At 45.8% G+C, this 142,800-nt stretch overlaps 13 protein-coding genes and 1 long non-coding RNA gene across 15 annotated transcripts in view; 7 read left to right on the plus strand and 7 right to left on the minus strand.

The window, feature by feature from the left end:
• bahcc1a (BAH domain and coiled-coil containing 1a) overlaps positions 1–30,515 on the minus strand; it is a gene marked incomplete at its 5' end in the record, with an annotated part of 75,148 nt that extends 44,633 nt beyond the window's left edge. Inside the window, one exon of the mRNA XM_080010023.1 lies at positions 30,344–30,515. Coding sequence (XP_079866149.1) covers positions 30,344–30,515 — 172 coding nt within the window. The remainder of the gene's footprint in view (positions 1–30,343) is intronic.
• A 25,439-nt stretch (positions 30,516–55,954) lies between these two features.
• On the minus strand, positions 55,955–58,688 carry LOC307236686 (uncharacterized protein). Its single transcript, XM_080009175.1, has 3 exons — positions 58,580–58,688; positions 57,387–57,504; positions 55,955–57,201 (listed from the first exon to the last, which is right to left on the minus strand). Exons 1-3 carry the CDS (start codon positions 58,594–58,596, stop codon positions 56,959–56,961), a joined length of 378 nt encoding a protein of 125 aa, XP_079865301.1. The 5' UTR covers positions 58,597–58,688; the 3' UTR covers positions 55,955–56,958.
• A 1,606-nt stretch (positions 58,689–60,294) lies between these two features.
• hid1a (HID1 domain containing a) lies at positions 60,295–69,954 on the plus strand. Its single transcript, XM_080009176.1, has 19 exons — positions 60,295–60,365; positions 61,122–61,271; positions 61,803–61,973; positions 62,759–62,875; positions 63,500–63,606; positions 63,713–63,829; positions 64,627–64,834; positions 65,464–65,520; positions 65,651–65,791; positions 65,902–65,992; positions 66,690–66,841; positions 66,946–67,024; positions 67,150–67,314; positions 67,817–68,044; positions 68,142–68,296; positions 68,797–68,883; positions 68,970–69,061; positions 69,537–69,695; positions 69,783–69,954. Exons 1-19 carry the CDS (start codon positions 60,300–60,302, stop codon positions 69,844–69,846), a joined length of 2,406 nt encoding a protein of 801 aa, XP_079865302.1. The 5' UTR covers positions 60,295–60,299; the 3' UTR covers positions 69,847–69,954.
• A 1,590-nt stretch (positions 69,955–71,544) lies between these two features.
• LOC307237313 (proton channel OTOP2-like) lies at positions 71,545–73,928 on the minus strand (the record flags this gene model as incomplete). The annotated part of the gene is made up of 6 exons (XM_080010025.1): positions 71,545–71,715; positions 72,091–72,899; positions 73,053–73,177; positions 73,243–73,301; positions 73,378–73,514; positions 73,595–73,928. 6 exons carry the CDS (start codon positions 73,926–73,928, stop codon positions 71,545–71,547), a joined length of 1,635 nt encoding a protein of 544 aa, XP_079866151.1.
• Positions 73,929–76,267: 2,339 nt separating this feature from the next.
• On the plus strand, positions 76,268–77,972 carry amn (amnion associated transmembrane protein). The gene has a single exon (XM_080009169.1). It carries the CDS (start codon positions 76,443–76,445, stop codon positions 77,952–77,954), a length of 1,512 nt encoding a protein of 503 aa, XP_079865295.1. The 5' UTR covers positions 76,268–76,442; the 3' UTR covers positions 77,955–77,972.
• A 381-nt stretch (positions 77,973–78,353) lies between these two features.
• LOC307236680 (tripartite motif-containing protein 16-like protein) lies at positions 78,354–81,090 on the minus strand. Its single transcript, XM_080009168.1, has 6 exons — positions 80,478–81,090; positions 80,278–80,373; positions 79,937–80,170; positions 79,220–79,391; positions 79,010–79,096; positions 78,354–78,885 (listed from the first exon to the last, which is right to left on the minus strand). The coding sequence occupies exons 1-6, from the start codon at positions 80,925–80,927 to the stop codon at positions 78,359–78,361; spliced, it is 1,566 nt and encodes a 521-aa protein (XP_079865294.1). The 5' UTR covers positions 80,928–81,090; the 3' UTR covers positions 78,354–78,358.
• A 3,845-nt stretch (positions 81,091–84,935) lies between these two features.
• Positions 84,936–89,622, minus strand: ush1ga (Usher syndrome 1Ga (autosomal recessive); the record flags this gene model as incomplete). The annotated part of the gene is made up of 3 exons (XM_080009171.1): positions 84,936–85,736; positions 85,819–86,272; positions 89,459–89,622. 3 exons carry the CDS (start codon positions 89,620–89,622, stop codon positions 84,936–84,938), a joined length of 1,419 nt encoding a protein of 472 aa, XP_079865297.1.
• Positions 89,623–92,447: 2,825 nt separating this feature from the next.
• On the plus strand, positions 92,448–94,896 carry otop2 (otopetrin 2; the record flags this gene model as incomplete). The annotated part of the gene is made up of 6 exons (XM_080009167.1): positions 92,448–92,886; positions 92,995–93,131; positions 93,257–93,315; positions 93,513–93,655; positions 93,758–94,611; positions 94,706–94,896. The coding sequence occupies 6 exons, from the start codon at positions 92,448–92,450 to the stop codon at positions 94,874–94,876; spliced, it is 1,803 nt and encodes a 600-aa protein (XP_079865293.1). The 3' UTR covers positions 94,877–94,896.
• Positions 94,897–96,846: 1,950 nt separating this feature from the next.
• Positions 96,847–99,895, plus strand: LOC307236685 (Golgi apparatus membrane protein TVP23 homolog B-like). 2 transcript variants are annotated; one of them, XM_080009174.1, is made up of 6 exons: positions 96,847–96,910; positions 97,017–97,161; positions 97,259–97,348; positions 98,227–98,343; positions 98,475–98,603; positions 99,635–99,895. In XM_080009174.1, exons 1-6 carry the CDS (start codon positions 96,888–96,890, stop codon positions 99,644–99,646), a joined length of 516 nt encoding a protein of 171 aa, XP_079865300.1. In that variant the 5' UTR covers positions 96,847–96,887; the 3' UTR covers positions 99,647–99,895. The 2 variants fall into 2 exon arrangements, with proteins under 2 accessions (XP_079865300.1, XP_079865299.1); XM_080009173.1 differs by having other exon boundaries at positions 98,475–99,895.
• Positions 99,896–102,529: 2,634 nt separating this feature from the next.
• Positions 102,530–105,273, minus strand: LOC307237314 (5-hydroxytryptamine receptor 3A-like; the record flags this gene model as incomplete). Its single annotated transcript, XM_080010026.1, has 8 exons — positions 102,530–102,699; positions 102,784–102,994; positions 103,635–103,723; positions 104,241–104,410; positions 104,530–104,636; positions 104,723–104,767; positions 104,967–105,112; positions 105,210–105,273. The coding sequence occupies 8 exons, from the start codon at positions 105,271–105,273 to the stop codon at positions 102,530–102,532; spliced, it is 1,002 nt and encodes a 333-aa protein (XP_079866152.1).
• A 4,505-nt stretch (positions 105,274–109,778) lies between these two features.
• On the plus strand, positions 109,779–110,927 carry LOC307237315 (inward rectifier potassium channel 16-like; the record flags this gene model as incomplete). Its single annotated transcript, XM_080010027.1, has 1 exon — positions 109,779–110,927. The coding sequence occupies one exon, from the start codon at positions 109,779–109,781 to the stop codon at positions 110,925–110,927; it is 1,149 nt and encodes a 382-aa protein (XP_079866153.1).
• Positions 110,928–111,914: 987 nt separating this feature from the next.
• LOC307236684 (inward rectifier potassium channel 2-like) lies at positions 111,915–117,858 on the plus strand. The gene is made up of 2 exons (XM_080009172.1): positions 111,915–112,060; positions 114,278–117,858. The coding sequence occupies exon 2, from the start codon at positions 114,522–114,524 to the stop codon at positions 115,863–115,865; it is 1,344 nt and encodes a 447-aa protein (XP_079865298.1). The 5' UTR covers positions 111,915–112,060; positions 114,278–114,521; the 3' UTR covers positions 115,866–117,858.
• A 4,054-nt stretch (positions 117,859–121,912) lies between these two features.
• LOC307236584 lies at positions 121,913–124,721 on the plus strand. The gene is made up of 3 exons (XR_013844382.1): positions 121,913–122,144; positions 122,250–124,131; positions 124,585–124,721. It is a non-coding gene; the product is annotated as an uncharacterized lncRNA (long non-coding RNA).
• Positions 124,722–136,890: 12,169 nt separating this feature from the next.
• LOC307236602 (dual specificity mitogen-activated protein kinase kinase 6-like) overlaps positions 136,891–142,800 on the minus strand; it is an 11,846-nt gene continuing 5,936 nt past the window's right edge. Inside the window, exons 5-12 of the mRNA XM_080009072.1 lie at positions 142,542–142,661; positions 142,124–142,240; positions 141,888–141,939; positions 140,178–140,305; positions 139,795–139,872; positions 138,838–138,977; positions 138,505–138,550; positions 136,891–138,170 (exon numbers count right to left, since the gene is read on the minus strand). Of these exons, the coding sequence (XP_079865198.1) occupies positions 138,093–138,170; positions 138,505–138,550; positions 138,838–138,977; positions 139,795–139,872; positions 140,178–140,305; positions 141,888–141,939; positions 142,124–142,240; positions 142,542–142,661 (759 nt within the window). The 3' untranslated portion in view covers positions 136,891–138,092. The remainder of the gene's footprint in view (positions 138,171–138,504; positions 138,551–138,837; positions 138,978–139,794; positions 139,873–140,177; positions 140,306–141,887; positions 141,940–142,123; positions 142,241–142,541; positions 142,662–142,800) is intronic.

The following is a 142,800-nucleotide window of genomic DNA, read 5'->3' on the forward strand; positions in this document are numbered from 1 at the left end:
TCGCTAAAGCTGCAGAGAACCCAGGGGCTGGGTTTCAGTAGCGAATGCCAGCATCCTGTTAACTCCCTGACACAGCAAGACAAGACGCCGTGACTTACGTTCGCCGAGCAATTTATATTACATTAGGAGTACGTCTCTGAGAAGAGTTTTCATCTTTAAGTCAAATAAAAGCGTACAGAGATCATGAGGCCTGATTTGCGGTCTTAGCGGTTTAGACTTTCTATTATTCTGGGGCGTTAGCCTTGGAACATGAGGCAAGAAAATGAAATTCAAGGGTTACTTACCTAATAAAAACATAGCTGCTGGTGTGCTTTTCTCTCGGACTTCCCTGCGTCTGTACGATCAGAGTTTTCCTCGCAAGTGTGCTCCGCGTTCTGTTTTGGGAATTCAGACGGCCGACCAAGTACAACTGAGCTGGACTTTACAAACCGCCGTACAAGCTCATAAGTACCAGTGTGTTCGTACGCCAAGCCCCTGTTCCCTAACGGGGGATCCAGCGACTGCTCTCACCAACGGCCCCAGACAGACTGCACAAGCTTCCCTGAAGGGCCGCTGACTAAGCCGGCACCTACTTCCTTACAATAAAACACCAGAAGGAATTTTCAAATGGCGACTAAAGTGGGGGGATTTCCTTCAAACAGTCAAAGTCATCTTGAAAACATTAGTCTAACTGGTAGCCAAATTCCTCCTCGCTTCGGAAACAACTGTGGCAGGCCTTTTTTCCCCTTGTTGTTGTTGCTTGCCGCCCCCTCACCACCCAAACCCCTTTACAAACTCCCTCCCTGTCATTTTGTGGGTGGGTGGGTAAGTGGGTGGGTGGGTCTGTGGCTGGTTTGTGGGGAGTTTGAGGGACCCCCGCCACAACTTTCGAGACGGGGCCTCGTCTCGTCCCAAAGGAGGTCGGGGAATTGAAGGACAGACTGACCGGAAAAGGTGAGGGAGAGGGAGAGGCAGCTAGAGAAAGCGGAGATAGCGGGGAGAATGGGTGAGAAAAAATGAGAATGAGAGAGAGGGAGGGAGAGAGAGAGAGAGAGAGAGAGAGAGAGAGAGAGAGACAGAGAGAGACAGAGAGAAAGCAGGGGTGGGTGAAAGTGGCAGCAGCACATGCCTCCAACACTCTCCAAACTGCGTTTCTGTGGAGTGAGTGTAGTGGATGTGGTCAACGCGGGGGTGGGAGTAAACAGGGAGGGGAGGGAGGGAGGATGAGAAACAGATGAATGGATGGAGGGAGGGAGGGAGGGAGGGATGGAGGGGCAGAGATAAGTGTTGAAAAAAAGGGATCACATCCAGTGGAGGGTCCAAGGTGGCAGTGTGTGCTGGAGGAAACCTATAATAGCGCCATAAAATCCAACTTCTAATAATACATGTCTACTGTGGTGGACCAAGGGCCGTGGTCAAGCCCCGGCTGCAGACGGCAGCACAGCTCCCTTTCCTGCGGCCGCCAAGCTGCCTCGAATCAGCCGAATCAGCTCCCGCGCGGCGCTGATTGCTCCAACTCGGGGCAGGGAGCTTTCCTAATGTTTGCCTGTCTTGCAGAGGGGATCGCGCACAGGCTCGTCAACAGCCCAGCAGCCAGACCACCCCTTCAAGCAGCCCCCACAACAGCCAAGCCCGGCCACGCCTCCACCGGCCAACACAGCAGCTCGAGGGCCCACGCTCCGGAAGAGAGGAGGGGAGTCTGCATTGTCGCCCTGGGGGAAGGAAGCCGGTGGGCCGTGCTGTTCCGGGGAACCAGGTCCCCCAGCAGTTGGTTTAAGGTATGGGAACCCTGTTTCAGAGTCTGGTGTTTTATTTATTTTAGGTGTAATAACTCTGGGTCAGAGTCCGCATTTTTAGGTATAGTTACCCTATGGCAGAGTCTATAATTTAGGCAATTTTTTTCTTTTTGGGGGGGGGTTGAATTCGGCCAGGTCTTCTTCCTACCCTCAGTTTGGTGTCGGGGGTATGTGGTGTGGGGATGGTGTGGTTTGAGCAGCAACACCTGACCTGGATCTAGATAATTGGGGACCCAGGATCAGCGTGGCTGCATACCTGTTGCTTGTTGGTTGGTCTAATGAGCAACAGGTAAAACCCCCATCCCCACACACACTCAGGAGAGGAGCCCTGTCATGACCTGTGTCCATCTGCTCCGGGGCTGGTTCTCTTAAGCCCCGTCTACACAATAAAACTTGTGTGTTTTCTACCCGATTGTCTGTCTCTGTGTCGGTGGTGTGTGGTAGGCGAAACTGCCACATCTCCCTATTGCAGAGAAGCCATTACTGGCACTGAACATTTGAACATGAAAACAATTGGGTAGACACATTAATATTCCTTGACGCAACTGATGTAAACGCACCTATCTCCATAAGTGCTATGCAAATAATAGAACGAGCACAAGGAGGAGGTGAGCCGGTAGCGCCCCACCCACCTCACCAGCCCCACCCGCTTCGCCCTGCTGTTTATACAATATACCGGTTGACACGATGGGGATAGATTCTAATCCTGAACAAATTATCCCGACAGGCTCGTCCCGGCTTGGCAGGGAGCCTGACGGCAACAATGGAGGCACACAGGCTGGGCTGGTGCAGAGGCTCCGCAGCAAGGACGGTCTCTGAGGAGGGTTTTGTTCTGGTCGGGGCGGAGGCTGAGGCAGCGATGATCCAGTATACGCGAAACAGTATACTTCTGTCATTACTTCTCCTTTCCTATCACTAACCGTCTCTTTTTGTCCCCTTTCTGCATGTCTTCTGTGTGATTCGTCTTCCTCATCTTTGTATCCATCCATCCATCCATCCATCCATCCACCCATCCATCCATCCATCCATCCATTCAGCCATCCATCCATTCAGCCATCCATCCCACCATCCATCAATCCATCCATCCATTCAGCCATCCATCCCACCATCCATCCATCCATCCATCCATCCATCCATCCATCTACAGTGATGGAGGGAACAAATGCCATATTTGTGTGTGTGTGTGTGTGTGTGTGTGTGTGTGCGTGTGGCGGGGGGAGATTATCATTGTCAGGGGGGGGCTCCACCTCTGCAGACTGAAAGGGGGACGGGGGGCCGGGGTGTCAGGGTGGTGTTGGTGAGGGCAGACGGGAAAGGAGAGCAATGTCTGGAACCGTTGCTGCTAAAGACACATTTTATGGCTGCGATAAATAACCGTCTGGACACGCACACACACACACACACACACACACACACACACACACACACACACACACACACACACACACACACACACACACACACACACACACACACACACACACACACACACACACACACACACACACACACACACACACAGCCAGCGTCCAAGCCAGATATTTGTTAAAGTGGGAAGGCGAGGCTTCCCACAGACAGTAAGATATTCACAGTGATTAGTAATGGGGGTGGAGGAGAGGCTGGGGGTCAGGGGTGAACGCCGTGCCCTCTTTGTGGACTCAATTTTGGCTATCGTAATATCGTGATAAATTTAAATGGTGACTTTAGGGCTGCATATAACATTTTCTGAACGCCATAGACTGTTCTAGGTGTTCCAGTGCCCCTAGCTGCTTGGTAAACTGTTGATTGTTTCTCAATAATTTATTTTGTGTAAATGTATTATGAACGCACCAATAGTCATCACCAAAAGTCATCACCATCGAGGTGGGGGCAAAGTGGGGTCATGTACCGTAAACAACATATCTAAGTCGTCAGGCAAAATGGAGAGGCTAGAAGGTTAGTTAAAGCCACTACATCCTTTCAGTGGGTGTTCAGGCCAGCGGATTTGAGTTGGGTGTGGCTGGGACCGCTTGCTGCAGCTTGTGTGAAAATGGAGTAGGGTGCTGAGTCACCAGCCTCCACTCCTGGGACGCAGAGAGACGAGCAGGAAGGCAGATTTTCCGGGACTAGAATGGAGGAGGTGGGATGACTGACGCTAAATGAAAGCAGGACCAGGAGGCCGGGTCCATAATGAGCTCCAACCCCACCAGCTCCCATTTTACACCCACGCGCACACACACACACACACACACACACACACACACACACACACACACACCATATTCCTATGTGCACATACACTTAAACACACAGACTGATTCTTCGGTACACACAGGAAGGACGTGTCACAACACAAAATCACCAAACTCGCCTCGTTCGATACATCCCATTCAATCGTTTACTCCCACTCTCTCTGGGCATTTTAACTTCAGACAGCTGTGATGTCACCGGAAAACCCAAACAAAACCAGAACAGAGGAATTTTCCCTCTGGTCTGGACACTCAGCACCCAGTAATTTCTCTTTAACCACAGCTTGCTATTCCCATCACAGTTTAACTTTTCCATGACTTGCTACCTGCTTGAAGGAAAACTTTAATCATGAACTTTGGACTCTTCCTTGTCTCCTTCTAGCCCCACCCCCCTGCAAAGACCAGAAAATGACTTGGATTTGCCTTGCGTGGTCGGGGGAATGTCCTGACATAAATTGATGGTGAAAGATCTACGGGGAGCGTCAGGGAAGTGCGGGGGCATCTTCGGCGAAAAAAAAAAAAGTACGGCTGTCCTGTTTGCCATAATACACAAAATTATTGCTCTTGAAATTTCGGGAAAGTAAAAGATGATTTATGGACGGCTTAAAGCCACCGCTTGGGTGGATAGATGGATCGGGCGATGACTACGACTTTCTTCCGGGCCCCTAAAGGTTAACGCGAGGACACGGGACGACACGGCGGGGAGGGAGAGTGATCTAGCGTAAGGCTTTGTTTTCATGGACAGTAATGGCCGCACAGAACATTTTGGTCGTTTTGATTAAACAGTCGAACCCAGATCAACTGGATAGAGGCACCAGCGCGTCGCCTTGAGGGCTTCCATGGAGCGGCCCCCTTAAAATGCACCGCGCGACAGCCGCTTTGAGACAATTTCTCCGTCAATACGGATGGCGACGAAGTAGTGATATACTACGTAGACCGCCAGCATTGGACGTCCACATTATTATCGGCATCACTTCCTGCTACGCATTTCCCTTTGTCTCTCGGCCCATAAAGAGATGACATTTCGCTGAGATCTAACAGGGCCGACAACACTCTTTTTTTTTTTTGTATACAGTGGAGCTATATACGCTCCTCAAGGAGAAGCACTTGTTATCTGTCCAAACTCGGGTGATAGCGCTTGTTGACTGACCCGCTGTAACAAGAGAGCGTTTCAGGGCCATTTGTTCCGTCCTGGCTCCTTATTCCCGAGCCATGAAATCATGATTACCATAGTGGGGCTCATCCATCTCAACTCTCACACATTAGGTCGCCAAACAATCCCCAATAAAGACCTTCTTTCTCTCTCTCTATTTTTTATTTTTTGTCTTTTTTGCTCTGTTTCTTACTCGCGCTCTCTCTCTCTCTCGCTCGCTCTCTTTCACACACACACACACACACACACACACACACACACACCTAAACACACACAAACTCCAAAAGACCGCCCACAGCTGCGTGAGGCCATCTCCTAACAATCCAATCTGTTTTCTTTCCCATGATGTTTCCCATTGGCACAGGGGGGAGAAAATCTGATTTACTCCCCCACAGGGCCCATGCGTTTGCACTGATATGGAAAATGATTTCAAGGCTGCTTCTGAGCCCATAAACGTTATTTTGGTCTCCCCTGTGTATGACACACGTTTCTTCCCAGCATTTTGGATCTTTCAGAGGAAGAGATGAACGTAAAAGGCCTGGGAGAGGAGGTGGAGGAGGAGGAGGAGGAGGAAGAGGGATTTTGCTTGGTCCCAGTGTGTGACGGGGCAGTCCTTCACACTTCACACCGCATCCCAACATCCCGGAGTTCTTTACACACACACACGCACGCACGCACGCACGCACACAAACACACACACACGCACACAAACACACACACGCGCACACGCACACACACGCACACACACCCAGCTCATCAACCATGCAGGAACTTAAATTATCATGGCCGTCAAATGAAGCAGAGTAAAAAAACACAGAACACGCACATCCCATGGAAAGAGATCTGAGTCAAAGAAGAATTTCTCACCTCTAGCTTTCTCTCTCTCTCTCTCTCTCTCTCTCTCTCGCTCTCTTTCCGACTCTCTTCCGCTTCCTCCCTCTATCTCTCTTTCTCCCTCCCTCTGTAGCTGTCAACCTGATTTTAAACACATTGCATTTGGCTCCAGGACTCAAAGCAGCCCGACTATGATTGTGTCATACAGCACGCATATCTTTTATTGATGGCAGCAGCCAATGCACCGAACCCTCCTCAAACGCAGGGATACAATTTGTACTTTGAGTTGTAACTTACAAACTCTCTCGCTCCAGGCGCACTGTCAACCATCAGGGCACACTGTAGTTTTGAAAAATAAAAACCAGCCCCGGAATATGATGGTGATAAAAAAAAGAGACTCCATTGGGCCAATAGCTGGGCACTAAACCTCCCATTTGGCATGAATAAAATGCAATCAGTGGGACAAGCAACACAAGGGAACTAACAGGAAATAGCTGCAGAAGATATGACTAAAATCAGGCGTCGCCCGACTTTTCCAGCCTTCTTTCTCACAGGTCTCTCGATTTCCAGTCCCGAAAGTGGGATTTTCATGGTTCTCTGGTTCCACTGGAAAACATCAGATGGAATGTTCTGGATCTGGTTTGTTTCACAGCTGATGAGTGATCAGTCTAAATCCATCGGTTTTATGTCGCCAGCCAAAAGGATGGAGGGATGGATGGAAGGATGGATGAATGGATGGTAGGATGGATGAATGGAATGATGGATGGATGGTAGGATGGAGGGATGGTAGGGTGGATAGATGGATGAATGGAATGATGGATGGATGGCAGGATGGATGGACGGTTGGATGGATGGATGAATGGGTGGTTGGATGGGTAGATGTAGGATGGATGAATGGGTGGATGCATGGATGGTTGGATGGCTGGATGGATGGTGGGATGGATGGATGGATGGGTAGATGGGTGGATGGATGATGGATGGATGGATGAGTGGATGGTAGGATGGGTAGATGTAGGATGGATGAATGGACAGATGGGTGGATGGATGGATGTATAGATGGTAGGATGGCAGGATGGATGGTAGGATGGATGGATGGGAAGATGGATGGATATCTGGATAGATGGATGGATGGGTGGAAACGCTGGCCCGCGCCGCTGCGTTTTCAGCCGACGCAGACAGAAAACAGAAGAAGAAAAAGGAAACCGCCGGCGTCGACACCAGAACACGCCTGGCGGTGGGAGAAGGCAGATTAAAACGATCACAATTCTCCCTAATTAGTCCCCCGTTAACTTTTGAACTGAACTAGTTAATTGAGATGTGGTTTGACTGGGCAGGTTGTTTTCCCTCCCCGAGGGTGCCCCAGCTCCAAGCCTGGCACAGCCCGGCATAGGAGGCGGGTGTGTGTGTGTCTCTCTCTCTCTCTCTCTCTCTCTCTCTCTCTCTCTCTCTCTCTCTTTCTCTCTCTCCCTCCATCTCCCCACGACGCTCTTTTTAACATGATTCGGCTCCAGGGACGAGGGGGGTAAAGCCGTCACACGGGCCCTGGCAGTAAAAGTGTGTTTTTGCCGAGATTGTGCCCATGCACCGCGCACATATGCTGCTGCCACATCAAACACCATCCTTCTTAACAAGTGCTGGGTGGTCCGCCTCCCTCTCTCTCTCTCTCTCTCTCTCTCTCTCTCTCTCTCTCTCTCTCTCTCTCTCTCTCTCTCTCTCTCTCTCTCTCTCTCTCTCTCTCTCTCTCTCTCTCTCTCTCTCTCTCTCTCTCTCTCTCTCTCTCTCTCTCTCTCTCTCTCTCTCTCTCTCTCTCTCTCTCTCTCTCTCTCTCTCTCTCTCTCTTTCTCTCTCTCTAGCTGGGAGACGTACCCGGATGTGGCTGGACGTTAACTCACCACGGGCGTCCGAGTTTCTGTCTAACTCAAATCGAGGAGGTTTGCTTTGGAGAGACGTGAACAACGTGGGTAAGCAGCAGGCATAGGGGAAAGAAACACACACAAAAAAACCCCAAAACATTTCAGTGCCACAGGCACGCACGCACTCCCACTGCACGCACGCACGCACGCACACTGGCTGGGCGATAGTGGCAAAATCAAACGTCATGATTTTTTTGGGATGAATACCTCAATATCAATAATCAATATCAATTTGTTCCAATCAAATCAATAATCAATAACCAGGCATTGATTAGAACAGCGACAACAGTCTACGAAGTCCAGAAAACAGAGCCTCAAAGATGACATTTTACTACGTTTAATGCAATATTATGATGACCAAAATCACAGGACAATACACAGTCTCGAATCGCGATATCTGTACGATAACGACACGGCGTCCAGCCTTAACTCACACATCGGCGCACGTACACACCCACCCCCACACCCACACCCACACACACACACACACACACACACGACTCCTCCACACCCTGCTTGGCGCGTCACGATAACCACGAGAGCGCGGAGATCCGCGAGCGGCTTCATCAGGCTCCGTTTCGCCTGCTGTCTTCCCCCCCCCCCCCCCCCACCCCCCTCGCCCAGCCCATCACTCATCCCCCTCCTCAGCTTTCCCTCGTCGTCCTCACACTCTCTCCATCATCTCTCATCTCTCCGTCGCCCGCTCTCCCTTCCCCTGCTGCTCCTCGGCTCCACATTTTTTTTGTCCTTCCTCATTGCTTCTCGCGCTCTCTCTCTCTCTCTCGCGCCCTCCCTCGTTGTTCAGTCTGTCATCCGTTGGCTTCAGAACGGAATAACTTTGGGGGTTTATTGAGGGTGGGTGGGAGGGGGTAGGGGTTGGATTTTAAAAGCCCTCTTCTATTGCCCACTTACTGATCCCCCCCTGTCTTCCCTCCTTCTATTTGAATTTTTTTTTTCCCAACGAACGCAAGTGTAATGAACATCCTGTCTTATTGAGTCAGACACACACACACACACACACACACACACACACACAACCACCAATAAATCAGTATCCCAGCATGCCTCTGGCAACTGAGGCTCAGAAGAATGTCCCCCCCCCCCCATCCCTCTGTGCTTCTTTCGTCCCTCACTCCCTCTACAGCGCCCCCTTCAGGTCGATGGAGGGCGATGCAGTGCGCGGTGAGCTGCTGTCCCTTTGGTCTCTCTCTCTCTCTCTCTCTCTCTCTCTCTCTCTCTCTCTCTCTCTGCGGTGTAATGTGATAAAAGTCCTAGACTGATGTGCGTGAGAGGAGCATGAGGCAGCTCCCTGCTCTGGCTTTGCTCCGTCTGATGTGTCACGCCAGAGGAGCGGAGGAGGGATGATGCAGATAACCCAGCGGAGACACTCCGGGCCGGGCCGGCCCGGCCCAAGGTCTTTCCGTGGCCCTGAATACGATTTGCCCCAGGAACGCGCGGGAACAAAGGATAAGTGCTGCATATTTGTGGCACCGGACAACACAAAAGGGAGAATTTTACGTCCCGATAACCTTAAAAAACAGACTTGGAGGGAGGGAGGAGGCACCTGGTCGGCCAAGGTCGAAGAATACACAGAATCACTTTGTAAAGAACATATTCTGCGTAATGGAGTGCATGAATGTGTGTGTCCTTGACAACCTCCTCGTCTTCAATATTAACAAAGCATTTTAGCCGTAAGGACACTCCAACACTCTGAGTGTGCCCCACACTGATAACCAACTTTGTCACCAGTGTAGCAGCCTTGCGCACGCAAGGTCAGCTAAATTGCACAGTGAATTCTTTCATGGAATATATCTGACGGAGTGCGCCCTAAAGTTGAGTTATGCCTCCTGTCCACTGATACTGGTCAACCATGGAATGCCGCCACGTAGGCCTGCTCAACATCTGCGGCAACACACTTTGGCTGAGACGAGTGAAATTAGGGAGCGTTTCCTGGGATCTCCACAGAGGAGAGAAGGTCATCTTCACTGGAACACCAGCAAATGAAGTGTAACACAAAGGCGGCTGTAAAACACGCTCCTCTCCTCTCCTCTCCTGCTATCTGTTCTCCAGGCGGTCAGGCGGGTGTAACCTGACCCAACCTAACCTTTAATAGTTGGGGGAGAACAGGCAAAAATAAATAATTTTAATTCTAATTTGTATTTATTTTTTTATTAGATAAAAAAAAAAAGAGCTGGCAATTGAGGACAATTAAAATGGACTGGAAACAGACTATTAAAACCATCAACTCATAAATAATGCATTATTTCCATTATTTATTTATATACATGAATTTATGTTTGTCCCAAGGCAAAGCCAGAGAAGGGTGGGACATCGTGATCCATGACCTAGTGGCCTGGGACGGGGCCGCACGGCTGCCGTTCGTCTCCTGGACGTCTCCTTACTCGACGTATCCAGCAGCACCCCGAACAGGAAGGACGCGTGGCCGTCCGCCGTGTGTTTATCTGCAGCTTGCGTTCAAAACGTGGGCAGGCTCGCAGCATCTGATTTGAGTTAACAGATGCTTTACAGCTGCTCGCCGCCTTCGTTTGATGTGGCACATCTCGAACACACAAGGCAAACACACACACACGCACACGCACACACACACACACACACACACACACACACATACACACACACACACACACACACACACACACACACACACACACACACACACACACACACACACACACACACACGTATAAAGCTTTAAAATTGGTAAAGAGGCATTGCAAGTCACATATGTTTGTCAGTGTGTCCACGGCTGGGTATTGTTTAAAAATATTAAATACCCATACTGGCTCCTTGACTTCCATACCAGTTCCTGCACGATGACGATGATGAAAAAAAATGAATTTAAAAGTGGAAAATGCGTGAGATTGTCTGCGTTGCTGTGTGGATTACACTACAAGTCCCAGAATTCCATTCAAAACGCCAACGTTTTCAACATCTGGGTTTACCCTGATCTCTGCTCGAAGAAAGTCAATTTATTCTCGGCTGTACGCTGTCTTCCGATTGATTTTCTTTTTGATTGTGTTGTCCTAGGTTATTTGTATAAATTTGAATGTATGAATTTGTCATCAAATTCAACGCAGCTGCCTTTCACTTCTAGTGCTTGTCTGATCTTTGTATCCTCGCCGGGGGAAAAGGGGACCCCGCCACCGACAATGGAAACAGCACATAGAGGAGCAAGAACTCAACGTCATTGAATGGCTGTTTCTTGTTTAGTGCCAGCTAAATAAATACGGGATGAATATCAGACATGGGATTTTCGAACAAAATAATCTCACGGATTACCATTTTAAGGTCCTATACTGCCACTTCGTGACATCACAGGCAGGACTTGTCAAACATGTTCGAGCTTTGGCTACAGCAGCAGTGCTTTAGACCGACTTTAAAAATCCGCCCCAGAATATACTATCGCGTGTGGTATAATTGAAGCCATGTCGTCTCTAAATGTCCGTTTTCAATAGCATGACTGTCAGCGCTTTTGCGTTTGAAAGAAGAACACCACCCCATGTAACCGTTAAAAAACTCCCGACATCACGGCTTTAAGTGCACACTCTGGCTTTCCCTCTCCTCTTTTATATACATAGGCTCCGCTTCGAAACGCCATAAAACATGTCAGCGCCCATGCATTAGGCCAGTCGTCGGCGAGCTGCGCGGCTCGAGTGTCTACCGGAATGATTTGGGAACCAGTGGGGAGAGAGGACGGGCTCCAAAGGCGAACCATGAAGAGAGGGGAAGGGAAGATGGAGAGGCAGCGCGGGCTCTCTCAGCTGGGCGTCCTCACATCCCTGGGAGGGCAATAGCTTTCAACAGGCTATCACAGCGAGACCGCAAGCCAAGTGTGGCCGTCCCAGATCTGGCACAGGCCCACCGGGGAGGGGAGGGAGGAGGAGGAGGAGGAGGAGGAGGAGGAGGAGGAAAGAGATTGCATGGGAGTGAATGAGGAATAGAAAAGTGGAGAGGCCGTAAGCGAAAGAGGTAGGAGCTCGGGAAGAGAATGCGATACGAGAGAGAGAGAGAGAGATAGAGAGAGAGAGAGAGGGCGAGCGAGAGAGCTACTCAGCAGAGATTGGAAGGGGTGGAGGGGAAAATAAAGGAGAGTTATTAGGGTGATGAAAGGCAATGAGGGAGAGAAGGCCGGCTGAGACGTTGTTTTGACACCGACAAATAGCAAATGTGACAGTGGGACCTAAACAGCGGTGGGTTTTCAAAGGCCCGCGCCGGCGCCCCCTCCCAAACCGCCGTAACCTCCTCCTCCAGTCCCTTTATTCCTGCATTCATTACCTCTCCCTCTCACTGTCCCCTCTCCATCTCTCAACATCCGTCCTTTAAATTAACAGGTTAACACGGAGTCGGGGCAAGGTATTACTACGACCGAGACGTTCCACAAAACCCCGGTTCGGCTTTGTGGCCTCGCGGCGGTGCCTCTGCCGCGGCTCACGACGGAAAGGCCGACCCCTTTTTGTTTCGTTCTGTTATTTGTTGGGTTGATCAGTTGCTATTAAGGCCAGCTCCATCCAGCAGGCCGGTTCGCCGCTGTCCACAAACAGCCCCGCTGCATTCGCGAGGTCACATAAGCACCGGGCAGTCCGCCGCCTGTGACAGCCCCCTGACAGGATTCCACTGCGACCGCGGTGACGCAGTAGCGCTGCTGGCTATTGTGTTCTGCCGAAGCCAAGTCTGCATCAGCAGCGGCAATGACCCGCTGTGCCACGCGACACATTCCCTCACAGACGTTGTGCGCGTGCGCCTGTGTGTGTGTGTGTGTGTGTGTGTGTGTGTGTGTGTGTGTGTGTGTGTGTGTGTGTGTGTGTGTGTGTGTGCGTGCGCGCTCGTGCATTTCCAATCCTTGCTCAGTATTTGTTCTGGCACAGTATTCTATTGTGGAACTGGGCTTTGCCCTCCTCAGATAAGAGAGCAGTTATGTCAACACCGACCCTGTGAAGGAGCCGTTAGCTCGTGTTGACATTCTACAACACCGCGCTCATTTACATTGACCGCACAGTCCAGTAATCAGCCGCTCTAATGGCCGACGACGGCACGCCGAGGTCCGGCCCCCTTACTGGCGGCGTCTGGTATTACGTGTCTGCTGTCGGCCGGGTGACCAAAAAAGGAATGATGGGAGTGGGTGGGGGAGGCAAAACAAATAGTACATAAAAAAAAAAAAAAAACATTGTGGAGGAAGACGACTGTAACAATTTATTAATTAAAATGAAAAAATTAAGAATGGTTGGACGAACGGTTCTCAAAAACGGGCACACCGCTAATAGACACAGAGAGCATGAGTGTGCACACTGAGCCGGGCTGAGCCGCCGGATCAGCAGAGAAGAAGAGCCAATGGAGCAGTTTGTGTATAATTAGAGGCTGGGGGGGAGGGGGTGGGGTTAATTGACTTCTTTGAGGAAAAACCCTGATTCTTATCAGACGGCCCCATAATCATTTGTGCCGGAGCGCTTCTTCCCACCATCGACCCCCCCCCCCCCCCCCACACACACACACACACACACACACACACACACACATCTCTTTAGATTTATCTCTCTTCCCTGCCTTTCCCCCCTCCCTCCCTCGCTCACCCCCACCCCTCCCTTCTTTGGACAAGGGCAAACCCCCGACTGTTCCTACTGTGTGCTCAGCAGGGCAGGGAAGGTTGAGACAGATTTATAGGTAGCACCTGGGTGAGGACGGTGCACGCGGACCCCGGGAAGACGCACACCCGGCGCGCACGTGCAACAGAAAGGCACACACAAATAAACACACAGATAGAGAGGTGGAGATAGACACACACACATATACACAAACACACACACAGATAAACACACAGACCGAGGACCCAGACTGCTGCTGAACTGACGGTGACCTCTGTGTGGTAAAGTTCAGTCTAACAGGAATTACCAGACAACCTGCGTACGCGTCTTCCCGTGGCCGCAACCGCAAGTGCTCCGTGCGCGCTCTCACACACACACACACACACACACACACACACACACACACACACACACACACACACACACACACACACACACACACACACACACACACACACACACACACACACACACACACACACACACACACACGCACACACACATACACACACACACACCAAGTACAGTGTTTCACAGAATATTAAATCCTCATGCTTTTTCAATTTCCAACCAAAAGCGCTCAGAGCAGCAGGCGGAAGCATCTTAACAAGCATTTTGAATTATTTAACGGCAGAAAGTGGGGCCCGCCTAACGACACACAGGCCCTCACATCACCACACCTGTGAGCGCTGGCAAAAATGCATCCAATAAGAAATGTGTGCGTGCGTGCGTGTGTCTGAGTGTGTGTTCAACGTGTTGTAGCCAGGTAGAGAGAGAGGGCTCTGCCATGTTAACCTGTTTCCTCTCTCGCTCTTGCTCTCTGGCTCTCTCTCTCTCCCTCCCTGTTTTGTTTTACTCTGTCGTGGAATCAATGCCACGCAGGGAGAAAGCTGAGTCCCAGGGAGAGGAGGGTGAGGTGGGAGTGGTGGTTGGCGGGGTGGGGGGATTAGGGGGGGTGGACGGTTGAAGGAGGGAAAGGAGACGACGTGGAGGAAAAGAGATGAGAGCTGACAAATGAGAGATTTCCTTCACGAGCCCATAAATCAGGCGGAAGGCGGGAGGAGCGTGAGCCCGCCGAGGAAAAAGAGAAACCTGCTCCGTCTTCACAGCCAGAGCTAACCACACACACACACACACACACACACACACACACACACACACACACTCACACACAGGTAAATGCACAGACACACATACACACTCACTCAGGCACATGCTCACCCCCACGCACTATTTCATATGCATGCTCTTTGTCTCTCTCACACGCACGCACACACACATACACACACACAATTATACTCACAAATATGTACAATGGACAGCCGTGGGTCTGCCCAAAACCTATTTTCTTCATCTTATTTCCTGCCAGTTTTCTGTCTAAATCTCTTTTTCTTTCCCAAATTTCCCTCTCTCTCTCTCTCTCCCTACCACTCTCCCAGATGGCATGTGCACTGGAATGGCATCTCTCTCTCTCTCTCTCTCTCTGTCTCTCTCTCTCTCTGTCTCTGTCTCTCTCTCTCTACCAATCTGGTGGCGGCACCGCGCAGCCCCGGCCTCTTGGCACCCACGCGGCGTGGTATACTCCCCTTGCAGTCAGGGAGCGATGGGAGGGGGCTTCAAAGCAGAGGGGGGCCTTCAAACCCCGGAGCGCACATGCCGGGTTAAAAGAAACCCTGCCCAAGGATGTTGGGGATGGAGGAATCCAAAGGTGCTGCAGGGGCGAGGGGGCAGCTCCTCAACGTGCATGTGTGCGCGTGCATGTGTCTGCGTTTGTGTGTGTGCATGCGTGGGCTGCCTACACCTGACGGGAGCGTACGTAGGGAGCTGGGTGAACGGGATGGGGATGTCACGATCACTACATTTTAGTTGGCGATTTCTTGGTAGTGATTAACGGTTATGGCCTTTTTGTTCATGTCATGCCGCTATCGTAGTGTAAGCTGATAACTGTAAATAATACCCTTTGGATCTATTTGGATTTTATTCTCGTGGCGACATTTCTCAAAAGGGCTTTAAACATCCCTTAAATTTCAAGGGAAACATGATGATCGCAGATGATGATGTGAACAATTAATCGACTATGAATTATTTTAGAATAAGATTAATCGATAAGATTTCCAACAATTAACGGAACAATCTGTGGTCTTGTTGTAATTCTATCAACGGGAGTTTTCCGCCCGCGCAGAGAGCGCAGGGCGTTTTAAGAATCGGGCTCATTCTCCGTTGCAGTCCCTCACCGGAACAGCAGGGGGCAGTCTAGAAAGAGAAACCCCCAGTGGAGCAGGAAGTAGAAGCAGACGGAGGCTTCCGGAGGAACGACAAACCAGGTTCACGGCTGAAAACCTAGAGCGGTAGCAGACGGGAGCTTCTCCGTGCCGGGGAGGGAAACACAATGTTTATTGGTGCTCGACAACGAAACCCTCCACTCGCGCAAAGACGAGTCGTCAATATTCCTGTACGCGCCAACCAGCTCAGCGAGTCTTGCCTCAAACGCCTCCATTTTGAAATGAAATGAGGAGAAACGCTCCTCGCAGCTCCCCACGCCCTGGGGACGTCATTAGTTTTAATTTAGTTATCACTTAGTCAACGATTGTTAAGTTTAAAGGGGACCTATTATGCTTTTCTATCTACTATGAAATATATATGTTACAATGTGGGATGTTCATATTAGACGTGGCCAAAGTGTCAAATAATGAGGTAAACTAGTGACAAAGTAATCGCTTTGAACATAACGCTCAGGTGTCCGACCGCTCTGGACGCTCGTTTTTCAAAGGTTTTTTCTACTCTCTGCACGAGCTGACGTCAGCGCATCGTGGATTTATTTACATGGTCATCTGCTCCATCCCATCCCCTGTGCGTTTCTCCAAACAAATCCAACAAAAATAGTGTGTGTTTTTATTGTATATGAATTTATTTATTCTATTTATTCTATTTAATTTTGTTTTCCCGACGTTTACACGAAACAAAAAATCACCACGTGGAGAATCCCGGTGCGGTGTCCGTGGCTTCCACAAGTTCGGAGAGCAACGTAAGTCGAAACAAACTTTTAAATTAGGCCTCGTAGATCTAATATGAGTGAGTGAGTTTCTCGCCGCAAATTTGCTCAGAAACAGATTTTGGTGGACTGATAAGGTGAAATGAGTGAAAGTTACAGAGTAAACGGAAAAAAAAACCCTGAAGCCATGCTCAAACCCCATTGGCTCACAGAACTAGGGGCCTCAGGGGGGTGGCTCCTCCCACTGAAACAGAGCATCAGGAAGACAATGGATTCAGAGGTAGGTTAGAATGGCTCGAATGCGTAATCTGAGTGGCATTTTCAGCAAAAAACCTCCAAAAACATTTTGTGGACCTCAGAGACCTATATTAGCTTGTGAAAGAGGGAGCATAATAGGTACTTTAACAAGTCTCGATCGATCCATTCCTTTAAATTTGCATCCCCAGCTCAACTAATTGCGGCGGGTCGAACACATAACAACGGTGGCAGCTCTCGCTACGGGGTGCGGAGCGGAGAGGAGCGGGGCATCTCCGCGGTGGCTTGGAAGGCGCAGAATCTAATGGGCCGGTCAGAGCGGCAAAGCAGAGAGCTTGGAGCGTGCGAGCAACGAGTGCAACTGTCAGCGGCCGCCTTTCAGCCGCCCGGGCGGCGGCGCGTCGGTGCGAGTGCATGTGAAACAACGTACGTGAGATTAAATAGGACTGCCATTAGACGTGGCCATTATGTGCGGAAAGAAGGCTGTTGCCACAGTGGCCTAGTTGGCGAGCCGAGAGGGCTCCGTCAGCACCGGGAAACCCGAGCCCCGCGCAGCGCCGTCCGAGAGCCCTGGCCGATTGATGGAGGTCCAACTGGACCCGGGATCTGCTTTCATTCTCAGTGTTCACCGTCTGCTTGCAAGGAAAGAGAGCCGGCGGAACTGCAGAAAACTGTCAGCTGACAGATGAGATGGGAGTGTATGTGTGAGCATGTGTGTGTGCGTGTGTGTGCGTGTGTGTGCGTGTGTGTGCGAGCGAGTGCGCGCACGCCCGTGTAAATAAGTATTGATCCTCAAAGCAGCTCCGCTGTCTGAAGGAAGATCTGTCAAACATGAATACGCACACACACACACACACGCACACACACACACACACACGCACACACACACACACACACACACACACACACACACACCACACACACACACATATACACACACACACACGTAAAAAGCCATGCACGCAAAAACTGGAAACCATGCAATGCAGGCCTCATTATCATGGTATAATACGGTATAATCTTGTTAGATCACAGACAGTCTAACCAAAGTCCTACTTCTGAAATAACAGGCTACTGCCGGGCTGTCACGTTTTCCGCTGCATTACATTAAAACACTAAAGAAAAGACACGTCCCAACCACAGCCCCCTCCCCCCACCCAAACAGCAGCGTTGTGCTCAAACTCCACCACTTGCAGCCACTTTCTCCAGTGACCCTATGCTCAATGCCCGGTGAGAGGAGCATATAGCAGGACCCAATTATCCAGGAAGACCATGCTAGGCAACTCGCATGTCCCTTACTGAAAAAAAAATATATATATATTTATAGGTTTTTTTTGGTTTCATTTGTTGTATTCAACTATATTTAAAAAAAAGAAAAATTATGTAATAATAATTTAATAAGTTTGTCTAACCTATCCGTTATTAGCTGTGTCCATAACATTGTAGACATATCATTATTATCACTGTTATTATTATTATAAGTATATACAAATTATTATAATTATTATTATTATTATTATTAGAACTGATATATCGTTAGGCCGATAACATCGGCCGATATTTGGGTTCCGTCAAACTATCGGTATCGGTTGAAATTTAACCGATAAAGGTTATATCCTACCAATGGTTATATGAACCGATTTAGAAGCCGCGAGTAGAAGTAAGTAAAGTTCCAAATGTTCTTATAACTTTTCGTTCCTTAAGTTAATCTTGAATTGAGTCAATATTCGTCCCTGGACATTTAATTTTCGAGAAGGTTAAATGTAATCTTGGCCAATATTAAATAACCATTAAAGGATTGTCAGTGTCAATAGTAAGCCGGCGGGAACGGCGGGGAGAGGCTGACTACAACATTATATTCCTCCCTGCCGGGGTTTTAACCCCAACATTTAAAATTTGACATTGCCTACTCACCCCCAAGTCAGTCGATAACAAATTCTGCGTTACACCCATATTCCGTGTTAAACATGTACCCTAACCCTAACCACACAACAAGTGTGTCGGCTCTCATCGGCAACCTCGCCGCCATCCTCCCCGAGCCACGCGTCAACAGGGCTCCTACATTACCCACGATGCAATGCCTTAAAGAGACAGGCCTGATCTGTCCCCCCCTACTGGATCTGTCCAGAAATTGTTTTTTAAAAACACAGACAAAAACACAACGGCGACAATGGATGAGGGATTTCAAAAATGTTGTTTTTTTTAAATAAAATACTATTTTCATTTTAGATTAAAAATGAACGTACGCAGACTTTGTCGTGAAGGAAACTGGACAGGGTGCCAGTGTTTTTTTTTATGATAATAATCATTTGTGTTGCTGTTATTTGAGTTTGTTATTTATATCGTTCAAACTGATGTTATTTGAGTTATCATTAAGTTATCATTGAAAATATGTACTTTGTTATCATACATTACATTTTAATAATGCACATGCTAATTTTGTTCAATTAAGAATGCTTTCCTTAAACTATTTTTTCAACCAGAATTTCCCCCCCTATCGGTTATCGGAAATTGTTACCCACTTAAAATCGGTATCTATCGGTGAAAAAAATAAAAATAATAATAATCCATTTCGGTAACCATTCGGAATTATCATTGTAATTTCTATTATTATTTTATTCATTGTATACAGAGATATCCTACACTATATTAATATCTATATTTATATTTATTCCCAGTCTTACATTATTTTGAGTCTTTTGTCTTGGTGCATAGAGCACATTTCGTATTTTCTGTATATTTTGCATTTCTTGTGATACAAGTAAAAATCCAGACACAGTAAGAGTATTCGCCTTGCCGCGTGTAATAAATCCCACGGCTTCTCATAAGACTCTCACACAATCCCATGAGTGAGCGTGGCAGCGCTCGCAGCCCCGCAGCCCGCCGCTGACCCCCGGCTGACCCAGGAAGTCACCAGCCCCCCGTCCGCCACAAACCGGCACGAAAAGTCACGTTACCTTGTGAAAAGAACTTCTCCCCGTGTCCGGGAGCTCCCAGAGAAGCCACAGGGATGTCTATGTTCACTCTGGAGGAGTGAGATAGCGCTGGCCTGAGGGCCCGATGAAGAAACAGCCAGCCCCACTCCCATAACTGTCATCCCATAAGTGGGGAATGCGACGTGATTTACAGAGGTTGCTGGGAAAACATTAAACCGCAGCTTCTCGCAAAGCCTGCGCACACCTAAAAACAAGCTGTTACGGAGACAAAATGTGAGTCATGAAAATGACAGGAAGAAATGCAGAATAATGCAGGCTTTGAGAATATACTTAGGCTGCAGGTATGAGGCTAATACACCCTTCAATCCAATGAATTTATAAATATACTTTTTTTTTTGCACGAGTCCATATCTGTGTTAGAGCTTTCATTGTGATCACAGATCTGGCGCCGCATTATCGGCGTTATAACTCAAGCAGGTGAATATCCAAACGGGATAATAAAACGGTGGACGCATGAGAGGAAAGGCGAAAAGAGTGATGGATGGACGATGGGTGCCAAGGGCGGAGGCTGAATCACACACGCCTGCGTCGGGCCTCCGTCCGCCTGCACATGTTGCTCTCCCCGCTGCCAGCTTTTCCCTCTCACTTTATACAATCACCTAACTATGCACCTCAGCTCAGGAGATCAGCGCCGGTGGATTTCATCTGGTATCTGCCCCGCGCCACATTCTGTTTGCAGAGAGTTTTATTTCGGGGGTGAAATCGTAATCAGGATCTGCATGAGCACTCATCTGCAGAAAAAAAGCTGCGGCAGCACATCATACCGTGTTATGATCGCAGTTATATCAGGACACGGCACATGACCGGTTCTGCCGCTTTTAATAGGTTGAGTGCATTTAAGAGCAAGCCCTTTCATATTTTTTTTTGTTTTTATAAAATAATATTAAAAATCAAGCCTTTTTTCATCATTTGATTATATTTATTTTATCATATAAGTCAATTAAATATTAAGCGTTTGTACCATTTTGGGATACCTCCAGTGGCAACTACAGTCAGGAGTTGCGTGTGATTTTATATTGTGCGGCCTACAGAGCACTACAAAGGCCATGCATGTGATCTGCAGTTAAAAGCTGGTTGGAAACCACTGAATTCGATTTCTCTCTCCAAAAGACGTCAGTTCAAGACATTTGTGCCGAATGACTTTTGGTACAAAATGAAAAGTTGCGTCCAGAAGACGTAATGAGGAGCACTCCGGGGCTGTCGCAGCGCGGACACGACACGGTGCACGGATGCAAACACGCCACACACCCGCCTTAAGCTGGCGCACGCCGGAAGCCGCATATATCGCCGGCCGCACCCACACCCACACACACACCACGCCCTCCCATCGTGGAGAACAAACCAGAGGTTTTTCGGCGGCAGCTTTCCAGGGGCCGTCCAGCTCAGAGGCCTCTCGGTGCGACCACGCAATCACAACCTAACAGCAATTAGAAGGGGCTGCAATTCACCGCTGGAATCGCTGCCTTCCTCCCCCCGCCGTTGACTTTAACCCCTTGCCTCTCTTGCTCTCGCTCCCTCTCGCTTCCCTCTCTCTCCCTCTCTCTCCCTCTCCCCCTCTCAAACACATACAGCTGTAACTCGTCCAGCAGCCTGGGAGATCAGAATGGATCCCGGGGAATCGTCCGCAACCGTGTCCCACTTGAGCTCCGTCAGTCCCACGAGTCTCTAGGCCGTGCCAACACACACCCGTGTGACAATGCACCCCAAACAGACACGCGCAGACACACGCGCGTGCGTGCACACGCACGCACGCACGCACGCACGCACGCACGCACACACGCACACACGCACACACGCACACACGCACACACGCACACACGCACACACGCACACACGCACACACACACACACACACACACACACACACCTTCTCCACATTCTGGAGAAAATAATCTACGATTTTACGAAACCCGACAGAGAGAAATGACGGCACGATGTTGAAACGGTTGCCCACAAAAAATTAAACGAAACCCCCCCTCCCTCCCGAGCTTTGAGGCAGGGCGTCCGACGGGAGGGCGGCAAAAAAACAGTGAAACAGCGCTGGGGAAACATTAGCTAATGAAGACGGAGGAAGCGGGAGCGGGAGCTGTACTGATGGTATTGCTATTAGCCTGTGAGCTTGTGCACTTGGGTGTCACTTCAAAGCTTTCCCCACTATTAATCAAAGGCCAGCCGGCCCTCCAGCACCGGCCTGCTAGGTGTGCCGCTAAGCAGCACCCCCACCCCCCACCCCCACCCAACACAATGGAGCCATCATTACGACCGTTACACCAGACAGCGCACCTTTATCCAGGCGTATTCCTTACATACTCAAAGCCAATTAATTTACCTGCCATATCTGGGGATGAATGGAGGGGGCATCATACGCGAGTGTGTGTGAGTGTGCATATGTGTGTGTGTGTGTGTGTGTGTGTGTGTGTGTGTGTGTGTGTGTGCGCGTGTGTCGAGAAAAACATCTCTTGCCCTCACACACTTGGCTCAGGTTGGATCCGGTGGGCCGTGTGTCTGGCTGCCCTGGATGGCTCTGTATGAAAGCACCGGCGTGGTCCTACACGGTCCTACACTCTCACCTGCCATCCGCCTCCCCCGGGCGCGAGCAGCAGCCGGCGTCCAAACCCCCCCGGATAACCACTGAGCTGGAGATGGGCCATCAAACCCGGAGGATTAACTACGGCCACGGCCCTGTCTCTTTATCGCTGGATACATTTTATACAAACCTAATCCCCAACATCAACTATGTCTTCCATTTGTTTTGACTTCGGTGATGGACAACGCTTCCCGCTGGGGTTGGGAAGCGAGGGGCTGCCGGGCAGAGGTGGAGGAATAATTTTCCTTTTATTGGGGTTTATTGTCAACTGCACATTTTCGCCGAGCCAACGGGGGCGAAAAAACGCGCCGCCTCATTCACCTTTTTCTGGCCGCTTATCGTAAATTTGCACGTTCGCGCTGCGTGGGGGCGAGGATGAGGGGGCCGACAGCAGCGCCACCCTCCCTCCCTCCTTCCCTCCGCCGCCGCCACCGCCACCACTCTGTCTGTGCTGTTCTGCACTGAGAGCCTGCTGTCTGTACCAGCTCTGAAGGGCTGAGATAAACGCTCGCCACAGCGAGAAAAGGCTGTCAGGGCATTGTTTTGGGTTTTTTTCTGCGCTCTCTCTATCTCTCTCTCTCTCTCTCTCTCTCTCTCTCTCTCTCTCTCTCTCTCTCTCCTCGCTCGCTCTCCCTCTCCCTTCGCTTACACACACAGTGGATGCAAAAATAGACCTATTTCTATAATTAGACATAAACAGACGTAACTACCCAGGCTGCTCTCTTGTGCCCTGAGGACTCCTGGAGAGCAATACGTCTTTTTTTTTGTGTGTCAGTGTTACAGTGCCGTGTCTTTATGTGCACGTGCTTGTGTGTATGTGCATGCATCCGCATGACAAATATGTGTCTGCCATCTACCTCTCGCTCGCTCTCACTCTCCCTCTCTCTCGCTCTGTCTCTCTCTCTCTCTCACACACACACACACACACACACACACACACAAAATGTCTCTCTCCCAGGCAAACAGTCGCTCCCCTCCCCCACGTCCATGCCAGAGGAGATCAGTGGCCGTGCACGGCATACAGATCCAGCTAATGCAGGCAGCACCGGCAGACAGACAACACACACATCTGTTGCTGAGGAGCCAGTCGTTTGCCCCAGATCCACTGGACACTTATTAGAGAGATGGAGGGGGGGGGGGGGGGGGCAGTGTAGCCTAGTGGTCACACCGAGCACAGGGGACACGAAAACAGTAGGAAATTAACAGGGGGAGGAGGGGAAGGGGGGCGGGGTGGCGGGGACACGGCGGAATGGAGACGACAGAAGAAGAAAAAAGCAACAGAGGGGACGGTGATCGATGAATATAAAAAAGGGAGAAAGAGAGAAGGAGAGAGCGAGAGAGGGATGGAGGTCGGGGCGGATCGATGAATCTGCAAAAACGGAAAATAGAAGAAAAGCAGTGTGGGGGGCAGGGGTGGGGGCGGCGTGATTTTATTTTGATCAATGTCAGAGAGAGGGACAGGGAGAAATGGAGGTAGCGAGATAGAGGGACAGAGGGAGAGAGAGAGAGAGAGGGAGAGAGAGCAACAAGTCCCTCTCGGAGTGGGGAGGCAGCTGGTTGGAGGGTCCCGGGAGACTTATTAAAATGGAATTCCTGATGATAATCTTTGTTTTCTCACAAAAGGGCTGACGCATCCTTGAGAGGCAATCTGCATGTATATTTAATAGCAAATCTCTGCATATATTTTGCGCCGCGCCTCATTGTTTAGCCGTGCGTGTCAGCGCCACCCGCTGTTCCAAAGACAGTCATCGAATCGGGCCCCATTATTTGAGTTTATCTGCACTCAGCCCCACCTTCCCCCTCCTCCACCAAAAAGCCATCTCCCTTTACGGATCATCGCCTCCCAGTCAAAGTGGCGGGGAAACCTACCCCCCAAAAAATACAAATAAAAAAACAAAAAAACCCAGAGAAAATAAACACACGCAATAAAACAAGAAAACAAAATGAACACGAGCAATTATGTGTCTGCGCGTGGGAACAATTGTGGCTCCGACGCTCGTATAATTATTTGACTTTGCCACGCTGATCCCCCGGATCTACCACGTGTTAGTACAGCGACCGAAAGCAGCAGTCGCTTCTCTCTGAGATATCGCTTCTCCTTCTGAAAGTGAAGCTGCACTGACATATTGCAACACAGCGTCTTTCAAATCACTGGCTGCCAAAACAACTTCTGCCTTTCGGAGAGTTTGAGAAGGGAAAAAAAAATTGGGAGAAACAAGATAAAGGAAAAAAAATGTTTGAATTTGCCAAACGCTCCAAACAACTGCTCTTAGGGAAGGGAGTAAAAGTGCTGCGGCGGCGCGCCGCACCAAAGAAAAGAAGGTGAAAAAAAGTGGAACTCTTCTATGCATCCTCGCCGTCGGTTTCCTTCCCCGACTGGAAAAGAAGGAGAAGGGGAACCTGCCACAACCGCCCCGGGGTCGGTCGCAGACATTCGGGGGTTAACAATGCACCTGTCTGGGCCTGACAGCCAGCCACGGGGAGCCAGGGCACCAGTGGGGGTGTCTGGATCCACAAGAGCACACACACACACACACACACACACACACACACACACAGTACATATGGACACACACGCCAACATACAGTACATATGGACACACACGCCGAAACACACACACGCCGAAACACACACACACACACACACACATACAGTACATATGGACACACATGCCAAAACACACACACACACACCAACATACAGTACAAACAGTACACACACACACACACACACACACACACACACACACACACACACACAAACCAGAAACCTGGTGACAATAGGACAACGTCCGTTATTGTTCTTTCTTTCCTTTTTTTTCCCCGCTGAACGACTACAACAATAAAATTGAAATTAAAAAACAAGTAATCTGGATTTTCTGCTTGAGCTGTTAATAATGTCTAACAGCTGTCACATGGAGCACAGGCGTGCGCCGGTGGGCCAGCAGCTTCCTGATGAGAAGCAGGCTGATACGGCGCGATGGGGGGGGGGGGGGGGGGCATGAGAGCGGGAGAGAGAGAGGGCTCTAAATTACACACCAAACAGTAATTGTTGACTTTGGTCAGACATATCAGCTAATTCAATCGCCGCGAGTGAAAAACAATATAATTTCCGTACACATCCAAATTTTGTAACGACGACGCGGGGGGGGGGGGGGGGAGAAAAAATTCCGGGTTGTTTGGAGAAGGACTTTTTTTTTTTCTTAATCCAACTTCTCACTTCCTCGTGTCGGGTGTAAAAATAGATGAGCGGGTTTTGAAATCCAAAGCTCTGAAACCAGATACAGGAAGGTATTACCCAGCCCGCCGCTCTCACCCGTGGGTCTCCTTTGTGTTTGTCTTGTGTTCCCGCCCCATGCTTGAGGCAAAGGCTTTGTGGCACCGTGCCACATGGTGTAGGGGGGTGGGGGGAGGGGGGTGCGGCGGTCTGTTTGAAGAGCCCGTATCGGAGGCCGCACGGCAACTCTCCGGCCAAAACGTCCCGGCGAAAGCAAAACCACTGCCCTGTACCCGCGCCCCGCAAGCCTCCGCGTTCCCTCTCCCTCCCTCTCCCCGGTGTGAAGAGATTTGCTGATGCACGATGCCAAACTACACAGAGCAGGAAGGGGCGAAAAAAAACCACATCAAATTAGATATTTTAATTACCAAAGTTCAACAAATACAAGATGGCATTAGTTATGTTTAAAGACCGGTTATTGTAAACTTGGCAGGGCGGCACAGGAACGACACTTAACAAACAGGATGGGGGCGGGCGAACGGTTTAATGAGAGCGATTCCACCAAACACACCGCGTCCAAAGACAAAACAACCGCCAGGGTCGTATTTTCAGACGAGACGGACGCACCGGAGGGGGTTCTGCCCCGGACCGAAGAGCCGCTGACCGGTCGACCGGTTCTGTCAGGGAGAGACGGGGGGGGCACAAGGCGTCCCCCCCCCCCCCTCCGTCGCGAGCGGCCGTGGGAGAGACGCCTTGTGACACCGCGTCGGAGCCATGTCACCTCTCACAACAATCCGCAAACAGGCCAAACGACGAGCCCAGTCCTCACCGTTTTACTGAGCTCGAGGAAGGGAGGGCGGTGGGAGGGCGGTGGGACGGGGGGGGGGGTGGGACGGGGGGGCCGTGGAACACGCCGGGCCTCCGCCAAATGCAGCTTGGCCCGGGACCCGTGTTCTGTCACTGCGCTCGCACTAAAGCAACTCCCTAAAATGAGTTGCTTATTAACGTAATATCTCGAGGGTTATTTAAGATGTCGTTTGGTTTTTGTTTTTTTTTTTGCCCGGGCTTCTAAAAGGGGTTTGGGCTCGCATCTGGAATTTTTGCTCATCAAATCCCGACCGAAAATCATTACTCTTTAAGAGCACTAAGGCGGGGATTTTTACGTCGCCGCTCAATTACCGCGCCGGGGACGACACGAGCTCCGCAACCGACCCTACGCTTGCTGTTTTCTTTGTTAATAAAAGAATAAAAACTGCTTGTAACCGGCTTTTCACCAAACCACCAAACACCTGGGCGGCTGCTTTGAAGCCTCTTCCCGGCAACCCAAGGCCCGTGGGACATTCCCCACGATTCCCGCATTCTGTAAAAGTCATAGAAAAGTTATTTATTCCCCTTCCGAAAAAAAACAGCGAGAGGGAGACGGCGGAATTAACCTTTGAGGGGGCGGGGCTTGGGTCTCCGGCTCGGACATAAAAACCAAAGAATGACAGGGACATCCTACCAGAAAACAATAAAGGGGGGGGGGGGGGGGTGGGAGGGACTGTTTTTTATCTTTAACAACAGCCATAAAACACACACGGCTGGGGTCCGCAACAATGGCCCCCGAGGCGGGGGGTGGGGGGTGGGGGGGTGGAGACGGTGGCTGAAAAACCCGAGTGGAAGGAAGACCACCACTTCCAAGAGCGGAGCGTCTTCCTGCTGGAAGGGAAAGGGGGGCGGGGGAGGGACGCCGTAAAGGAGGAAGGCCGGGAGACGGAAGTTGGGGGGGTGGGGGGGGGGCGGGGGGTGAAAAGGGAGGCGCCAAAGGAACAAGGTGACACAAATATGACCTTTGATTACAAGGTTTGTTTAGAGCACATCTCAGGCGTGGACGGGCCGAGACACCCCCGCTGTTTGAGAAACGGCCACGCCTCAGCCGGAGCCCACTGATCAGAACAATATGGCTGAAAGCTGAGCCCCTGGCTGTAAATGCCAGCAGTCGAGGGGCGGCTATTCCCCGTCTCCCGGTTTTCGTGCCGGGCGCCGGGCGAGCACGTGCAGCCGACGCAATTTACAGTTACTAACCATGATTCCTCAAACGTAGAATTAGGGCCCGCGTTGATACGTTTACGTTGTCTTGCCCGGTTAGTTGGGAACGTGGAGATGGTAGTTGTTCCCCGCGTCACATTCCCAGAACGCAGCGCAAGTGCAGACCATAAACCACCGACCACCTGACATGCATTACAATAGACTGGCTCGTAGGTGAAGATGGACAGAAGCAAATGCATTCTGACAGAAACTCTGTTGGACTAAGTAGCATGGTTCACTGAGCAAGGGGGGGGGGGGGGGGGGGTGTTCCTCCGCTCTCTGTCCAAAGCCGGCCCGGGAAAAAAGAGGGCCGAGAGGTCTCCAAATCCCCGGGTCCGTTCGGAGCGCGGATAATTTACTGTGGAACTAATGGAAGGTGTTGCAACGTCCACTACTGACTTTGGCGCAGAGAGCAAAGGGCGCACTCGCAAAAAAAAAACAACCCCCCCCCCCCGAGAGTCAAAGGAGCCCTTTCAAGGAGCTGCATCGCAAACCTGCAGCCCCCGAAAAAGTATTTTTACATCGACTCTGAAATATTAATACTCTTTGTAAAGTATTCATGTGAAACAGCGCGCGCGTCGGTCCCCGGGGAGCTAACTTGATTTAACGCGCTCGGCAGACAACGTGCTCGGTTGTGATCATTTGAGCAGCGTTCGGGACACTCGAGGGGGACCCTGATGACCTGCTCGTTGGTCTGACAACCGAGCCAATTGACCATTGTAATCCTCATCGAATTGTCTGCGGTGCTTGGTGTCGAAAAGGAAATGTCCTAAAGCGGATGGATTATCATCAAAAAGGTATAACAAGTAATGACGAATCGTTTTCTTTATCTATTAAATATCAAATGATTAAAAAAAAATATATATATATTTTGATTTTTATCAAATACATTCTGATTTTATTTTTAAAAGGGCGGAAAAGTGTGACCGCGGTTTTAATAAATTGAGAAATGTGAATGCTGTTTTGATAAATTGACATTTTGAATGTGTCATTTATTCGACCAATTATGGATTATGCTTCAAGTCAATATTTATTATGACACGAGTGGTATTTTCAAACACTGTTAAATAATGAATTATTTATCAAACATCACCAAAATACCAGAACAGACTGGAGGAACATTTAAGAATTATGTGAACTTTTAATTTATATTTAACGATAATTTGACAAAATCATTAAAATGTAAAGTAAAAGTCCATTTCATTTCTTAATTCCATTGTGTAAGATTGGAGGTACATGTGTGTGTGTGTGTGTGTGTGTGTGTGTGTGTGTGTGTGTGTGTGTGTGTGTGTGTGTGTGTGTGTGTGTGTGTCACAGCGAATACAGTTCTATTATATGAGACACAATTACAGAATAACATATTAACTATACAATATACCTCTACTTATATTCGTCTAATAATTGCTCTGAATTTTGGAGTCTCTTGAAGAGTAAATACCAAGCATGAATATTCAATACAATCAATAGGACAATCTAAATTTGCTCCTTTATAATGAGAAAGAATCAAAAAAATATAGATCATTAATTTTACTGTTGTGGCCCTGGCGGGACACAATAGTGTGCATTCATGTTGTCAAACGTGCAGATTTGCATTTGGTACACAAGACACCCAAGTCACTTGTTAAACCTTATACATGCACTGTGAAGACATTTGCACCCCAACACTTCAGTGTCCAATATAGAAGGTGGATTTTCTGGTATTAAACAAGCCCAGATATTTTCCAGTCTATTCATGCACCCATACCTTCACTTGCACATGACCAGGACTCCGGCCAGGTAGTGGCCAAACATATATATATATATATATATATATATATATATATATATATATATATATATATATATATATATATATATGTGTGTGTGTGTGTGTGTGTGTGTGTGTGTGTGTGTGTGTGTGTGTGTGTGTGTGTGTGTGTGTGATACGCACACACACACACACACACACACACACACACACCCACACACACACACACACACACACACACACACACACACACACATATATATATATATATAAATACATGAAATAAAAATAATAACATTTAATTATATAGCACCCTTCATACACAACATGCAACTCTTTATATTAACAGAAGGCCATCAAAAGTAACAATAAAGAAAAATAATGCTTGTTTTGCAGCATAATGATTTGCAGCACGATACTCTTGAATTTGACATAAAATAACAAATCTAATTTCAGATGCAACACCAAAGCCATTGAGCAGCATGTGCATTACTAATGCTTAGTAAGGGGGAAATCTGAAAAAAAGAAACCACCAAATCTCGTGTAAATGTCATGAAATATAGCTATAGCCTGAGCATGGGCTTTTTCAAACTCATTACTTAAGCAGCTGTTGTAACAAGTTACTGCTTTCAAAGTCTCTATTTGAGAGTGGTGGAAATTTATCTGCTCTAAATTAGATTAACTCGATTTGTAATCTTAACATTTGAATAGGTTCGATCTCCTCCAAACCCCAAACAGCAATTATTCAAAGCGGTGATGTTTGCCTTTTCTGTGCAGTGAGGAGAATAAATCGGCATTTTTTTGTTGAAATCACGTATGTTCCCTTTTAATACAAAATTTACCAACAAGCAATAAAAACTATTATTATAATAATAATAATAATAATAATAATTATTATTATTATTATTATTATTAATAATAATAATAATAATAATGATAATAATAATAATGTAAAAATATCCGTCAATCTTGGACCTACCTGAGTGAGGAGCCATGGGTATGTGTGAGGGGTAGTATTTCCCAGGCTGGAAGTGGCCGGCGTGCTGCACGGAGCTGTGGCCGGAGGGAGCGATCCGAGAGGCGGCGCGGTGCACCAGGGCGCCCCGCTCCGACAGGAGGTGCGCCGGTGCCGAGAAATCCCGTCCTTCCATCCCGACAAAATGAGGAGTAATCCGAAATCCGCGGAGGGCAGGCCAGCAGGATCAAATGCAACCCATAAAATAATCCTTTCCCGCAGAACTATGTATTGCATTCATCTGATCGTAGGCTTCTCCTGCCGAAAACGTAGCCCCTAATCATCTTTTCTGCGAAGGAAAAGAAACAGGGAGGCGGGGAGATGAAGCAGATTCTCACGATCATGCAAGAATTGGGGATCAGATGAGGTTACAAATCAACCGTCTAACCTATCAGAAAAGAAAAAAAAAATGGAGACATGCAATCGTGCAGTGAAGCCTGCGTCCCATCCAGCCTGGCTGCAGCCTTCTCCGCGTCCTGCAGCTACAAGTCAATCCGAGCCAGTGGAGACGAGCAGTGGGCTTTTCACAACCACATCCACACATGTAGGCTAAACACTATCGATCAACATGAGAAATAGATCTGTTCATATTCTTCACAGGAGCGGGCATCTTCAGCCTCCATCTCAAGGGTTGATGTGGAATTGCTGAATAATCTGTAACCTGTATTAAGGCCTATACACGGGAGACATAATGGATTATAACGACCAATAAGCATGTTTCAAACCAGTCCGTCGATTCACAACACTGATCGTTTCCCATTTCTTTTTGCTCGACAATTAACATTTTTGCGTCAGACCATGATCACGTATGCCTCAAAACGTGTTGACGTTGAAAATGAAATTTGCTTTTGGAGTTTTGGGGCGACTACATGTACAAGAAGAGCACGTTTATCTTTCCTTGCAAAACCCCCATTGTCTCGTTGTTTCTAAGTAAGAATGTGCCCCCACCACCACCACCACCACCACCACCACCACACTCCCTTCTTATTCTGATCCTTGGCGACAATCTCATGACACCTCGGGCTCTTCCCCGTTATGACAATGCCTTTTTGTTTCGGACATTGGGATGATTGTTACCCAATGCATATCATTAAGGCCTTTTTTTTTTTTTTTTTTTTTTTTTTTTTAAATCATTAAATAAAATGGTCTTGTTAAAAATAAATCGTATTCACAAATACCATCCGTTTGGACAATCTGGGCACAATAAAGGCTATTAGTGACAGCTCGTCAATTTCCCCACAAATCCTTAAAAAAAAGAGAGGGCCTTCACCAATGGGAAGCCTCTGAGACGCATCAGCTCGAGCGAAAGATGTTTTGTCCGTGCGTGTGTGCGTGCATGTGCGAGTGAGTGTGTGAGTGTGTGTGTGTGTGTGTGTGTGTGTGTGTGTGTGTGCGTGCATGTCCGTGCGTGTGAATAGCTGCACTTTTACTGTATGTCTTGAACACTTCAGGCCAGTCAATCAAATAAATACATCCAAAATGTGTAAAATAATGACATGATTATCGATTTCTAGGTCTGGGCGATACAACGATATACCGTCGATATCGTGACGTGATACTGGATGTCGTCTGGGATTTTGGTTATCCCAGTATCCAAAATAAAAGAGGCTCCTCTTTGGTAACACCTCATAAAAGCTCCATAATAGTCATCCCCAAAATATCGTCCAAAAAACTCGACCAAAAAATACCGTGATATTTGATTTAGTCGTTTAGTGATTCGGTTACGCTTTTTATTTTGATTTTACAGTATTTGACAGATGGCAATAGCGGGAGCGTCTATTTCAGATGAAAACAAAAACAACAAAAACAATGGATCCTTAAAAAATATTAAATAAAAGATAAAACATGAAAACCTCATTTGGGTCAATAGTGAATCTCCTCGAATAACCTGGCACCCCAACATCAATGGGTTTTAAAAATATATATATATATATATTTATTTATTTTTTTCAACAAAACCTATAATTTCCCCCCCAAACGGTTTGATACACGCACACGATAATTTATTAAACGCACGTATTTTAATTTATTTTTTAAATATATATTTTTCGCCCTTCCTTTCAGCACGGCGAGCTGGGTCTGGAATCCCAGGAAGGCTGCAGCTCTGACTGAAGGTGAATGGCCTTTGTCTGCGCACTGTGCAGGCAGCAGCCATTACCCTGCTCCCTGCTCCGCCATGAGGAGCCCGTTCCGCTGCACCCACCGACCGAAACACACCGAGGACGTCAACGACCGTTTCGGGGACGACGCGGGGTTCCAGATCCCCCACCCCCCCGATCCCCCACCCCCCAAACGAAGGCTGCGTTTTGCTGAAAAGCCCCGCTGTCCGTCGCCCCGCGGACGCTTTGGATGTTTGTTGTTTTTGCAAAAGGGGGAAAGAAAAAACCGCTTCTTCGAATCCCACCCCCCCCACCCCCACCCCCGCCCCCCAAATATCATGACCACCTTCAGTGGGGGGGAAACCCGCTGCTGGCTTTTTGTTTTCGGTTTCCGATCAGACGCAGAAGCGGTTTAAATCAATTCCTCGTTTTATAGGTAGGATCGCGCTGGGAGAGAGGCGGCCCCCTCCGCGACCAAGGCTGCCCGGCTGAGGGAACACTTCCCCCGGGAAGGCTGTAAACGCGCTACCCTGCTCCCCCGTGCGATTTACTCGCCTGGACCGTAGAAGTCGAGGCCTTAAATATATATATATATATATATATATATATATATATATACACACACATATATATATATATATATATATATATATATATATATATATATATATATATATATATATATATATATATATATATATTGCCTGGAAGAAATTCTAGAGCGAATTTTGACTTTCACGGTTCACGAAATTTGCTAAAATATAAATATATATAAATATAAATAAAATAATAGGGGAAATAAAAATATAACACGCCGAGTGAAAACTCCCTTGCAGTATCGTTCGGAAATTTTGATTTATGATAAAAAAAAACAACAAAAAAAAAAAACTTTAGCAGATCAATTTTGAAGCCGCCTGTCATGCCATTTGAGCGCATAAAACCTCCCGCGAAGCGCCGGCATAATGATAATATTTACGATAGTATTTATTATGACCATTAACAACGTAGCCATAATAATTATTATAATTTTGACGATGAAATGTAGTCTGCTTTAAAAATAAATACAATTGAAAAAATATTGAATTCACTAATTTCTTAATGAACACATTTAATAATATATAAATATATTTATATATATATATATTTGAAAGGTAAAGCAACACAAATACACGGCAACAATGTCCTGAAAGGGCAGTAATTATGTAACCTGTAGTTATTAAATTATGTTTTGACTAATTCCTTCAACACCAACCGAATTAAATTAAAAAAAAAAAAAGTACTACTTACTGGTATGTTAAGTCCTTGCATAACAATAAATAATAAAAAAACACAAAATGTAGAAAGTGAAGGTGCAGACCAAGTGCGGCGGCCATTTAAAAAAAAAAAAAAAGAAAAAAAAAAAGAAAGAAAATAAAAACAAAAATGCGGATTGTAGTTAAATCCTCGAGGTTTCCATTGGAGGCTGTGTCTACCGAAAGCACACGGACTGGGGGCTCCTGGACCGGCGGACCGAGGCTCGGCTTCCAAACAGCGGATCCTCCTCCCGACCCGCTCCGTGCCTCGCGCGTCCCACGGAGGGTAAACACGCGCGCCCATTGGCCGGACACCCGCACGCCGACGCGCCCGCGCCCGCCCGCCCGCGACTGCCGCCGCCTCCGATTGGTCGCCGTCACGAGCCAATCGCCGAGTGACTGACAGCGCTAAACAAACTGGAGGGCGCCAGTTTCAAAGCGCGCACCCCCGGATCGGGATCGGCATCGGGTTGTTCCGCCGTGTACGTTCTCACAAACAGTACATCCGTTGTGCTGGGGGAGGGTGCGTGGTTATCCAGACAAATAGAAAAAATGATTAAAAAAAAAAAAAAACAAACAAAAAAACAAACAACTAAATATGCATGTGTTCTATGCACGGGATTAATTGAAATGCTGTGGCAGGGGCTAAGCAGCAGTATGTTTGCTCATTGGCTTTGCGTATGAATATATGTGTAAATATAAATATAGATATAATATATATAGGGATATTCTGTACAGGCTGAATAAATATGTATACCATAATACAACGACAATGTATTGCCTGTATGGTCTGAATTATTACAATGTTGTTAAAAAATTACTGCGATGTCTACAATATAGATAGATAGATAGATAGATAGATAGATAGATAAATAGATAGATAGATGGATAGATAGATAGATAGATAGATAGATAGATAGATAGATAGATATGCAATGTCCAACGTCTAAGCTATTACAATGTTTACATTGGCTCATACACAGCGTCCACAAAATATCTCAATCTGTAAAGTACATTTGCCAAGATCAATGACGCTAAATATTGAAATAAAAAGGGACGACAAATAACATCACAAATGATGTCAATCTTGGATGATTCATTGGCGGCGGTAGTGTTGTGTTTGCCATTGTAGCTTATATTTGTCTAAAGGAGGAGAGCTAAAATTCTCGAATGCGTCCATTCCGGCAAACTAACATCAGCCAGGAATATGTTTTTGATGTGCCAATGTCTTCACTTAGGGCGAGGCAAAGCATTGCGAGGGAAAGTGCTTCACATGAAGCATAAATACATTATATGAAAGCAATGAGGAATAAAAGATAAATAACAAGCTAAAAAAAAAAAAGGTTCAATTGCAATATAAAACATGCTGATTCCCAAAAAGCATTTGCGAATATAAGAGTGTACTTAAAGGTAGTACGCGTTGAGGCGAGCCTCGAGATCTTCTGCAAGTGTGCTCCAACAAATGTGTAGGGGTGTGTGTGGTAACTAAATGCTCGCTTAACAGAAGGAACTAATAATGGCCAGTCATTTCAAAGGCACACGAGAAAAAAACAGCAACAAGGACAATCGTGTCAATAGCCTCCCTGTGTTGTTTCCACGGACTTAAGTTGTTATATCTACAGTATATACAGTAGCCTATATTACTGAGCGTTTGTTAAATGAACGCCAACTGAAACCGTCTTTTGATTGGCTGGCCCGTCGCCCAAGCATTGCCAGTCACAGAGTGTAAACAAGCCTCTGATTGGCTGAGGGCCAGTCCGCATTGGGCTGTCTGGAGAAAAAAAAAAAAAAAAAAAAGGGCAATAACTGGCCCTGCGGTTTCAAGGCGTCCCGGGGTTAGATGATGAAAGGAGATAAGAGGAGACGGTTTCAAGGGTCCCCATAGGCGGACCCCCATTGGCCCCCGGAGCCATATAAGTCAAGCGTGAATCTCGGGGAATACTGCGGAGAGCGCAAATTTCATGTGTGAGGTTTTTATTTTTATTTTTAATATTTATTGTTGTTATTTTTATTCCCCCCCCCCCCCCCCCCCCCCCCCCCCCCCCAAACCGAGGTTTGAGTTTTCGTTGATGGTTCTGAAGTCGCGTGAGCGAGTGAACGAGGTCTTTTCCATTTTGTTTTTTTTTATTATTATTTTTTTTTTAGGGTCGGACCGCGCGGCCGAAGCGCGTTTTAAAAATGGGGGAGATCTGCAGGGAGCGCTCCGCCGTAATGTCTTGTCTGCTGGAGGTTTGTGCTCGTGGTGGGAGGCGGTGCGATTTTGGACAAAGCTGCTGAAAGACGTCGCCGAAGATATTGTTACTGCGGGGTATCGCGTATGTAGGAGACGTGTTCTTAAGAAAAATAGTATTTACACACGTGGGCTGAATTAACAACGTCAGCTTAAAGAGGATGCGTGTGCTTATAGACAATTCATTTGCCATTGTTTTATTATTTCGTCTACAAATAAGACTGTTACGAAATGTAGGTAATTCATGTAATTTAACTAATTTATGAAAAGCCAATATTAATATTCTTTACAGGTTTTATTTTATTTTACTGTTCACACGTGGACAAGAGTAAACAAACTACTGCAACAAAAACAACAATTACAAACAATAACAACGTAAAATATAACAATATAATAATAATATGAAGAAGAGCAACAGCAATTAAAATAATAATAATAGTTATTATTATTATTATTCTAATTACCAACAACCCACATTTCACTTTTATTTTTAGCTATTGCAAACAGGACTGGTTCAGGCTCCTGTCAGCAAAAATCCAGGAGTAAAAACAGCAATGGAAACAAAATAGGTGTGTTATTGATTTAATTGTCCAAAAATATAAACCGTAAATTAATTTCCCCGAGACTCATTGTTGCACCAACTGGGCCTATTGGGTGGTTTCCACTGCGGAAGCAATGCTTATGCAAGGTTCGACAAAAGGCAATTTAGCAGAAGCTGTTGGCATTTGATTTGTATTGCTTATTGCACCTCCATTTCAGTGGAGTTTGCATGCAAGACACAATGTGAATAATCTAGGGGCTGGCCTTTTAAAGCCACACATGCACACGCACGCACACACACTCTCTCTCACACACGCACACACACTCTCTCACACATGCACACACACTCTCTCACACATGCACATGCACGCACGCACACACACACACTCTCACACATGCACACGCACGCACTCTCTCTCTCTCACAGACATATAATTAATGCAGAGTGACTGATTTCTTAAGAAAATAACAGTTTTACGATGAGAATTGTCCTTGATCAATGAAGCGTTGGAGATTTGGCTTCAGTGCCCCCAACTCCCCAACACACACACACACTCACACACACACACACACACACAAACATCCAATGGGCCCTTGGCTACAAGGGGACAAACCGTTCTCTTGGTTCAAATTTTTACAAACATTTGTTTTCAGTACAGATATCTTAGAATTAAAAGATCCAACTGGCTGGAATCTGTGCCTTTATAGAATACATGAATTGCAAACCTATATGTTTGTTTGACTACTCCTACTATACCACTATACCTCGTTATATCTCGCTAATTGCAATGACCCAAATTTCACAGTAAATTGTGACCTATGGGATTTTCCAGGTTGTTTATTTCTCTATCGATACTGCTGACATCCACAACCAAATAAAGGTGCACTAATTAATCATGTTGCTCTTGCAGAGTAAGGCCCGTAGACCGGTCCATTGTGTGTTATCCTATAGATAATAATTATATCAAATGACTGAAGGGACAGCCATTGTTCCCACCCCACCCCACCCCACCATTTGATTGTGTTTCTTGCAAAGAAGCAAAGACGACACTATTTGGGGTAGCAGATGGGCAAATCAATCGAAATTATGTATTGTTGGAATTTCCAAATCCTAAACATGTACACAGCCTTTTTAAATAAATACAAAAAAATAGATAGATAGATAGACAGACAGACAGACAGACAGACAGACAGACAGACAGGCAGGCAGGCAGGCAGGCAGACAGACAGACAGACAGACAGACAGACAGATAGACAGATAGATAGATAGATAGATAGATAGATAGATAGATAGATAGATAGATAGATAGATAGAAGAAAATAAATAATTACATTCATATTTATATTTAGGCTAACATTTATGGTTGGTCATTGCAAACATCAAGGCCCTCTATGTCTTTTATAATTTTCCGTATGTTACCGACAGATTCAGCCGTAAGACGACGCAAAAAAGCTGCTGGAGGAATTTCTCCCAGTCAGTGTTGTATTCTGGGTGAGAGTGAGTGGCGGTGGTGTTGGCCTCTGCTGAGTCTGCAAACAAAAGAAACAGGCACAGTGAGTGCCTCTGCAATGACAACAGACATGTATTATTATTATTTTTTATCCTAATGAAATTATGAATTCTAACCTCGATTTTGTATATATTGTGTATTGCCAAATAGACTATGGATTTATAAACAACCTGTACCTTTGCACTGTCAATCTAGTGACGTATGACGTGATAATGTTCACAATGAGATACACAGTATGTGACAATAGTAGTCCAAAGTATAAAAATAACTGAAAATAAACATATAGCATTGTAATAATAAGAACAACAACAATATGCCAATGTTTTAAAAACAGTGAAAAAAAAAACAAATAAAAAGACAGATTGGAACAAAGATTATGTCGTAATTTGATGCACATTGTTTGTAATTGTAACAGCAAAGGGAAAAAGTCGATTTGATTTTTAATTTGACATTTGTGCAATGAGGGTTTTTTTTTAGTTTTTTTTTTAATCCGCCTCCCTCTACCTTTAAATGCAGTGACCCACTGAGGCCTACGTCACATTCTTAACCCCTTCATTGCCTCGCCAAGGCTCAGATCGAGCCACCACATTTTCCCCGCAGCCTCACATTCAAAGGTGGCGACGAAAATCGGCAAAGTTCACAGAAGGTTACAGCTGCGGGCGCATCTCCTTTTCAGTTTCAGTCTCACTCTCTGCGTGTGCGCCAAACGACTGCTGTTGGAGGTCTGCTCATCAACGGCGCCCGAAGCCTAGACTGTCTTACCGTGATAGTCAATTTTACCCAATTGGACTCCCCTCCCCCCCCCCCCCCCCTCCACACACACACACAGCTATGATTTTTGAGGTATTGCTTATCATCATAACTGTCTCATACAGCTGTTGGGGGCTTTAGAGAAACAAAGACCACACTGTACGTCCATTATTAAACTTATCATCCGTGTTGTTTCCCAACATCTGCTGGGACTGGGGGCTTCGGGGTGGGGGGGGGGGGGTGTGTGACCATGTGACCAAGATGGCTGTTGTCACTAAAAAAAAAAAAAAGCGCTTGTTTGCGAGAAGAAAGGGAGTTTGTGCAGGCAATTGATTTCTCTCCCCAGCTGCAGGTTGGAGGAGTGTTGCATAAACATCACATGGTCCAAACTGGGCAGCGATAAGGCAGCTCCAGTCCAGACACAGGCCTAGTATCTCCCAGGCTCAGCCCTGGATCCACGGCTGGGTCAGCTCAGCCCAAAGGGCTTCCTCCCTCCACATAGACCCCCACATTCATCCGCACAACCCGGCCTTTATCTCCCTCCTCCCACTGAAAACTTAATGGTTAGATTGTGAGGGCTGGCTCATGGAAGGGGGACGACTGCTCTGGCCAGTTTTAACAGTGAAATAATAAATCTTGAAATCCCTTTTTTGCCATAGTGTCAAATTTGAGCTCATGAAATTTGAGCGCCCAGTTGACAGCTCACGTACTGATTTAAAAAGCGACCGCGTTTGCGGCGCGGTGAAGCGCCGCACGACAAACTGACCGCCAAAATCCCCGGAATGCAGATAGATTAAGAAACGATGGGAGAGCAGATTATCATCTAATACCATCACGGGTCGATGTAATTTCTAAAATGAGGAAGGGTGGAGATGTGGCGTTAAGTAGGAGTAGTGGTGTGTTATTCCTGTTAGCCGCACATCACGGGGTGAACTGTTTTTTGGGTTTTTTTTTTTCCATAAACGAAAAGTTCAAGTGTTGTATTATCGACAAGTGACAGGTGGTTCCACCGACAGAGCGCAGTGGACGGTAACATGTCTGTCACATGCAAATGAAAAATTGAACCTGGCTTTTCGGGTGGACTTACTTCCACGATGACTGACCAGAGCCAGAGTGAAATAGAATGTAGTGAAAACCAACAAAATGCCGGAACACAACCATTCAAACCTCTCTGGTAAATACCTAAAATGAACACAAACATGAATACTAAATACAGCAGTCACCTCTGAGAGCCACAGATTAAACACAAGCACAGACAGTGTAATATATTATCAACCGTCCAATATGTGTCATATAATATGTAATATGCCATTGTTGCCCAAAAACACACCTTTGAGGCCTATACTTAGAAGCTGTGTGTATATGCAATAATAATAACAATAAAACAGATGCAAAAGTACAAAACCAATACTAATATATAAATACTAATATATTTAATACTGATATACTGTATTTAAGGAATATATCTCTTTGCACTTTCTTCCTCTTGCAAATTCTCTCTCTCTCTCTCTCTCTCTCTCTCTCTCACACACACACACACACCCCCCTCCAAATCAATTTTCTTTATCTGTATATATTGTAATTATTTCTCTCTCTCTCTCTCTCTCTCTCTCTCTCTCTCTCTCTCTCTCTCTCTCTCTCTCTCTCTCTCTCTCTCTCTCTCCCTCTTTTCACTGTCGTAAATACAGCCTGGCGCACTGTCAGATCAGTTTATATGACATATATATGTTTTGTGCAAGTGGTGTCCAATTAAAAATGTCCTAAACCAGCGTTGGCCCCCACAGCAGATGGCCTCTCTTTCTTAATTTTACGTCCCGATGGCTGACCGTGTGTCCGACATAAAAGTGACAAGCCATATTTCACTGTCTGGGAGTATATGGCTCCCTAAGGCTGTGGGCACCTTTTTTTTAAATTAATTAATTTATTTTTTTTATTCAAAAATCTTTTTAAGAATCTTGAAATCTGCGGCTATCAATCTGTGACACCCCACCAACGCTGACCCCCACCCCCACCGCCTCCACCCCGCCTCTGCAAGTTAACCACGTGTGCCGAGATCAAAAACTCCAGAGCAGCACTTTGGAATCACAGCCTACATGAACAAGCAGAAACTGAGACAGACACGGTTGGTTTGCTTGGCAATTTCCGGCTTGAAACGTGATTTTGCAATCACTCCATTTTGGATTACACACAGACACACACACGTACACACACACACACACTCACACACACACATACAGAAAGGAGTTGACAAAGGCGGAAGAGAACAAGAGAGGCATGGTGTGACGGGACGAACACAAATCACTGCAGATCTCACGCAAATTCACACATATACACAATGTAATGTGTAATGTTTATATAGCCCTGTGTGTGTGCGTGTGTGTGTGTGTGTGTGTGTCTGCGTGTTTGTTTTTCCCCCTTACAATACGAGTGCATATGATGAAAAACTTTCCATTTTTCCATTTGGCTGAGGCCACGTGGCTCAGGCCAAATGATGGAACGACATGTGGCAGTGTGAAGAGCTGCGCGCCCTCATTAATATCATTAATCACCAGCGGCGGAGACGCCGCGCTTTCAGGGAGAACATGACGAGACAGGGCATGGGGATGCAGATACAGGAAAAATATCGGTAAATATTGTAAACAATTTATAAAGCAGAACACATAGACATACCTAGATATAGTAGCAAGCTAATAATATAATTCATTATCAGTCGAAGTGGGAAATGCTCCAAAGGCCGATTCTGACGCACATTTCTCACCTGTAGTACCGAAACTCTGACCGCCGGCTTTTGTCCTCTCGTGGTTAAACAAAAAAATGGAGAAATCTCTGCCGGGGAGATCGCGCGTCAGAGGCGAGCGTGTCGTCTTCTCACAGATGTTTGATTCTGCGCCGAGGGATCGCACTTCAGTTGCCGCGTGGCCTTTCCCCCTGCACCGACTGTAATGCGCGGCTGATGGGGACGAGCCCGAGCCCCGAACCGGGCGCGCCCCCGCCAGCTCATCTCTGGCCCCTGGTGCGGGCGAGAGCCAAAGGGCCCTGCGCCTGGATGTCCCCCCGCAGCGCTGGAGGCTCGGGAGGCGCGCAGGGGGGTTGGCGGTTTGATCAGTGCATATTTTTAATTGGCTCCGTGCACCCTGGAGTGTCGACACCACCGTGGAGTAGACTCTAAATGCGCCTGCCTTAATTAAAATCGCTAGAAATTCCAGGTGCATCATAAAAGGATTAAACAAGAGACGTGCGCGAGGGCATGTGCCTTTGTGACAGCTGACATGTACTGTATGGTTAATTGTTTTGTTTTTTTTGTTGTTTTTTTTGTATCCTCCCTAAGTACTAGTAAAGTGAGGAGGTCAGGCTGTAATCCCTGTCTAATAATCAAATTACAAGAGCAAATTCAATCAACACGTTTACACCGAATATTACGCTGGATAACGCTGAATAACCGCGCCACGGTCCCATGGACGCCAAGTGTAACGTACATCGTTCACCCCGATTTGACTCGCGGTTGATTTGGAAAAAAAAAAGAAAAAAGGTTTGTGAAGAAGCTATTGTATTGGCATGTTGCAGCCTGGTATACAGATGGAGGAGAAACTCAAATATTAACCAAACACGGGAAGCATAAATCTCTCAACCGCCGCATCTGGTGGCCCGCTTTGCCACCGGGGGATATGAATTTAAGCGTTTATTTTTGCTTCCAATATTCGGAAATGAACTCAGAGGGGTTAAAGGCGGGCGGAGGGGTCGGAAAACAGGAACGCACCTCAAAACCCTCGACGCGCACGCCGATATTTAAAATGTGATAACGGTGAAGCGTGCAAAACAGTAGTAGTAATAGTTGAAGACTCAGGGGGTTTATGAACTGTCCTCGAAACCGTTCCGGAGGACCTCCACAACCGTTTTTTTTTTTTTTTTCGGGGAGACAATGCCTCGCGTGTTGTACAGTAGCGACGCAGGACGGGTCCGGGCCAATCGTTAAGATGATTGAGATTGATATTGGCCACACACTGAGACCTCTGTTCACATCCACAGCCAATAAAACCACAGCCATACATAATGGTTAATGGACGGTATTGTCCGGCGGGGAGAATGGAGATGAAATGGGTAGGCAGACGCAACAATGAACGCTGCACACAAAAAAAAAGTCCCAAGGATCAGTTGTGACTCCGACATGAAGACGCAGACTCAGAAAAGCCCCACACTGAACCGTTTGGACACGTCGCCTTATTTTCGTTGGCCGCCGCCGTCGTTTGAACCGGGAAACAATGGGACGCAAATGGACGAGAAAAATATAGGGTGAGTGCACCCGTGAAGTCCACCTAAATCAGGCTTTCTCAAAAAGATCCAGCCTGGGACAAAAATATGGGCAAAAGTTTTTGTAGTTTTGTGGATTTGAATTTGAGATTTTCTTTTTCAAGAACTTGGAATAAAAACACAGTCCTGCATTTACTGCAAGCCCATAGGTGCCCGCATCGCGGTAAACTAATGAAATGTCAACATTTTATTGCCGAGCAATACGTTCCGTTGTGTTGGAAATACATAAATTGTAAAAAATACTCAAGGATTTATAATAACAGAATAATATAATAACAGAACAGAACGTGTCGCTACATGGTTAAAAGGCCCTCAGTGAACAGTGTGGCCCCTTATTCCTTCACCATCATCTCATTTCCTCAATTCACACCTCGGCAATTACTACCTTGAAGCTATGAATCCTGATCCTTGAGCATTTAATTAGCTGCATTGGGGTGGGGGCTCATAAGAAGTTCCAAGAAAATTTAAAAAAATATTCTTAACAAGAAAAAGGGGTCACAAGGTCTATAAAGGTGTCTCTCTTGATATAGTTCACATGCCGCTAAAACTTAGGGGATAATACTGTCATTTGTTCCATTTCTAAAACATAAAACAGCTTATGGTTTGACCTCCATCCTGGAACGTTTTTTTTAAGACAATATACAAACCAACTTGAATTCAGCGATAGACTCTACACAACTTTCTGCAAGGCTTTCATTAAAAAAACAAAACATATATTCATTACACAAAAATCATAGGAAAAAAATGTTCACAGGCAACATACATACACTTTTTTCGAAATTAACAATTTACGATTTATCTACGCATATAGGAAGATTTAATGCATTAAATAGAGGTTTGCATGCCTGACACAGGGAACGGTTTTGCAGTTCCAAACCGTAGTTGTTGCAAAGTGTTGCTGCAATGGTGAGTCATATGAGGTTGACTGTCGATCAGCAGTGTGGGACTGCTATTAAAAAATAGCTCTTACAAATAAGCCAAATTTCTCATGCTGGTTACAAAGATTGTGGAATCATTCAGTGTGTCAAGGGGAACAGCCTTAAAAAAAATAATAAATAATAATGACAGCGAATTCCAAACATGGACAAACTGCCTCGGCAGAGAGGCTCAGCGGTCACACGTCAAAGCCCGCGCAAATAGACACTTAACAGGATAGTGGATAAATACCACTGAAGTACAACCTCAAAAAACACCATAGAATTGAATCAGCACCTCTCTGACCCAGTTCCAACAAAAGCTACGGCTGTACAAACGAATATTAAAAACACAAAAAAAGACCATGTTTGTTTGAGCTTCACAAAGCTGGAATGTATGCCGGGGCTGCCATTTGGAAAGCGGGCCGTACCCAAGACACCGTAACCTGGAGTGAGGAGCACGAAACCCCGGACCCCTGAGCAATGGAGGTCGGAAATATGGTCCGATGAGTCATCGTTCGTCCTATTTTCTACATCTGGTCGGGGATGGCCGCAACCCGGGATGATCCCCCACCGTGCTCAACAGTTGTTGCCAACCGTTAAACATGGTGGGGGATCCGTCACAGCACGGGCGGCCATCTCGTGGGAGTTGTTGGGTCTGAAAATTGCGCGCACGCCCGGTCGTTTAATGGCCAAGGACTTTGAGGCCGTTTTCCGAGGCCGGATGCACCTCATGGCGCAAGCTCTGTCCGTTCCCGTGTTCCGTGACGACAACGCCGCCGCACGCGCGTTCAGTCCGTGGCAGCGCTTGAGGTTTGCTCGTGTGGACTGGTGAGTATCCCACAACACACGTTTCAGGACTTGTATGACAACATTCCAAGACGGATCGTACATGTTCTGAAGACAGTGTCATTTTTGTTTTGCAGGTTGGGTGTGCACTTAGGCAAGAGACATGAGTGGAAAAAAAAAACAGAAAAATATTTATTTTGCTCCTCCAAACATTAGGATTTGTCGACAGGACGTCTGTTTCAGCGTTGGCAAATCTAATCTCGCAATAAACAATGTCAACAAAAAGGATAAAGCGGACTAAATGACTTGAAAGTTGAGATTGAGCTTTTTTCCCCAAATCCTGGCAACGGCATCACAGCATGGTCAAGCACATAGGTACTGTTAAAGCGATATGATATGCACATCGGCATGTTTAACTTCTCAGTGCAGCTCCCTCTAACATGGTAGCGCAGCAGAGTGTTTATAGCGGTAGGCAGATTTTACACATTGTTAGGGACAGTTTATCCTCACTAGGAAAATGTGGAGAGGAAAAAGAAATGTAACCCCATACTTTGGAGGGCGGAACATGATAGCTCGGCTCTTTCCGACCCGAAGGAGGACGGGCAGCAGAGGGACATGGCAGAGAAAAGGAAAAGTGAAAAATGGATGGGAAGATGGGTGAGGGTGGGGCGCCTCTTCAACCATCGCTTCCTGTCCGGAAAAGTCCATTCATCATTTTCACGTCTCGGTGTCATGGCTTACTTTGGCAATAGCCAAGAGTGTGGTAACGATGACACTAAGGATTGATGAGGCGCAGGCGGGGGTTGCTAACGGAGCTTTGGGGTGGAGATGGTCAAACCAGATGTGGAATGGGGTGGGGCCGGGACAGGGCAGAGGGGGGACCTGCTGAAGGTCATCGCACCACCCTCTGCTCGCATTAACCGCGCGTACATACACAAACTCACACACGGTGATTTTACAGATAGCGGCATCACCCGAGTACGCATGCACGGGAATACTGAGCATGCGCACTACAGACACACACACACACACACACGCGCACGCGCGCACGCACACACACACGGGCGCACACACTGCTCTCTGTTTGCGTCGTCCCACACACGTCCAGAGACACTTACAATTGACATTAAATATGTTAGAGGTTGCACATTGACTGACTGCTTCCAACTTAGGTTAGTGGTGTGGTCAACTATGACTTAGTCCTCATTGGCTCCGTTTGGTTCCACTCCTGCCCCCTCCTGCCCCCCGTCTCTATCTTGAAATCCAAAATCCTGCAGATACAGCAGTAGAGGAGGTTTTCTGGAATCCCCCTAGTGGTGAATGAGCACCAGGCAGGGGGATACAAGAAAGCAGGTAATTGAAAGCGTTGCTTCAAGCGAAGACCAAAAAGTCTCAGTTATAGGAAAACACACTCCTTCTCACCTCTCCTCCACTTTCCTCTCGTTGTCTTCTCTCTCTCTCTCTCTCTCTCTCTCTCTCTCTCTCTCTCTCTCTCTCTCTCTCCAACTCCCCCTTTCCTTTCACTCCGTATCTCCTGCTGGCTGGGTGTTCCTGGAGCGTCTGGTTCTCCCAACTCGGTAGCTGATCAGAACCAGGTGGGACGGCCCCCATGTGCTTTCCATTTGTACAGGATGTAAATGGATTCAATTATATCCAAATGCACAACCTGTCAGCCAGGGGGAAGTGGCAGACTTTCAAAGCCCATTCGATTATGGACAGGATTCAGAATAAAAACTTCACGACTGAGATCGGGGCACATTAGAGAGGCTGACGACCGGCGCTCCGGTCCAGAACGTGAGACTACTGGAGTGGGCACAGAATCACTCGCCCCACACCCCACTACACCCCACTACACTCCACACCGCACTACACCATACTACGCTCCACACTGGGATTGACCTTTGCTTTTTTTTTCCCCATTTATTTTCTGTCTTTGTCTCTCTCCCCTCCTCTCTCTCTCGCTCTCTCTCTCTTTCTTTATCACACACACACACACATACACACACACACACACACACACACACACACACACACACACACACACACACACACACACACACCCACACACACACACACACACACACATTCTCTCTCTCACACACATACACATTCACACACACATACTGTCGCTCTCTTTATCACACACGACACAAACATTCAAGATTCAAGAGGTTTATTTGTCACATACATATACATACTTCCACATATATATGCAGTGAAATGTCATTCTCTCTCTCTCTCTCTCTCTCACACACACACACACACACACACACACACCGACACACTCTCTCTCTCTCTCTCTCTCTCTCTCTCTCTCTCTCTCTCTCACACACACACACACACAGACAGACAGACACATACACACACATACTGTCGCTCTCTATCACACACGACACACACATTCATTCTCTCATTCTCTCTCTCTCTCACACACATACATACACTCTCTAGCACTCTACTCTCTCTTTCTCACACACAAACACACTCTAGCACACTCACTCGCACACACACACACACACATACTCTCTCTCTCCCTCTCTCACACACACACACACACACACACACTACAAACATAAAGCTGCTCTATGTCCTCAGACATATTGCCAGTGGCCTGAAGACTTGCCTGCATTACAAACAGGAGCCCTTGTAGCTTTAGAGCGTCAAATGGCTCCATCAGTCATGGCTGCTAAAAACCAAGCCGTAAAAATTAAAGGCCCCCATCAAACTGACCAAGTGTAACAACTATCCTTTGTTTTGATTGGCTGGGAAAACGCCCGTTATTAAGATTCAGTTTTGTTCGCCCGTCTACACCATACACATGGACGCAATAAAGCCGCGCAGTCTCGGTGCAGGATCCAGTGAACTGTGATGGGATTATTCAGATATCGTTTCAATTAGGAGCAGCTTTCTCACCTCTATTGAGGCAACTTGAGATACGCATTACCCCAAACCGCCACCCATCAGTGATCAGTCAGTGGGGTGTGGGGGCCAAAAAAACAAGAAGTTCCCATGTGGACGGCGGAGGAAGATCCTGTTGACATTTCCTGGTTTGAAAAAGTACATTCATAACCCTCTTATGCACGAGGGAATCAATAGGACATTTCTCAGCCGTTGCAATCAATCTCCATGGCTTATGACACCGTAATGAGCTCATTAGATAAGATGAACAGCAGGTTGATTGGAAAAAATTGGGAAGGAAGAAAGTAAGATATAGAGGAGCTGAGGGTGATGGAAGAGAGAGGAAATAGGCCTCATGGATCACCAAGAGGGAAATAATGGGAGACTGAAATCAAACTAACGACTGAAGGAGGGAGGGAAGGCTGTTCCGCCCAAGTCCAAATTCGGAAGACAAGTCGATTCTGGGCACTCTGCGGACCCTCTGAGACGCTCGCTTTGTGTTTGCGCTCGCTTGTTCTCACAGCGGGCCGACGCAAGAACCCCCAATCCCCGGGCCGCGGGGATGGCCGGCCAATCGAGACGCTGTACACAATTTGGACAGCTGTCTTTTTAGTGGTGCGCAGTAAAGCGCTGGATCGGGTCTCAAAGGGGGACGAAAGGTCCCCCACCCTGTGGATACGGATACCACGACACGGGAGAGAATGGGTGGGAAGCCAGAGCGAGGTCGGAACGGTTGGAGACAGAGAGAGCGGCTGAAGACGACGATGAGCACAAAAAAAACCGAAACAAAAAAAAGCAGGGAAAGCCAATAAATCTCAATGGGCCGAGGCCGACGAGATTCCAAAAGAGGAAGAAATGGCGCGGGAGGGGTGGAGAGTATAAACAAGGTGATTGGGGTGGGGGGGACATTTGTTCCCCCTTGGTGAGAACCATGGCACATTCAGGATGGGGGGTGGTGGGTGGTAGTCATGGGTCCTGGCTGCAGTAGCATAGTACAGTAGACAGAGTGGAAGTGAGTGAGGGAAGGTCAGTATTCTTTCTTTTTCTTTTTTTAAGTTGTAGCAATCGCTGACTCCACCTGGGACACAACAGATGTGCTCACAACTCCAGATGTGCCAGATGTGCATGTTGGGCCATCTGCGTAGCCATTGGTGTGTGTGTGTGTGTGTGTGTGTGTGTGTGTGTGTGTGTGTGTGTGTGTGTGTGTGTGTGTGCGCGCGTGTGTACGTGTGTGTGCCGACACTGTTTTGAGCTGGTTACAGTATACTTCCAAGCAGAGTGCAAAGCATCGCCAGCCTTAATCGTATGCGTCAATAACGACTCGTTCGTCAATACTCTTCCATCGTTTCACTGAGAGCCCGTCCGTCTGGTGGAGCCGGGTACCAGGCTGCTCCTGCTTTAGTGCTAATACAGTCAGCATGCCAATAACAAGGCATCTGCGAAACAGGAAAAACGCATTTTGGCTGCGCTGGTTTCATGGAACATTGATTCCAAATACAATTATCATGTGAACCTACAAATTGCTGTGCGGGAGCTCCACTTTGGTGTAGGAGTAGGATCATCTCTCACAATAAATGTTCGGGAAAAATAGCGGCCTGGTGTTTTTGCAGCGGTTCAAAATGTCTGTAATTCAAACATAAGGAACATGAAGGCAAAATATACATTCATTATAAATGGCTGCTGCCAGTGTGAAACAAGAATTAGAATAGCATAGAAAATGCATTTCAGAATTATTTTGGTTATTGGCGTATACTTTGGCGTTCCTACACTTTGAAGTTTACATCAAGCTTCTGCCATATAATAAAACGCTGCATCACGCACGTTACACTTTGATCTCGTGTGTGGCCGTTTATGTGGGAGCATTTCAAACTATTTCTTTCATCACTGGATCCATATTGAGACACAGACCCTTTCCATATGAGCTGAATTTGACCCCCCCCCCCCCCCCCCCCGATAAAAAAAAACGTGTTAAGTAGTTCCCTTTCTTCTGCCGAATAAAATAACAATATATGGTTTGTGTATATTGACTCAAGATGAGTTAAAATGCCTCGGTAACGGCTTCTTACTGGTGGAGGAATATATCAAAATATATGAACTTATGTTAAATACAAAAATGAGACATGACAGTGATTGAAGAGAGAGTCATTTTTTTCCACGCCACCCTAGAATGTTAAACCCGACGAGACCCATGAAATTGTACCCATCTGAGACCCATATGAGACCCATCCGAGACCCATCCGAGACCCGTACGAGACGACAGATGAAGACGTCCAAGGGCCATTTCCACCAAAAGTAAGGTGAAGAAGGAACATTCAAATGCCATGCTGTTCTATGGGCAAAGACAGTCATTCAAATAGATTCCAGGAAACCTTCACAAAGCTGGGACCAAAGTCACAAAAGACCAATCAATTAATGCCCATCAACAATGGAAAGTACTGACGGGGGGGGATGCTTTCAGTGTGTGTCTGTGTGACAGTGAGTCCTGCGGCATTGTGCGGAATCACGGCCTTAGTCTTTCAATGTTAATGGATTCTGCATTTGTTTACGTGCACGCTCTTAGAAAATGATGTACGGCATTGTCCCTTTAGGGGCACGAGGGCTCGGCAGACCAGTGCACCAAACCCCGGGTGACAAATTTGGACCTCACTGGTAGAAAAATGGTACAGATTCAGTACAAATGTTGCCTTTACAGGCTACTGCTGGCGTGCCAAGCCATTGTACCCCTATAGACAGACGAATAGATGGATAGATAGATAGACGGACAGACAGACAGACGGACAGACGGACAGACGGATACACAGATAGATAGATAGATAGATAGATAGATAGATAGATAGATAGATAGATAGATAGATAGATAGATAGATAGATAGATAGATAGATAGATAGATAGATAGATAGATAGATAGATAGATAGATAGATATGCATGTATGTAGAACTTTGTGTGTATGTTAATATGTATGTGTGGGCATGTGTGTGTGTGTGTGTGTGTGTGTGTGTGTGTGTGTGTGTGTGTGTGTGTGTGTGTGTGTGTGTGTGTGTGTGTGTGTGTGTGTGTGTGTGTGTGTGTGTTTAAAAGCTCGCCATTGAATGAATACATTCAGTCGAGTGCTGTGCCCTTTAAATGCCAATGAAAATAAAGAGAGGGAAATTGTAGGCACTCTAAAGCAACAGGGGAAAAAAAATCAACCGAGCGAGACAGAGAAAGCAAAAGCCAACAGCGCCAAGAGAGACTTCATAAGGTTTTAGCAGCTCTCCACTCAAATATATGGCGGCTGTAAATTCTCCGGTTAATGTTCTTCGGGCTCCACTTTTTATGGGCGGGCGACAGTGACAGCGAGTGAATTCCCTGAAGAAGAAGGAGAAGAAGAAGAAGAAGAAGAAGAAGAAGAAGAAGAAGAAGAAGAAGAAGAAAAAGAAGAAGAAGACTCCCGGGTTATGAAAGCCGCCGCCTGGTTGTTGATATGAATGTGATACGTCACCTGCTTTTGAGGGAAGACTCACACCCCACGCACGGTTCCGTGACCAAATGAAAATTGCAATCTTAAAATCTTCCTCCGGTTATGTTCTCACCGGAGCCCGAATTATGAAATACGAATTTACACTGTCACGGACGAGAATTTCGTCAATAATGCCTCACACTATACTCGACAGGTGAGCATTCCTCGCTGTTTTACTCCGGTTGCCAGTTTGCTTTGAACAGCCTGCGCAAATAGCCGCGAAACAAACAACAACGGCGTCAGATCGTTTGTTTTTTTCTTGTTTTTTTTTTTTTTACATATCCCTCCATATCTTACCTTCTCTCTCCCTCTCTCCCTCTCCCTCCCTCTCTCTCTCTGTTTTTTGGTTGTTCCCAGCGCACTTAGATAGTCGGCGGCGTTGTCACGGCCTTCCGTGGTTTACAGCATTCCTCTCTTTATGTCCTGGAGGCTTTTCTTCATCAATGCACACTGTGCTGTAAAATGTGCCCATGAATAGACCAAATGCTTTGAGGTGCACTCAAGGCTTAGTACCTTGTGTTGATCTTGGAGGAGTCCTGCCTCTTCTCAGAGTGTGATGCCGCTTCGAGCTTGGCCTCCCTTTTTTTTTTTTTTTTTTTTTTCCCTTCTCAGAGGCGCAGCGGGTGTGTGTTGGGGGTGTGCGTTGGTCTTTGAAAATCTGCCGTACTTTTTGTATAAGTGTCTGGAAAAAATGGGACTTCTTCAGCATATCAGAAAAAAACAGCATGGGGGGAGAGGGAGAGAGAGAGAGGGAGGGAGAGAGAGAGAGAGAGAGAGAGAGAGGAGGAAAAGGGATGAAAGAGAAAGAACGACGGAAGAACCAGAGCAAGGAAGGAGTTGAAGTTTGGTCATTAAGGGCCTTGAGTCCGGCGCTCGACAAAGGAGTGATCATAAAGGCTGGATTGTAGTGTGTGTGTGTGTGTGAGTGTGTGTGTGTGCGTGCGTGCGGGTGCGTGTGTGCGGGTGCGTGTGTGCGGGTGAGTGACTGCTCCCGGACATGATAGATGTCTTTAATAACTGGCCGTGCTGCTTAGTTAGTGTCCTCCAGGATTTGTTGTTATTAAGATCTAGGCCCTATTATGATGACCACCCCCGTCTTTGTCTCCCACACCGGGCAGGCGTCAGTCCAGACAGTCAAAACAAACACAAGGTCACCAGCCGCCCCCCCGCCCCGCCCGCCTCTCTGCTGATGTGGCACTTGTTGATGGTGCCAGCGTGTCTCAGCTCTAATCAACAACCATATGACTTTAATCTGCCGTGTGTGTGTGTGTGTGTGTGTGTGTGTGTGTGTGTGTGTGTGTGTGTGTGTGCGTGCGTGCTTGCGTGTGTGTGTGTGCGCCGAAGGAATGTCGACTGCGAAATAAGAAAAACCTGTTAACGGAGATCTCGCAATACTGCATTACCATACCCACCGAGAAGAGTACAGATGTGTCTCGGCGGTGTGGCGATGGTAATTACTTCGCCTATAAGTGCGACTTATGGGAGGTGGAGGGATGAGCGGGGGGATGAGCAAATCGTCACGGGATGACTTGTGGGAATGACTCAGGTATTGTTCTCATCAGCACTCGAAAAAGAACAAAGAGGCAAATGAGCGTCTCTCATTGTCGTTATTTCATCCAAGAAATAACAATCACCAATAATGTGTCCCCGAGCATGTGTGTGTAGCATAAAAATCTATCGCCGGCGTTTGGTGGGGGTACCATGTTTTATTAATTTGCTGATGAGCTCAGCTATTGATGGTTCTGGCTGCCCATGGGTTCAATTAGGATAATACAGGGAGAGGAGCAGATTATGGGCGGCTATTTAAGTGAGGGTATATCTCTTCCTGACAGTTATGGTCCAAATGCAACAAATTGCACCTCGGTGGCTACGAGAGGCGCCATATGAGTCCTCTCCTGATGAAACATGGCAGTGTGGCAGGTCAGCCGTGTAGAGACGACATCAGGCTGCGTCGGTCGTGTAGCCCGTCCGTGTTGAGCCAACAACAGCGGCCCGAGAGCGGCTTATTCCCATTCAGTTAATAGGGGCCATTTAGAAAACAGCAGTCGAGGCAGTAGTGAGCCGAGAGCCGGCTCTCGCCAGCCGGGGCCCCTGGAAGAGCCCCCCGCTCAGCGTGCCTCGCTCCAAACCCTTGCACTTCTGCGCCCTGACACCCTCTAAATTGAAGGCCAGCGAGTCTTGGTTGTTAAACAGGTAAAGTCCGACCAATGCAAACACACGGTCGTGCGGCTGAATATTGCCATCCCGAGCGGGGACCCAACTTACAAGACACCGTAAAAGCGATAAAAACAGTTATGGGCGGTTGGGCAGCCTTTCTTCCTCTCATTTTCTACTTAACTTTTATTGTGATTTATTGGGGCCTTGACTGTTGCTTTGCTGCGCAAGGAAAACAGTCTACTGTACATCGTCTCTGGAGTATAATGTGAGAAATCCAATAGGGAGGCCATAAAATGGAACCGGAGACACCGACCCCGTCTAAGCACCCCCGGTCATCCAGTTCCGAGCATTAGCGGCGCACACAGACAGCCGCGGGGAAAGGGAGCTTTCTTTTGTTGTCTTAGGGAAATGTGACTTGTTCTGTGGCCGCTTGCGGGCTACGATAGGTGAGATAAAGTCATTGGGGAGGCTTAATGAGGTAATGCCGTTAGTCTCGGTAAGGAGGGACGTGTCGCATATATTGGGGGAGATCTACCGACACTGCACACACGGCAATCCATTCTGGATTTCGACTTGCGGCGCACTCTATCATTCTGGCCGCCGCCCTCCCCTTGCCCCTGTGCCATGGCTTTCCATGTTCGGCGCTCTGGCCGTGCCAGGGTGATAAGGCACTGTTAATGGTTCTTGGTGGGTCATTAATTTTTGGGATGTAGATAGGGGTATCAGGGCATGCCGCTTTTTTGTTTGATATTGGGTCGGGGGGGGATGCAAAGCAGATGTTTGTGTTGGCCGGCCAGGAAAGGGAGAGCGGTTAATGCCAACCCTATCATCATCCCCTGCCAGGCAACAGCTGCCCAAACACATTTCTCCCAAGTCTGCAGGGTGAATCAAATTTAAACCACTGGTGGGGGTTGTTTTTTTTTTTTTTTTATCCTTTCGATTTCAGACAGTGAGATAACTTTGAAAAAACTTATTCCGTAGTCCCACGGCCAAAGAGTAAATGTACTGAAGCCATGGGAATAAAGAAAGCCTCGGGAATCGAGCTGCTGAATGAAAAGCGCTGCCAAAGTGTCACTGTCCCGTGGCTTACAACCGTCAAACCTCTGCATACTCCAGAGGTTTCGGTGTTTGCAGAAGTGGAAGCTTAACGGGGGCGTTCGTTTGCGATTACTGTGAAGCGTAGTTTGCCGGTTCCATCCTGGGAGCATTGTTCTGCGAAAGTAGAATTTCACCAAACTTTGAGCGATTGTACGGACGGGAATCGCAGCGGAGAGGACGCAAGGAAAGGAGCCAAAGACTAACCCAGATTTTTTTGCTGGCCATGGTAAAAATATAACAATGTATGCGCATACATAGACCCCCGAACAAGGGCAGTTCATTTAACTCTCTCCTGCCTCTCTGCCTTACTGATACGAGCCATTCATCACTGCCCACCTTCATATTTGTGTGCTACATATCGGAAGGACAATGTGTGTGTGGGTGTATGTGTGTGTGTGTGTGTTTGTGTGTGTGTGTGTGTGTGTGAGAGAGAGAGAGAGAAAGAGTGTGTTTATGTGTGCGTGTGTGTGCACAAAAAAACAATTGGAGAAAAATTCCATGCACTCTGCACTGCTTGATCCTATGGTGTGATTCCCAGGCAACACATTTAGATTGGGATCTATTTCAAACAGGCCTTTATCCGAAGCCCAGAGTGTGCTGCCATCTGCTGCTTCTTTACAGAACCACTGCAGATCCCGAAAAAGGTTTATAGCGTTTCTGGGCTCAATACTTTTTTTTTGCAGGTTAGAACTGGCATTGGATTAATAAGGTTCTCTTGGAGAAATGTTGATATTTGACCGAGGGAGTTTTGAAACAGCTACTTGCAAATAATTATTCATGTTGCTGCTTGATGCTGGCAGGCCGTTCAAAGCAAAAAGGTGAAACGTTTGCTTGCAACATCCAAAGGTTTAATACAAAGCGACTTCCTCTTCGCGAGGATTTCTTCACAAAGCGCCAAAACTCCCGCAATGTTTCAATACGGTGGTTGGATTTCCTAAGATAATGAGAAGTAAGGCACCCTTGACAAGGAAGAACTAGCTGTCATGGAGGAGAGAGATAACTAATCATGGCTTATTATTGGCCCATTCATCATCTCATACTCAGTAAAGGTGGTGTGAGGGGATTCAGCGAGGGCTGGTAATGAGGGAAAGTAGCCATGGCTATGTGGGGTGCATTAATGTATGTAATCTGTTACCCTGCGTCTGTGACAAGACAAGGACATGTAGTGTTCTAATTAAAGGATCCCTTCACTGTTCCTCCCTCAGACACAGGTCATATCTCATTAATGACGCTCTCAGAGTCATTCATTACCGTCCGATCGGAAGAGGCTCGTATGGGGGGTATTATGAGCTTTCTGTATCTACTAAAAACGAGTAGAAAACAGACCTAAAATGCAATTCGTTGGCTGAGAAGTAAAATGTTCACGTTGAGAATAAAATGTGTGGAGGAAAAATGTAAAAAACATTTATTCGAAAACATCTAATTTTTATTTTTTAAATGCATGTCTGATAAAAAAAAAAAATAAAATAAAATAAAATCAATGGCATGTACAATACAAAAAATAGATCATAAAAATAAAACACATCTTCAAATTGCTTCAACGTCTGACAGCAGAGACATAGTCCCAAAAGAGACTACCGTTAGGCTTTGTCCCTGGACTGAGGCGTCAACGACGACACCAATCCCACGTTCAGAAAAGGAGAAGGGCACTGCCGTGCGGTCAGTGCATTTACCTGGATATTCAGTGCACAGGGCCAGTCATTACAGCAACCGCTAGTCAACCACTAGGTACACCAACAGTTATGCACCAGCAGTTTTCAGAAGGCAGCAATAACAGCGTTCTAGTGACCATGGCCATGCTGCAAACCAAGGCTGTGGAATGTTTTTGTTTTTTTTCCCCTCTTCCTAAATAGGTTGCGTGTACCCCTCTTCTCTACAGGTAGGGTGCAGGACAGATGAACAGAGCTCTCCCATACACGCCCGCTTGTCACATCACAGGCCCCTGTCCTCAGGTTGAAATCATTTGATCGAGTTCCTATTGTCTAGAGAGCTAAGAAAAACTATGCCTAGGTCATGTTCATTTAAATTACGTATTCTAAGTGCAAATTCCCCCTAAAACTGATCCATGGATGTATACACGGTTTAAGATTCAGCATCGCTCCACACCAGTTACTCTATGGAGAGTGGTCTATGGAAAAACAACCTTATGACGCAGCGGCGGCATTGTCACACGATCACTATCGACAAAAGAAACATGGACTTTTTATCAAAACATACTAGGAGGCTCTCGGAGCAGGATGTAAACCGGACTGGTCTGAACTCAAGAAGCCCACAAAAAAAAGACAAGATTTCAATGGGATCACAGTTATTATTGCTAAGATGATTATAAATATTCCCACTCCAGACTCGACTCTCTATCCGCAGATGTGCAGAGAAAACAGACCTGTGGGATATCGTGATAATTGCAGACGGTTGGAGTAGAAGTCAATGTGATTTCACCGAGCCGTGCCCTGGCGGGGCTCGGCTTCCGGTCGACGCACGGAGCACGGCGATCATGTGTCTCTGAGCTGGCACCGCATCTGCAGACTCTGAAAATGGGCCTCCCTCAGGATGCGATTGATCTGATGGTAGGAAACCAGGTTCGTTCGCCCGGCGAGCTCCGAGGAGACGGCTGAGCTGAAGGGACTGCTGGGCCCGGGCACACGGTGGCATCCGACGGTGTCTGTGGCGCACTGGCTGCTGCAGCTCCTGACCTCATGCTCCAGACAACTGATCCCGCTGCTCTCGCTGGAAGACTAGCATTTGGGGAAGACAATTACCACCGCGCTGGCGGACCGTGCTCAGTGTATCTAAATGATACAAAATCAATCAGCTTTTAAACATAACAGTACCATGAAAGAGGTTGCAAGCTGCGTTGAGACAGGGAAGTACTTTTTACGGTCATGAGAGATATATCCTTTCTCGTGGCAGAAAATTGTACCTCAGAATCGCAGGCGTCCCGACCAGGTTCAGGGGAGAGAGGATGAGCTGTGTTTTGACGTTTTGCTTGGGGCACCAGCTGTCCATTGTGATCATCATCGGCACTGTGCTGCCGTTTCCTTTCGGGTGGAGAGAGGGGGCGGATAAGCCAAATTAAACCATGTACAGAAGTAAAGTGGATTTTAAAAGCAAAGTAAACTGTATTTGAGGTGCATTATCACCCACGGGGGTGGTGTGGACATGGATCCAGCACAGAGCTGCGGTGATTCATGCGAGTGTAGAGGGTGGCCTGTGCAGCGGACAGATCCAACCCCAACACTTTCTGAATTTCCCTCCGGGGATTGATAAAGTGTTATCTTATCTCATCTGTGGTGAGTGGCCGGAGTCTCCGACCTTCCTGGACCGGCCCTGATCCTGACCACATCTCCACTGCGGTGCCATGCACCAGCACAAGAGATTCCCATACTTATTGTAAGTCACTTTGGACAAACACGTCTGCTAAATGACATCATGTTATGTAATGTAATGTGGTCTAGATACACACGGCTTATTATATATTACATAAGCTAATACTGGTCCTATCATGCTAATAATCTTGTTCACTCGGCATCCATTGCAGCCGGGCATCCCGGACGGTGGATCCCTGCCTTTGTGGATCTTATTCAAGGTTTATCCCTCTTCTTTCCAGACCCAAGGGGTTTTCAAAGACTTTCCATGGGAAATGTAGGGGTTCGTGAAGCCCCTTTCTGACATGAAAAAAAAAAAAAAAAAAAAAAAACTTGGCTTCACAAAATAGAATAAAACAAAACTAAATACAGGGGTAAACGTGCATTTGCATGACAGAAATGCAAATGACAACATCGTACACACATACAAGTCGTACACCAACAGAGGAGAAGGCACAATGGAGGGTGCGTGTGTAACTTTCAGAACATGTCATCAAATCGGTTCGATGCGGGCAAGCCTCCCAGTCTCCTCGTCGGACATTGACTTGCACGAAGCAAACACGCATCTTTGAAAACGCCACTCAGAAGGCGCCGAGTCGACGCCGACTCTGATTACGGGCATTTACTGTTGGGAGGCTCCGCTTTCCCGTGTGAGACCTCCCTTGTTTCTGCAGTAGCTAACGCAAGTAACGCGACAAAAGACCCCGGCGCTGTGATGGGATAGCGGTCAAAGAGCCGGGGACCTCACCTGTTTTCAGTCAACATAGGACGACTTGAGAGGCATCAATGTGGGAATAAGGAGGCTTTTTAATTGATCCGGAACAGAGTGTAGGCCCGGCCGGCTGCTGCGCTGTGTTTACATGCACTGCGCACGCGCAGTACTACAACACAGTCCTGAGGAAACACGAGGGGGGGGGGGGCGCGCTTGTGCGGCGTTCCGTGGGAGCTCGGAAATCGGCAATTCCGCCCCGGTGCCCCCCTCGGCCCCCCTCGCACCCGAGCTCCATACTTTATGTTCCGTGGGTTTCTGTTTCGGCAATCCACGCACGCACGCAGCCTGCCGGTGTTTGTCTTTGTCAAACCTGCGCATTCCGCAAGCTGCAAAACGTATGTTGACGTCACACAAACGCTGCCCGGTGGTTTGCATCGAAGTAAACCGATGCGGAGGGAAAGGCAAAGGGAATCGGTTCGGCGGAATGAGTGCGGTGTGTGCCCGTCTGTTCTCGGTTTATATCGGTGCGTCCCAACTCCGACATGACGACATAAATTGTCGTTCTTTGCACTTTTTTTTTTTTTTCAAATAAGGCGGTTGGATGTTTTCCGAGCGCGATTATCACGTGTTCGTGACGTCAGAGACTTCGAACGTCACTGGCCCACCGGAAATGGTTTGATCAATTTGAAAGTTGCCGACCCCCTCTCGCGGCCCTGCGTTCCCCGATTAGGTCTCATGATTGGATTTCCTCTCCTCCGATATCTCCTCGATGATAAGAAACGTCTTAACGTTGAGCTTTTGAACCTATTTTGACGTCTTTTTTTAAAGATAATATTTTCGAAAAAAGCTTCTGATTTGTTATCTTTATATTTATTTTTTTTTTTATTGATGTTTGCTTGTGTTTGATTGTTTTCACAACACTAAGTTTCCGTTTGCTTCCATGTGCTGTGGTTATTTTTTTTTTCTGACTTCATCCTTGAAGGTTGTTATTGTGCGTTAAGCGTCCTTCTGGCTGCTGTAACTCCTGCATGCCGCCAGGGGTCGCTGTGTTCTCAGTTTTCAATGCCCCGAAGCTTCGGCGCTTTTTTTTTTCCGGCGCAAACTTCACGAGGCCTCGTCGGTCACTCACTGGTTTGATAAGGGTTATTATTTTTTTTTTATTTTTTATTTTTTATTTTTTTTTAAAGAACCAGTTCAAGATCCGCATCCTCCAGTTCAACCTGTTTGTCACCGGCCGCGGCGGTTTTGTTTTACAAGGACTGCGCACGCGCAATACGCCGTTTCATTACACTGGCGACTGTCAGTTATTTTCACGCGTTCACATAATTCCTCCAGTTTTTGAAATAAAACAATATTATTAATATGATGTAAATGAAGAACCCGTATAATATATACACATATAGTTGGTAATTGGTAATGTATGTCCATAAGTATTGTTTCATGACCACTCTCCATATATATATATATATATATATATATATTTATTTTTTTATTTTTTATTTTATTTAAAAACAAATTTGGCGGGGAGGTCATTTTGTGTATTTTCCTAAATGATCCAACCTGCATCATTAAAAGTAAATACATTTGGCAGGTACCCTCAGAGCCCGGAAGTCGCGGCTCGCCGCTCAGTGTTCAGCCAGCCAATGGAGAGGCGCCGCCCACGCGGATGACTCAAGCGAAGGGAGGAGGTGAGATTATAATAAGGATCCACAGCCAGAGCGGTCCCCATAATAAAAAGGTGGGGGGGGGAAACAAGATGGGCAGCACGGACTCCAAACTGAACTTCAGGAAAGCCGTGATACAGCTGACAACCAAAACACAGGTGAGGATCCCCCGCGCCCCCCGCGAATAAAATAAAGATTTCACGCAGGCTGGCGAAGCGCGCGTCAGACGTTTATTCGCACAGCATCACGGCGGCTCAGAACGACCGCGATTCGAGGGAAAGCGACCGATCTGATGAGCTGGGGATCCCCCTTTCAATACCAGACATGTAACATGTTCTTGGAGCAAACGGTCGTATGAGATAAACGTGTGTGTCGGTCGTTTGATCCGCCGCCTCCAGATTTAGACCAGCCACGAGCGCTGCTGGGTTCATTTTAAAGATGCGAGCACACAAACACACTTTCAGGATTTTCATTTGACCCATGTGACTGATGGCGCAGATAAATCACTTGGCTGCTGACGCACATCCATTAGAAAATGACCACTGTTCCAGATGCTGCAGGTGGGCTCTGCTGAGATTAGAGCCAGATCATATTCCCCTGTTTGTTTGGTTACTGGGGCTGTGTTTACATTGCAATCATGGGCACCGGCTTTGACATAATGTGCCGTAAAGCAAGACCGACTACAATGCACGCCTTACAATTAAGAAAAAAAGAAAAAAATTGTTTCAAAGAAAAATTGTCCATGCATCTTTTAAGATTCAAGGAACTCTATTTCATACAAGTACAAGTCAGGTGATTAAAGGTTAACCCCGAGGCTGTGCGGCTCAAAGTAGGTAGACTCGTGAAAAATAATAATACCATCTAAATAAGAAAAAATAATATCTAAGCAAAAGTGTTGGTGTTCTCCCCTGCAGCCCGTGGAGGCCACAGACGACGCTTTCTGGGACCAGTTCTGGGCCGACACGACCACCACGGTGCAGGATGTGTTTGCACTGGTGCCATCAGCCGAGATCAGAGCCGTCCGAGAAGAGTCCCCTTCAAATCTGGCAACCCTCTGCTATAAGGTATTCACACGTTTGGACGTGGCAACGCAACAATGTTTGTTTACGTTTGCCCAGGAGGGACTACTTCAAATAGCTGCGTCTTGCAAACTAGAGCAACCGTGGAGAAACTCGCCCCTGAAACAACGCGGGATGGCTTTTGATTTTTTGATCAAAGCTTTGCAGTGCTTACTGCTTCAAAATAACGGGAAGACGACGGGCAAGTCAAGTCAACACCCCACCCCCCCTCCCTTTCCGCTCCCTCCTCCATCTGCCAGCTTCCTCTCCGAGCTGCCTATCAGAAAGAAAACAGACCCGTGGAGGCTCCCGGCTTCCTGATGAAGCACAGAGGAGGAGCCAGGGAACGCCTGGAAACCTTATTGGTTCGAGGGCCCAGTCGTCAACATTGGCCTATAATAAAATAATAATAATAATAATAATAATAACTATACGTGAGCATTTAAAATGTATTTTAAAACCGATACGAGAGGCTTGCGCATCTACCCCGACGTCTACCCCGGTGACACTAACATTTAACACTGAATCCCTTCCCAGGCCGTGGAGAAGCTCGTGCAGGGCGCCGAGTCGGGCTGCCCCTCGGAGAAGGAGAAGCAGGTGGTGTTGAACTGCACCCGCATCCTGACCCGCATCCTCCCCTACATCTTTGAAGACCAGGACTGGAGAGGCTTCTTCTGGTCCACGGTCCCCGGTGCTGGACGCGCCGGTGTGAGTGGACAATGACATACGATAGAGAGTCACAAGAGGGAGAACTGGTCATACCCAAACCATGAAATGAACGACCCAAGGAGTAGGGGAAAAAAAAGTCCCAACATGGCCGACGTTTACAACACCCATCTTCCTTCCTTCCAGTGGTATCAGCATTAGGAAAAAAAGGACACATCATTAATATTAAACGTTTAAGTTGGAACCTTAATTATAAACCGAAGAATTAACAAATGGCAAGATTCAATTAAAATACTATTCATTAACACCTTTGCTCAAGAGATATATTGATATATTGTCATTAGAATCATGTATGTATGTATGTATGTATGTATGTATGTATGTATGTATGTATGTATGTATGTATGTATAAACAAAAATGCTAAATATCAATAATGTAGTTTCACCCCTGAAATCTTTACTATCACCAGTCATAGTTTAATTTGGATTCACTTGGTTTATTCGCCCTGCAGGAAAATAGCGTTCCAAATGTCGTTTCTTTGTGTTTTTGTCATGATTTTTGTTTTTTTTTAAGTGTCTTTTAGTGTTTTATTTATTTATTTATTTTAAACTGTGTTTTGGACAGTTCCTCAATCCAGTTGTCGTCCATTTCAAAATCATGTCTCCCAAACACGGTTTTAATCGATACAGTTTGTCGTCGTAGTTACTCCCCCCCCCCCCCCCCTTACATTTCACAGACAGGGTTGCCAGGCTCCTTTTTAGTGTGTTTTCTTTTGGGGATGCTGTTGACCACCCTCCGCTCTCGTGCTCTGTTGTCTCTCTGGCAGCTGGAAGAGTTGGATGAGGACGACGGCGCTCGTCCTCTGGCTGAGTCGCTGCTCCTGGCCGTCGCCGACCTGCTCTTCTGCCCCGACTTCACCGTGCACAGCCACAAGCGAGGGCCCGTGAGTGCCAACAACATTCGGCGTATTTTCGCAGCTTTCTGTTCTCAGGCCAAATGTTGGAAGGAAGTTCTCAGCTGTTACCACACCCCAACCCCTACACCTAATGGTTCATGGCTCTTCATTTTTGTCTAGTTTTCACTCTCAATTATTCCGTCGGAAAATAATGACAGTGGAATGAAAATGTTCTATGTTTCCTTCTTCCTGAAGCCAAAAAAAACAACCCCATAACCAGTCGGTCAAGTTTTTCTGGTGGAAGCTCTTAGAAAGAGATCCTAGAGTTTGACAAAGAACAAGAAGAGTTACCTGTGATTTCATAAGAAGCACGGAATGCTGCCCGCACGGTTGCACATTTGTGGTTCAGAATAATCCTCCGTGTTTGTGGAAGATGGTCCATCACTCCACCATCAAGCAGCGTCGATATGGTTCGCTATCATCATCATCATCATCATCATCATCACTATTTCTGATTTAATTGTCAGCGATGGCTCCTCATGAAAAAATCCTGGAGAAATTCTGAAGACTATCCCTGAGTTGCTTTTTACTTTTATTTTCATTTTCTTTTTGTATTTACAATTCAATTCAGATTATTATGTATGTTATTCAATATACTCACTCCAAACCCAGGATTCCTTGGAGGACATGCAGTCCATCGACAGCTGTGAATACATCTGGGAGGCGGGCGTGGGCTTTGCACAGTCCCCGCCCCTCAATTACATCCACGACCTGAATAGGTGAGAAAGGCCGCGGTTGGACACGGCATTTTGGTCTTTTTTTTTATTTATTTAATTATTTATTTCCCCCTAGATTATAATTATAATATAATTGTATTTTCATCAGAACGGAGCTGCTGAGGCTGCTGCTGACGTGCTTCTCTGAGGCGATGTACCTGCCTCCGTCAACAGACACCGGCGTGCTCAACCCCTGGGTGACTTTCTTCTGCTCCACAGAGAACAGGTAAGGCAGAAGCGCACACACACACACACACACACACACACACACACACACACACACACACACATATTATGTATATACACTTTTTATAGCTTTTGGTGTATTTTCTGTTTTCTTAAAATGCCTTTCTGACGGCTTGAACGCCACATCTTGAAAATGTGATTTGGTCAGCGATTGCTTTGTGATTAACGTTTTGCTCTCGGTTTGGGAAACTTTACTTTCAAAAAACCTGCATTGGCAGGGGAGGAGATGTTCAGGAATCATCGTGCTTGTGGTTAGAAGTTTTGTCGCAAGATATTTGTGTTTGGTTTTGTTATAACACTGTTTGTTCTTGTATTCATTGTCATCGTATAAAGTGTTTATTTTTATTCTTGCGGTGTCACAGCAGCTCACATCAAAAAAGGCAAAAATAATAAAGTATTATAATAATACAAAAAGAAAATGGCAAGTTGCAAAACACCAAAGAACTAGCTGAGAATTGTATAGATAATAAACAATAATAATAAATAATGTAAATAAATATAATAAATATTTATAGATACACATATTTTAAATAATAAACAATAGAAATACATTAATACAGATAAACACTTAATAGCCCAAATAATAGCTTTAAAGAAAATTCTCAGTGAAGTTGAACTGTATTTAAGTAAGTGTACTTCCTAAATGGAGAAAATATCATCTATAAATGTAGTTTTCTGCAGAAATGTTTCCAACTTAGCTTTTTTTTTTTTTAAATATAAATTCTATTTCTCAATGATAGAAATAGAATTCAGGGTAACCGTGTCTCCATCTCCCAGACACGCCCTGCCGCTGTTCACGTCGCTGCTCAACGTGGTGTTTGCCTACGACCCGGTGGGCTACGGGATCCCCTACAACCACCTGCTCTTCTCCGACTACCGGGAGCAGCTGGTGGAGCAGGCGGTGCAGATCCTCATCGTCACGCTGGAGCACGAGGGCGGGTTGGCGCACCGCCCGGCCTCCCCTTCCAGTGTGGAGGAGCAGGAGGTGAGGGAGACACTCACCACGTCCTCAGAACAGATAACAATAAAGCACAGGGACAACGGGAGAGCGGCCGTTTGATGAACTAGTCGGAACAACCACAGGGTTCTTACCAGGTCCTCGAGGTGCTTGAAGTGCTTGAATTTGTCCTCAAAAATCAAACTACTGCATTGCCCTGAGAATATCTCTATCCCTCTATCTCTATCTCTATCTCTCTATCTATATACTAATATAAATAATAGGGAATTAAATTAATATTATTCTATGTTTAAATTAATAAAGATCCCACATTAATGATCCTTGAAGTCCTTGAATCGATATTTTTGAGCAATTCTAGTGTTGGTTGCTTGATTTAGTGTGTCTGTTAGGAGTAAATTAAGATTTTTTTATTTTTTTTGTTGGTGTTTGTTTTTAATATATATGTGCATTTTGTTCTAGTAATAGCACCTTTCACAGACAATATGCGACTCAACGTGCTTTTACATTGATCAAATAGTGATAATAAAAAGCAAACAAGCAAAATGCATTTAATGAAAATAGGTAAATATTGTTTTTTTTTTTTTTTTTGCGTGGTCAATTTAGAATTCTAGTATTGTCATGAATATGATCATTAATCATCTCCTCTCTCTTTTCAGTCGACTGGCCCTGAAAACCTATTTGTGAATTACTTGTCCAGAATTCACAGAGAAGAGGTATACCTTATCCACCCCCCCGCCCCCCATTTTTCTCTTTTATTACAAAAAAATGCAACCTTGACAGCTGACAAAGCGTCAGACTTGTCGCCCGTCGTTAAACCCCCTCGTTCCTCCGTCCGCTCGCCAGGACTATGACTTTGTGCTGAAAGGCCTGGCTCGCCTGCTGACCAACCCGCTGGCCCAGACCTACCTGCCCAACTCCACCAAAAAGATCCAGTTCCACCAGGAGCTGCTGGTGCTCTTCTGGAAGCTGTGTGACTTCAACAAGGTGGGGGACGTTTTATTTGTTTTTAAACCTTTTTTAAATCCAGTTCTAAGGAAGTCCGTGCGCCGGCGCGTCCTACCCTTCAAAGCGGTTTATTATTGTTCAATCTGCAGAAGTTCTTGTTCTTCGTTCTGAAGAGCAGCGACGTGCTGGACGTTCTAGTTCCCATTCTGTTCTACCTGAACGACGCCCGGGCTGACCAGTGTGAGTACACATTATTATTGTTGTTATTATTATTATTATTATTAATATTATTAATTAATTATTGGAGCCGATCGCAATGTTTTAGTAAAGTCAATATATAAAAAAAAATTTGGTCAAACAGTTATTGTTTCTATGTTAAAAATGTGCTTTCATTTGGAAAAGCTACATCCTCCGTTTAACATTTTGAAATTAAGAATCCATTTAAACTTGATAAAATTAGAAAATATATTGTTTTAACAAATGAACCCAACTTTTTAAAGTGGAACCAGTGACTCCAATATTTTTTTTTTTTCTGTGTATGTTTCCATCCAAATTTAAGGGGAGTATTTTAACATTGTTAAAAATGTGGCAATAAATAATACAAATTTGGTGCATTTCCATCAGGTGGGTTGAGGAAAATTAACTTAATAACTTTAATTATTTTTATGTTCCAATCTTCAAACCCAAGAAATGGCTTTTTTCTGCAATGAGTAGACAAGTATTTATTTTAGATTTATTCAAATTATATTTTATTTTGTACCACTATATAAGTGGCCATCAAATGAACAAAAGACAATTACATTTTTAAGGAATCATGTCTCTTATGATCAACAATGGAGGTTTTATTTTATTTCCCATTTTGTCTTTTTTAATATTTATATCCAATTAATAAAAGTCATTTATATTTTTATTATATTGAATATTTATGGTGCTGCAGCCCGTGTGGGTCTGATGCACATTGGCGTGTTCATCCTGCTGCTGCTGAGCGGGGAGAGGAACTTCGGCGTCCGTCTGAACAAGCCCTACTCCGTCCACGTGCCGATGGACATCCCGGTTTTCACCGGAACACACGCTGACCTGCTCATCATCGTGAGACATCTTGATGCATTTGCGCCTAAATTGCACATTCCGGAGAATGTCCACGCTGCAAATTGTGGTTATTACTTTCACATGCCTCTGGTCTTGTTCTGCAGGTGTTCCACAAGATCATCACCAGTGGACACCAGCGTCTGCAGCCGCTGTTCGACTGCCTGCTCACCATCATTGTGAACGGTGGGGAATAGGAGTTTTGACAAGTTTATTAAAGACCTGCTTTGGTTCCCAGCACCTTTCATGCATATATAATGCGTTTTTAAAAATATTCTTACGCAATTATCATCTCCTACCCCCCGCCTCAGTGTCCCCCTATCTGAAGAGTCTGTCCATGGTGGCCGCTAACAAACTGCTCCACCTGTTGGAGGCCTTCTCCACCAACTGGTTCCTCTTCTCCGCCGCCCAGAACCACCACCTCGTCTTCTTCCTGCTCGAGGCTTTCAACAACATCATCCAGTACCAGTTTGACGGTGACATGAACGCATATATCTGCACAAAATACCTACGAAATTATAAAAACTAATATGTTATTCTGTCCAAGCCATACTAGCTTTGTAGAATATATTTTTTGGATTGTGTCATGTGTTTCTCATGTAAAGTGCATTTTGAGAGACCTGTATTACAGAGACGTATAGATAGATGGATTAAAAAGTTGACAATTTACAATAAACCTGAAATCTACAATATACAATCATTTAAAAAATGACTAGAAGACTGAATAATTTAAAATATACAATAAACCAGAAAAATAAACGTAAGAATTAATAATACAATATTGTGAGATATACAATACATCTTAAATACACAATAAACATTAAATATCAACTTAAAAAGTAACAAAAAAACAATTAAAAAAATAAACAAGAACATTTTGGCGAAAGACAATATCTCGCGCACATGAGATGCTGAGTGAGTTTGTTTGTTATGTAATTAAATATGAACACACATTTTACACCTGCGTATATTTCCTAGGAAATTGCAACTTGGTGTACGCCATCATCCGCAAGCGCAACGCGTTCCACCAGATGGCCAACCTGCCGTCGGACCCCGGCTCCATCCAGAAGGCCGTGCAGAGGAAGAAGAAGTCCCCGGATGTCATCTCGCGCACCAGCTCCCAGGAGACCGTCTCCATGGAGGGCTCCCACCCCGCGGTGCCCGCCGAGCCCGGAACGCTCAAGGCCAGTCTGGTCGCCATACCGGGTACGGGGGGTCCTCTGTGGATCTTGGCGAAATGTCAGTGCGTTGTCAGGTAGCTCTCGAAATTCCTTGTTGATGTGAGGGCTGCGGTTGTGTTCAGGTATCGACAAACTGACGGAGAAGTCCCAGGTCTCAGAGGATGGGACCATGGTGTCCGTTCCAAAGACAGACTGTCCACGCGGCGCACCCCACCCGGAGCAGAGCGCCACGGCGGGGACCAGTGACACAGAGTCCAATTCCGGGAGAGAGAATGAAGTAAGCGAGAGCGTGTGGGTGAGAGAGATTTAATCAGATTTAATTGCTCCATGTAATCAGTGGTATGCAAACTGTAGCGCACCTCTACCCCCTAGTGGAGCACAGGGGAATTGCAGAATGGCACAAGACGTAAAAAGGGATTTAATATATATTTTAAGTACTAATTTGCATATTATGAAATATGTTTATTTAAGGTTTCAAAATCTAGTAGGATAATATTTTTTTTATTTTGCATGAGCACATTTTTATTATTACTATTATTATGATTTAATTAGTTGTGCAGCGTTGTGAGGGTGTATGAATAGGCAATATGAGCTACAAATGAATGTGACTGCTCGGCCTTGTTTACTATAAACAATGTTAGTTTTCATATGCATGTTTTTTGAAATGTACTTTTTGGGAGGGGGACCTGGCAAAAAAAAAAAAAAGGGACAATACTCAACCAAATAAATCTGTCCTGGACACTGGTGATGGACGTTTCTCTTTCCTTCCCACACCAGGATGTGTTTTATACCGAAGCCGAGATGGAGAGGAGACATCAGTCCAGCGCCTCCTCGACATCCTACTGGGCCGCCACGCCAGAATGGGTCAGGGTCCGACTGTTCTCGGTGTTCTAGATCCAGGTAGGCCTCTTCCTACAAATAAGAGCTTGCGTCTCCGTCTTGTGCCCCAGGTGCTCTCCTGGAAGTGCAAGCTCCCCCTGCAGACCATCATGCGCCTGCTGCAAGTGCTTGTTCCCCAGGTCGAAAAGATCTGCATCGACAAGTGAGTAGAGCCTTCTTCTTCCATCAGGGTGTCCTTGAAAGTCCTTAAAAAAAAAGTCTAGAAAATGTCTTTTATCCAGTTTTTCATTAAATAGTCTCAAATTTGATCCTATGAGGTCTCAATTTCAACATTTAATTTGATTATATTTATCCATATATATATTTTTTAAATTATTATTTTTTTTGTCAAAATCATTCAGGTTCTTCTCCATCAAGACTCAAAATTTCTGATGTTCTAAAACTCTGAACCTTAATACTTCTATCTTCACACTTGAAACACAGTTCATATTCTACCCTAATACTTCTCCTCTGCCCTGTACCAGTTACATATCATTTACCTTTACACTTTGCGAGAGGATTTATCCAAAAATCTTCCGTAAATATCATCAGAATTGGGATCAGATGTAACTAAGATGTAAGATGTAACTAAAGTATTAGATGTAACTCTCCGTCTAAGTGACACGTTTTCCGCGCAGGGGCTTGACGGACGAGTCGGAGATCCTCAAGTTTCTCCAGCACGGCACGCTGGTGGGCCTCCTGCCCGTTCCGCACCCCATCCTGATCCGGAAGTACCAGGCCAACGCCGGCACCGCCATGTGGTTCCGCACCTACATGTGGGGAGTGGTCTACCTGCGGTGAGTCCCCAAAAAAATGTGAGGGGTCAAGCTGTGATGTGAAGGCTGCGATTTCATTAACACCCCCCCCCCCCCCCCCACACACAGCAACGTGGACCCTCCGATCTGGTACGACACCGACGTCCGGCTCTTCGAGATCCAGAGGATGTAGGAAAAATAATCGTTTAAAAACGGGGACTGTCTTGTCCGGCGCCGGGTGTCATGTTCCTTTCTCTGGCTGTCCGCTGGTTCTCTGGTCAACTCCACCGTGCTCATGTCGCCTCATGAAGATGGTCATCCTGGTAACATTGTCCTGCAGATCAAGACTGTTGCTCGACGTCGAGACGATTTCAGATTTCAGAAACCACTTAAATGTGCAATCCTCTCATCAGACTGTGCCGTTACGGTTCTTTCCGGTCGCTCATATCATGCATCGACAAGGCGTCGTCAGTGTTTTGGTTTTGCCATCGCAAGTGTTGACATGCTTGGGCGTCAATTTGCACTCTCACCTTCTGTCATGTGAGAGATTAATGTTAAGATTTAACTACGCTGCATAATATTGAAGAGAGAAATATTTAAGATCCACAGTATACCGACTGTTTTTATGTATATGGTTGTCTTTTGTTTTAATTTCTGTTCCAGATGAGTATGCTTGATGTGTAAAGTATTTTCCTTAAATTATACTGAGAATATAATTGTTTTGTCAGCATGTAACTGTATATTTTGTGTGTTGAAGGGGAATTAGTCCTGGGGCTGTCCAAATATTCCCAAGAATATACTATTTTATCGCCGTTTCCATTCGTCATCCTGCACGGACGTCCTTGTGGTTTTTTTTTTTGGGGGGGGGGGGTCTGTGAAAGGTCGAACTGGAACTCAATTAGATTAGCCCCATAAATAAATCTTTGCTTTGCGAGCACTTTGCTTTTGAAAACATACATCCAAGAGGTGGCGGTACACGTCCAACCTATAAACTACTGTGGAATTTGGTTTATACGTCAGAGCCTGACGATGGAACTCAGTGTTTGCCAACTCCGGCTCTGATGTCTCTCGTGACCTTTTCACGTTTTAGTTCGTCACTCTCCTCCCGGACACATGATTCGTTTAAAGGACATAAAAAGGTTTCGCCTTGAATTGAATCATGCGGAAGAGTCTCTGGAGCCAAAACCTGTCGGACCGGGGGAAAACTTCCGAACCGTCAATGAGACAACGCGTCTCAGAACCAAAACACAACCCTTACAGAAGGATCAGATAACAAGGATCAGTTGTTTCACAGAGACAATGTTTCTTTCTATAGCCAGTCCCAAATGCCTTTACAAGTTCACAGCCCTAAATCTACTGTTAAAGTGAACACCTCATCGGACACAGAACAAGGTCATGGTGGTAAACTGATCAGTGCCATCACAGCTTTCTTATCCGTGATTTTGCTGAAGCGGCAGGAGTGATTGACTTTGTGGCATCAGCAGCTGTTGCTGTTTCTTTTTGGGGTCCATTTCTGCAGGCGCTGGCACCTTGCGGAGCAGTACTAAAATAACCCACTCAATTCCCAACAGGTACATCTCCCATGTACCACGTTAAAATATAGCATCGCTGAGAAAAACTATTGACCTACCTGTTACGCTACAAAACTCAGCATCCATCCATAACGACAAATACCACTTAGAGACGATGCGACTTGTCATGCAAGTAATAAATAAAACAGTTAAGAAGAAAGACAAACCACTTGTGAGTAGACTTTCAAAGACAATTGTAAAACATTTTATTTTTAACATTTAAAAATAACATTTCATAAGTGTTTAAAAAAATAAGTCCATCCTTAGGTAAAACTGAGAATTCTGTAAAAAAAAAAAAAAGTTAAAATTAAAAAGATGGTTTAAGAGAGGACGTACACCTCAAAGAGACTGGCCACCGAGTGCATGCGGTAGAAGATCCCAAACGGCAGTCCAATGTTCACAATGGCAGCCCACAGGGAGAAGTGGTAGAAGTCCGTTTCAGTGGAGTGGTCGAACTGAGGACGAGCGCCGAACGCAGGCATGATCCAGAGCTGTCAACACAAAACATCACAACAATCAAGGCTGGGCAGCATCTGCTGCACGTTAATAAAGATGAATAGAAAGCATTTTGCCGCTGGTCATTTTCTGAATCCAATTCACAATCCATCATTGATAGCAATCACATCCAGTTGTAAACATGCCAAGATATGACCCAAAACCACACATCTCAAATGAGGAACTCAATTTGAAAGACGTGCATGAAAAATAAAATACGTTGGTCCCGCTGAACTTCCATAACCACAATTTTAACGGGACGAATCCGGGAACGAGGATTGAAGTCATAAGCAGACATTGATATTTTGTAAAATTAAAAAAAAGGTAATTCTTCCACATTTCGAAGCTCAAGGTGTTGCACGGTGACTCACGATGATGTTGGTCAGGAGTAGAAAGGCGCAGACCTCCTTCAGGATCCTCCTCTTCCAGCTGAACTTGTGCCGAGTGGGAGCCAGAGAATACTTTTTTCTATTCCGCGTCGCCGCCTGGCTGATCTCCCCGCAGTGACCCGGCGCGTCGTGAACGTTGGCGTGCAGTGGCGTGGCGTGCACCGTGTGGTACGGCTCACGGTGGAGGCCCTTGATGATGAAGAAGTTCTGCAGAGCCAGTTGGACCACGGTCAGGACGGCCCAGGCCAGGTTCAGGGCGTTCAGGTGGCCCTCGGCGCCGGTCGCCACCACCGCCACAGCGGTGAAGTAGCTGATGAGGAACTGCCCGATGGACGCGCCCACCAGCAGCCCCACGTCCAGGCTGCGCGTGGGGTTCTTGTCGGACACCCGCTCCCGCCGGTCCAGCCAGTAGACGACACAGCCGATCACGGTGGAGATGGACATCAGGCTCACGATGACTATGTTGGTGACAAAGTGCAGTAACAGCGCGTTCTGCTTTTTGTCCTCTTTGACCACTTGGAACTCGTACAGAATGAAGGCCGCCAGCCCGGCCAGCACCAGAAGAATTCCAAGCACGGGGCCGACGGCGACGTCCCTGACGCGGAACTTGATGTGGTGGTGGTGGTGGCTGTGGTCCTCGACCAGGCGGCCGACGTTTTTCCACATGACATAGGCCATCGCTGACGCGAAGAGGCTATATTCAATGTTAAAAGGGTAGAGGTAGTAGTAGGCCTCCTCAAATATGCTGCACGAAGAGTAGCTGCAGTTGCATTTGCTATTTCCATAGCTGGCTGCAAAAGGAACACATGGTTTAGTTGTAGACCATACAAATTATTATTTTTTTTTTTAAATACACAAAAAATAAATACAAATAAATATGATATACATTTAAAAATACATGAAATGATGATAAATTCAAAAGGGACAGATTACAGTAAAGGCACCTGCTCTGTACGTGTTGCGTAGCACCATCACATTTTCAGGGATATCAGTTTGGTGGACGGACTCCTCAGCAACCGCCGCCATCCACACGGTCAGATTAGTCGACAGGGTCAGCGTGAGCCCGCACCTTCAAAGAGACACAATGAATATTCAAGAAGGACAAATAGAAGCATCTTCGGTTGCGGACCTTACCGAGTTAAAATCGTGTGTATTTGCACACAGTCCTTCGCGTGAATCCACAGGAAGTGGGTCTAAAACACAGGATTAATCAGTGACCCGCAGGAAATTTTAAACCATCAAAAGGAGTTCATCGCCTCATGTACCCACTTGGATGAAGAGGAAAACCGCCTGTACGGCGGGGAAGGCGACTTTCACCGGAGAGTCACAGTGGAGGTAGCCCACGTAGTTGGCGATCTTAAACATGTCCATGATGAGGCTGAGGAGGCCAAAGAGCACCAGGCCAGCTGAAAGGGACGCAAGCATTAAGGAGATTATGTCGACGACGAAAAATAAATCCGACCGCGGAGCTCCAAATAGCGCCGACCTCTAAGCCACACCGGTCCCGCGTGGCCGTCTTTGTACAGCACCGCCCGGTCCTTTCCGTGGGTGGAGACGGTGTAAAACAGCATCCACGCCGAGGTCAGGAGTAAGAGGACGATGAGGAAGATCTGCCGATGGACGGCGGTGATGGCGACGCTGTTGATGGCGCTGCCGGTCACCAGAGCACTGCCCAGGATGAGGATGTTGACACATATGACGCCGGACATCACCTCCGCTCCTGCGCCCCCTCGTCCTCCTTCATCATGGCCTCCATCCCTGGCCACCTCCACGTGGTGGAGATGGTGCGCATGTGCCGAGAAGTGCTGGACGCTCTCCATTTCAGCCGCTGTTTCAATGTTGGATGGGTGGGCTTCCGTTCCTCGCATTTCATTGAGAGTCTTGCTATGAAATTAAAAAAAAAAAAAAAAAAAAAGGAAAATATTTCGCCAATGGCCAAACCTTTGAAATGATTGAAGTGATGAGATACTACGGAGCTCCTTAATTGACATATCGGCAAGTCACACTTGGTCCTTTTTTGACCAACTTTACCGTTTTAGAGCTACAGTATATAAAGTTTAAGTAGCAAACCATAAAACCAACCAGTGCATTCTTGCCAGGAAAGGCGGACCGCACCACCAACAATGGAAACAGCACCTCGAGGAGCACTTCCGTTACGCAAATAGATTAAATGGCTGTTATAAAGTGCCAGATAAATAAGTATCAAACCCGGGAACTTTTATTTATTTTAATAATCTCACGGATTACCACTTTAGGTCCTGGGTTGGATTCCCGCCACAGGCGCTGTTGGCACCGTGCTCCGGCGGGTTATCTCCCAAATGGGAGCATTTCTGCGCGGAGCTTGCATGTTCTCCCCGTGCTTACATGGGGGTTTCCGCCACCCAACGTCAGTAAGGACCCCCCCCCACCCCAAAAACGTGCACCCATCATCGTCTGACCAGCGATGGACACTCATCACCTGGTCCTCGGGCGCGTCCACGAATGCTGCCCACTGCTCCTGGCTGTGCCCCCGGAGGAAGGACAAGCCAGGATGGGTTCAACGCAGAGGAACCATTTCACCGGCCGCCATCCAAAGCACGTGCGTGCGTGCGTGTGTTGTGGTGTGTGACGATTAAAGATTGTTCTTCTTCTTCTTAACGGAAATACAGTACAGTTCAACAGCTGGTGCGTTCAAGTAAATTTGGAAATCTCAGTCTCAACATAGAAATAACCATTAATTACCTTGGAGCAGAACTAATACGGGCCCTACAGGTTATAAACAGGTTTCGGCGTTCACAACCGATCTGACAGAAATACCAGATAACTTCTTGTGCGCACCAGAAACCCCTCCAAAGCATACACAGTATAGCAAGAGAGAGGTCTTGCGGCAACATTTTCTTTCTTTCATTTGCGATATTTTTTTCCCTCTCCTTTTTAGTTTACCTGCAAAAGAGTTTGTTGCAAGTCCGGAACACCTCTTGATTTACAACCTCCGTGTCCATTTCGGTTCCCCGTCACCGTGGAATGAGCTGGACGCTGGCGATGAAGGTCTATTCAAATATCTGAGACTAGTGGCTTCCACCGCAGACATGGAGCTCAACTGGCCTCCCCACCTGGGAACAAGAACAGGTGCAACCATTTGCACTAATTAAGTATTTTTCTAGTTCAGGAGGCCTGTTATACTATTACTCTAATTATGATGATGATTATTATTATTATTATTATTGTTATTAATGATATAATTATTATTTTGGAGAAAAATATATAATAATCATGCTAATATTATCCTCATCGGTATCCAAGTAATTCAAAACTGTTTAACTAATGTAACAAAAAGACAAAGATCCAAAACCATTATTATTATTATTATTATTATTATTGTTATTATTATTATTATTAATGATATTATTATTTTGGAGAAAAAGATATAATCATCATGGCTAATATTATCCTCATCGGTATCCAAGTAATTCAAAACTGTTTAACTAATGTAACAAAAAGACAAAGATCCAAAACCATTATTATTATTAATAATGATATTATTATTATTTTGGAGAAAAAGATATAATCATCATGGCTAATATTATCCTCATCGGTATCCAAGTAATTCAAAACTGTTTAACTAATGTAACAAAAAGACAACGATCCAAAACCATTATTATTATTATTATTATTATTATTCACAGTATTACTATTGTTTTTGTCTTTCCTCACTCATATCTGATTCAAAACTATTTAAATGAGGTATCTATTTTAACGAAAATACCAACACATTTCACCTTGGTGTGCTAAAAAACACAAGATATTTTTTAAATGTATTTCTTTATTTAAATGTTTGTTTATTTATATTATTGCAAATGCACCTGCAGCCCGACCCATAGCACTGGTGTGTCTGTCTGTGTCTGTTTCTTGCGTGTTTTTACTGTGTTTTGCTGTACCCAAAATAAAATTGCCCTCCGGGGATTAATAAAGTTAAATTGAATAGAATTGAATTGAATTGAATTGAATTGAAGTGAGGAATACTGTATACTGTATAGTGTTTAAGCCTATTTCACACTGTTTGCAACTGGTGCACACAAAAAAAGACCACACTCGGGCCCAATGCTGTTACTTTCAGCAGGCACTCATTGAACGGCTCAGCTTTTCAAAATACACAACTTTATATTTAATATATGCATATATTTACAAAGAATAGAACATCACAATATAGTTGTATAATGACAAACAATAATGCAACATAATTTTCCCAAAAAGTAAATGTAAATTTACCTTTATAAACCGGGCACCGGGGGTTTATAAAGGTAAATGTTTTCCACGGCTCATCAACTTTACTGTCCATTCAGCATGTGAGGATCATGTGGTTTTTCAAGCAAAGGTCACCTCGGAGCTCCCTCGGTCCGTCACAAATCAACAGGATGCCGAAAACACAAGACCTGTGCCTCCTCTTCTGCCTCGTCGCCGGAACGAATGCTTGTTACAAGCAGTGGATCCCCGACACAAACTATGAGAATGAGAGCAACTGGAACACGGGAGTCGTTCCATGTGGCAACGACCAAGTCCAGTTTCCCGCCCACAGGAAAGTGTCGGTGTACGTGGAGACGACCCATTCCGTGCAAGAGTTGAGGCTACCGGTTGGTGGGGAGTTCATCCTGAATTCAGGGGCCGGATTCTATGTCGGCGGCGGACAGGAGCCTGGCTGTGGAGCCGGTGCAAAGGCCCAGTTCAAAGATTCAGACTCCCTGCAGTGGTGGGACCCGGCTCTGTGGCGGGCCGCCGCGTCTCTGGACGACTTGGAAGAAGGACGGCCGCTGTTCTCGGTGCACGAGGAGAGTGTCCCGTGCTGGTACGACGACGTGATCTTCAGAGCCTCCTCCTCGTTCAGGGTGGACACCACATCCCGCAAACCCGACGTGCCCGTGAAAAGCGTGTCCGTCCTGGGGAGGATGTTTAACCGCAAGGCTGAGTTCTCCCAATACCTCCGGTCGCGCTCTGGCCGTCTGCAGTTCCACGGCTCGTCCACGGTCAGTGTCGGCGGCTCGGGCTGTGCTGATCCGTCCGGCTGTGAGTGTGGGAACTCGGCCAACCGTGAGCGGATCTGTGCCACCGTAACGTGTCCCCCTCTGACCTGCAAGAAGCCCCTCCGTCCCGAAGGCCACTGCTGTTATGTGTGCGGTGTCCTGATCACCATCCAGTACGCCACCGGCTTCAATCTACAGGCCTACAAACAGCGGCTCCAGAACCTCTTCCTCGTCGATCAGGCCTACAAATCTGTCCAGTTGGCCATGTCCAAAGTCTCCAAACCGCAGTACGTCTTGAGAATGGTCCCTTTTGGTGTCTCGGCCACCATCCAGGTGGTGATTCTCGATGGCGAGACGGGCTCAGAGGCCGGTACGGTCGCTGAGAAACTGGCCTGGGCCATCCTGAACGACGCACATTCTCAGGGTTCGAACCTGGGGATTTCCGAGGCAGAGTTGGAGGCGTCGTCCGGGAGCAGCAGCGCCAACGGGCCCGGGGTTGGCGCTGGGGCGGTGACGGGGGCTGTGTTTGGCATCCTCATTCTTGTGGCCCTCGTTAGCATCGGCGCTTTCTTGGTGCATAAGGGGTTTGTCCAAATACCAAAGATACCCATGCCCTCAATGCCCTCGGTGCCGTCTCTGAGGAGCTCCAAGAAAGACGGTCACATCGGAGACCTCGGTGGACCCCTGGACCTCGGCTTTGACAATCCCATGTTTGATAAACCCTCAATGCTGCCTGCCATGCCCACTCTCTATAACGCAGAGTTGAAGAACTCCATCTCCATGACTCAGACAGGTGTGCACTTTGTCAATCCAGTGTATGATGAGAATGAAACAGATTTCAGTGTTTGAGCCTCACAGAAATAAAGCACTACAAATCATTTATAAACAACTTTAACAATCAGTTTTTTTTTTACAATGGAAATATCTTGACGTATAGATTGAAAGTCACTTCACCGATAATGACACGTACACACATCTGATGCCTGAATGTATTGATGCTTTAAATAAAATAATTGCAAGGAGGTAATGCGTCTTTGATTTACTAGCCTAGAGACAGAAAAACTACAGCAAATTCATAACACGAGCCGCATTTAAACGCTTCATGTCATTAACGATCAGGCATTCCCGACAGTAAGTATAGCTGTTCCTAATAATAACTTCATGATATGCCAATCCGTGTGCACGGCACACCCAAATATCCTTAAGATTGTGGGCTGGGTGGAGATTCTGATGAGCCAGAGCATCGGCATCAGTTATACTGAAAACACCATGTTGTCCTTCTTCGAGAGCCAGGCAGCGGCATACAAGGGCTCCACAAAATCAGCTTTGTACTTATGAAGCAGCGCCAGCGGCCCGGTTACATCATAGAAGGCAATAAAGCCTTTAGAGAAGTCAATGTACAAGCCGATCCTTGTGATATCGGCCGTGGCCAGGGGCGTCTCCGCGTTGTCGTGCCACAGAGAGAAACCCCGCTGGTTCCGGCCCAGACACCAGGAGAAGTCGTTGCCTGTGATGCAGCTGCTGCTCTCCTCCCCCTTGCGGTCGATGCTCTTGTAGGTGGCTCCCACGTGTGCCCCCTCTCCGCTCAGCTCCAGTTCAAAGTAGTGTCGACCCTGGTAGAGGCTCTCCGAAGTCATGGCCTGGCGCCAGTACCCGAAGCGGGCGGGGTTGTCTGGGTAGCTGTGGTGCCAGGGGCTCGTGTTGGTCAGCTTGGTGTTGTCCTCGGTCAGTCGCAGAAAATGATGCGCAGTATCCGGGTCGAACTTTAAACTCCGTGAATCTATAGGGGGAATGACATTCGGAGTCAAAATATGCTCAGTCTTCATAGTTTTGCTGTTTGCTGATTTCCGCCAATAAAAAGCAACAAAGAAACATTATTTTTATTATTTTTCTTTATTATTTACATTTCAATAAGTCCTCCCGGGACTCTGGGTCAGGCAAGGACGATTGCTGAGATTCTGCCATCTGGGTCTGGATTGCAACTTTAATACCTACATTACCAGACAGAGAGGTATTTTCTTTGATAAAGATTATCATTTTGAATGATAATTTTTTAGCAACTCAGTGGTTTATTTCGATAGATACTCTATGTACACAGTGTATGGTGCACCCACCGCTTCTGCATTCGCTCTTTATTTTTTCAGCGAAGCAGGAAAGGATCTGGTCACAAACTTCCTGTGTAGCCACCGTCACCACTTGGCTGATAGCGGCGACATGGTCGATAAGGTTTCTGTGCACGGCGGGAAGACATTTGTCAACCGCCACCGTCTTCCACTCGGAGGATTCCTAGAATAAAAAACACAGCAGAAGTATTGTATCGCTATCGTATGCAACTGGAACTCAACGATGACTCTTCATTATCTCACAATAGATAAATACTGTAGGACGAGTGGTGTAGCGGAGGGCAGCTATACAGCTATACAGTATACATAATAATAATAATAATAATAATAATAATAATAATAATAATACGGTTATATGAAAATTAATTGTCATACAAATAATATAAAGGGCATTATATTTGATGCAACATTTCTAACATTGGCTTAAAATTCCCCTTAAATTTGGATGAAAATATATAATTCTGGCAACAAATGTTTTTGGAAAATGTAGCTTGACTAACATGACAGCCCTGACTGTTATATAACATTATTCTCAATGATCCAGAACTAATACAGTGTTTTGAGCGGAATAAGTGGATTTGTAGGTATGTCCACTCTGTATGTACTGCCAACAACCCAAACGTCAAAGTAAACACAGAATGCTCGCTGCTTATTGGATCCAACAGAATATTTAGCCAAGCTTGTTTGATTGGGTAGGGGAATTTCTACCTGCAGGAAGTCCACATCCGACTTGATCCTGGTCATCCGCTGCATTTGAACCAAGGTCTTCTTCAGCTCGGCTTTCCTCTGCTCCAGATGCGTCTCGATGCCCTCGGCCTGCTTCCGGGCCTGTCTCTGGGCGTCCTCCAGCGCCCCCACGGCCGCCTTCCTGGCCTCCTCCACGGCCTCCTGCAGCCTGGAGAACTGCTTCTCAACGTCCACACAAACATCTCCCATGGAGCTCTGAGGAGATTGGAGGGGGGGCACAGCCAGATAGAACTTGGGAAATTAGTTGGTGATTAGAAAATGGAAAATTGTGCAACAGAGTCTAAAATGACCATTAGGTTAACCTTCGCTGATGCGGCATTGCTCTGGAGCTTGCCGATGGCCTTCTCAGCTGCTGCAACAGTCTTTGTGAGCTCTACCTGCTCCTTCTGCAGCTCCGTCTAAATAAAAGTAATGCATACAACAAACACAATTCAACAAAATATAAAGAACTAAATATCTTTAGACAGAGGTATGCTGGTGAATGTGTGGGTCCCCGCGAGACCTCGATTTGCTTGCGGGCGTCCCCTGTGGGCACAGTTTCGTGGCCCTGGTGCTCCTGGCTCTCGCAGCCCAGACACACGCAGCGGCCGTCCGTCAGACAGAACAGCTCCAAAGGGAGCCGATGCTCCCCGCACGTCTGGCACTCGATGTCGTGGAGGGGCTCCACGAGGCGGTGGTTCTGGAATCTGGCGTTCCCCAGATGGGGCCTGAGGTGGGGTTCGCAGTAGGACACAAGGCAGGTGAGGCAGGATTTGAAGGCCTTGCAGGGGCTCTCGATGCAGGAGTCGCACAGCACGTCGGCGTGGGAAGGTGGCGGCGGCGGCGGCGGTCCGTCCCCGGATGACCCCGCTGCGATGGGATCAGCGGGCGTTTTCATTTCTTGGCAGTCGTCCCGGTTCTCCCGCGGCTCCTCTTTGACGCTCCCCTCGCGGTTTGTCCCGGCAGTATCCATGCCTTGGCGGGATCCGCTCTAATCTCCTCTTCTCCTTCTTCTTTTTACTCCGAACACAACCCCCGACTCTTGTTTTAGGCCTGGAGCTCTGCGCTAAGCTTCCGTTTCTCCCGGTTTTCCTCCACAGGCGGACGCTGCTACTTCCTACTTTCGCCTGTCAGGATCCAAGGACCCTTGTGAGCACACATGGAAAGAATTGAGAACCACGCCTAAGACCTCTGTCGGAGTCAGCCGGCTTAGCCCTTCTCCTGTTTCACCCCCCCCCTTCCCCTCCTCTCTTCTCCCTGCGTTCAACCGCACTGAACATCAGGCTCGGCGCGACAAGATCAAGCAGAGAGAAGGAAATGAGTAAGGCATTGTGTCCGGGCCAAATAGGGGAAATGACCGCGCTCTTGGTACCTCTGAACAAGAGTAGATGTAGTCACTTTTCACTTGGAAAATAATAATCGATAAGAAGGGATTTCATGACAATGACAAAGCTGAGCCGTGTGCACGTCTTCAGTTTCTTTCTATAAGGGGTGCATTTCAACGCTGAATGTTGACAAGTTTATTTTATTATAATTAATTATTATTATTATTATTATTATTATTATTATCTTTTTGCCTTGCACTCAGTCAATTCTTCTGTGGTAACACCTGAATTCCACCCCCGGGATTACAGTTTTCCTCAATTGTTCACACACTAACACTTGTACATGAGACACAAAGACCACAACCTGCAACTCATGTACCAATCCCCTGAACTAATCCTGCTAAAATGCAAGCACATTTCAACTTTTTCTTTTAAATGCCACACACACAATTCTCTGCGTTTGGCACAATCTTCATGAATAAAGCCTCTCGCGTTCACATGGAACACACTGCCGTTCAAAATGCGGAACTTAAATGTCTTACTATCCACACGGACTCAGCACATGGGCGAACACGTGTCGCACATTTTTTCAATTAGCAATCTGTGACGAAAGGGCCACAGGCGAGCTCTTCTGTTTTGGGGCAATGTTATCCATTGCAACATAGAAGAGAGAGGCATCGCATGAGGAGAGTAAGAGGAGGAGGATGACAAAGACGAATTGTAGAACTGAATATCAATGCAGTTCTGAATGATTGCTGTGAACAGCACATTTTCTATTCTTATGTGTTTTTCTTTATGTAGGCCACTTTACACATCCAACTTTGCGCTTGTTGGGATGTTGGGCCGGCCCTAAATAGTCGACCAAACGTTAGTCGACGAGAAGAGTAGTCGACCCAGTTTTTCCATTGGTCGGTTAGTCGCAGGAAAAACAAACAAACAAAAAAAAAAAACTCAGGGAACTGCGCCTTGTCAATAATTAACGTTAAAACCAAAATGGCTGGACCCGTTTACGCTAGAGGGCTTTTCAATTTGAAACAAATTGTATTAAAAAAAATTATTCGGTCTCCTTGCTGGTTGTTCCGACACATTCAGAAGAATAATTACAGCTTTGGATGAGCGGCATCTGCCGGTAACGTTTCATGCAAGTGCGCCGCGTGGTGGTGAGCGGTCTAAAATTCCGAATAAATATTGAGTATATAAGATTAAAAAAAAAAAATACTCCGTATATTATAAGAGCCATTTGAAACCATTAATCAGTCTTCAACAACCAAATCCTACACCATTTGCCCCGACGTCGGCGGTTGCGCCCGAGTCCCGGTGCCCGGGGAATGGGGAGGCGCGGCGACAGGGCTGCCAGGTCTTCGCTTTTCCCGTGGAAATTGTCATGCTTTTGAAGTGTTGTGATAGCAACGATGGCAAAGATGTTGGGCTTTAAAACAAATGTATATCGTTGGTCAGGGGCATATGTCAAGTTCTGGTATTGGGCTGGGTTTTGAGCTGGTTCTATTGGCCGTTTTCGGTTGGTTTTGTCACAGACCTGGCAACCCTGTGCAGCGAGTTTAGCGAGGCACGAGGGGTAACCGACTCACCGGGAAAACGGTGTTCCGTTCGCCGCATTTCACTGCGAATAGTGTCATGTGTCATATGTCATTTAAATGTGTACATTAATAAAATAAAAATAGGGCCTAATTCGTTTAACCAATGCAATGCATTCCAGGAGTCGCTTCGTGCCTGCAGCACTTGTAAATTAAATATTAATTTGGAAGGCTGGATATTTGGTTTAGTATTTATCTGTACTGTGGTACCGTACTGTTAACAATGTTAGTTATAACTTGCTTTCTCAGCCCTGGAACTCACACCATTTTCTGAAGCCCCAAAAACATATATTTAAATAAATAAATGAATATTGTAAACCGCGATGATTAGTCGACTAACAGCTTGAACTGATGACTTATAGTCGACTAGGAAACTCTTTAGTCAGGGGCAGCCCCATTGGGATAAACAGTGTTTGGGTGGACATGTTTTTGTTTATATCACAGTATTTTTGATTGAAATAATGTGTCTTTTATATTTAAGTATAAAAACATGATACAAAAAATATTTTACAACAGACTGTACAGAACAGTACGTAGGTAGTAAGTATAACACTGAACATTCATTGTAGTGTTTTTCATTGAGCACATTAGTCTTCTGTGTGTGTTTTTGGTTTTGTGTGCAGAGTTCTGAAAACAAGAGGTATGTTTCCAGAAAACGTGTGTAAACAGTCTAGGAAAAAATGCGGTGCCATCTGATCTGATCTTATGTTGCTGATGGAGGAAACTGTGAATAAACACCGTGAAGACAAAGAAGTCACTGTTTTCGTGTTTCCTTGTCATTCTCAAATTCTTCAAGGCATGGCATTTATGTTGTAACAGCTGAATTCATCCTTTTTATGCCTGGTTTTGGATTGCGTTGTGAGGCATAAACACTGCTTTTGTGAGGGTTTTATTATTTTTTTTTTTTTGAATTATTAGGACTAGCTTAAGATGCCAAAGTAAGAGTTTGTGTCCTTGTTTAGACACACTTTACTGGAGCAAAGAATGTAAATAGGAAGCGAGTTTCCTGCTGTGACAGGGCGGCTCAGTAAACTGTATATGGCTTGGTATGTGGTTTTTTTTGTTTTTTGTTGTTTTTCAACTTCCCATTATGAAACTTGTTGAACAATAGTTACATATAATACATATTTCAGTCCTATTCCATTTGTCCATTTGCTGACCATCTCAATTAATTTTATGTCACTTCATATGCTAATGTCAAGAGAACTGCCTTGAAAATGTAACATATGGTTACCACAGTGCAATAAAATACAACAATGAATCATTGTAAATGAGTACTTTTATAAGGCACAAATCCATTTCCTTTTAGGAATATAAAAACCATCACATTCGATCAGCATTCATTTCCCTTTCAGATCTTGTCCTCGCAAGAAAAAGTCTCACATTGACTCACGGTGACAAGACACAAAACTGATATACATAATATTGTATCATAATTCCTTTCTGAGTAATTAATTGAAATGCACATAACAAAGATGGGACATGCTATTGGTTGTATTAAAACATGTTTAAAAAATATGTTTCTTAAGATGTACGTTTCACACAACATACAATGTGATGCAAGTTTCACCTCAGTCAATATCTTAAAAACGATGCATACAGATCGGCACAGGCAAAACAGGCACGGTAGATTTTAGGATTTACCCCACGGGGGCAAACACACAGACCTGTTTAGGGGAAACAGATCCAACAGCTATTCAGCCTTCCATGTATTATATAACATGGCATTACAACTCTGCAAAACTTTGCTGGATTCACTGAGCCATTGACTGTGTCGGTCTACCTAGACCAGTTTAGAGCATTCCTGATGCGTTTAAGAATCTCTCACACATCTCTTCTCGTGAGATCAATTTATTGTGCACATGTCCTTTCTGCCTGGCTAACCGGAACATTCCTAGCAGAGGTAAGCTGGCCAATCCTCCATGTCTTCACACAGCAGTCTCTCTGCGACGCACAGTGACCCTTACAGCTCCATTACCACACAGCGGGAGGATCATCCACAACAATCTGAAAAGTGACACCAAATGTCACCATTACATCATTTCACCTTTTGTTGAATATCTACAGTTCTGTGTCCTCAATGCAGTCTGGCTCGTCAATGGTCTCCAGACGCCGCTGACAGGCGTCTAGGATCTTCTTCCTGGGACCCAGGGGGATGTGGATGCTCTTGAGGTCGTTGTCCGAGCAGAGCAGCAGTGCTTCAAGGTCTATCTTCTCTCTTTTGAAAATTGAGATGAACTCATTCATGCTCTGGGTGGCCAGGAAGACCTCCAGGGGGCTCGTCTCAGGCTCGTTGTCATCGTCGAGTCCCAGCTCCACCTCCTCCCAGGGAAGCTCCTGCATATTCCTCTCCCGTAAGCTGCGTGCGCTGCCGATGCTGTCTTCATCCGGATTGGGGTAGGGATGGAGCCGGCTGCGTAAACGCACGGTATCACCTGTTCTAGACACACTGAAATCATCTTTTTCAGGAAGGCCAAACATTCCTCCACTGATGTAATTTCTTCTAAAGACCATAGTGCCTAGGCCAGGCCGGTTGAAAAGGGAGTCATGGCCTGAATCTGTGCTGATTTCTGAATAATCGATGTCGGGAGTGTGCAGGTCTGGCTCGCTAATGGCACGCGAAATGGTATCATCGTTTCCCCCCGGAAACATATCGCGAATGTTCCGGTGGCCACGGTCCTTCGGGCTGAGATAGGTGCCCTGTTTGACAAACATGATGTCATTGCCCAGCTGAAGGCCAGAGAGAGAGCGGACGCTCTTCCTCCCGTCCTCATAGATCTTGAAGGTCCCCTCTCCTTGTTTCCTTTTCTCCAACTTTTTCTGGATCTTCGTCTTTCCGCGGCTTGTGGCATGAAGGGTAGCCTTTACGGGGCAGAAAAATCTCACGTTACATAAAAACGAAGAAGTATGAGGTTTTAAGCACAGATTCATGAAAGGTACCGACCTGAGAGTATGGCACACTGGCGGCGGCTGGACTGAAGTTGTGCAGCTTGCGACTTATCGAGCTGCTGGTGTAACTGGAGAAGCTCATAGCATCCGATACAGAAGCCTCGGACGCCTCCTTGAGAAACTTGCGCTCCATGCGCTTGTGGTGCTTCCTCTGGAGCTTGACGCAGTCTTTGATCCGCCGCTCGGCTTCGCGGAACGCCCGGTCTTTCAGCTTGCCAACCAGCTTGGGGTTGAGAGCCGCTTGCTTTGACGCGATGGAGTCCAGATAGCGGACGCAGTCCATGTGAGTCTTGGTGGCGGCCATGTCCAGCGGGGTGTGGTAGTCGTTGTCCAGGCACCAGATGTTGGCACCGAAAGACACCAGGAAGGACAGGCAGTTGTTGTGTCCATTGGCAGCTGCCAGGTGCAGAGGTGTGTTTCCCCAGATGTCACACTTGTCAGGGTTTCCCCTGAAAGCCACATGAGAACTCAAGTTAGATACTTACTTTGGAATAACTTTGAAAGTTGAAAATTACTACAGTTTAATCACCCGCGGCTAAATAAAGCCTTATTATCAGGTTGACAGGCGACAGTTCCAAAGGATGTGACAAGAACCAATAGAGGGATGGCATTCTTTTAACTCTTGAGTAAATCCATGATTCTTTGTAGTATATTTTCATGACTAACAATGTCATCAATTGGTTGTTCATGGGGTCATCATTAAGCATTTAAAAGCGGTCTTTCCAAATCCAAACAGGTCTTTCCAAATATAAAACTAATCCCGAAGGGTGCTGGCCTACACTATATTCGTAATAAATTCTTTTGTCATCAGGCGACAACCCATGACCTTAAGGTTCTCTCTGTGTACACTGTCATGTTGCTGTTGGTTTGTAATATGACCACAGACTTGCCAGCAGCGCTACTTATGCCGTGTGGATCCAGTTACGGGGGGAGGCTGCATAGGATGTTTGCCGAACAAGGTCCACAACTGTAACTGGTGATGTCACGCTGGATTCCTCAAGTCATAGAGAACCACATGTGAAGGACAGGCGCAAAGCAGGGGTGCTTTGTTTGAGGTTTCTATGTAATGATAGCCCTTGGACTCAATTAACCTAGAATTACCAGAATTCTGTTCTTCTTGTTCCACAACATTTGCCAGTTGATTGAAATGTATGCCGACGGTGAAATTTGTCAAGTACGTCAATACACGCGCAATATTCTTAATTCATGGATCTAAGAAGTCCAATGAAACTGTGTAGGAACTCAAACTTGGTCGGCGTTTTTACAATTATTTTGCATGGATCATCCAGAGAGTGGAACTGTGCGTTTTATGGGACGTGTCGGGAGCGGGCATTAACCCTCCGACTGAGCCACGTAAATGCTGCTCAATCATTGAATAGGTGCAGCCAGTGCAGAAGTTCAGATATATTATTGATGGTCACTCCTTTAAGGTTTTCAGAGGCTTGCACCGGAACCTGCCAAACCTGAACCAAGTTAAAGATTAGCATCTACTCACCTGCCGACCCTGATTTAAACCCCCAGGGTTGAAATGGGTTCAAACATTGACTGCTGGGACACTGCAGTGGGACGCTCGGCACTCGGTTAATGGATGACCGCAGTCTAATGTACATTCCCAATTGATGGAACTGTCTTCGGTTTTGCGTGCTCAACATGCGAGGAGTGTTGTACTTAGCAACAGGTCCATTAAGCAATAATAAACCCGCAATGGGCACGAATTGCACAAAAAATCAATTAGTGGTTGTTCATATCGTGGATGTTGAAACACAGGAAATTAAAATGTTATGCATGGCAATCATAACTCCAGCCCTTCCTCCCCATGCAACAACACAAACTTCTAATATTTGATAAATGATACAACATAATTAACCGTTATTAGTATCACGCTGGTATCATTTCAAGAGTGCCTGCCATACTGGACAATTTACTTATCAACTCCTAAAAATGCTTCAGTGAAGGCCCGCGCTCTGTTCTTAACTATGTCCTATACTATATGTCTATACTCTACTATACTAGATGTCCTTAATACACAAAATGCCATATATCAATGACATTGTGTAAAAAAAACAACCCTACACAACCCCCCTTATATAGTTATGTAACGGCATTACGTTGTGTAACGGCATTACATTGTGTAACAGCCTTACATTGTGTAACGGCCTTACATTGTGTAACGGCATTACATTGTGTAACAGCATTACGTTGTGTAACGGCATTACATTGTGTAACGACATTACATTGTGTAACGACATTACATTGTGTAACGGCATCACGTTGTATGAGGGTGCTTTGCCCTCACAGGATTTTTAGCTTTTCAAACCAATATGACAGCGATTTGTGTGTCATTTTAGCTCTTGATGCCAGTCAAACTTTAATATAGGGGGCAGTTTTTGTTTTTTTTCGTTATCAAGTGACCCTATAGAGGATAATGCCTTTGGTCAAATGTTTACACTTAGTCCGTGGGAAGTACCGTGTTTTCACACACTCCCAGCTGCAGAACCCCACGTAGTTTGGTGCCTAATGTATGCATTGGGTGGTAAAACAGGGGTTTTCAATTTGTGAAAATCAATTTTCTTTAATTTTGCTTCTTTGTTTTTCCCCCATACGTACGATAGTACATTCGTGCAAACGTTTATTGATGGCACAATAGCGTTGCACACACCATTCAACAGTGGCCCAAAGGACAATAGTGAGTCACTCTATTAAATTAAGTTGATTCACAATGGGCCCATTTATCCAGCCTGTGGGCAAACCAGGTCAGATGGAACAGAAAAAAAATAGCCTTGGGAAAGTTCCCTCGTTCAACATTGCCATGCATTTGTATAGTATACACACAGACTTCCTTCCATTTTTGTTGCCTTTTCTTTGGCCTGTTATCACGTTTACCATTTCAGAACATTTCATTTGTATGTAAAAGATGAATGCTGTATGCTTTTCTTTCCTTTATCTTTTCTTTAGCATTCAATAATCAAGGCCAGGGAAGCAAGGCATAATGATAATAAAATAATGCTGATTTAAGGGCCTCCGGTAAAACAGTAGATTATGGAGGAAACACTGACAGAAACATTGATAAACCCCAGCACCATCCTGGGCCTTGTGATGTGGAAGCATGAGGGACATGGGTGCCCAGACACCGACGAGAATGCTCATCCCCCCATGCAGTTTACATGAATAGACATTGACCTTTAGGTAAATGCAGAGTGGCAAACAATAAAACGGTCTGTCATGGCTATTATGGCTCTAAGACGGTCACTTTCATTTCTTGATATTTTGTCTACTTCTGATTATTTTATTTCATTTGTTTAACAATGAAAACAACGTATAGAGGAGCACATACAGAGCAAATGAATTGAACGGCTGTTTCTGTCAGCTCAACAAATGATCAAATATGGAATTTTTTTTTTTTTTGTACACAAAATAAGGTTCGGGATTTGCACTTTAAAATGTGTTGTTCACAAAGCCTACGTGTGTTGGAGCTCATGCTCCATTCCACGCCACCGTTGATTGACCTTCCTCTGTTGGGCTTGTTTAACATATTTGACATTTTTAGGGGAGGGGTGGGGGGCGCGATGTTGAGCATCGCTTAAAGGCACAGGTAGACTTTCATAACAGCTCTTTCATACGACATGACCACTCACCCCCTGCCCACCACCAGGCGCAGAGCCTCCAGGTTGCCGTGGTAGGCAGCCCACAGTGTGGGTGTCATCCCATCCTCGTCGGGGGCGTTCAGGTCCTTCCGAGTGGCCTCCCTGAGAAGGTCCAGGAAGCCGTCCCGGGCCGCCCGGTGGTACCTGTCATTCATGGTTCGGCGCACCATCCGGCCCATGTCGTCCGATCAGCGTCATTTTCGAGAAATGGAGCCCACTACAGAGCGGTGTCCACTTGCGCCACTCTCCCACCTCCAGTGCGCATCTAGATTCGCTGTGCCGGGGCGGACGGGAAGGGGGGGGGGGGGTCTGCGGTAACTATGGTAACCAGAGACGCCAAATAACACTGCTCCCGGTGGCCACTGGCAGAGCAAACACCTCACCGTCTCGCTCCGTCGGCACAATCAATTTCAGTTTCAAAGAACTTTAGCTTTCCCGTCAGGAACGTACGTACTTTACAAAAAAAATAAAACAATAATAATAAAAATATTAAAATTGATTAAGTAATGAAATACACATCGTAAGACCAAAGTACACCCCATTTCACAACACTATGCCACAAAAAAATAAAGATATATTAGACAAAAACAATAAACATGATTTTAATGATTAAAATGATGTGCGATGTCCTATAAGGGATTTCAGTCTATATGAATAAACTGTATATCACAAAATGGTCTATACATCCAATTCAAAACCCGATGTTAAGACCAACTGAATTAAACAAATCAAATATATGAAAATGTAATAATGATAGTGAAGAAATTATATTTAAACCCAACGGAAGCCCTTACAGGTGGACGCAAAACCTTCTTTTTTTTGCCCTTGCTTGCTTTTCATGGCTTCTATTAATATTCACTAAAACTCTCTTTATATTAGTATTTCCTTCTATTCCTTCTATTTATTTGTACATTTTAGGCCAGATCTTATATATCTCACATATCCTTAATTCTGACTATAATGAATCGCGTGTCACAGATAGCAACCTTTTCATTTCGCAGCAGTACAATATCACTGAAAGAGCAACATAAGTCCTAATGTATGAATCGCACATCAATTAAAATCTTTCACATCATCATTGAGTTTGAGATATTCTAACACGAACTTTAAACAAATAATATAATACTAACAAAAAACAAGTACTAATAATAAATAGTATGTCATCCATACTTCAGACAGTTAGTACTTCTTTTTATTTTACTCTTATTCCTCAATAGTCTGAACATTTTGCAAGAAAATACAATTACAATAGTCCGAAATGTCCCTTTGCCTTTCGAAAGGTCGGTATACCTCATTCAACTCATTTGCAAGCCGGTTTATAGTTGGGGATTTGCTGGCTGCAGCGCTTTGCAGACTAAAGCCCTAAATAAACCCTTCCCTTTTAGACTCTTCAATGTCACCGTTCTGCAAGCGAAGCCCTCCGTCTGCTGTGGACGAGGGTTTGTCACGCTGTCCTCACAGTATGTATACCTGCCAAAGCGATTGTCAAAGTTCTAAAGTATGCAAGCATTTTGCCTGCAAAATTCAAATTTAAATTGCATCATTTGCAGAATGGCCACGCAATTTAACTTTTCGTTTTGAGCAAACATTTTTCACACAAAAGTCATAAATGTAAAGTTAAATGCAAGATTGCCATTTCTGCAAACTACATTTCAATTAGGAGTTGAGACGCATCCACAGGGAAGACCATCTGGCTCCGTTGAAACCTGCATATCAGTGCGCCTTTGTGGTCCTCGTACTTAATAATAACGGGCATTTTGCATATCTGTGGACCAAGGCGTGTCTTTTTTTTATCAGGTATCTATAGCAGTGAAGTGCCGAAGGATTTCCTCCAGGCGTTGGATAAAAAAAGATAATCGTTGGCTTTGTGTGACACACCCATTGAGAGAATTTGGAAGATGGTGTGAGGCGATGGAACGATGTAATGCGCCTCCAACAAACAAGGCATTGTTTTTGAGAAACTTGCAGATGAGCTCGCTCAGAATAACAACCACAGTGCTTTTCATGATGTATATAAAGTACATAAATAACAGTGTGAGGGGAAAAAAGGGAAATCCCTGGCATATTAGACTAGATTTCTTTCCTCCAGCTTTTTACATTTTATTTATAGTGATGCATTGTAAAATCATTCTATGAGGATGAATGACATTTAAACAATGTTATGTAATATCAAAAAGTTGCTGTTAACTGCGAAAGGAACCAGTTTCTTGTATTTTGCGTTTCTGGGGAAACAAAACCCACAGAGAATGTACAAAGTGTTTTCCAAGAAAACTCTTTTGAACTTTACGTGAATATTTTGTGCAAAACACTCTGTGTGTAGTAATAATATGGTGTTGTTCATAACAGATTTATGGACATTTATGACCCCTTGTACACAGAGTCTTAGGTAAAGCAGAGCGGCTGGGGATGGATATAAAAGCCCTGACTCAAGCTGCCTCTGGGGATCACACATTATCAGGTAGGGATCAAGATGCTACTACTCCTTTGAGTCTTTCTTTAATCTCCGTCGGTTATTTATTTAGCTTTAAGTAGTCTGGCATCCTTTTCACAATATCGTCTTATCTTGTGATATGAGTCTATTTGCCCTGATTCAATACACAAGAGCAATTTCGTTTTAAGATTCAAGATTCAAGAGGTTTATTTATCATGTTATCATGATTTATCAAGTTAATGGTTATTATCCGTGTGGACAATGGTCATTTGAATATCTTGATGGATTTGCAAATTGTCATTGATGCTACAGTTTGTAACACACAGCTTGCTGTGATTTGGAAAAACCCAAATTAAAAGGAAGATAGAGAGGAAGAGGATCTCCACTTTCGTATCGAACTGGTTTGACAACCGAGGTGATCAAGATTCGTGGCAAGGTTTTGGGGGGGAGGGGTTACGAAAAAGTGGGTGTAGCTATCAGACCTGTGATCTCTCAAATAGACCAAGAGATTGCAAAATACTGACTCAGGACTAGATCTGAGAAGAGAACATGTGTTTGCACACCTGCCCCCCGTGCCCTTGCTTGACCACCGGAGATCCATGTGAACCATGTAGGATGACAGTCAAAGACAGGGAGACGGAGGTGGTCCACCTGTCCAACAGTATCAACTCTGTGGGTCAAGCGGAGAGCAGCCTCAGTGAGCCAGACCTTGGCATCTCCTCCGGCGGCACCGTTAAGGAACGGGGCCGCAGCCGGGGCTGGGTGCTCTCGGGGATCATTTCCGTAAATCTCCTGATCCTGGGCTGTGCCTTGGTGAGCGGAAGCGCCTTCAACAGTGTGGCCATCAGCTCTGCCAACCTGCAGGTCTTCCTCATTATCCTTCTCCTGCTGACCACCATATGGATGCTTTACTATCAAATCTACACGTCCAGGGAAGACCGGGCTATCCTCTACAAGGACAGCCACGCCGGACCCGTGTGGCTCAGAGGTAACTTGCCCCCTCTCCTGTAAAATTTGTATGTTCTCAAGACTATTGCTTCCGACAGTTTGGGCAATTTTTCCTCTCCACTCATTGCTTGTTTTTGGTTTTTTTCAGCTGGACTTGTGCTATTTGGCGTTCTCAGTCTCATTATGGACATTTTCAAGATCGCCAACTATGTGGGTTATCTCCACTGTGATTCTGCCATCAAGGTGGCCTTCCCTGTTGTGCAACTTGTATTCCTAGTCGTTCAGGTATGACGGTCATCTATTATTCCTCCTAGATCTTGGTTAAAGATTAACTATAAGTATTCATTTGGTAATTATTATCATTAAATAATTAATGACAATTTATGTCAAACTATGGTTATGCTTTTCAGACTTACTTCCTATGGATCCATTCGAAGGATTGTGTGCAGCTGCAAAAAAATGTAACACGGTAAGGTGATTAAACGATGTTTCCCGGGCACGTTGTATCGTACTCATCCTTGGGTTATGTTGGTGATTGATTTTTTTTTAAAATTTAAATTAGGTCATAAAGAAGGACATGTTTGGTGCATTAACAGTTTTTGGTATTGTTATTACAGACATTCATTGCGTCCCTCACGTCCAACCCATTATTCTCCTTTTATTCAGCTGTGGACTGATGCTCACCCTGTCCACAAATCTCATTTTGTGGATGGCTGCCGTCACTGAGGAGTCTTTGCACCAAACAACCATTCCAGAAGATACCCAAAACACCTCAGGATATTCGGGTCGAAGAATGTACATTGCGAAAGGTAATTTCTGGAGGACAGACAAAGTGATCAAACTAGATGAAGTACTCGGCAAAAAGCGCCGCTATTCAGTATAATAATTTTGCGCTCTCTTGTGTCTTTCAGCAAGCTACGGAGATGACAAATGCAAGTGTAGCTATTCCTCCTGTAGTATTTTCAAGGAGGCGTACTACTACCTGTACCCCTTCAACATCGAGTACAGTCTCTTTGCGTCGGCCATGGCCTACGTCATGTGGAAAAACGTCGGGCGGATAGCCGACGAACACCATCACAGCCATTCAAAGTTCCGCGTGAAGGATGTCGTCCTGGGGCCCGTGCTGGGCATTCTCCTGGTGGTGGCGGGTCTTGCCACTTTCATAGTGTACGAGGTGGAGGTGGAAGACGACTACGGCGACACGAGAGCCAAAGCGGTCATGATGCACTTCATAATGAACGTGGTGATAATGTCCCTGATGTCTGTGGCGACGGTGGTCGGATGCACCATCTACAGGATCGACCAGAGGGAGCACGTGTCCGACAAGAACCCCACGCGCACCCTGGACGTGGGGCTGCTGGTGGGCGCGTCGATCGGACAGTTCATCATCAGCTACTTCACCATTGTGGCCATGGTCGGCACGAAAGCCAAGGGCTACCTGGATGCCCTGAACCTGGCCTGGGCCATTCTGACCGTTATCCAAATTGTGGTGCAGAACATTTTCATAATCGAGGGTCTTCACCGGGAGCCTTTCCACGAGGTGGAACCTCTCACCGTGTTCTCAAATCCATATGTGATTCAAGGGACCAAAGAGCTGTGCAATATTGAAGGCTCGGACTCTAAATCTAGCCCAGAACTCAAGGCTCACAATCCTCATAGCCACACCTCTCAGATGCCACACTCCGAGGAGCATCGGCCGAAACTCAGCTGGAAGAGGAGGGTGCTCAAGGAGGTGTGCGCCTTTCTGCTGCTGGCCAACATCATCGTGAGTCACAATTCTTTCTCACTCGCCGACTCTTCATCGTTTCTGTCGATTGAATCGTCTTTTTTTAAACGTGCTCTCTCTTCTCTTCTGACAGCTCTGGATCATGCCTGCGTTCGGCGCTCGTCCTCAGTTTGACCACTCCACTGAAACGGACTTCTACCAGTTCTCCATGTGGGCTGCCATTGTGAACATTGGACTGCCGTTTGGGATCTTCTACCGCATGCACTCGGTGGCCAGTCTCTTTGAGGTGTACGTCATCTCATAACACTGTGAGAGGAGTGTGGAGTCCTGACTGTTTTAAAAATCTACAAAGCAGTTTTGGAAATGTTGTTTTGCTTTAGACATGCTCTGTACTGTCACAATAGACAGCACCAACCAACACAAATGATAAATAGTTTTATATTTTAATGTGCCAATATAATTATATAAGTATACACCATCAGTAAGTATTCAAGAGCAAATGCAGTTATTATGAAGATTAATCAGTTTTTTGCATTGTCAATTGTATATTATTGCAGATGGTGATGATGATGATGATGATGATGATGATTATAATCATACTATTATTATTATTATTATTATTATTATTATTATATTGTTATTATTATTACATAGGCTATTTAAACTGTGGCGTCACCCGTGGGTTTCTTAAGAGCTGATTTGAAGCCTCGAGTTTGGCTTTCGGCTCACTGCCTAGGTATAAGTACATTCCACAGGGTTGCTATGCAGGGTCCCTGCCTTCCCCACACCCTACCTGGCACAGTGCACGGCACAGTGAACTGCCATTCAGAATCCCTTTCTTGTCATGAAAGGTGGACACGGAATGCAATGTATACTGTGTTGTGTGAGGAATCAACTTGTAAACACAGCAGAATGTATGGCCGGTAACTGTATAACTGTTCGGTGAGTGAAACAAATGATGCCGTCTATATTAAATGATGGAAGACTGTAATTGGTAAATTGAATAAAATGTGACTGGATTTCATTTTATGAGGTGTCGCGTGAAACTCTTGGTAGTATGCGCCTTTTATTTGGTTTCCAATCCCCCAAAAAACTGAAGAAGAAGCAAAAAGAAGACTCACTCAATGCATAGTGGATAAAATGTACTCTGAAGTGATCGTCTAACGGACACTTCAGATTTGTTCCCTATGCGGTCCACTTTCGAGATGGACTCAATATGTCTCCCCCTGTGGTTTGGACCCTCACTTGAGACGCTGTTACCCCCCTTGAAACCCTTTTTAATAGACCATTATTTTTACCAACCCAGACACCCATAAGAACAAGTGAACTTTAAATACTGAGGCCCTGAAGTCTTAAAATAATCAGTGACTCTATTTCTATTGCCAAGATTCTTTTTTTCCCATTGACTCCCAATTGGCGTTTTTCTAGACCAGCATCTCGCAGTCGTAACCTGAGTTTCACTTGAAAGCACTTTAACATGGAGGTCCATGTGAAGCCTCCTGAGTCATGCTGGCTGGCAAGGTGACATTTTAACGCTGTTCATGATGTGCCCGAAAGCAGGGAGTGATTGCTTGGTATTAATTCCAGGCATTGCTCAATTGACTGCAAGGGAGTGCTGGTTGAACTGCAGAATTTCTTCATAAAATATTAAAAAGGCTTTTCAAACGTTTCACTCAATTTCCTTGAGTTTCAAGTCGGAATTTGATTATTATGTGAACTTTTTAAATTATCTATCTCTCTATCCATCTATCTATCTATCTATTTGTTTGTTTGTTTGTTTGTTTGTTTGTTTATCACTGTTTTTGTCCTGTTCATTTACTTTTCTTAATATAATTACCAGATCATGTGGAAATGATTGTTCGTTTCTAGATGTGAACGAGAACATTGTGGATTGCCACCACACCATTGACAATAAAGTTGTGGAGGGGAAAAAAAAAAAAAAAAAAAAAAGGTCCACCTACTTTGAATACGTCACCAGGAAACGCGGAAGTGCAAAGATGTTTCGAGAGGTGAGGGAAACGAAAGCTGAGTCATTTCATTAAAAACGAAGCGTTTAACGTTTTCGATTATTATTAATGAATGATTATTTATGCTACTACTTCTATTCATAACAATAATAAGAATAAAGTATATCATAAATAATGACAACAATAATTACAATAATAATACTACACTAAATGCAGAATTGGTTACTCCTGTATTTTCAAACCAATGTTGCCTCTCGTCTGAAATAATTGCTACAGAGTTTTGATTGTTTACTTGTTCAAAAGGATTCTCATGACATTCATACCCCCTTTGGTGACGTTGAAGGTGAAATGAGCCACAGACACAAAATTAGGTGGGTATCGGGCACAACGCTACAGTGTAAAAACGCTCCAGATTTGGCATGACAGCGGTTATATGTCATCAAGATCCCTAACCAACGATCGTGCACACACACACAGTCATCCGCTGGCCTCGTTCTTCCATCTTTTCTTCCGCGCAAGTGCCATCCTGGTCTACCTCCTGTGTGAGATCCTGAGCAGCAGTTTCATTGTGTGCATGGTCGCCATAATCCTGCTGCTGTCGTGTGACTTCTGGACAGTTAAGGTGGGTTCGGGCTTCGACGCTGCAGGGCAGTTTGGACACATTGCATCGGGCCCAACGGCGATTCAGACATCTGGAGCATCTGTTTGGTCCTTTTCAGAACGTGTCCGGCCGATTGTTGGTGGGCCTGAGGTGGTGGAACCGAGTGGATGACGATGGAATGAGTCACTGGGTGTTTGAGTCGAGAGAGGTATGCGGTCACTGTTTGCAAAATCCTGATCCTATTTTAGTCTTGCTTATCCTAATCTTGGGAGGTGTATTTTATGTTTATAGTCATTGTAGTGGATCCAAGTATATGATAGAAACACAAAGAAAGAAAAAAAAAATATCCAAGTAGTATTAATTCCAGTATCATAATAGGACTCTGGGCTAAATTATGGTCAATCTGGACATTGTAGTATTGTGTCATTATGAAATTAAGATAATGTGAGTGTGGCAGTTTCTGGTGGGTGGAAGGACCTCCTGCACAGAGACACAGAAGACAAGGTTGCAGACACCAGTTTATTGTAGACAGTGGGCCAGCTGGAATAATAATAATAGCAGATAGACATGTGTCACAACACGGGCTCCTACCCTGAGTGTTATGGGGATGGGGGTCTTACCTGCTGCTCATTAGACCAACCAACGGGTAAGAGGCATGCAGCCACTCTGATCCCAATCACCTAGATCCAGGTCAGGTGGGGCTGCTCAAACCAGCCCATCCCCACGCCACAGTGATATTGTGATGGGAAATTGTAATTGCCCGCTAATTTTATGATTAGAGGATGTGACTTTAAATTTGAGGTTTGAAACATTCTAGTTTTATTTGGAAAAACATGTATGTCACAAACTTCAACTGGATTCCTTAACATGTGATGTTGAACTCAAAGTTGTACATTTCCCTACATTCATCGTGATAAATCATTATGTATATAACAATATAACTCGTTCCGCCATTCCGCCTGCTTTGTCGTTTCCTGGTGACAGCACGGGTGTGCTGAGCTTGGGCACGGCTGCCCTACCAAGAGAATGAAGGGGAAAAGCCGAAAATAAATAAAACCTTCTGAACAATTTTTTTCTTTTGGTCAGACACGGAGTCCAAACACCCACGAGTCTCGGATCTTCTGGTTCGGCCTCATTGTGTGTCCGATCTTCTGGGTGATTTTTGTGTTCAGCGCCGTCGTCTCTCTCAAGATAAAATGGCTGGTCAGTGACAGTCCCCATTACCTGTTTGTCAACATGGTTCCACTGTATTTAAAGTATATCGGGTGTTTTTTACAGTTGTGTTAGTACAAATGCATATTTTCTTATCCTTCTTTTGATTTTTCATCTTCTAGGCTGTGGTAATTATGGGGTTAGTTTTGCAATGGGCCAACCTATATGGCTTTGTGAGATGTAAAATGAATGGAAAGAACAACCTAACAAATATGGCAACTACCTATCTTGGTGTGAAGCTGTTTAAACCGGTAAGTTTACAATACATATTTATGATTATTGGCAACGGGTTAATCTATTCTTCACTATAGTCATGATATCAAAGGCTAAAACGGTTTGGTTAACACGGCCTTTCATCAGAAAATGCCCCACATGATTGGATTCCTTTCCTGTGGCAGGACAGTATTTTCAGGATAGTATTCAGGGTGTAGGTTAGTTGGTAGACCCCCACATCCTGGTTTATCATTCAGCCTGTTATCTGATGTGTCATGGACTCCCTGATTCATTCCAGCCATCTTTTACTCAACCAGGAAGTAACATCTTAAAGAATGTGAATAGGAACATTTACACCTACAAAGAAACAACTAATAGAACGAGAAATACCTGAAATTAGAAAATGCGCAAATGTGTATTCCAAGGGGCGTTACCGACGTGCGCAGAACAAAATGTCTCTGTATGTCTCTGGATGCAATTGGATAGACCTACAACCAATCACAACATTGGATAGACCTACAACCAATCAGAGCACCGAAACGTGTGACGTAGCGCTGAGCGAGTGAGTTGGTAAATTAAGCTTTTACCAAATCCTGTCAGAAGTACGGCAAACACATCCTTCTTATCAACAAAAGCTTTTTGGAGAAAATATACCGTCCAGTTCGTTTAATACTGTCGCCGTAACGGACAGTATTAGCGGCCATGTTCACGAAAAATGCCACAAAGGCGCTCCTCTCTACAGTCACGGTATCAAACCCGCCCCATATTAGATAAACGGTTCTGATTGACCCAACGCTGGCCCGGTCGGCTGGAAGTCTGTTCGAAGGGGAGGGTGGCCAGACGTATTCTGCAGAGCAAATAAAGCATGAGCAGATTGGTCTGGTTCCCAGGCTAAGAAACTATCCCACTGTGGGGGAGAGAACCATGTCCGCTGGAAGCACAAGTCACATTGACGAATCCCGATCGACTATAGCGCTAGACACCTAAACCGTCGTTATTCACTCGCCTGACATACAGCAACGTGTTTTGTTCTTACAAAATAGCTGAAATGGTGTTTTGTCCCCCCTAGACAATGAAATAAACGGTGGGGCCCTGGTGCTCAAGCAAAAGGCCATCAGCAGGGTTGTACCCTAGGTGATGGAGAAGGTGATGGAGAAGGAGTTGAACCCCGTATGGATCACCTCTTGACTATACTTAAAAATGATACTTGTGACAGAATTCTAATTGGGCTGGTGGCTGGCATCTTTTTTTTTTTTCTTGGGTTATATATCTTTTTTTTATGATTCACTTCAATATATTTTTGTATTACTATGTATGCAATCTATATACATGGCTGACAGGGTAAAATTATTAAAATATATGATTAATAAAAACTAGGCCTTTGACTCTTCTTTCATGCAGCTGATTGGCCACATAGGGGCAGAAGAGTCTGTGCTTTGTTAGCACATTTGGGGGATGTCCGTGTTTAAATTAAAGTAAAACCTAGAAAGAAAGAATCAGTGGAGAGCATTTGAAACTGTAGTCACACTGTGGTGGTCAAAATTGATTGTTTCCTTGTGTATGCCAAATTGCATTAAGTATCAGAACATTTCTTTGACATCCAATATCAAATTCTGTTGCTTTGGTGTCAGTGAGCCAATGAGTTTATCTAAAGGACTGATGTTGTTATTGTTTTTTCCTTTTTACAGATTTATCCCACAGTTAATTAGGCAGCGCCTTTATGGCAGAAAAAGACTTTTGAAGGGATCCTTCAGTTTGTTGTCTCTTTTTGTCCATCTCAACCAGATTCAGGCAAGAAGATCGACACCATTTTCATCCTTGTGAGTCCCGGTACCGAGATAGGGACAGGCACTCTCCACGCACACTACCTCACTTTATTCACGTGCCACTTTACTGCTCATATCTCTATATACATAATAGTCTTGCCTTTTATTCTATTTACTAATTGAATTGCGTTCTAGGAATCAATTAGTTTAGTTAGTTAGTTCATTAGATAGCTATTGTGCCAGTTAGTTATTGACCAGTAAGTACTTATTTTGCATAATCTCTGAGTGCGTTGCAATGTCATTTCACTACATATATGTATGCTTGTTTGCATATGTATGTGACAAATAAACATCTTGGGGCTGCATGCTAACAGTGTTAGCGCAATGCATGGCTACATAGGGAATCAACTAACGTGGCTCCTGTGAAATTAGGGAAATACACCTTCCAGCATCTTCAGGACGGAGCAAAGCACAAAATTGGGATCTGTTTTAAAGACGGCTACATTTTGAACTGTTTTTTTATTTTATTTTTTATATTAAACCCCAAACCAGTGACCCATCCAGTGGCTGCACTGACTGTCAGTTGTGTGTGGCCTCAATGTGTTGGTACTCTAGGGTTGCCAGTGCATTCGGCTGAGTTTTGTTGAGCATAATGTTCTGATGTGAGGCTCTGCAGTTCATATGTGGCAACCCCGTCCCCTAACTCACATGACGCGACGCTTCACAGCACTGCGCCCACGGGATGGATAAATGGTTTGTTCAGAATCTGCATTCGAGACAACCGAGATTGTGATTTGATGTTCCTATTTTTACTCATCATAACTGCGCAAAATGTATTGCATAAATAATGAGATGTCATCTCCTCTTATCCAGCTGATCAGATCTTATTTACATATGAGATTCATCGATCTTATTTGTATGAAAACCTTTTTTGTGGCAGAATGTTCAGTTAAACATATACACAATATGTTAGAGGATCAATAAAGAAATATCAAAGGCCCCGCAACAGCCATTTTTGGAGAAGCCTACAAATGTTCTTACTGAATCTTTTCTTGCTCTTTTTAAAAGTGTGACATTGTCCTCGCTACCCCCTCTAAATGATAATAACTGGTAAACTGACTGCCAGCAGGTCAAAGAAAAGGTGAAATTGAGGGATTCCTGTCATCAAAAGTGCACAACACATCCACCGTCACACACAGTGACGGATATTCTATCCAGAGTGTCATCCCTTCCCCTTGATGACTTGGATGATCCACTGCAACACCCTGAAAGGCTGAGATTGACATGGACTTTTAAAGAGATTTCCTTTGCCGATGGCATCGCAAAGCATCCCTTTTTTTGTCCACTGAAACAGTTATGCCATTCCATAATGAAGCTGAAGCTGCATGAAGGTAATTATTGACAAAAAATAAATAAATAACTGAATACAATCTTTTTACAACCCTGGGCTTCTATTGTAATGTTATACTGTAAATCCACATGTGACTGAAAAAATGACCTTCCGAAAAATGTATTGTGCAACTACTTATTTATTTATTTGTTTTACAGTTTTGCTCACTCAAACCTTACAAAGCACCTGAAAAGTAATTAAAGCACAGAGAGGAATACAACAACAAAAAACCCCTGAAGATAAACAAAGGAAATAAAATGCACCACATCGGAAATATTTAATGATTTTTTAACTGTGTTAAGACGGATCCAAGGGCCTCAGCTCTAACTCTATTTATAGATGAAAAATTGAATGTGTATGTATTCTTTCATTATAACATAATGGTATATTCCCATTTCTCTCAAATCAAGTGAAGTCTAAGCCCGTGGCCTTTTCTAGTACCAGAAATTAAAATGGTTGATAGAACACGGGTAGCTGACATAGATACAAATCAGAATGCAAAAGTAGCTAATGGATAAGATTAAATAGAGCCAGAAAAAGATCTTGTCATATTTGTTGGCCAGGTCCTGGAATCTTTGACTCTCCAGGTCCTTTGCACTCAGGGCACCCAGGAATTTGATCACTTTTGGGAGGGCTTGACTCTCCTCCAGCTGGATGACACTAATGTCGGACTTGGATTCTGTGATGGTGAGGTCTGAGTGAGTAGCGGTTGCCAATGTTAAACTACGGCTTTGGATATGACAACGGAGTCATATCCAAACATATTTATTATTCTCAAATAGATATTTTGAAATTGTTTGCAATATCCTCACGCCTTACCCTCATCCACCAGTATCTCCTCGTCATCCTTGTCTTTGGGGGATTTCTTCTTCCAGCAGGAGCAGGAAAGCAACAGGCCATCCCTGGCCACCCGTGTCAGCAGCATGGTTTCCACCATACTCAGAACCAAGAAGACCAGACAAACGCAGAAGTGAGTTCCTGTGGAGGGCACGGCAAGTTAGCGATGTGTGTGTGTGTGTGTGCGCGCGTGTGTGTGTGTGTGTGTGTGTCAAAATAACTGACGGATGATGGGGCTGCACTGGCTGTCTCCAGGGAGAAGGTCGTTGAGGATGATGAGGAACATGATGAAGCTGAGCGCCAGAGTGACCTTGAAGCAGTTGCGCTCGCCCCCGCCCAGCGGCAGGGCGAAGCTCACCACGTCGAGGATGAGGACGAGCACGCTGGGCAGGATGAGGGAGATGAAGGGGTTCAGGTACCTGATGCTCAGCTCCACCTGGAGACCAAGGGCGGGACAGGGCTGACACCACTGCTCAGCATGGGGGGCTGGCACGGCTGCTGCTTTGTTTTCGGACTAACGATTAAAGAGGTTCCTGCCGGTTTGTAAGCTGCAAACTGAAATATGACTGTCTTCAAATCAGCATTGGAGATAGTATGTGTGGCTCAGTACCGTCTACTGGCTGAAATCAGCACAAAGCGTGCAGGAAAGATGCTGACGTAGATTAGTACTTTTAGTGGCTCAAATAAAAAAATAAAGAAAGAAAGGTGGATCAGTCCCACTAAGCGGCAGGTATTGACTGCGCGGGCACTGTGAAACCACACCCAATTTCGAACATTTCTAAATGGACACACACACACACACACACACACACACACACACACACACACACACACACACACACGCCTCACCCACCTCTTCAGTCGGTGGAGTGAGGCTTAAACCAGGAGGTGAAATCACTCACTAATTTGATATAAACAACTAGCAATTGCAAATATGGCCGCGTACCCCCTTCCTTCCCGGTAGAACGGGACTTATAAAATAACACATTCTAGCGCATTGTACCTGAAAATAAAGCATTGGTGGCAACTTCTCCCGTCTGCAAACTCACCATGATGTAATTACGAACGTCGCTTACTTGCAGGAGGGCCACGCTATTGGTGCGCCAGTCTCCATGGTTGCCGTCAACCATGTATATGCTGCCCATGCTGAGCTTCATACCACAACCTGAAGAAGAGGAACACGGGTTTAAAGTGCGAATCCACGAGATAGTCTGCGCGAGGTGGACGACACTACGAGTGGCAGAACTCCATTCAAAACGGCGCCCCCTCGCATCCGCGTTCACTCTCGTCTCCGCTCGAAGACGGTCACTGTCGTTTCTCGAAAGTTTGCCCTTCAATTGATTTGGGCATGTTTCTAGGTCGCTTTAAATTTCTTTCGTCCGAGTGTGCCGTTCTGTTTTGTGAATGTTCATCCTCATTTGACAGTTCACTGACCACAGCGACCTACGCTGATTCATCAGATTCAACCCGGCTGCCTTTCAATTTGTGCGGACTTATTGGTGGACCCCGGCACGCACTAGTTAAAAAAAGCATAAAATATGGTACTTATATAAAAAAAAACCAATTTGATCTTTTTGATAACCGCTGATGATCGTTTTGATGGACAAACAGGTTTTCAAACAGACGACGTGAATCGTTCCTCCCGTACGTACGTGCTCATAAATGATCAATTTTAAACTCACCCTCATTTTCCCAGGCTTGTATTGCGACGGGACAGTTATCGCGTGCAAAGGGGTACCGGAACATGTTGACTTCACAGTCCACCAACGCGTTCAAGATCACTTTGTGCGTCAGGGTCCCATCACTGTACACCAGCAGATCCTGAGAGCCGTGCTTCAGGCTGGTGCTGATTCTAAAAAAAAATAAATAAAAATGAAAAAAGACATTTAAGCGAGAACCATATGCAGCGGTGGAGTGGTAGGACGTGCGTGGTTTTTTTAATCATTTCAAGCTTCTCTGTCGGCGCCTTACGCATTAGTTATGTGGAGTTCAGGCGTCCAGACCTTATTCACCGGCAGCGTCACCATCTCAAAGTTGTATTCTGATGAGTTCCACGCCAATTCAGGATCTACCCAGTTCTGTCATTTAAAAAGTGGTTTACAAACTGTATATTAAACTGCTCTAATCTTATGTTTCAGCATCTGAAACTTTGATTGAAACTTACCATTGTGGCCATCAAACGACTGCTGAACCGAAGTTTCTTAGTGTCCTGATTAAAAACAATAATAATACCAAAGCTTGGGATGTCTGAGCTCAATTCACATTTTTAAAATATTTGTTCAGGGTTTGACTACATTTTTAGGCAACTAGAAAGGCTTGAACAGACTATGACTAGATCGCAATTCCAATTTCAAATGTTTTAGTTGTTAAAATAACATGCATAAAAAAAATACAAACGCAATACTTACAACGGACAGGGTTTGGTACTCGATGAATGGCACATATATTGTTTGCGTACAGTTTTCATCCTGCGGCTGAGTTAAAATAGCTTTGTCAATCAGCATTTTGGATAGACAGCGACGCGTGGAGCAGGCGGAGGAGGCATTTCCCCACACTAGAAATTCACAGATAGAGGGAAAGCCAAGGCTTGGTGACGACAAATGACTCATGATGTACAATGGCGACACAAGCATTCCTGATGTGAGCCTTACGTGGCGTGAGAAGGACCAGGAGGCAGGACGCGCTCAGGAGGGCGCGGTGACGACGCCTCAGCATCCCCGCGGAGGCCGTCCCGGCGAGTCAGGAGCAGGATTAATGTATTCGTGGAGCTTGGCACCGTTCCCGGCTTCCGACTCTACCGTCTGAAGGTATTGCGACCCGTGGGGACCTTTTAAAAGGCCCGACCGTGACGCGGGTGCGATTACACGTCGGCGACGTTCAATGGAAAGCGCTTGGCACGAAAAAAGACGAGGCCGGGCGCTCGCGGTGACGTTTTCAGAACATGTCCCCTCAAAGGCCTCGTGTAAACAGTCAACCAACAGGTGAAAAGGCTCGGGCTGCCTATTCAGCGTGTACGATCCAGGTCGGGTCCAGCTGCTATTTGTCATTACACCTGGCCAGAGATCAATGCGAGAGCGGGCGCCAAATGTTTACCCAAAACCGACCGCATCTTTCTGTCACGAAAACGCGACAAAGCCCCCGAGCTTGAGGTTTCGCCGCGGTTTTGATACCACTATGGAAAAGCCTCCGAGCTGCGTGCTCATAAAGCTCCTCTGTTCAGCTGCTTGTGTAAATATGTCGTTTAAGTTTATTTTTATTTAAGGCAGCCTCGCCGGACGCCGTCACATTAATCACAGATCAATTCATTGGTTCATAATCTTATAGAGCGACGTATGATGACGTTTTGTGGTGAATTATCACATTTTTTGGTAAGAGTTGATCTTTACAATCAATAGCGCATGCTGATGTTGTTAAGGTATTTATATGTTTAGTTTTTTATATATATATATATATATATATATATATATATATATATATGTATATATGTATGTATGTATGTATGTGTGTGTGTGTGTGTGTGTGTGTGTGTGTGTGTGTGTGTGTGTGTGTGTGTGTGTGTGTGTGGAGAGAGAGAGAGAGAGAGAGAGAGAGAGAGAGAGAGAGAGAGAGAGAGAGAGAGAGAGAGAGAGAGAGAGAGAGAGAGAGAGAGAGAGAGAGAGAGAGAGAGAGATCTGCTCCCACACATAATGCTGCATCTAAGCAGTTGCGTGCAGGACTAATGTTCTTCCATTTTGTCCAATTATCAGCTCAGTTTCCAGGTAACATTAATAGGATATTGATTTATTTTAATAAAAAAATAGATTTTGTTCAATTTTCAGGATATACCATATAAAGTATATTTTTGATACTTTTTTGAGTAACATGCATGACATTTGATTATGGCGTTGTTCTTTTGTCACTTTCGTGTTGAGTGACACGGCAGCAAGTGGCCAGGGTCCGGCAGGGATTCCGAGGCCTCTGGGACTGCGGCTCCGGCTTTATTTTATTCCGCCATTCTCTGATGGAATAAATAGTTACAGTATGACCTGAGGTCAGGAGCGAGAGAGAGGAGAAGCTCTTTGCCAGCGTTGCATTGTCAATATCCACTCTGACGTGATCCGGTCCCGGCCGCCGTCTCAGCCTCAAGTCAGCCAGCCACACGTAAGAGTTCAGCCCCAAAAGTGAGATAGCGAGAGTGTTGTGCTCGTATTTTTAAGACTTGGATAAGCGTTCAGCGTCATTCACACAGAAAGAACATCAACTTTGAGAGCCGTCACAGCAGCTCACATCAAAATAGGCAAAAATATATACAACAAACAACTAAGGTAGACACAGAGTAATAATTATAATGAAAATATGGCAACCTAAAAAGTGAAATAAAAATAGGAAAAACACAGGGAAAAAATGACAATGTACATGAACCCACACCAAATAAGCGAATCCGATTCTGATTCCGATCATTCTGATTGTCTAAACAAATCGTAAAATGACGTTGCCCTCTTCGCCCCCGGCTCCCGCTCCCCCTGTGATTGGCCGGACAGGTGAATCACTCCTTGTCACGCTATCTCTTGTATGGAATGCTCCTTATCTCCTCGTCTCGGAGACGGGGGGCGGGGGAAGAAGCCCATGCACGTTTGAATAGGAGTCACAAGCGAACGCCGGATTAAACGAGGAGGAGGAGAGCGATTATGTTCTATTTTTGGCCGCATTCTAGTTTAGCAGAATATGTTTGACTTCACCTTATCCTCTTCCTGGTAATTATGCTGGATGGGGTCTGGAGATGCTTCTCTCGCTCGCTCGCGCTCTCTCTCTCTCTCTCTCTCTCTCGCTCTCTATCTCTCTCCTCTTATCTCCACCACCAAATTGAGGAACACTAAAGACAAAAGGAAATCCTTGTGCCAATGCCTCTCAGTCTAAAGGGGGTAAAGGTTAACTTTTTTTTGTCTAATGAATCATGGAAGTACAATGGTGAGGAAGGAAATTGTGTTTTTCTTCAGGACCTACAAAATATTCATATTTTGACCCAAACACACACACACACACACACACACACACACACACACACGTGTCCGCTTGTGATTTTACACTTTTTTTTTTTGACCGTTCAAGTCTAAGAAGACAAATCCTGTGAAAATACGACCCTCGGAAACAAATGATGTCATGGCGTCCCGGTTCAGATTTCGTCAGGGAGCGAAGGGTTGTGAGATCAGAGCGGAACTGGACTTTGCCTAGTGTCCGGCCAAGGCCTTTCCCTGCAGGGTCACGCACGGACGCACGCACGCATACACGCGCGCACACACACACACACACACACACACACACACACACACTGCTGGAGGTTCAGCTCGAGTAGGTCAGACACCTTCACACACACACACACAACATAAAGACGCTCACACATGCAGGGAACCGGGCGTCCAGCCGACACCAACTTCAACTTCACAGGTAAGTCCACTGGAAAGAAAATAGTTTTTTTAAGAAGAATATCGGCGCCGCTCGGGATGCACGTCCGTTTGAAGATGTGAAGCTTCCAGAATTTAGTGTGATCTGGTTTAACCCCTGCCGTTGTGGTATTCTGCAGATTAAACGGCGTCCTCGAAGGGTTCATCTTTTAAAACGCAATATCCAATTCAGAGAGTTTCCAATTCCTCGCAAATTGAAATGGTGTGGGGGGAGGAAAAAATGATCTCTTGCAATGTTATACTGAATGGAGCTTTTTTTTTTTTTTTTTTTTTTTTTACAGAACATTTGGTTTTCCTACGTTGGGGTGAAGTGATTACGTTTGTTTAGTCAAGTTTGATTGTTTTTCTGGGGCACTGTGTTTTCTTACAGGAACTTGAAGGCGCATTGTTTAACAACCAGGGTGCAATTAAACCATATTCCCCTCTTTATCCTCTCGACTGGCGAGCGGATCCGCAGGGCGCACGGTTACAACCGGCGAGGTGTAAAAGCGTCCTTCAGTGATTTTCCTTTGAGATACGGTATTCAATCAGATAAACGCCGCCGGGGTGTTCTCAACTCACTCGGTCGAGCAATAAACAACGGCAGATGAAGGTGCGCCGCGTCGTTTACAGTTTATATAGATGTTGTACCGTAGGACCCGGGAAAACATTGCCAGTCAGCGAATGACTGAACTTCGAGGTAAACGCGCCCGTCAGCGGAGCCTTCAGGACCAGGAGAAAGCGCCGCTGGATATTTATTTGATTAGCGAGGTGAGTAGAGATGTGTGCGTTCTCCGGTGTGCCCGCTCTGTTTTTGAGGAAAGGAGAGCACGGAGCTCGGGGACAAAGATTGACGTTCAAGGCCGCCTCCGGAGCGGAACGCCGCCCGGGGTGATTTCAAGGGGAATAATTCACCCTCATGAAGAAAAAGACCTTGATAATAACTCTGAACTGAGGTCAGGACGGGGCTTAATTAACTTGTGTATGTTTGCTCAAGTTTAATCAGGCGTGCTGCGTACGAACAAGGTGTTTACACTTTGGGTTGCTTTTTATTTCTTTTAAGGCTCTTCTCCACTTAACTAACTAGTACTACTACTAACTGTGATCATTTCACGAGATTAATTCGTATTCGTAATAATGGGTTGGTCACTTTCCTTGCTTTTGTTTTCGCGCTGATTTCACGTGCAGTGCAATTAAGCGCAAAGTACCGATCTAATCGAATCAAATCAAGTTTAGGATAATCGGTGTGCTTATGACCGGAACGCTACTCATTTTCATAATAACTGCAATTAAATACGCTCGTCCAACCGGGAAAGGACCGCAAAGCTCTTATCGAGAGCTTTTCAGTAAATTTCATTTTTACAGCTAAACGGACAAAAGGAAAAAGAAAAGACGTCTGCGTCATTTAATTTGCTGACGATATTTACGGGAGCTTTTACCACGCCTGTTTATGCACATTTCTAATACAATTTCTGGTAAATAATTATCCCCTTTTCACATTGGGAACTGAGCATTAGTGTTCATGTGTTTGAGCCCCGGGCGCAGTCTGACCTAAAGGCTGTTTACCCAACATGGAGGCTTTTCTTCAGCAAACACTAAAAGAGTCATTTAAATTTTTTTCTTTTTTCCCCCACTCGTAATTGGTTTCCTGCCCTTCCTCCGTCCTACCTGGACACCTTGTCCCGTGTTCCAACAATAATCAATATGCCTCCCGAACAATAGAATGACTTCTAATTCTGACGGACGTGAATATGTTTTTCGTTCTTTATCTGTGCCTTCCAGGTGTGACGTTTTGCCGAAATGGGTTCGGAGAGAGAGGAGCGGATCCTCATTGACACCTATCACACCACGGTGCACACGCTGGACAGACGAAACGGCGAGGGCGCCGGCCGGCGGCGCTACATGCAGCGAGACGGCCGCTTCCCCGTGGCGTTTGAAAAGGTCCCCGGGGACTGGAGTCCGTACCTGGCGGACCTCTTCACCACGCTGGTGGAGATACGCTGGAGGGTCATGCTTCTCCTGTTCTCCCTCTCCTACATTCTCTCGTGGCTCCTCTTTGGACTCCTCTACTGGCTCATCGCCTACGTCCACGAAGACCTAGAGAATCTGGACAACAGCCCTTGCGTGGACAACGTGCGCAGCTTCACGGCGGCCTTCCTGTTCTCGCTGGAGACCCAGGCGACCATCGGCTACGGTGTCCGCGGGATGACCGAGAACTGCATCGGGGCCATCATCGTGGTCACGATTCAGGACGTATTAAGCTGCCTAATCGACACCATCGTCATTGGCATTGCCGTGGCTAAGATGGCCTCGGCCCGCAAGAGGGCTCAGACGGTGGGGTTCAGCAACTGCGCCGTCGTCAACCTGCGGGACGGGACCCTTTGCCTCTCCTTGAGACTCGGGGACTTCAGAGGGAACCACATCCTGGAGGGCCAAGCCAGGGCTCAGGTGGTCCGTTACGTCAGCAGCCGCTCGGGGTCCGTTGTGGTATCGCACCAGGATCTAGAGATCCAAGGCAGGGACATCATCCTGGCTACGCCGACGACCATCGTCCACAGGCTGGAGCCCGGCAGCCCCCTGTACAGCTTGGGCCCCGCCAACCTGCTGGAGGAAGACTTCGAACTGGTGGTGTCCTTCACATACACTGGAGACTCCACAGGCATGCTGCACCAAACACGCGCCTCCTACTTGCCGGCGGACATCCGCTGGGGTCAGCGCTTCCAGGACATGCTGAGGCTGGGGAAGGAGCGCTACAAAGTGGACTACGCTCTGTTTAACCAGACGGCGTGGGTGCAGGTTCCCGCGCTCAGTGCTGAGAAGTACGACAGGGGGAGATCTCCGGACCGCACCGGACGCCGGCGGAATCACGTCTTACCGTCGGTGAAAAGATGTCGAGAAAGCCACCTCCCGAGACCTGGCGTTGGAGTCGTTCAGGATTCCTATTTTTAGAGCTGAATGGAAGCACGACAGAGGTGGATGGAGACTCAAAATATATACCCTAGTAAAATTTCTGTTACTATAAAATGTTGTTAACCCAAATATGAGTAAAAGTACCGCTCCAAAAAATAACTTGGGGAAGAGTCAAACAGTACCGAGTCAGTTAGTATGAGTTACTAAGAGTCAAATATGTTTTAATATCTTGAGAATCAACAGAATTGATTTTAAGACAATGTGTTAGTTACACTAGAAATTCAGTGTCTTCAATGACGGTGTCTTTTGCTTCATAGTAAATTCGTAGCTTGGTCGAGAGCTTGTGGTCTACAGTAAAAACTCCAAGAACAAAATTTTACTCACTTTTTAAACATCCTAAAACAAAAATAGCACGTATGGTTTCCAAAATCTGCTCAGAAAAGTATAATTTCTTCAAAAGACGAAAGTACATGTACATGTATACATGCACCTAGTTATTGCCCAACTCTGCACGGCAGTACATTGATGTATATGCAATTCTGTTTCACAAAGTCATATTTATAAGAGAGGGTTTCACTCTGCAGTTGCACTATTTGTACAGAAAATGTTTCTATCTTATTTTCTACAAAAAGTTAATTTAACTTTTTTTTATTCTGGCATATGAATAAAATCAATTATACGAACAAAACAAGCGTGAGAAAATGTCATTGTACAAATGTAGGTGATCGCAACGTGTTCACACATTATCTCATAGACTGAAAGAATTTGGAAACACACAACGCCTATCTATCTATATGTCTATCTGTCTGTCTGTCTGTCTGTCTATCGAGCTATCTGTCTGTCTGTCTATCTATCTATCAATTATACGAGCATCCTTTTGGGGGCGTGGCTCATATGTCGTCGGCTTCTGTGATCAGGCGCTGCAGTTTCCCATTGGTCCGCCCGCGCGACGGGGCGGAGCTGAGCACGTGTGTTTTAAAGTGCGTCCTTGCCCGGGCATAGAACTTCTTCAGTGCGGCTGAAGAGGGTTATGGCACAATTTGTAATGTGTGACGTGAATTTGAGCGCGTCTAAAGTGACGACAAAAAGAAAAAAGACCATATTTGGATATGAACGCCTGCATGGGACGCATGACCGTGAAAACGGGATTTCTGTGCAACAGGAATTAACAGGTAACTGCAAAATACTTACTGTTGTTGCTGTTGCTGCATGGATGAACATGAACACGTTGCTCTAGAATGTCGTTTATGGCTTTTGATTTAATTAAATTGTGTTTGAAATGTATTTTCTACTACAATTGTGATTGATGTGAAAATAGATGGTCTTCCCATTGTTTGAATAATACACAGTTATTCTTAAAACTTTAGATTTTTTTCGTTCACACGTTGCAGTGAAGCACAGTGGCTACATGTTATTATGTTCTATTAACATTTTTTTTTTTTATAAATGCATGCATTTATTTACAAAGTTTCTCACCTGGGCTATAGGCTCAAACTGTATATTCTGCACTGACCTTTAGCATATAGGAGAAATGTGTCTTTTGGACTTTTGTCTTTTTCTTAAAATAGATGCATTATTTAAAGCGTTTTGAATCACTTAGAAATATAAGGATGAGGAAAAATAAAAATGATATTAGTATTATTATTTCTACTACTACTACTAAATCTACTACTATTATTTAACACAAAACACTGAATAACGCAATAAATGTGTTATAATAGGTCATAACAAAATAAACCTGGATGCTGTCAAGGAGTTATTGATTTATCAAAAGCAAAATAGAGCAGCTTTATGTAACCCGTTTCCATTTGTCTCAGCTGTCTTTGAGCACACATGCAAAACAAACAATCACTGGTTCTCCAGCTTCTGTGAGCCTGCTACAGTGGAGAGCAGGCTGAGTGATGATAACCCTAAAATGTGAGTGGGAGATGAGGCTCAGTAAAAATCAACGAGCGCCCACATAATTGGACTCCCGGTGACAGAACCCATCAGTTTGGAAGGCCGGTGGCAGTTTGTGCTTTGCCCTCAACTCCCACCGCGTTGTGTCTCTGGGCATAACAGGTTTGGTTTGTGGCTGTGACCGTCCTACTCTGACATCACCCCAAACTGTATTTACCAAGGATTGTGTGCGTCACACCTTTTTTTTTCTACAATGTGGCCGATAGATTATAGATTATTGATTCATACAGCACCTAAGGTCAGAGGCGGTGACCACATGAAGAATGTTTTTCCATGCAAAAAATGCCTGTTGTTTATCTTACTATGTAAAAAAAAAACAAAAACAAAAAAAACAAAACCTTGCGTGTGTCTTTGAGCTGTAAATGAATGGAGCACTATACTCTCTGCAGCATATGCCAGTTGCTATTCCGAGACGACCTAGCGGTGACATCATTAGTTGAGAAAAACAGATGATGCAGAGGGATTTGGGAGCCCGGCAGTGCACATCTTGTCCCAAATGACCTTTGATCACTTTCAATACTTAAATAGAAAGGACAGTTGACGGACACGCAAAGTGATGTGAGGAGACCGTCAGGCTCATCTCGCAGGTCCGCTGAAACCGAAGGAAAAGATGGAGAGAGGGCTGCTGTTGCCGTCGTAATAAAACATGTCTGACCTGCAATTCTCTTTTCGAGACTGGTGGCGTTGCGTTTTGATGGACCTCTCGGGCCCCATAGACCAAGTCGATAACTGTCTTGTTTCTGCTGTCCCCGTCCCTGTTCATGTAATGCAACGCTCCTGCTCAAAGAGACTGACCCACCCTGTCTAATTAGCAACAAGGTTCATTAAACCTTATTACATGAATAAGTTGTGTAATCTATCAAGTCGGTTTGTGGCCACGCAAGGGCTTTGGTGTACTTTACCGGCGTACAATAATGAGAAATTTTCAGATCCGACAAAGGTTACGTTGTAGATGCATTGCATTTTTCTTATTCGGAAACTACTGTAATTACTGCATTTGTTTCTCTTTGTCTCTACCCTCATTGACTTCACAAACCCGTTTGTTTACATGTATTCGATTCCCTGTACTTGAGTCGCTCACAGAATTTACATGAACTTGATCTGTAATTTGACTCAGTTCTCCACGCACTGACCTCGCTCATTAATACTCACATTAAATGAGTATGAAGCATGCACGATATCTTATCTTGTCCGCTGCCAGCGTGCTTGAATTAAATCTTGTCAATATAAGCGCTGCCATTTTGAATGTGTATTTAGTGAATGTAAATATACAGTATTCATTACTGTCTGTGTATGGAAATGAGTCTTGGCGTCTTCCATGCATTATTCAAACATTGGGTAACCACACACCTGCAGCCCCTGCTCTTTACTCTGGTTCCTGCCAATTAGTTTGACACAGTTTTTTCTCTTTCTCTCTGTAACTTCCACAGCACACTTAACTGAGGAGGACCAGCGCGCTCATGAGAGAGGAGTGATACGCCATCGCCACGGGTGCAAACTCCCGGAGTAGCGCTCACCGTCCCCAGTTCCCTCCGGGATCCCCTCCTGGCCTTCACATTTTTTTCAGCCCGAGTTTGTCCCTGCGATCGTTCAAAACTGTTTCTCCAACGCTTCTACCAAAAACTCAGACTGTTTTCCAAAGCAGAAGCGGGCCAGCCCTCCCAGTCTGAAGTGATGGGGAGTGTGCGAAGCCACCGCTACAGCATCGTGTCCTCGGAGGAAGACGGCATGAAGCTGGCCACGATCGCCGTCCCCAACGGCTTTGGCAACGGCAACGTCAACAAGGTGCACACGCGCCAGCACCAGAGCCGCTTCGTCAAGAAGGACGGTCACTGCAATGTGCATTTTATCAACATGAGCGAGAAGGGCCAGCGCTACCTCGCAGATATCTTCACCACCTGCGTGGACATCCGCTGGCGTTGGATGCTGCTCATCTTCTGCCTTTCCTTCCTGCTGTCGTGGCTATTTTTCGGCTTTGTCTTTTGGCTCGTGGCTCTCTCTTATGGGGACTTGGAAAATGAAACTCAAATGTGTGTATCCAACGTGGACAGCTTTACCGCCGCCTTCCTCTTCTCGGTGGAGACCCAAACGACCATCGGCTACGGGTATCGCTATGTCACGGAGGAGTGCCCCATTGCGGTTTTTATAGTGGTCTTCCAGAGCATCGTGGGCTGCATCATCGATGCTTTCATCATTGGCGCCGTAATGGCCAAGATGGCGAAGCCCAAGAAGAGGAATGAGACCCTGGTGTTCAGTCATCACGCTACGGTGGCTATGAGGGACAGTAAACTGTGTCTGATGTGGCGGGTCGGGAACCTCAGAAAGAGCCACCTGGTCGAGGCCCACGTCCGAGCCCAGCTGCTGAAGTCACGCACCACGGCCGAGGGGGAATTCATCCCGCTCGATCAAGTAGACATCGACGTGGGCTTCGACAGCGGCATCGACAGAATCTTCTTGGTGTCTCCCATCACGATCGCGCACGAGATCGACGAGGACAGCCCCTTCTACGAGATGAGCAAACAGCAGCTGGAGACGTCCGAGTTTGAGATCGTGGTGATCCTCGAAGGCATGGTCGAGGCCACGGCCATGACCACGCAGTGTCGGAGCTCCTACGTGGCCAGCGAGATCCTCTGGGGCCACCGCTTTGAGCCGGTCCTCTTCGAGGAGAAGAGCTATTACAAGGTGGACTACTCTCGCTTTGACAACACCTACGAGGTGCCCAGCACGCCCCAGTGCAGCGCCAGGGAACTAGCCGAGAAGAAGTCCAGCGCCTCCAGCTCCCGGAACTCCTTCTGTTATGAGAACGAGGTGGCCCTGGAGAAAGTGGAGATGGAGGAGGAGTTTGACGAGGAGGAGAACGGGCAGGTCGTCGGAATCCAGGGAGGCGGCGGCGGCGGCGGCGGCATTGAGAACGCCGCTCTCGAGGACACGAACGCGGATTCAGTGTCAGACTGTGGAATCAACCAGGACTCCCTACCATCAGAGTCAATGCCTTTGAGAATAGAGTCAGAAATATGACTGCAGGGGGCCGCTCGGGTGGGGCTCAGGGCACGGCAGCCATCGCCTGAACTCTCCTCGCGGTTGCTGATGTTAATACCGCATGACAGTTTTGGAATGACTGTGATTTGGGTGTTATTTCTTTCCTCATTCAATCATTCATTCAAATCCAAACACGTTCTATTATTCATGGGGACGAATAGTGGACGCGAATCAAGGAGGCCGTATATCCTCTGTCTCCCGGGGCTGCGAGGTCAAGGTTGAGTTAAGATGGAGTAGCCCCGGACGGAGCACGGTGTGTGTGTCTGCCTGCGTTCATCAAACAGAAACTTTCTGGAGAACCGTTTGGTAGAAACAGAAGGGTTGGCTCAAAATAGAATATCAACATAGCAGTCTATATTTGCATGTGCTATTTTCAACCCCCCACCCACCCAGCACAACTGGCTAGAGGAAATCTAGATGTCATGTATCATCCTTTTTTACAGAAAAGCTATATTACGTCTTTAACCGCAGCGCTTGTTCTTAAACCGCCGCCCGGAATTGCCCGTTGAACCCGCAGTCTCGACTTCTTGAGGCACCTGCACAAAGACGCATTTTGTTAAATGAGCTGGTCTCGAGGCAAAGTAACTCTGGTGTCCTTTCAATGCAGTAACGTCGGCTCGCTACGGCTCGCTCTCGCGCTCTCTCTCTCTCTCTCTCTCTCGCTCTCTCTCTCCCTCGACTCCGCCCGTGCATTTTCCCGGGCGTGCGCGGAGACGGCGCGGCGGGCCTCAAACCGTCCCCCCCCTCCTCGTCTCCGCAATGCGAGCTTTAACGGGCGGGCGCCGACGGAGGCCGTCGGGACGTCCGGCCAGGAGACGCGTCAAGCGCGGCGGTGAAGACTCGCAGGGGGGGGGATATTCAACGCACAGGACAGAATATTTGACACCCCCGCACGCAAAAATCTCCATTTTCTAAACGTGCAATACGGTTCAGCGCGGGAGGCAATGGCCTGAGCTGGAAAACGGCTGAACGAATGAATGTTCATGACGAGTGCTGCTAACTTACATATTGTTTGGTTTAGAAGGGAAATCTAGGAGCCAAAATGTATTATTTGTCTTTTGAAAGTGTGCGTTTTGAAATATGACGGTGACTTCAGTCTCAGATGTTATTTATCTCCGGCGGTACTGTCGATAATCACGGTTCGCTCAGTGTGGTATCCAAAGCTACGGTGCACTTTCTCCCGTCACATTCGATTTTTCCCCCTCCCCCCCGATCATCCTAGAGACTGTGTTGTTACCTAAAGCCAAATGTATATACAGTATATCTTAGTAGATCATTTAGATCACAACTCACCCGACAGTTGTCGTTAAAACCCCAAAGCCTTCCCCCACCCGGCAAGGATGGGCCACGGAACCATCCAAATGCATTATTTGATCGGATTTTGCTTTCGTCTCAAGGGTACAATTCGGATCAGTGTTTTTTTTTTTTCCCGAGCGCCGTCTCGGAGGCCCGCCGTGGCCCTCACCACGGAGCGTCCACGGCGATTTTCTCTCGCGACGCGCGATCGAAGGAGGATTCGATTATTCTTTTCCCGCGCACAAACCCGAAGCAAGAGACGCCAATAGCGACTATGATTCATGGTCTTTAGTCTTACAGTAAATGGAGCTTGTTTTCTTTCGTTTTGTTTTGCTCATAGTTTTGTTTGTTTTTGTTACACCAGCTCAAGCTGCGAACCAGCCGACTTTAAACCAGGGAGTATGGTGTGTTCAGTGGACTCCGTAGTGTTCATCCATCCACCCGCTGCGTCGCAGCATTATTCTGTTTCTCACGTTGACACTCCGCCGGTCTTAGGTCTCCTATTTTTCTACGTGGGTCTTCCACCTTCCTGCACAAACCAGACGCAGTACTGATTTGTTGTTGAACATTTTTTTTTTCTTTTTTTTTTTTTTTAATCTTTTGTAAATTATGTTGCGGATACTGTACGTTGATATTGCAGTTGTTGAAAACTGTTCATGTTCTTTTTTCAATAAAAAAAAACCAAAAATCCGAAAAAACGAGTCCACCTCGAGTCCTATGTACTCAAACCGTCCTTATATGGTTGCATTTGTTGCAGGACACGGCCCAGGGTTGAGCCGTTTCAGGATTCTGGTGCTTTGACCTAAATGTGCGACGCGTACGACAAAATGTACCTCGCCGCTTTAACACTGTGGCCCAAATTCCAGGCCTCTCGCTGTCCGAGTTTACGCCATATAGAGTGCCATAATTCTCAAACCGCGTCACTGCAGTTCTGCGGAAGTCCGCAGAGACTCGGCCTAATTTTGGAAAAGATATCTCATTCTTTTTACTTTTTTTTTTTCCTGTAAGTACACTGCTGAAAATAAGGACACCTGTGCGGTGTTTTTTTTTTGTTATATAGAATAATGGATGTTAAGGTAAAGGATTTACCGCCAGAAAAAGGAATATAGCCACACAGCTGCTTATCAAACTTTTCATCGATCGAGAGCTTTGAGGTGAAATATTCGCTGGTTAAATGATCAAAGTCTTCGCTTGAGCACGTTTGCACCATGAGGTTATTCGCCAGCGAGTGACGTTTGCCCAATTCGCCTGCTGGTATCTGGCACCATTGGGGGGCGGGGGCGGGGGTCACAGATTTATCGATCAGACGCTTTAGCAGGAAGACAATGAGCCGATTCGATTTGGTTCTACACATGGAGGCCGCTGCGGCCCGGGGCCTTTTTCCACATCAGCCAATGAAACGGCCATGACGCTCGGGCCAGCGGAACGAAATGGGTGACCGCCCTTTCTCACTTTCTCGAAACTATTTAAGAACGACTTTCACCCGTTTCATTTCCAAAACGATGAAAATAAATCGACGCGTTAACTCGCATTTCCCCCTGATGTGTTAAAAAATCCTGTAAAACCTCCGTTGATCCGTGCTGGGCTGCCGTGCTCGCCGCACCGGATCGATTTTTCAAAATTGCACCCGCCCCCGACAGCATCACAGCCGCAAATACTAATGTGGAATTGGCGCATTAAACGTTTTTCTCTGAACGGGTGACGGCCGTTCGCTCGTCATTTCAGAGAAAATGGCGCCCGGTGTCGCCCTCATCGCAGTTCGGGAGCCGCGAGGCCCCGGGTCGATGGCAAAGCAGCCAAAGTTGGATCCAGCTCTGACCTCCAGGTTGCACGGAAGAAGTCAAAAAAACATTGATCAACACGCTATAGTTACATCCCCACTAGGTATTTGGGTGCTTATATAAGATGCCTTATTATGCCGTATTAATTTCTTTTTTTTTTTTCATGGGGACCTCTGGGACTGTCCCTCCCGCTTACATATACTGTACAATCTAGAGTTGCTGTTTTACTGTGTTTATCCGTCTTTTTATCCACTGTATTTTGACTTTTTTTTTTGAATTTTTGAGGATCGGACGCAGAATAAGGTTGCAAAGAGCTGTGACATTAACCGCTGAAATGGCAATGTTGACAGAGTTCCTGTGTCGGGGTTTGTCCTTTTCACCTCTCAAAGCGCCCGAAGAGGGGGAGCGATCAATATGGCTGCCGTGAGTCCAGTGTATGTTATTTTTTGGTCAGTGTACTCCGAGGCCACATGCTATAAAGAATTAGGATGCCGTTTCTTCAATTACTACTTCGAGACCGTACTTCCCTTGAGATTTCCCTTGTAAAAAAAACCCCCACAGATACGTCTGGTTTATTTCACCGTTCTCATCCGGAGAAGGTTTACGCACGTCCTTCTGCAGGGTGTTAGGACCCCGTTCACGTCGCTTGTTACTCAGGAAGAAGCATCTGGAGTCTGGACAAAGTCTTTGCTTGACATATTTACACGTGGTATAATGGTCCGGGGTGAGTCTTCCAACTCGGGTCTAATGCGCATATTTTGTTGTCGTAACTTCAACTTAAAATCAATGAGTTTGCATTTCACATCATACGTCATTGTTGATTGTGTTTCTCATGGCCAAACAACAATAAAAAAGGAGGAAGTTCCCGCACGGCGTCGCATAAACACAAAAATAAAATCACCATGATCATTTGCACTTTCGCGGTATGACACGTTTGGGGAATCTTTATTCCTGCCATGAATCATTTGGGGTTGGGATGTTGAAGGTGGGAAGGGGAGAGGTCCGCAGACCAGCCGCGGTTCTGCCCGCTGCCGTCCCGTAGAGCCGAATGCGACGGCACTTTCAAAAAACACTTGTTATCTCACCCCAAAGTCTCCCCTGCAACCCGCGCCCTGGGCTGCTAATGTGTCTCTCCCAAACGTTTACGATTCGAGCTGATGTGCGAGATAAGAGGACGCACTGTGGACCCGCTTATCGTGGACGCTTTAAATGATTGGCCGCCAGTTCAGGACATCGCCTGGCACAGGCCTCCAACCTTGCCCGAAATAACACAACGTTCTGTCTTCTCTATTGAAATTGTCGAGTCAATAGTGATTATAACTCCATTGGCAAGGAATGGAAATATATAGGTCAATAACCTGTGAATCATCTGAGGAATATAGATAGATAGATAGATAGATAGATAGATAGATAGATAGATAGATAGATAGATAGATAGATAGATAGATAGATAGATAGATAGATAGATAGATAGATAGATAGATAGATAGATACTTTTACTATTCACCTTAAAAAAAAAAAACTATAAACAATACAATAAACAAATTAAAAATAAACCCTAAACCTCTGCATCGACAATTCCCATTCGCACATAAGCAGTAAATTGTGCAGCTTTGCAGACCCATGGTCCACACAGACGGCCTCTGCTGGGCAGTAGAGACCTGCCGCTTGGTGCCCGTTCCTGTGATACGTTGATATTTTGGAATGATGAGGAGGCTCCACAGGCCTGGTGTTGATGGATCAATTAACTATCCCCAAGCGGCTTCCTCTCAGGTGATCAAGTTACCACTCACCCAGGACTCCACTGCATGCAAAACAAGATAGAACGATAGATAGAAAGATAGATAGACGGACAGACAGACAGACAGACAGACAGACAGACAGACAGACAGACAGATAGATAGATAGATAGATAGATAGATAGATAGATAGATAGATAGATAGATAGGCGGACAGACAGACAGACAGACAGACAGACAGACAGACAGACAGACAAATAGATAGAGCGGTGTTGCGGCAGCACACATGAGAACAAACAGAAGATAACAATATCCAATAAACCTACACCTAAACGATAAACCACTAAACCTCTGTATCAACAAGACAAAGGTGTGCATGTATATCATATGAATGCATGTATGATTTCAGAGAAAAAATAAAAATACACATGAAGGTTATTATCCACAGCGCAGATCTTTGGCGGGATCCATAAAAATGTGTTGTCATTCTAAACTGTCGACAACAATGACGCATGTGTTTTACAATGCGACCAACGGTCTGACACACTTGCAGAGCCTTGTGCCGGTGCATGCCCCTCGTCGTTACCATTTTATGTGTGTGTGCGTGTGTGCGTGTCTGTGCGTGTGTGTGGTGTCTGTACTGTGTGTGTATTGTGAGTATTGGGGGGCGGGGGGGATTTCCTGTCAGTGACAGTGAGAGCCCATGTAAATACTGATCTTTTTCGGGCCTGGCCGCTGTGCTCCCTTCACACGTCCAACACACCCGTTTTGGCTTCATCTTGGCACAGCTGAGCGTCTCATGACAATCCAGCAAGTATACGACATGTTGGACGCGGCGCACGGCTGTTTCCATTACCTTGGCCCGCCGAAAAACAAACGTGTGTGTGTGTGTGTGTGTGTGTGTGTGTGTGGGTGTGTCCGCAGCACCATAATTAAACGATTGTGTTGACACGTTCATTGGTTTTATCACCATTATTTCTCAGAGCGGCAATATACGCTGTTGTCCCTTTTCACCGTTTTGACTGAGATAGAGTTTATTACTCATTCATCGCATTGGGATCACAAGCATAGCACAGTTACTCCCTGTCCATTTCTGGTTACCTGCGTACATACATTTTATTTCATTTATATTTTTCCGGAGAAAAAGTCCAGGTTCAGAAAGTAAAAATCCTGCCATGTTTTTGCTCCAGCCCTGCTCTGATCCAGCTGATATCACAGGGTTGACTCAAAACCTCGTAGTGGAATTTTTTCCTTTCTGAACCTGGATTTTTTACATAAAAAATGTGTGCATGTGCCGGGATCAGGGGTCACTGGCAGAAGGAGGAGGCAAATGCCCTTTTTTCCATCTTTTTCATCAACCGCACACGGAAAATCCTGTCTGAGGCGGTTCTTTCTGACTCTTTCTACCTCTTTTTAAATTTTTCTTTTATTTGAGTGAGAACGTAAGGACCAGGTAGATCTTTGCCGCATCCCAGTATCCGCATCACGTTGTGGTGCCTCTGCCTCTGGTGTGTCACGTAACGGCGCTCCTCCCCTTCCCCCTGCAGGTCCTCGCTCCCCCGCTCGTTGACCTTGACTGACAGAAAATGGCCCCCGGAGTTCGGTGGCAGCAGAGATCTCCATTTGGTGCTCGCTGCTGGCTCTGCACCAGCCAGACTTTCACTGACGGGACTTGACTCCTACTGTTGCTGCTCGAAAGAGCCAGAAACTTCCTCACGCCAGTTCAGACCCTATGTTCAAATGCACATTGGCAGGCTCCAGAGAACACTGTGCAGAAGGTAAGAGTAGGTTATCTTTGAAGAGAAAATCTGCTGAAACTATGGGACCCAGAGATGGTTACTGACATGCACACAACCGTTATAACTATAAATCAATAAATGATAAATCTGTTGGAAAGTACGAGGCTAATGCATGGGCATACAAGTTAAAAACAAACCAAGTTTATTTATTCTGGAAAGCACGCGTGGAACTTGGATAAAAAAAATGGGTGGCATGCTATTGTGATCTTGCCCGAGTCTGTTGTCATGAGAGCAATTTTTTTATTGACCGAAAAGACACTGAACAATATGAAAATTATTTCCTAGAATATTACACTGAAAAAAGTCATTGGATAGGAGTCATTGGATAAAATTAAATGCTTTAATTTGATAAAACTATATTTCTAAGGTGTTCTCAACTTAAAATGTGCTTTTTCATTTCTCAATTTTAAGTTGAAAATGCCCTAAAAAATACGTTTGTTTTTTTTACATTAATCCAGTGACTCAAATAAAATTATTTATTTAAATATTTTATTTCAGTGTTTTTTTAATATCATTTTTTTAGATACATATAAATCTGAATCAAAATGCAAAATGCTTAAAAACCTAAAGAAAACATTGGTGATAGTTAACAAACGATAACTACGTAAGGAGAGGGAGTAATTGAGATTGAATTGGGGAATCGTCACGGAAGCGGCTCGGGAGAAAGGAAGTCTATTTGAATGGTCCCCAACCTCTCGTAAACATTAGTATTAACCTTTAGAAAGGTTGCTACTAAACAGGTCCCCCTAGCCAAGCACACTGGCATCTGCAGCATCTGCAGCACCGCACGTCTCACGGGGGCGATGCCAAGAGAGTCAGTAGCCACTCATCAATTATGTTCACGGGGAATCTCTTAATGAACTACGATGAAAAGAGTAAAACAAAGGAATGTGGATTTTTCTAATGTTTTTTTTTTAATTTAATTTAATTTTTAACATGAGTAGGCAACCAGACTGCATTAGATGGTTGACAACGGCCCAAATTTGGTTGCCGGGACAACTGGGCTGGTGTTATTTTCAGGCCCTGACGTCCAGATACATTCACATCTATGTAAAAAGTCCTTCAGTCCAAATGCATTAACTATAACCGCTAACTAAGTCGATATATTATTATTATTATTATTATTATTATTATTATTATAATAATAATAATATTGTTATTGTTATTGTTATTGTTATTGTTATTGTTATAATTATTTTTATTACATTTTGTGTGCACTGTGTGTTGTGTTGCTTGCTTGCTGTTGCTTATTGCACTGTGGTTTATTTGTGTCTCTTTGTGTATTCTATCGTTTTTTAAGGTGTTTACATTATTGTGTATTTTATTGAATTGCCCTTTTTAACCATATTGTAAAGCCCGAGGCAAATTTCCACTTCAAAGTCCAATAAAGTGCCATTATTTCCTATTCTATTTAATTCTACAAAATTCTATTCTATTCTATACACTATTGCTGTTGACACTAAATCTTGAGTTTGAGTTTTGACACTGAGCTCCAGTCTTTCCACTGGACGTGTGGAGCGTCGGCCCCGTGGGGACGCAGGAAGAGGTGTCGAGGGAGGCCCAGCCTAATCGCTGCTCCATCCGAGGGTTACCACGGCGATACCCGGGCAACCTGGTGCATCGGCCTCAGGTAGGAAGCCTCAGGAGAGAGAGAGAGAGAGAGAGAGAGAGAGAGAGAGAGAGAGAGAGACGGAGAGAGAGATATTAAGGCACGCTATTTCTGGAGGATATTTCTGCAAGACCACTGCACACGTTGTCGCTGCAATCATGGAATCGGAATCAGAATCAGAATCATTCTATTTGGCCAAGTACATTTTTCACACACACACGCACACACAGACACAGACAAACACACACAGGAATGGACAGGGACGGGCACGGGGAATGTGATCATCCTCACGAAAAATGAGATTAGAGGATCCAATCAGCGGTGACATTAAGCCGGTGCCGGGGCACCAATGAGCCCTAATCGGCCCCTGGCCCGCTTCGCTCCGCTCTTCCCTGCTCTTCCCCGCGCCGCTCGGCCCTTCATCTGAAGCAGATGGTCTCTATCACCTTCTCCATTTTTTTTATTTTTTTCTAGGTGGAATTATCTGGCCGACTCCAGACCTGCCTGGTTGGTGTTTACCCACAAAGCAGACGTTCAGCCACTGGGGACTGGTGTAGGTGTTACCATGATGACAAGCTGGACCTTGCAGGCCTGGTGGGGGCTTTGGAGGCCTTGGGGACTTTGGGGGACCTGGGGGGCCTTGCGGTGGGGGGCGGGGGGTGGGGGGGGTTGGAAAAAGGATAACACAGCAGAGCCACTATCTCACACTACAGATAAGTATGCACTCCAAAACCTTTCAGATTTAAATTTGACAGATTTTCACTTAAAAATGTCACAGTTTTCACGGCTAATTTAATGCAAATATAAAAATGTGATTTTTAAATCTTTGCGTGACGGATATAGTTTAAAAAAAAATCTGTCCTATTCAGAAAACAGCAATTTTTTCAATTTTGACTACTATCACTTCTAACAATGTTAGTAAACAGTTACATCTCAAAGAGTCAGAACAATATGTATGTCATATTTTAGGGCATCCATCCCTTAGAAGCAGCCACTGTTCAGTTTTACACACAAGAAGTATCACTCCTTCATTCAAGTCAGGACGCTGTTCCTCTCAACAAGAAGATTAGTTCCTTACGTCACAACGCAATTTTCTCCCCTGTTCTGTGCAAGATTACAGAGGTGGCTTACGCCGGGCTTAAGCAGGGCCGCCATAAGGAAAACAATGCAACAGGAGCCCTAATACAGGAGAGACGCGATTACTGATTACTGACTTCTTAGCGGAAATACGAGGAGAGCGCAGACAGCTTGGGCAGATATTCTACTTCATAGCAAAGAAAATGTTGTCCAATGTCAACGTCTTCCATTTGCACTTGTCATCCTCATACATTTGAAGGCAAAACAATGACCTTGCATTGAAAAGCCTGTAAAGCCTAAATCATGTTTAGAAATGATAATACTCCAAATCATCCCATATATGATAATGATTATGATTGTGATTGTGATTGTGATTATGACTGTTTGTTTATTTATTCATTTAGTTCTCCATCTGTTTATTTATTTATCTATCTATTTATTTATCTATTTATTAAAATGTTTTGTTTTTGTTTATTTGTTTATTTATTTATTTATCTATTATAATAATAGTGGGATATATGGGTTATTGGTATTATTATTATTACTATACTATACTATACTATACTATACTATACCCATTAACAATAATAATAATAATAATAATAATAATAATAATAATAATTATTATTATTATTATTATAATACAACCACAACCACCAATGAAGCAGGTACCGGTACCCATATGTATCTTGGTCTGGTCCAGTATAGTGTAGAGTGTAGAGACGGGTTTTCTTGTGTTATTTAATTAAAGCAACCACACGTGTAACAGAACCGAGCGCCTGCTGGAATCAGGGCGAGTTTTCCATGTCCACTGACAACAGTGGGTAACACGAGAGGTGCGGCCCGCCACTGCAGGAGGCCTCGCGGTCCGGAGAGACGTGGCTTTGTGTTACCGGAGGGAGGGGCTCAGGTAATCCACGCCCTATTCTGATCTCTTGACTTTGTTGCGTTCCCTTGGTTGAGTCTTAGCACCGTCCCATTAAACGCCATTAAGAGTCAAAACCGCTGAAAGTGAACAGGGAAAAACCCTTGAGATGACACTGTGTTTAGAAATGCTGAACACTTCATTCTCTTTTGGGTAAAGCTGTTCTCTAGCCAGGGTTTTGCTTTCCGTGTGTGTGTGTGTGTGTGTGTGTGTGTGTGTGTGTGTGTGTGTGTGTGTGTGTGTGTGTGTGTGTGTGTGTGTGTGTGTGTGTGTGTCTGTTTTTGGGCACCCACGTTTGTGTGTGCAGCCGCGTATGCTCCATTGTTTAGAGCCAACTTGAGAGATTACATTGAGGCGGCGTATACGCCGTCATCCTCTTTCTCAGAAGCCTGGATTATTTGTGTCATTTGAATTATTGGCAGACATCGGAAATAATCTGGTCAAAGACTATTTTTAGGGACAATACGTCATCCCCTTCAGGAGAGGGAGAGGGAGGGAGACAATAACTTTCCTTTGCCAAAAAGAAAAGAAAAAAAGAAGAGTGAATGGGGAGAAGGAGCGCCGGCGTATCTGGGGGTTGACGGCTTCCCGGTGGATCTGGTCTGGCCTTGGGAGAACACGGCAGCTGGCTGCCGTCCCGAGGGTTCATCATATGACTGGAAAAGAAAGACCTTCCACCTTCCCAGCGTGGAACCTAATCCCGCGCCACACTGTAGAAGCTCCGTCATCGAGTCACTCTATAGCCCTCTCCCTGTGCAACAGTTAAGCATCCTTTCCATTCTCTCCTCCTGCTCTCCTCCTGCATCCCCTCCGATTGCAACCGCGGTTGCGTTTTGCGGCGTCGTGGGTTTGACTTTAAGAAAGAAATAAGAAAAGCGTCTGAACTCAAAACGGGTCGACGTTATCTCATCTGCCTGTTGTTGCTAATGCAACCCCGCCATTTTTATTTTTAGTTTTTTCGACCGAGAACCAAAATTAGAAAGGGCTCCCGTCAAAAACGAGGGGCCTGGATGGGAGAAGTTGATATTTAATTTATAGTCTCTGCGGGACGGGTTCTTTTTATGTCATGGCTGTTTGGCACCGACAGGCAGGGACTTGCAGCAAGGCGGCCTTGATGAGTAGTGTCTCTCTGCACTGGGCGTCACTGGGGACCCGGGGATGTTTCCATTTGAGCAGCTGAGCTCTAAATGCACCGCATCTCCATAGGAGTTGATGTGGGGCGAGATGTTTAGGCGGGGGGGCGGGGGGGGGCACTCCGTGCTTCCTCCGTTAGTTTCTGCTTTTTAATGATGAGAAACCGGGAGGCGTGGGGCGGCAACAGGGGCACATACTCCACGTCTGACCTCAGCCTAATGTCGGCGGCAACAGGTGCCCAAAGGTCACAGAAATACTGTTAAAACATGAAGCAATCATTCACAGCGTGGGATTACCGTATATGATTTGATACGATTTACTGCATGTAATGAATAAACGTCGATGTAAACTTCAGGATCCGCCGTGCTGATATAGCAATCCCGGTTAAGCTCCCAGCTGATACCGGGGCCTAAAAATAACCATCAAATCAATATGCATGCAATAGTGGATTACACTACGGGTGAGTGACGTCCATTCAAAACTGCAACTTTGTCTTCCCATCCTAAAAATTGACCCTCTGAGACGGAGCGATTTGCTTTTTTCTGATCGATAACTTTTCATTTTTTCTCTTTGGTCATTTGAGGTGGTGGGGGGTATTTTTTGCATACAAGGGTGCCGCTCTTTTTTTTGTGTGAATATTCATCCATATCGACAGTTTACCTGGTCTATCAAATTCACGGCAGCTGTATTTCACTTTCACCACTTGCACTTGGCCGATCTTTGCATTCTTCCCGGGGAAAGGCGGACCCCGTCACCAACAATGGAGGCAGCATATAGAGGAGAACATGCAAAATGAAATACATTGAATGGTTGTTTATTGTAAAGTGCCAGATGAAGTATCAAACATGGAATTTAGTCACAAAATAATTGGATTACGGATTACACATGGATTACCTCTTTAACTATAGGCGATTCACAGTTTAGACATGTTTGTGTGTGTGAGGGTGTGTGGGGGCTTTGTGCGTGCACTTCATATTTAAGGTGGAAGTATAATCCCACATCCACACATTTTCCTCCTGTGTCGCCCAAAACTCTGCTCATTGGACATTCCAGTCGTCTCTGCACATTCCCCCCGGACGCTCACCACGGCAGAGCTGGCGGATCAATGGGCTTCGGTCATAATGCTCATGGTCGTCGATGGAAACACGGAAACATGTTATGTAATCAAGGAAGTGAAAGATGTGAGGGTTTCAAAAAACCCGGTGGCATTGGGACGGGGGGGGAAAACCCAACTCTGAATTGTCGAGAAAGAAAATCGAGAAAATAAAGATGAAGCGTCGTTGGATTTTTGCCTCTTTGGGAACCCATTAATTAGCGTTTTTTTATTGTGGAGTATTGTCAACAGAGCAATACATGCTAACCGCCCCGACCCAGGTGAAATTACTGATCGCCATCTTCGACTAAATTCCGGAGATGGCAGCGCAGCCTCCAGGAAAAGGGGGAAGCCTTTTCCTCGAGGCAACTGTCCCTCGTGTTGACGTTGGCTCCCGGGTCCTGCCTCTCCAGCAATGACTCCAGAGATATTACATTTCACCTTCTTTGGCTGTGTGGTGGTCGAAAATAGTCCCGATGTTCCGATTCAGGTTGTAAACACATGCCTTCCTTGTTTGCCTTCATGAGTCGCTCTCGTTTCAATTTCATCCCTGGTGATGGCACCAAATCCACTCCGGGGCATTAGCGATTTCTAATGGGACCCATTACTGTAACCTACATAGACTCATATAGTCACGCTGGTGGCGATGACAAGCAAACGTCAAATAACGCTTGACATTTTGTGTCATCACCCATCCATCCATCCATCCCTGATAGAGTAGAGATGGAGTAGAGGTAGAGCAGAGGGAGGTAGAGCGGGCTCCCTGGACACTTTCTTCTGGAGGAACAACAGATTTTGCTTTCCTTTGGAACAAATATGTTATTTCACGGGACTAAGACATTGAAGAATCCCTCGTAAATTAGATCCGTAATCATAATTTTATCACACAGATCTTGGAAATGCTTAATTGTGATTTGTCAACACTGGTGGAAATTTTGATTTTTTTTTGGACACATGAAACACAGTTCAATGCAATCCAGGGCACCCAGAGGGGAGACAGTGACCTTGACTGTAACAATGACCTTGTCGACATCTAACATCTAAGAGTCCTCAATCTTAAGGGCACCCTAGAGCACACTTCACACTGTTTTCTCTATTGTAGGGGCACTCTAGAGGGCACATTACGCGGCTTTCTCGACCATAGGGGCGTGCCATTGTGTGCCTCCGTCACAGGTTCAAGTCCTGATGTTTTTTCGTCCAAGTCACCCCGTTGTTCCTTACATCAGATGACCCGAGGTCACTGGACTTAGTGGCTCAAAGAGTGAGTCACTTGAGAACGACTTGAGGGTTCAATTCAAAGCAACCTCTTGAAAGGCCGCACCCCAAGGGCGCATTTAAAGGCACCACGAGTGAATGTGGAGGAGGTTTATTTAATTGGAGGAGATGACCAACCTCAGCAAGACTCAATGCATGAGCTGCTTGAAAGCTGACAACTTCAGCTTTGGGTAGTTCAGGGCACAATGTTTAAAATCGCAGGGTGTGAAGGTGACCGGTGGCGTTGCAATCAAAGATCTAGAGTGCATCCTTGGATGTTGGGCGGGTGGCTGGATCGGCTCCCTCTCTGCCCCCGGTACACAACATCACAACAACAAATCCCGCTGCCGCCAGCGGGGTCACTTATGCATTGAACCGTCAAGTCCTCAAACCTTGAAGGCCTCCTGAAGCAGCTTATCTCTTTGAGCCACTGAGTCTGAGGAAGTTTGGGCATCTCCTCCGATCGTTTCATTAAAGGAACAGGACTTGGATGGAAAAATCAGGGCTAGAACTTGTGAAGGCAGCGTCTGGACCATCATGCCACCAGGTCACCTTCGCGCTCAACTCAAGACCTCAATAATGTTTTCTCTAAAGTACGGGCACCGAGAGGGCTCTTTTGCGGCAACTTTTTTTTTCGACCAAAGATGGGCATCAGGGGTGTCCCTCCCCTAAAGGTGGCTCTCTCCTCTGGATCTCCTCCATGGTATCTACAGTCGTCACATTAAAAGAGACAGCGTTACAAATGCTCACCAGTGCAGAACACTTTTATTGCCAAGTGTCACCTGCTCACTCACACAGATGTGCTCAGCCATCACTTGGCATCGTGTTTTGGGATGGATATTTGCCACCGGTATCTCAGCGTGTAATTATCCAGCCCTTGGATCAGTGATCAAATCCACCAGTCCATCCTCACCACCAACAGTGCAAGATGGAATACCCAGGGAAGGTTTTAACACAGACTTCTAAGCATAGCTGCTGTATACGTTTATGAGGACGAAACACTACTCATACACTGGTTTTTTTTCATGCTAGAAATCCAGAATCTGTCCGAAAAGGACACCACTACCTACGTTTCCGGTTCAATTCAACATACGAAAAAAAAAAAAAATCCATTACAGACATAACCATAGCCCTTGGCACATTTTTTTTTAGCTCTAAATATCTCACTAAAATGTAATTATATCTACGTATACAAGTCCCTCTGAGACATGTTCTTTTCTTGTGTGAGGGATTCACTCTTCTGCTTTGTAGCCCAGTCTTTTGATGGCGGAGAGAGGACGGCACTCCCTCCGAGGCTTTCGGTATCAGGGAGGATCTGACATGCGACATTGCGTAAATACATTAAGAGTCATGATTAAACGACGGAGCGGGTTTATCCGCACAGCCTGGTGTTTAATAACCGGAGATCGGGGCGACTTCCACACCTCCAGTGTATTGGGGGCATTGTTTGCGAGTACCACCAATTTACAGTTATTACTTGGTATTGAATAATATTGATTAATATTCATGTAGAGCAGTTTTTTTTTTCTCAGACAGAGAGCTGAGTTCAAAACTTGAGAACAAAAAAAAACAGCTTCAAAATCACAAACGTCTGAGAAAAGGTAATACTTTTTCCTTGAGTCGAAGAAAGAGATCAAAATTGAAATGAAATTTCAAATTTCAAAATATTTGTACACATATAATATATCAACTACACCTAGTTACATACATAGGTATAGAGTAATTAGTGCATGGTAATAACATGTAATGATACCGGGTGGTATTTTGCCATGTTCTATATCTAACATAATATGGTAAAAAAAAAAAAAAGAAGAAAAAAGGGCCATGTTCAAATGCAAGAGCATAAAACTAGCATTTCATTGACAAAGTTGAAAATAAAATAAATATTTATTTGCATCTTCTCATTACTTAGCACCACCAGGAGCCAAGTTATGTATCTGACAAGCTTGAGTGTTGAGGCGTGTGTGTGCGTGCGTGCGTGCGTCAGTGCGTGCGTGCGTGCGTGTTTGTGTGTGTGTGTGTGATTTGGACTCAGATGGCCTCAGCTCTCCAAGGCCAGGAAGCATTCCAAACTGTCCGGTCTGGTTGAATCCTTGTCAACACTCCCCACCCCTGCCCCCCCCCCCCCCCCCCACATACACACACACACACACGCACACGCACACGCACACACGCACACTCACACTCGCACACACTTTCACACCCTCTTTTACTTCCACTCTGCCACCGCTATGACCTTGGCTCAAGGAGAAACCAGAGACATTTGAAAGGTTGCGTAAGGTTAGTGCAGTGTCAGCCCAGTGCCTTGTCAGATCTGGTTCCATTGAGTTTATTTTTCCCTCCACTGAGTTGAAGCCCCCGCCGGCCCTACCCCGATACCCGGGACATTTTGGGTGGAGGAGGTTGGGCCACGCAGAGTCATCTGAGAAGGTCCTCTCTCGTAGATCGACCATCTAAGGGAACTGTGAATATGATGATGAGCCAGCGTTCCTTGGCAAGGGACGCGGGGGCCAGGGCAGAACAGGGGGAGAGGGGGCAGACAGAGGCGGCGTGGCGGGTAGTGGGTCAACTGGCTCTGAAGACCCACACCCCACCATCCCCCGAATCCCTACTGGTCACCAGTAGGGGTTTAGGACCTGTAACCGGTGCATTTCTCTCATTAAATGTCCTTGGTCCTGAATCGTCCATGAGAATCCGATGAATTCTCAGAGAAAAGCCACGATGCACTGATCACAATATTTGGCAACGTAAACATCCTGGGCGAGTTTGGAAACGGTGCTGGGCTCCCGCGGTTCCACTTGTAAGTCGTTGGGCATTTCGTTTTGCGGAAACGCTTCCGTCAGATTTCCATGACGATGCCATGAATAGGGTCAGGAGATCATGAGACTTGGCATCGGATTAAGAAAATGATTAAAAACAAATGGATTGTCTGCGCTCACTGCGCGTCGTTTGCCGTTTCTCAGTCAATCCGGGTCCTGCGGGGGCAGCGGCCGAATAACTCTCAAACTCCAACCCCGGTTTATTTCTTTCATCGTGCAAAGATGGACATAATTCTAAAACCCCTGCTCCAGCAAGAGATTTAGTGCTGATAGTTTTATTATGTTTTTCCCCAGTAAGCAGCAGAACCTCCCGGGCCGGCGGAGGACGCCGGTTGTGAAAAGCAGCGTAGATTCAGGAATCTACTGGAATATCTGCTGAATAACTAATAAACGTTATGAGTGGTAAGATGACTTCAGCATACGTTTATATTTCTACCCTATAGCAGGGGTTCACAACCACTGGGCCGCGCACTGATGCCGGGGTTGCCCTGTTTAGCTTGTGGTTTTATTAATTTTTTTATTTTTTGCAAAGCCTGATCAGAGCAATCCCACATAGAAACCATGTGATCAAACAGTGTGTTTCTATTGTAGATGAATTTATCTATTTATCTATATCATTTATTTTCCCACCCCGCACTGTACCGTCCGCTGCTTTAACGGTTGCGGGCGATCGCAGTGTGGATGCCCCCTCGCCGGGTCGGTCTATTTATCTATTTATTTATCTATTATTTATTTTTCCTCCCTGCGCTGTGTACGCTGCTTCGGTGGAGGGCGGCCGCCTCCCTCTGCTCGCCGGTCCTGAAGTCGGGGGTCGAATTCAGAGTTTATTCTCAAAACACAGGGGTGCTTTTTTTGATAAGAGAAAGGTTGGGAACCCCCATACAGTATATGGCCATTTAAAGGGATAATCCAGTTTTTTGGTCAATTCTATCTTAGCCAGATTCAGAAGATCAACACCACTTTCGTTCCTGTGTCCAGTACCAAGATAGCAACAGGCCACATGCTAACTGTGTTAGCGCAATGCATGGCTGCAGAGGGGTTCAACTAGCCTAGCTCCTGTGAAATTAGAGCGATACACCTTCCAGCATCTTCAAAACTGAGTTATTTAAGGGATACCTCTTGCGACTTTATGACGAGTAAAAATAAAACATTGCAGCAAGTTCTCAGTTTTAATTGCAGCTGCACTCGGAAGTGCTCATTATCTAATTTCACAGGAGCTAGGCTAGTTGATTCGCATAACCAGTCCCTTCGCATTTCGATTGTTTGTTTATGTAAGCGTGGTGAATTACTTTGGAAATCTGAAGGCATGTTTGAGGCAAAGGCCAGTGAGAACAGGTACAGGATACCTTTGGGCTATTTCAGCAGCTCGATTTTCCGGGAGTGGTGTGGTTGAAGCAGCCACACCTGTCTTGGGTCTGGTCAACTGGGCCCAGGATCAGGGGTGGCTGTGCACCTGAGGCTCATCAGAGCAATCGATGAGCACGGGTTAAGTCAACCATCCCCGTCACACACACACACACACACACACACACACACACACACACACAGGAGGGGAGTTTTGTCATGACCACTTTCACCGGCTCCCAGCTTGTTACATCTCGCCACTAAAATGGTTTGTCATCAACATCGTCGCCTGTGTCTCCGTGTCGGGGAGCCCAAGAAAAGCCACCCGGGTGGCGTGCGGCGGGGGAACCATTACGTTGGGCAACCAGTCGCGATAGCGATTAATGTCAATCATGTTGAAGATGAGTCGAGGGTACTTGTCAACCTGAAGAGATTGTATAATCCTTTAAGATTGTGTTCGTTACCTCAAAGGCCTGTTCCTTCCACTGTTGCGTGATCATTTTCATTTTTAGAATAAAGGAGGAAGAGGGTAGAGCTAAAAAGCATCAAGTCCATAGAAAGCCTTGAATTTTGCCCCTGGGGCCCCACAGGCTCACACACGACCACGACGCACTGTACCTCTCTGCGTCCATGACCAAAATGTATAATGTGAGTACTTAACCCTGGTCACCCAAGTTATCTTTCATTCTTTATGCGACTCAAGCACACAATCACATCTAAAATCCCACATGAATGAACCGTGCATATGTATAAATAACTGCTCCGCTTTGGTGCTAAACAAAATGGGACCCTGTGACGTGCGTTGGACGTACTGACGATGGGATCTCTGGCTCTGGACACAAAACGCCGTGGCTATAATTAAGCCGGCGACTGAACAACCAGCTTGGAACAAACGCAGAGTGTCATATTTTCGGGGGCCCTCAAACGCAGTTTTTTCCCGGTTTAAATAGGCCACGCTTCCCTTCTGCATCACAGTCCCCTCTCAATGGGGCAGGGACAGTAATTCAACTGGACATCGGCCATTTTCCACATGCACCAGTCTTTTTCAGAGTTTGTTATGCAACTTCTCATGAGAGGCTTCTCTGCTAAAAATTGTCCCCGGTCCGGTCTGGCCGGCAATCTGGTCGGCCTTTTTATGCACGGCTCTACTATGCGACCCGCCTGCAGTGTTACCGTATTGTGTTTCATTGAGTTTCCTCATCCTGGCATGAAGACATCGGGGCTTTAACGCACCACACACTCGGGCAGCGGAAAAAGGCCTGGAAGCCGCCGCTTCAAGTGGGCTTTTTTTTTTTTTTATCCCCACCCCCCCCCCCTTCAACCTCGACCGTTCACGGTAAAGCACTCATGAGGTCTTTTCATCGCGTCCAGCCTTTTGGAAACGCGAGGCTCCGCCGGGGTTGTTTGTGTCCTTTCTGCTTACGTAAACAGGTGTTAACGCCTAACAGAAAAAGCCAAAGTCGCAGGTGTCGTCCGGAAGGAGTCAATTCGTTAGACAGACAGTTCGGTCGTTCGGTCAAATAGTTCGGGGGATCGCCTGCAAAGAGGAACTTCAAACGGGACATTTTGTTATTTTCGATGAAGACAGACCTGGGGCGTCCCGCAAGGTGACCTACAGGTGGACCGGCATGGACCCTGTTGACTGAGGAAATAGAGAGGAAAATATTAATGCTGCCGGAAGAAACCAGAAACCCCGCAGGCTTCGTTGGTTGGTTCCGTGGGGTTGGACGGGTCGGATCCAGTGTCCCTCCGAGTCATTTACAGGCGGCGGTTTCAGGAGCATCTTGAGTGGAGCGGTTGGCGACGCGGTCGTTGGAATCAAGAGGGCGGCCGCTTGATTAAGGACACGACCCAAGGACGATTCGGAGCGCGCGCATGCGTGCGCAGGCAGACGTGCGCAGGCAGACGTGTGTGTCAAGCCCTCGTGTCACGAGTCATGCTGCATTAAAACACCAAGGCGAAGACCAGAACACCAGAAACAAACCTCATAATGAGAGAATTGATTGTCTCCAACATAATATGTTTGGCAGTGAAATCGTACTTGAGGACTGTTTTTTTTTTTTTTTAAATGAATGGCACACTCTAGTCTTACTGAAGAATAAAGCCTTTATTTTTCGTCTTCCCCTCGTTCAAGTTTGTTGATCCCACCAAAGGAAGCGGTGGCAAACAGAGTGAAGGAGTAAGAGGTAGAGCAAGTGTCCCATTCTCACTGTAATCCGAGTTTAAAAACTCACTTCCGACACTGCGTGAATGGCCGATCCAAAGAAGGCAGAAGAGGGGGGGGGGAGAAAAAAAAACAAAAACAAAAAAAACAAAAAAAAACAAATCAGACAACAAAAACCTCAAATACAGCAGCTTCTTTTGTGGCTTTCCCTTCTTATTTGTAATGAAATACACTCCTAACACCCCTCCCTCCTTACTTTTGATGGAGATCAGTGTAAACCTGGAAAGCGTGTGAACGTTGCACACAACCGTTGTCACAGCCTCCGAACACTTTTCGGGGAGTTGGGAAAACGACCTGTTGATGTGCATCCAAGGGGGGGGGGGGGGGCAACGCATAGGGGAGGGAGGGGGAGAGGGCGCGAGAGAGAGAGAGCGAGCGAGATCCCGAATCTAGCACACAGGAGGAGGATGGCCTGAGCACCAACTGGGTGTTGCTTGCTAAAGCAGGGCACGGAAACCTGAGTGGTGGAGCTTGACGGGGACATCGATCCAAAAATGGAGCACAAGAGTCAGCTGGCCGGGGGGGGCGTGTGCGTGCGCGCGCTTTACACTGAATGCCAACTACGATCAACCGGTCTCGATGGAGAATACACACCGCCCAGTAAGATCAGAGTACAATAACATTAGAAAGGGGGGGGGTAGTATTTAGGGTAGGGTAGGTAGTATTTACATCTTTCAAAGGATAAATTACACCCCTCCCCCAACCTCCTGAATATGTGTGTAAGGCATAATACAATTTTTTTTGTTTGTTTTTGAAAAAATAAGCGCCTCCGATTAAAATACGATACTGACTCCAGCATTGAGGAAAAAAATTAAGCAAAAAAAAAAAAAAAAAAAAAAAAAAAAAAAAGATAACACTAAATGCTCAAAAAAAAATAAAAAATAAAAATCAAACCAGAGACCAAACCGAAAAAACCCCACATGAAACAATCCATAATCAAAGTATTTTTTTTCCCAAATGGCACAAAGCAGAGGAAATAAAGCCATTTTCTTTTGAATGACCGTCCATCATCCAGGTGGTAAAACCAGCAGCATCGTTTTATTTAGAGGCCAGGTCTCAATTCAATCGCAAAGATTAATTAAAAGAAGAAAAAAAAAAAAAAAAAAAAAAAAGAGGAAGAGAGGGAGGGAAAGTGGTGTTCTGCGGGTCAGTGGATGTTAGGGCGGGGGTCTCAAAATACCATGGGGAGAGAAGATTTGGTGGCCCTTTGTGTTCTGCCCATCAGGAAGGAGATCCAGGAATGACTTTTCACCTCCTCCTCCCGTCTGTCCAACCTTTGACATTTTCCGTCTGCATGGCCCTCACGGAGCGACCAGGAGCCCCTGCAGGGCATGAGTCACAGAACCGGGCGGAGTTCTTGAACCTGCTGGTTCTGACAGAACAAAGACCCTTACAGGCAGGATGACGCCACTGCACAGTATCAAAGAGAGAAAAATAAAATTAAATTAAAAAAAACTATTGAGAGAAAAAAAAAAAAAAAAAAAAAAGAAAAACACAACAACATACAAACACATATGCAAATATAGCTTTCATTAGACAATAACAAACACAATAACTTGTTTGTTTCAAAACTGAAATTCAAAAAGTACTGAGCGTACAATGTCTGACGATATGATGACCAAGAAATAATGGCTGGCTCTGTCCGTTCACAAGGGAGGGGAGGGAGGGCACGCACGCGCGCACACACACACACACACACACACACACACACACACACACACACACACACACACACACACACACACACACACACACACACACACACACACACACACACACACACACACACACGAGTACAGTTCATTTTTATCGTTTCGTTGGACAACGTGCACACGGGGAGTGTGGAGGAGTGAATTAAACCATGAGAGTCCAGTCCGCTGGCGCCGCCCTCCTGCTCCGGGCTGGCTTTAAGTCTTTGGGTCGAACCCCCCACCCCCCTCCTCCTTCCCCACGGCGTGTGGGCGCACGAAAAGTCTGAGTGTGGCGTCGTTCCAGTGAGTTTTAAAAGGGCAGGCCATCACGGGGGGAGGTCCCGCCTGCCCTGCTGGGGAGGAAAGGGGGGGGGGGGGAGGGAAGGGAAGGGCGGTGGCGGTGGCGGTGGAGGGGAGTCCATCAGTCGGCCAGGACGAACTTGACAAAACTGGACACATCTGTCTCTTTGGAGTCATGCAGGGTGAAAAATGGATGTTGCTGAAAATATAGGAAAGGAGACAAGAAAATGGTTATAGACGGTGTTGAATGTATAGATTGCTTAGTTTTACGTTTTGTCGCTTCCCATCCTTGACGGGGTTTGAACGCACTGATTGTCTGCCCCCTCGTGGACAAAAGCCAGAACTAACTTGGATTTGGAATCCACTGATGGGCGGTGAAGGGGTATAACAGAGAAAGGAGGTGAGAAAACCTTCAAAATCATATTAAATTACTATCTGGTCCAAAGAATAAATAAATAAATACAATACAGTACAATACAATACAAATAAAAGAGAACGGGCAATATAAATGGAAGGAAAACTTGCAAACTTACCATTAACTCTGTGTAGGCGGGTCTCTCGCTGGGCTTTTTCCTTAAGCTGCAACGTTAAAAGAGATTGAAAACAAAAATGAAGGAAGCAAAGCAATAAAAATATGCAAAGCATTCAAAAAAAAAAAAACCCCCGAAGGTTTATAACTGCAGCTTTTGTCGATACCAAGACATCAGAGCTGTTATCCGATCATGTGACGATGACGAGAGCGATAGTTCTGTCTCGTCCTCGGTCTGATGAGAGGCCCTGCAGCGCACTCCGGCGGTCGTTCGGTGGAACTGCTTTAAAAAGCAGCCGGACACAGATGCAGAGAGGGGGAAGGAAGGAAGACTCACCACTGGGAGCTGAAGTCTACGAAGTCGGGGGAGAAGCGGTCGGCGGGAAGCTGAGGAGACGGTTCGTCCACCACCTGCTTCAGCTGCTGGAACGGGGTTCCCCACGACTCATAGGGGAACTTCAGGATGGCCAGCTCAATCTGCAAAAAAAAAAAAAAAAAAAATCACAGACGCAGATTTAACACCGTCAACATCTGGCATCCTAGCAGGCATGTCGTTGACCGACTCTTCAGAGCTTCAAATCTCAAATCGTAGAGAAAGAAAAAACAAAAAACAAACAAAAAAAACGACTTGAAAAGGCTCAAAACGGTTGCCTTACAGAGAAATTGAAGCACACGTCTGTTTGAGATGTCCAAAAAAGGCGTTGATATTCCGTTATGGGAATTGCTTCAAAGAGGCAAACAAATGCCATTTCTAAATTTAACTATAGCAATTGGTAAAAAAATAAACCTATCTTTAAAAAATGAGTCTTAAAAGTGAGCACTGATAAAAACCAATGAAGAAATGGGACAGACGTTGCCTCTGTGACCATGCAGGAAGCGTGGCTTGAATTCAGGCCTGATGTTCTTTGGTAATAAAATAAATACTATCAAAACAAACTGGTAAGACATTGAATGAATACACGATTCAGTCCCAAATATTACATAACCACTAAACCACACGTAAATAAATTAGCAGCACTGTCAAAAAATACACCAATGCACAATGAAATACAAGATCACATTGATTTTTTATTTTTATTTTTTTCTTGCTTGAGGCTTTTCTCCCCCCAAATATGTAATAAAGCCACATCTTTTTTTTTTTTTGCATACGATTGTGATTTTTATAACAAAAACAAAAAGAAATGTGATAGTCTCCTGATCCCCCCCCCCCCCCCCCCCTATCCCTCTTCAACTTTTAGTATCCCAGTTACCAAAGAATGATCTTTGTGAGATCTGGTCGCACAGCTCCACTCACCATAGTGATTCCCAGGCTCCATATGTCTGATTTGACACTGTAACCCTTCTGGTTCAGGTCGGGGTTGATCCGCTCGGGCTGAAGTGGGACAAAAGGCGACGGTTAAAAATGACCTTGGAAACGGTATGGTATTTTCACTGAAATATTTGACACAAAAATATAAAAATGTAATGGTGAATATATATATGACCACTACAAACTGGACACCTAGGACTTGAAATAGATGAATGAAACCCTGCTACAAATGTACTTTAGGGACCCAGTCTAATCCAGTCAATGTCATGTCGCCTTATGTTGTACTTCAAAGCTGAAAACATAACTAGAATCCTAAACTTGACTCCAGAATCTGCTTTCGATCTCCCACCACCTTCCCTGGGGCTCACCGCCATGTAAGGCTTGCAGCCGGCGTCCATGGTTTTGGCCACAGAATCCACCAGGTGACCGCTGATGCCGAAGTCGCACATCTTCACCTGACCCTGCGTGTTGATCAGGACGTTGGAGGGCTTCACGTCTGGGGAGGAGAGGGGAGGAGGAGGCGGCGGGAATTCTTCATTTTAGAATGGCATTACCGGGACAAGGAGTCCCCCTAAATCCTCTTTGGAAGGTTAAGAAAGGGACGGTGTCATATGGAGACCGCAGCGGGACAAAACATGGCGAAAATGAAATCTTCCGAGCGGAGGTGAAGACTAAATCACGCTCCTGCATAGGAGGTTATACAGAAAAAACAACTACTATTCAAGCAGTGAGATTCTGCCAAGGGGAATTTCGTCTCACATAGAAATTAAGCCAAATCGAAATGACGGGTTACGATTAAATAAAAAGAAAAAAAAAAAAAGTACATATGTTAAACTAAAAGTTACTAGGATCTTGTATTTATGAGGGTTATTATTGGCACTGGTGTTGCCTCGGGAGTGGGTTTGATTTGGCAGAGATGGCGTCTACAGAAATTATTTTGGTAATTACATATGCGATTCCCCGGCTGCCAGCCCCGTGCGAACGTCAGAGTTCAGAACCCGTTCAACGTTGCTGTCCAACAGCTGTTCGTCTAATCTGGGGGCGCTCGAATTTATTTGGCGAAACGCACGGCGTCTTTTTTTGCAAACGGCAGCACAGCCAGCCGCGAAAGGGAATGAATACGCAGTAAAATGACAATAAACTTGAAGCTGAATATTCACGTTCAAAAATAATAATATCTCCGGGCGTCATGTCGCTGGATCTAATGTTGCGGCCAGGCGACCTCAGCCCTAATCCTCGAGCCCAAAATGAGTCTTGTTGGTGGACCGGTGGCTGGAGAAGTCTGCCCGGGCCCTCCTCCCCCTTGAATTGAGGAGCTTCAAGGCTCCGAGGTTATTCAAGGGCCTTGGGGAGGCGGGCGGCGGCGCCGACGGGGGAGCGGGACGCCAGGTCGGCCTGAGGAGGACCAGCGGAGACGACCCGCTTCTCTAACTCCCCTGCTCCACAGACGCACCGCGGCTACGCGGCCTCGAGCGCTAGAAGGGGCCGAGGCCTCCGTCCACAAACGCGATCCGGGGGGGGTTTTAATCAAGGCTTCTTAATGAGAAAGAGGGAGACGGTTCCCACCGTCGGCGGAGGGGGAAAACTGACCCCCGGCTTGACCGTGGTAATACCAGAAGGTTCCCCCCCCGCTTCCCCACCCTGGCGCGTCGGGAGAGGCGGCGCTGCAACTCCGAGCGGTCACATTACCCCACATCTCACATTAGGCTGATGGGACAGAAGGAGCGTGACACCAGATAGTTCTCCAGCCGAGGGGTAAGGAGCTCATGCTTTTGGTCGGATAGACAAAGTCTCCCACAGCTGACAAGCAGCTATTATCACAGAGCAATCCACAGCTGGCAAAAATCAAATAAACAGCCGTCGAGAGCAAAATCAAAATGAGAGACAGTTGGCGGAGGAGGGGAATGGGCGCGGAAGCAAGGCACTAAAATATAGAAAATACTGGTTTAAATATAAGTTGCAAAAAGTATAGAAATGGCCCACTTCCACACACACACACACACACACACACACACACACACACACACACACACACACACACACACACACACACACACACACACACACACACACTTTACCTCTGTGTATCACTGACAGGTTGCTGTGCAGGTGCTCCAAGGCCTTGACAATCTTCAGAGTAAACATGATTTGAGATTTAACAGATTAAGCAGATTTTCAGGCGGCGTATAATATCGCAAATGGGCGCCGCCAACAACACAGCCTTTTGCGAGAGAACTTCCGTACCATAATTTAAAAAAATTCATAAAATAAAAAAAACTAAAAAAAACAAACACTAGATGAGTGCCGGACTTGCCGCTACAGTGATCTTGCCCAGGATGTCCTCCGGGATGGTCATGCGTTTGTCGATCACGGTCTTATAGAACTTGTCCAGGGAGGTGTCCATCAGCTCCATGCAGATCCAAACGTCTCCCTGAGGACAACCAAAGAAAATCCCCGAAAAGCGGGACAGCAAACAGATCAATGTTGTCGTCCAGAGGGAAGAAAATAATTCGGGACATTCCGCGTCCCAGGCTCAGCGGCCTGGGACGCGGAATGTCCCGAATTATTTTCTACACTATCGTCCGGCGTGGTCGAGAATGTGACTAAAACACCGGCGGCTTTCGGGACGTACTCCATTGCGGTACTTTCCACACACTATTGGATGCACACTATGGTTTGGGACACTCTGCCTCGGCGTACTGAACAGGGCGCGAGTATCCGGGAGTGCTCACCTCTCTGAAGAGGGCGCCGTAGAAGGTGACGGTGAAGAAGCAGTCCACCGTCCTCATGGAAATGTCCAGGTCCATCAGGAGCCGCTTCTGCTCCAGAGTGTTGACCGTGGCCCGGATCCTCTGAGGGGAGACGAGACCGTTAACACTCAATGCGTGGGTTCTAAATGTCTTTTTTTTTTTTTAATGTTATATACAGGCTCGGCAGACTCCAGTTTCATATGTACGCGGAAGCTCCGATGAAATCTCTCATCGGATAGTG

The sequence above is a fragment of the Zeus faber genome (genome assembly GCF_960531495.2).
Source record: "Zeus faber genome assembly, chromosome: 11".
Classification (NCBI taxonomy): Eukaryota; Metazoa; Chordata; class Actinopteri; order Zeiformes; family Zeidae; genus Zeus; species Zeus faber.

Bases quoted from the DNA above. Each gene is read 5' to 3' on its own strand.
- LOC307236686 (XM_080009175.1), bottom strand. The intron at 57,202-57,386 runs GTACAATTTTCT...CCCAAATGCTAG, and splicing joins GGGACGCCTGCGATTCTGAG to TCTTCCAGCGAGAGCAGCGG.
- hid1a (XM_080009176.1), top strand. From the start codon at position 60,300: ATGGGCAGCACGGACTCCAAACTGAACTTCAGGAAAGCCGTGATACAG. The intron at 65,792-65,901 runs GTGGGGGACGTT...TTCAATCTGCAG, and splicing joins AGCTGTGTGACTTCAACAAG to AAGTTCTTGTTCTTCGTTCT. The intron at 68,045-68,141 runs GTACGGGGGGTC...GGTTGTGTTCAG, and splicing joins CAGTCTGGTCGCCATACCGG to GTATCGACAAACTGACGGAG.
- amn (XM_080009169.1), top strand. From the start codon at position 76,443: ATGTGGTTTTTCAAGCAAAGGTCACCTCGGAGCTCCCTCGGTCCGTCA.
- LOC307236680 (XM_080009168.1), bottom strand. From the start codon at position 80,927: ATGGATACTGCCGGGACAAACCGCGAGGGGAGCGTCAAAGAGGAGCCG. The intron at 79,392-79,936 runs GTAGAAATTCCC...TTTTTATTCTAG, and splicing joins CGGATGTGGACTTCCTGCAG to GAATCCTCCGAGTGGAAGAC. The intron at 78,886-79,009 runs GTAAATAATAAA...TTCCCCCTATAG, and splicing joins CCGGGAGGACTTATTGAAAT to ATTCACGGAGTTTAAAGTTC.
- LOC307236685 (XM_080009173.1), top strand. From the start codon at position 96,888: ATGAGCCACAGACACAAAATTAG. The intron at 97,162-97,258 runs GTGGGTTCGGGC...GGTCCTTTTCAG, and splicing joins GTGACTTCTGGACAGTTAAG to AACGTGTCCGGCCGATTGTT. The intron at 97,349-98,226 runs GTATGCGGTCAC...TCTTTTGGTCAG, and splicing joins GGGTGTTTGAGTCGAGAGAG to ACACGGAGTCCAAACACCCA.
- LOC307236684 (XM_080009172.1), top strand. From the start codon at position 114,522: ATGGGGAGTGTGCGAAGCCACCGCTACAGCATCGTGTCCTCGGAGGAA.